The 144,179-nt window shown below is 41.9% G+C and overlaps 3 protein-coding genes across 3 annotated transcripts in view; all 3 read left to right on the top strand.

The window, feature by feature from the left end:
• Positions 1 to 2,367, top strand: part of SEC6 — a 105,879-nt gene extending 103,512 nt beyond the window's left edge. The window contains exons 18-25 of the mRNA XM_086780234.1: positions 619 to 663; positions 754 to 832; positions 913 to 982; positions 1,141 to 1,228; positions 1,310 to 1,402; positions 1,499 to 1,615; positions 1,746 to 1,808; positions 1,907 to 2,367. Of these exons, the coding sequence (XP_086636360.1) occupies positions 619 to 663; positions 754 to 832; positions 913 to 982; positions 1,141 to 1,228; positions 1,310 to 1,402; positions 1,499 to 1,615; positions 1,746 to 1,808; positions 1,907 to 2,026 (675 nt within the window). The 3' untranslated portion in view covers positions 2,027 to 2,367. The remainder of the gene's footprint in view (positions 1 to 618; positions 664 to 753; positions 833 to 912; positions 983 to 1,140; positions 1,229 to 1,309; positions 1,403 to 1,498; positions 1,616 to 1,745; positions 1,809 to 1,906) is intronic.
• Positions 2,368 to 38,775: 36,408 nt separating this feature from the next.
• On the top strand, positions 38,776 to 87,769 carry LOC147614910 (formin-like protein 14). Its single transcript, XM_086780233.1, has 17 exons — positions 38,776 to 39,235; positions 39,338 to 40,041; positions 40,463 to 40,684; positions 40,798 to 42,248; positions 42,343 to 42,487; positions 42,587 to 42,658; positions 42,754 to 42,852; positions 43,103 to 43,144; positions 43,357 to 43,437; positions 43,571 to 43,621; positions 43,745 to 43,826; positions 43,933 to 44,027; positions 81,500 to 81,571; positions 81,675 to 81,791; positions 86,124 to 86,192; positions 86,510 to 86,576; positions 86,766 to 87,769. Exons 1-17 carry the CDS (start codon positions 39,163 to 39,165, stop codon positions 86,981 to 86,983), a joined length of 3,660 nt encoding a protein of 1,219 aa, XP_086636359.1. The 5' UTR covers positions 38,776 to 39,162; the 3' UTR covers positions 86,984 to 87,769.
• A 22,303-nt stretch (positions 87,770 to 110,072) lies between these two features.
• Positions 110,073 to 114,542, top strand: LOC147614909 (uncharacterized). The gene is made up of 8 exons (XM_086780232.1): positions 110,073 to 110,110; positions 110,222 to 110,348; positions 112,620 to 112,682; positions 112,928 to 113,166; positions 113,286 to 113,543; positions 113,702 to 113,887; positions 114,010 to 114,069; positions 114,192 to 114,542. The coding sequence occupies exons 2-8, from the start codon at positions 110,255 to 110,257 to the stop codon at positions 114,360 to 114,362; spliced, it is 1,071 nt and encodes a 356-aa protein (XP_086636358.1). The 5' UTR covers positions 110,073 to 110,110; positions 110,222 to 110,254; the 3' UTR covers positions 114,363 to 114,542.
• Positions 114,543 to 144,179: the final 29,637 nt, after the last annotated feature.

Raw genomic sequence — 144,179 nt, 5'->3', positions numbered from 1 at the left:
GTCCTATAGACTTCCCTCTCTTCCTCTTTTTGTTTGTGGGTCACTTCCTCCCATTCTGTCCTGTACACTTCCCTCTCTTCCTCTTTTTGTTTGTGGGTTTCTCAACAATATTAATCTTAATCCAAGTTGTGGCCAGTTTGTTCATATTAATTCTTCCTATTTAAAGTGGTGCAATTGTGCAACCAGCTACTGTGCACACGTGTGCACGCGCATACTCGCCTTCATCATTGCTGAGTCTGCCCTTCTTCACCTCTGGAGAAGTGATTAAAACTCAGTTCGATGGTTTTACCTACTACAGTGACATGTTTATGCATGAACCTGCTCATACTGTTGGGTGCTGATGACATTATCGGAAATGCCATAGCATGTAGTCTATGCTATGCATGATGGAATTGATGATTTAAAGCTTTGTTAGACTCTGATTGAGTCAATATCGCACTTTGTTTTTTTTAAGTTTGGGAAATAACCTGAATTTTCCATTGGCATATATATATATATATATAAATATATGATCAACCCTTTTAAAGGTTATAGGACTCCTAGTTTTCTACTCATTGCATATGTTTTTGTCTCCTGTGGTCTTTGTAATGGCATAACAATCCGATGGGATGCTTGCAGGTCAATTTTGAGGATACATGTAAGGGTTTTTTAGAAGTTGCTAAGGTTTGTTTTAGAACCATCATCCACTTGGTATATGCAAACAGGATGCTACCCGGAATAAACTGTTGAGTTAAAACTATTGTTTTGAATCAGGAAAGTGTGCAACATATTGTGAAAATGATTTTTGAAGACCCAGGTGTAAAAGAGTTGATTGCCAAGCTTTATCAAAAAGGTAAAGTCTCATCTTGTTTACTTTCTAGATCTCACAACCTATGAGTCCTAGGTCATGCGACTCACTTTTCATTGCATCAGATTGGAATGACAGCCTTGTAACGGAGTATCTGGTGGCAACCTTTGGTGATTACTTTGGTGATGTAAAGATGTAGGTACATCAACCTTGTGGAAGTGGAAGTTTGAAAGTGCTAATCAAGTTTTTTGTGAAGACAGCATGAGGATTGTGGTTGCTTACGAGATGGAGCATCTTGAAAGTCAAGCTAATTGGCTCTGCTTAAGCTCACTAGCCTCTTTGTTTACTTGCAGTTTTCTTGAAGAGAGATCCTTCCGAAGGTTTGTAGAATCGTGCCTTGAAGAAACGATTATTGTTTATGTAGACCATTTGCTTACTCAGGTACGCAAGTAAATCCTATGTCTCTCAAGATTTCAAAACTGGGGTATTGCTGAAGCATGGCAAATAAATGTAATGAACCAGCGGAACTACATCAGAGAGGAAATGCTGAATAGAATGCAGATGGATGAAGAGGTTCTGACAGAATTCTTCAGAGAATACATCAACCCACCAGTGGTAAGGGTTTGTAAAGTCTGACACTACAAGCAAAATCATGAATCACAATGCTATCGCTGAATCCTTCACATAATGAATGCTCTTTTTAAAATACAGAAACTTGAAAAAAGAGTGCAATCATTGGCGGACCTGAGGGAGCTTGCATCGGCAGAGAGTGTAGATGAATTCACACTGGCTTATACGAATCTTTTGCAAAACCATCCTGACTGTCCTGTAGGCCCTCTCTCAAAACCCGGAAATTTTTCTGACTTCTACGCATGTACTTGATTGCATCTTATTTTCTGACCTGCAAAAAGTTGTTTTGGAGATTAGAATTAACAGTTGCAAGACAATGGCTTTGCAGCCTGAAGTTGTTGAGAAACTGCTGGCAATTCGTGAAGGTATTCCAAGGAAAGATGCTCGTGAGGTAATAGGCTTCTCTTGTTGTAACCAGCAGGACAGGCAGTTTGTGTGATACATATAAATATGTTGTTGCTTGAATACATTGTTTTCCTGCTTGTGCAGGTGGTGCAAGAATGCAAGGAAGTGTACAACAAAAGCATTGGCAATGGAAATCTTCCTAAACCAGGCCTGCTTTTCAGCAGGCTAACATGCTTGCCCAAAGCTACACTGCGGAGACGGTAGCAGATTCCTTCTTGAGATCTCAGCGGCCGTTACACTCGTGGCTTTGACAGAAGGGATGAATTTCAGCAATGTAGCATCTAGTCCATAGGCACTTGCAACAAAATTGATTGGCATGGCAAGCCTTCCCACATTTCCTTTGTCATACTTGAGAGGGGTGTGAAGCTGATTCAAGCTGAACCTGCATTGCAAACTGAGGATCCTTTACATGGTTACATCATTGTAAAAAAGAGAACTCTATTATATCTTATTTACTCTATGATGTTATCGTGCAAACATCAAGTGTGGAAACTTCAAGCAAGTTATTATGATAAATAAAAAACACTTTTCCTTTAACCACAAAAGCAAGTATTCATAGAGTTCAAAGTTGGTTTATGTAAATACTTTCAGCTTGGTAAGTGTGGTTATAAGAAGCTGTTTTATTGTGTTACGTTTTATGGAAGCACCGATAAGCTAATGAGAGAACTTTGAGTGAAGCTTGAAGTTTTCACCCCAACCCAACCTCCTCCCCCACCCTCCCTTTTCTCTTCTTCCCAAGCATTTAAAAATTTTATGAAAAGGGATCCAAACTCTAGTAGGGATTCAGCAAAGTCCCTTAAAGATCAGCATATTCGTACATCAGATCAGCTTATTACATGAATAATAGTGTTAGAGGCTATAATAACCCTTGGCTTTTCCACACTATGATCGCTTATGCAAGCACAACAAATGCCAACTCTAAGCTAAGGAATTGATTTAGTAGTAGTTGCAAGCAACTATACTAGCATGGCCCAAGTCTAACGATGAACCCCTCTTATATACACCAATGGGATCGTATATACATGCTTGCGCCACACCATAAACATCCTAAATTACCAGCGCTACACATCATCGGGTACCTAGCCTTTTGGCCCTGTCTCTCTATAGCCAAATAAGTATTAGCACTTACTGTGATGCATATAGTCTCAGGATATTTTCTTTCCTTTGGACCTCTCCTCCTCATGCACTTTGGCTTTATCTTTGGCCTAGATCCTCCAATCGTCGCTAGCTTATGAAGGTGGTAACATTCTCACTGCCTATATAAGAATCTCCAAGATAAAGCTCCAGGTTTAATGTTAAGCTTTACAATTTTCATCATTAAAAAAACTAGGAATTGGCAAGGAATACCATTGCTACTTAAAATCAATTTACATACTATCTCTAGTATGACAAAAGTCAGCATCTTGCCAATCCCTCTAATAAGACATGTTATCACACTTCTCAATGAAGTGTGTTTGAGAAACATTCCAATGCATTATCCCCTTGAATAGCAACCTTTACCTTACACCACTTGGCACAAACACCATTCTAAAATTCTTGTTCGTTTTCCCACTCTATGAATGAACTGTAATTATGAGTCAAATTAAGCTTTACTACGTTATCAACTTACAAAACTTGCACACACTCGTCCTTTAAAAAAGGGAAGCGTTATTTACCTTCTTATCCTAACAGCTTGCATACTATGTCGTGACAGTTCATCCCATAGTTCTTATGGGGTTGTTCAAACCTTATTGGATACAGTTTTTAAAGCTTAAGGTAAACATAGTTGCGGTTATTAGAATTAAACGACGTGCAGTTTGGCTTTGACTTTTTGACGTGCAGTTTCCCTAGAAATCAAGAACTTCAAAATCAATGCCATCATCAATGCAAGCTTCTCTCTCTCTCTATATATATATCAATGCCATACAGGTTTGGATACGGGCGTTTTTACTTTGGCATTGAGCCTATTGAGGCAACCATCAACCGACCGTGTCAAAAAAAGAACTCGCTATAAAAGCACATCAACAACCACCACTTATAGGCTGTTTAAAATATGGATTCCAGGCTTGTGTACTCTCTTATGATTTGGTTTGATATTTACCTCTCTCTCTCTCTCTCTCTCTCTCGCACAGAAGGATTTTTGCCACGAATTTGAAAAATTAGCTATGGTCGCAACATAATTGTATAATTTTTTGCAATAGTATTTATTGCCACACTGGTTTTTTTTAAAGCTTGTTAATTTTATTTTATTTTTTAAGGCAACATTAGCTTGTTTTTTAAAAATAGAGGCAACACAGAGGGATCACCTTTGCTTTGTTTGAATTATATAAGGATTGTAATGAGGGATAGTATGATGACGTCCTCTTTTTGGACATGAAGAAGATTGTTACTTTGGGAAGCAACATACACCATTGATCGCAGGTGCTATTGTGTGGTTGAAGTTGGTATGCTAAGAAAGCACTCTTTTTTTTCCGTACACACCCGGGGCCCACTCAAGTGGGTGGAGCCGATTTTCCCTTCCAACAATTAGCCAATTATCATGGTCGGGCAAGGGCCACGTACCATCGAGCAAGAACCACAAATTAGGCATCCCATGACCACCGCGATGAGTCGAGCGCTGGAACAGCGGAGGGGTCTCGTATGGATCCTCCTATCTCAGATGATCCACCACCCGAGGAAGAGGAGTCACTCTTCAAGGGGCAAGAGCCCGAGCAACCTGACACATCAAGCGAGCATAGGTGTCCCTTTATAACATGAGAGAGTCTAGTGGGACTTGAACTCATAACCTAGAGGTTACATCTGTATTAGATTTCTAATTAAGTTTGGGATTGAGATATCTTTTACGTTCTCTTTGCAACATTACCACATCATGTAAAAACATATATATATATATATATATCGCTTTTATAAATTGATGCTCGAATTTGTTGATCCATGTTACCTTTCGTCCATTCACATATAGGATGACGGTGGGTTACATGGTGAGCCTTCTTTGTGGCGAAAGGAAGGGAAAACGAGAGACACAGTCGTGTGTGCTGTGCCAACGAGGCCATGAGGAGCTGAGCCTACAATGTTCATGGGTCCGTACACGGACACGTGAGTCATGAGAATGGTGTGACCTGTGTGTGTGTCGGATGATTGGAAGAGGGAAAAAAGCAACAAAAACGGTGATTCGAACCCAAGTAACCTATAACACCCGACTTTGGGGTTCAAAAACGACGTGGATCTTTTGAGTGTGTGAGCATATGGGAATTGCGCAAGAACGAATTCAACAACAATCCGAAATGACATGGGATTTAGCCAAGAATGTGAAAGTTGTGAAGCTACAAAGAGGCAAAAAGGTTGGTGTTGAAAGGGTTACCATGATGCAAGTAGGACAAGAACCCATAATGGTTGGCAACTAGGATGCAAGAAAAAGGATAAGCCGACTACATCAAAGGGAACTTGGGACTAGCCTACCAAGGAGTACTAGTTAGAATGTGTCCAAGGCTATCATAGCCTTTTGATGATCACATTACAAATTTGAGCAACAAATGTTACACCAGGTCAAATATTTCATAAAGCTAACATGGCATCATGGAGGCTAAGGTAGGCCCGCGAGCACAATCAGGTTCATAAAGACATCAAGACCTATGAAACCTAAACAAGGTTACAAGAAATAGGTGTGACAATATCCTTTGCAAGCCCTAGCATCAGTAAGGTTGTCCAACGTGCAAAAGGGTCAAAGTAAGGCAATAGGTCCATTGAAGAACCCAATGATTCCAAGGATCAATTGTAAAAAGAACACAAAAATCTTATCTTGGCTAGGGCTTGGCTTGAGCCAAAAAAAAGCCTTGTCCACATCAACAATGATAACAAACATTGAAATGGTAAGCTAAGGGAAGGGCTTCTTAGGTACACTCCCATGCCAAGAGGATAAAGTTCATGAAGATCAATGGAGTCAATCTCCTTGACAACTAGAAAATCAATGGGAACCCTTGGTGATGTGATAAGACATCAAGACAGCTAGATGATACAAGAGTCTTGGAGCCAACAAGCACTACACTGTTGTAGTACACTACGACATCAATAATCTCAGCCTTTAAGGAAGGCATAAGTAGCCCACCATGGCCATGGGGGCGTGAGAGCTGTTCTTGCGAAATCATGGAACTAAGTTGGATCAAATGAGTCAAGCCCACCATGGCCATAGGGCCGAGCCAACGAGTCATGAGAATGGTGTACGGCAAGACACGCGATGGTGCATGCTTCATTCACAACTAGGGTGGGTGGTTGCAACTGGGTCATGTCCGAGTGCCTTATTTTGGTCCCGTGATAGTTTATGCGTGTGCAAATTTCTTTTTTTTTTTGGAAGTAGATATATATAATATTAGCACTAAAATATCATTACAAAACAGGGCCAGCAAATCAAATGATCCTAGTTTGCAAAGAACAAATAGCCTGAAAAATGTTAGCATTATTTAACTTATTAACATAATATATAGACCAGCATAGATGGATACATTTATACATCACCTCAGTCACATCTATCCTAGTGTTCCTCCCCTTCTGAAACACAATCCTATTCCTGGATACCCAAATTTCCCACAAATAACCAAATCTAATAATATTAAATAGCAAATTAATATCATCTTTAGAATTGGTCCCCTTCCAAGAACCCAATCCCCCCACAATCCCAGAGCTTCTAAAGATTTGGCTACCCATTTTCCAGTTTTAGCCCAAGTTTCCTTGATAGCAAGGCAATCCCAGAATGCATGCCTCCCATCCTCCAGAGTTGATTTACACCGAGGGCAGTAACCCTGAAGTGAGATTTCTTTGAAGAAGTTTGAATTCAAGGGAAAGAGCCAGCAGATAGACTCTCTGCAAGAAGACTTGGAACTTCAATGGAATGTTAGCCTCCCATATAAGTTTCCATTTCTTCCTCCAGGTTCCAGCTTTCCAATTGACTTTCCAGACTTTATTGCAATATTCAATTTTCACTTCACTTTTCCTTAGTTCGAGGTAAAGAGCCTTAGCTGTTCCTTTATCTAGCTTCACCCCATTGAACCATATCCAATCTTTCCCCCAGCAAGAGTCATGAAAAGCAATAGACACCAACCATTATCTTAACAATTGTTCCCCACTCTTTAACTTAAGCCCAACAACCCTTCCTTTTTCACTGGCATCTTCAAGGGCCACAATAAGAGGGTGGGAGGCAATAGCAAAGTGCAATGGAGCAAGAGGAATCTTTTAATTTCAAATCCCCCTACTAGCGTGCCATTTAAAAGAAGATTAGAGTATCCTCCAAGAGATAGGGTGAAGATGCAGGAGGCTATTTTAAAGCCAAACCCCAATTTTTCCATAACTCTAGCCACAAAGGACCGATGGACCCTATCATAAGCCTTTTCCAAGTCCAATTGGAGCATTATACATTTTTTATCAATTCTTTAGGCTACCTTTATCCCTATCATAGCTACCAGAACATTGTCATAAATGGATCTTCCCTTAATAAAGCCATATTGTTTCGTGGAAACTACTTCTTGAAGGATAGGAGAGATCCATAGAGCAATAACTTTGGCAAGAATTTTATATATGATAGTAAGTAGGGTAATGGGTCTCCAGTGGGTTGAATCTGCTACAAGCTGCTTGCTTAGGAATGAGCTTTACAACTCCCTCCTTGAGGTCTTTGTCCAAAAATCCAGAGCTGAAGGCCACTCTACATATATCCCAAACTATATCCTTTAAGGAAGGCTAGAAGGAGATGAAGAATTCCACTGATAACCCATCCTGTCCAGGGATTTTTCCTTACCCAATTTGAGAAGACCTAGCCAGCATTCCTCAAGCTCCGCTTCTCTCTCCATCCATCTAGCTTTGTCAGAATCAATACTTTTCTTGAAAGAGGGTCTGGAAGAAGATTTCAGGCTAAAAGCAAGCGTGCTAATTTCTAATGCAAGGTAGCATTTATTTAGCCACTTAGCTGATTGCATACCTCACATCTTTCATGTCATTCTTGCAATCACTTACTAGGTTTTTAATTGATGCTCTAAAGCTACCTGCCTAAGGTACTACTTGACTTTATAATTAACACTTTGCTCCTACTTCAAAGGTCAATGCCATGAGCTTGCTTTGCTATCGAGGTAAAGTTTGAGGGCTCTTAATTTTGTCAAATCATTGATTAGGAATTTTAAGATGTTAAATAGGAATAATTCCATAAAATTTGGTCTTTAACTTAGAGATTTGTTGTAAGCTATATGTCCGATGGCCTTGATATCTTGATAAGTATAGGTATGAATATAACAGTGCAAAGGTGTCACTTGGATAAGGAGTGGTGATAGTAGTAACGGAGACTCCGATCATGGTGTCACATGGGAATCTTACTTGTTTATGTACCAAGTTTTATATTTAATTGGTTATATACCTTATTTGGATATGTAATAATGATTTGCATCATCACATTTTACATGTGTAAAAATTAATGTGTTAAGTGTAAGCTCCAAGAGCTTATTTTGGCAATACATGATTACTTGAGATTTACATCTAACATTGATTAGGGTGTGTATAAATACATGATTACTTGAGATTTACATCTAAAGTTGATTAGGGTGTGTAGCATGCTAAAAAGTAAGAAAAAGATTAACACTAATGATAAAGTTTAATGACAAAAGTGAAGCATAATGACAAGGTAAGAGGTTTAGCTCAAAATCTCATATGTCTCAATCCATTAGATAGAGTGTCTTTTTAAAAGCTTCAGTATATCTCCATTAGCCATTAATCATCACCCATAATATTTCTTAAGCAATCCCTAATCTTTTCTAGATTTGAGCACCATCCTCCTTGAAGTGCAGAACACCCATGAAGCATCCATTCCCACTTATTCTAAGTGCCTACTTTTGGCCTCCACATGGGCTGTCCTTTACACCTTTTCATTAATCTTTAGGCTCCCTTTAACCCTTTGAACCACAGTGTATGAAGAAACCATTCCTACTTATTCTAAGTGTCTACTTTTGGCCTGCCCTTTACACCTTTTCATCAATCTTTGGGCTCCTTTTGAACCATAGTCTATGATGTAACCATTACAAATGTTACGACTTCCCGTTCTCCAAACATTTACCCCACATCACCGTTACAAATGTTTGAGGGTCAGATAACACTCCTCCTTGCTCAAACACTTAGCCCACATCACCATTAAAAATGTTTGAGGGTCACATACCATGCCCCCTTGACTCCCCCTCCCTCAAGTGATGAACTACTACCACCATACATACTCTAAACCTACACTCCTAGGCATTTGCTAGAGTGGTCTATCATAGGTGCCGCATAGGCTACAGTGTTGGCTTAAAGCTTGTAGTTTTACACAAGGGTAGAAATACAATGATTGGGTAAAACACAAGGTAAGAGGAATTCCCTCTTCCATTGACTAGAAGAGTCAATGGAAGGCAAGAGGAATGCCCTCTTCCATTGACTAGAAGAGTCAATGGACAAGGTAAGAGGGATGCCCTCTTCCATTGACTAGAAGCGTCTTCCATTGACTTGTAGTTTTACACAAGGGTAGGAATATAATGATTGGGTATAAGCACAAGGTGAGAGGGATGCCCTCTTCCATTGACTAGAAGAGTCTTCTTGATGATTGGCGTCCTTCCTTGGAAGCCTCTTCATTTAGCTCTTCTTCTGTCTCATGATGTTTGCTTGATTATTGTTAGGAGTCTTCTTCTTGCTCCAACAAACTTCTTATATGTGGACTGGCTTACCACAAAAGTTGCACTTCACTCTGGCTCTTGGTCCTTTGATGAAGAAATCTTTCTCTTCATATTGTGAGGATCCCCCCACTTTAACTTTAAATCTCTTTTCTTCCTCGATCCAATGCCGGGTGAAGGTCGGTGGGTCAGGTAGGTTCTTCAAGGTATCCACCAATGGGCCAAACGCTTCGAAGGTCATTCTCTTGAGAAGGATTGCTATAGCATCCTCTTCTTCCACTAGAGAGACAACACATGCAAGTTATTGCATAATACATTTCATTTTATTTAGATGTGCTTAGAATGACTCACTCTCTTTGATTTTCAATCAAAATAAATAAAATTTTAATCTTTTTTTGGAGACTTTTGTTTGCCACCAAATAGTTTTTCTAGTTCATCCCATGCTCCTAGAGTTAGCTTCTGATGATGCAATGTGATGGATGAAACTATCACCTATCCCTAATGCAATGATGGCTAGAGCTCTCTCATCTCTTCCTATGCAAAAAAAATTATCTTTCCCTTCTAATACTGGACACTTCTCTCTTCCACTTACTATCCCCAAGAACAAACTTGAGTTTAACTTGCCATGTATGGAAACCTTCACCATTAAATTTATCTACTAAAAGTGGATTTGACATGGTTTTCTTATAAAGCATGGGAAGGTCTTTGCAATGGGTTTACTGAAAGCCAATGTCTAGTCCCTCTCAAGAGTAGAGATATCTATTAGATGAGACTAACACTTCCCAAATTCAAAAATTGTAAAACCAAAAAATACCATGACTTGGGTGAGTGATTTAAGGTACTAAACCAAGTTTTGATGATGCATAAGTGTCTAGCAACACCCCAATGGTAGAGCAGAACCCTTAGTGGCTCTAGAAACTAATTATGATTAGTATTAATCATCCTATTAATAGAGGTTATTTTTGCTACCAGAGCAAAGAATGATTTGATAATTAAAGCTTCAATAGTTGTTGTTTGTGCTCAACAATACAATGTATCTTCCATAGCATAAGCATTGAACCCATGTACTAAAGGCTTACAAGAATGATGTACCAAATTCTAAAATTTTACCCCTCAAGCTAGAATTTGTATCACCAACAACTGCTACCCAATTTGTTTCTTTTGATTTGATCAATATGTATTGAGAATGCAAGCTCATTGAGATCTAGTGGATAGCGGTGGCATGTGAACACCAGTCTAGTAATGTGTGTGTGGACAATAATGGCCACGTCCAACTAGCCATGTTGTGTTTTGTGGTGTGCAATGAAGGAAAGCTATGGAGCTTCTCTATCATGTAGATGATGGTTTGAGATAGTGAGAGCTAATAAGGGTTTGCCTCTCTACCCTTGTGTCTATTTCATCTCTCTTTTCATGGTATGGGAGCTTGGTGCTCTCTATTAGGGTTTTGTGAGTGAGTGAAGAAGAGGAAATTTCTATTTTTGGAGCTATTCATTGGAGCTTGGAGAGCAAAGAGAAGCTTGGAGCACACACCTACTCAACAGATCTGAAAGCTAAGGACCATGGGTAAGCAAGCTAAACACCCTTGAGCGGATTGCACAAGTGATTTGACACAAGCAAAGCAATTTTTGAGTTACCCAAAGCAAGTGGAAATTCTATTTTGCAAGCTTTAATGGAAAGCTTGAGAGCTTGAATAAAAAGAAGAAAATGCATGTAATAGGTAAAGGACACATGTATGTGGCATTGGTGAATGCAATATCAACTCATATGCAAACCCTAGATTGATTTTGGAGCAAATTTTTTATTGTATAAATGGGAAAATCATTGTTTTGGAAGCCTCACAAAAACAGAGAACATATGCCACAAATTGATGCCATTGGAGGTGACTCTTGCAATATTTAAAGCATTGAAGTGTTTGGAGCATAGCTAGGATCAAAGTAAGCTATATATGCAATCATTGGTGATTAGTAAGCTTCCAAAAATCCCTAGGAGTAGGTGGCACAGAAAAACATTAGATTATCATAGGTTTTTCACCTTCGCTTGTCTTGGAGCTCATGTGAGCTATACCATCAAATGGAGTACACATTAAGCTTAGAAAATGTATGCATATGAGTGTGGAGAAGCTTTTTCAACATTTGGTTGAGCACATTGAGTAAGAAGGAGCTGATTTGGAGTAGATTAGTAGAGATATTAACTTATAATTAGTGAACAGAGCTTCACCAAATTACTAATTACTCTCTCCATTTTCAACATTTGGCTAATTCCTCGCATACGGAGTTAGAGGAAATTGATAAAAATCTAATGAATTCTTGGGCCTTGAATTTGGATCTCATTTGAAGTGATTAGAGTGGGATTAGTGATTGTTAATCACTGTTTATAGGTTTACATCAAAACAGAGAACAACTTTTGGCAAGTTTTTGGCATGTAATGAGTTCGGATGATGCCCATATGCAACATCCATGTAGGATGTACAAATGTAAATGTATATGGTTTATGCTTAGTTTGACCATTTCTTAGTGATTTGAAGCATTAAAAGGCTCAGCAAATGGTGGACTGATTGTTTGTACTGGATAGTTGATGTAGGTGAACAAGTGGATGTAAATCATCAAGATTGAGCTCGAGTGAATGCATTAGAGTGTTTTTTAAAAGTGGAGGACTATTTGGATGCGTTTCTCATATTTTGTGAGCGGCGCCAAGTTATTTTCAGCTTATGCAAACAGTGGTTTTGGGTCTTGGATTTTGTCGCCATAAAAATTCTGGGATGTGTGGACAACATTGGTGAAGAAGTACATGTATGTATGTGTGTTTGAGTTGATTGGTTGCAATACTCTGTGAACATTATGCATAGCAAAATGAGTGACAGTCCATACAAGATTGTTGGGGAAAATCTTGATAGACACAACTTCCAGATTTGGAAGTACCATATTACAAACTTTCTTAAAGACAAAGGACTATGGAACTTGGTGACAGGTGAGGAGATGGAGCCAAAGGTTCCCCCAATGATTGCAACACCCACACAACTTACAGCACATAAATTGGACAGAGATGGCTTTCAAAGTTCTGCATTATTTCTCGATTTGTGTGACAAATATCATGTTATACCATATTCAGGACACACATAATCCCAAGGATGTATGGGATACATTGGTGAAGTTGTATGATACGACTACACAACCAAAGAAGATGCAATTGAAGCAAAAGATACATGGTGTGGTTTGAAACAACAACATGAGTATAAATGATTATGTGTAGGAAATCAAAGAATGTACTGATGCACTTACTTCCATTGGTGCTCCCATGGAAGATGATGCACTTACTTCCATTGGTGCTCCCATGGAAGATGATGACTTGGTTGCCATCACGTTGAATGGTTTGGGAAAGGATGACAAAGCATTTGAAACCTCTATCAAAGTTAGAGGTGCAGACTTCCCAAATTTTGATGAGTTTATCTTGTTGCTTATTGTGGAGGAGATGAAACTTGGTTTTGGTGTCCCATCTAGTACCATTAGACATGTAAGGGACCAAGTGTTCTACACTCATAGAGGTGCTAGAGGCATGGGGAGAGCTAGTCTAAGAGGACTTACATGTGGACATGGTTGGCATGATAGGCCACCACAACAACAACAAGGATTCACAACCATCATTTGGTGCACATGGTGGTAGAGGTTTTTACCCTCATGCTAGAGGGAGGTTTGGATCTCGTGGTAGAAGTCGATGGCAGCCACAACAGCAAAGTATGCATGACATTGAGTGCCATTATTGTGGCAAACTTAGACAGAGATTGCTACAAAAAGCAAAATGATGCTCATGGTGGTAGAGCACAACATGGAAATTATGTATCATCTAGAAATGAAGGACACATAGATCATTTATTTGCCATGAAGCATGTGATGGGTACTATGACATCTTGCAAAGAGAGTTATGACACATGGTACATGACTTTTCATGGAGAGTGGTTTGATAATATGATGCCGACACAAAATCAAGGTTATGTTGCTACAGGTGATGATACTCAACATCCTATTACACACATGTTGATAGTGTGCCATTGAGGATGAATGATAACAGGGTAGAAACTATGTCTGAGGTGTTGTATGTGCCATCAATTATACAATGAGTTTGGCATCAGTGGGGGGACAAATGGTTAAACAAGGATTGCAAGTGAGATTTAATGAACATGGTTGCTTTGTTGAGGATTTCAAGCATGGCTGCAAATTGATTGCCAAAGGTCAAAAAGAAAGAAGATTGTTCAAGCTAGATGCAAGCATTCTAGAATTGAAGTCAGCCATGTTTTCTCATAGTCGTGGGGGATAGTGCCAAACATTGATATTTGGCATAAAAGGATTGGTCATGGCTGAAATCTATGCAAACAAAAGACATTGTTGGTGGTCTACCTAGATTCAAATATGATGGGAGTACACATGTGTATGATCTTGGGTAAGTTCAAGGAATTCAAAGCACTTATGGAAAAGCAATATGGCCATTGGATTAAGTGTTTGAGGACAGATGGTGGTGGTGAGTACATCTCACATGCATTTGATGCATTCTTGAGAGACCATGGCATTAGAAGAGGCAGCTTACATGCAGGTACACTCCTCAGCAAAATGGAGTTGCTCATCAGAGAAATAATCATGTGATAGGTGGAAGTGGTAAGAGCACTCATGAATGAGAAGAGTATGCCTTTGTATTTTTGGGCAGAAGCATGTGCCACATCGATGTACATTTTGAATAAGACACCTATAACTGCCATACATGAGAGTACTCCTGGGATGAGGATGATAAGTTTTAGGCCATATATTGGACATCTCAAAGTTTTTGGATGTATTGCTGTCTATGTACATGTGCCATATGAGAAGAGAAGAAAATTGGACCCAAAGGCTGAGAAGTGCATATTCATTGGTTATGCACAAGATAGAAAGGCTTACAAATGTTATAATCCAGATACTAAACAGGTGCTCATTTCTAGAGATGTGGTGTTTGATGAGTTGGCAAGTTGGTACAAAAACAAAGATGATGTTATGGTGGATGACATAAATACAGATGTGCATGTGAAGTTGCCAAAAGAGAGTACTAGTTCATTATCTGGGCTAGGTGAAACATCAAGTGGAAGTGATAATGTAAGTCTATGGTTAGGAAGGTTGAGACATGGTAGTGTGAGCACAAGTGAAAGTGTTGTTGAGACAAAGACAAAAATAAGTTTCAAGGAATTGGTATAATAGGTTGTTATGAGTCATCTAGCTCTTGGAAAGCTTAGATGAAGAACTTGGCATCCTAGTCTTACGTAATCCAGGTGTAAGGCAAGAGAGATATGTTCCTCCACATACTAGAGCACAAGGTGTACAAAGTGATCCATAGGTTTTGACAAAGGATTAGGTATCCAGTGGAGAGATTGACATATGATGGGTATGCAATGCATTATGCATACATGAAATCAATGATAAAGCATGTGGAACCATCATGTTTTGGAGAAGCTATTGGAAAGCATGTATGGGAGAAAGCAATGGATGAAGAGATGGATGCCTTGGTACACAATGACACATGGGGACTTGGTTTTCCCAAGTGGAAAGAATGTCATTGGTTGCAAATGGGTGTATAAAGTGAAATGTAAGGCAAATGGATCGATAGAAAGGCATAAAGCAAGGCTAGTCGTAATAAAGGGATATGCACAGACACATGGTCTAGATTATGATGTGATATTTGGCCCTGTGGGCTAAGATGGGAATAGTGAGATCTGAATGTGTATGGTTAAGAAGATTAATGATACCCCTACTCCAATTCACACTGATAGTCAAAGTGCAATGGCACTACCACTATATTAGAGAGAGACTACATGTAGGTGATATCGATATGATCTATTACAATACACATGACAATGGCACTACCACTATATCATAAAGAGACTACATGTAGGTGATATCAATCTGATCTATTGCAATACACATGACAATGTGGCATATCTTTTCACCAAAGCCTTATCACGTGAAAAGTTTGAGACCTTATACAAAACTTTGGGCCTCATTACTTTCAAAGACTAATCTATAATCTCTATAAATCTCATATTTGTACTACAAGGGGGTTTGTCAGATATTTATGGTAGTACTACATTGCATGTACTGATGCCATGGGCATTTTTATCCCATCGAGGTGTTTCCCATAGCCATCCGAGTATGAATGGACACCTTAGGGTTAGCTAGTAGATAAGCAACCACATCCATTGTTTAAGGTTGCTACTTATTTGTACTTTCTTCTTTATACTTATCGAGAGCTTTATCTCTCTCCTTTAAACTAGTCGTTCTCTTTCACACTCTACACCCTTGTGCTCTTCTCATTACACATTATGTGTGTGTGAGTTTAGCTCCATTGTGAGTCAACAATAACACTAGCTCAAAATGGAAGCATGGCATGTGGATTGTCTAGGCATCCTTGTCTGAACCCAAATAGAGTATTCCCCAGATAGATAGCTTGTAACATCCCTACCTAAATCCAAATAGAGTATTCCCTAGATAGATAGCTTGTAACATCCCTGTTTGAATCCAAATAGAGTATTCCCCAGATAGATAGCTTGTAACATCCCTCTTGCTTGGGTTGCAACTAACCTTTGTAACATCCCTCTTGTTTGGGTTGCCTAACCTTTGTAACATCCCTCTTGCTTTGAGTTATAACTAACCCGTGTAATATTCGTGCTTGGGTTAACTGACCTCAATTCTGTGTTTATTAATAAGAACTAATGAGGGTAGGATTAGCTTCAAGTAGCTTTCTCAGCCATACCACCTCACATGCAACCATAGATGCTCCTCTATACTCTGCCTCTATGCTAGATAAATCAATTGTGGGTTGCTTTTTGCTACTCCAACTCACCACTGCACTTCCCAATGTGAAAGCATAGCCACTAGTAGATCTTCTGTCATAAGAACTACTTGCCCAATCTTCATCTATATATCCATGAACATCCACAGCTTTGCCATACTCATAAAGGAGTCCATAATGTGATGTAGCTTTCACATATCTAAAGATTCTTCTCACTGCATCCAAATGTGGTTTCCTTGGGCTTTGCATAAACTGACTCACAAGCCCAACTGCATAGCATAAATTTGGTCTAGTGATAGTCATGTATATCAAACTACCAACCATATTTCTATACATTGTCACATCTTCAATCTCTTCACCACAATCGGCCCTTAGCTTCACATTTTGTTCCAATGGTGTGCTCATTGGCTTACAACCTGTCATGCCATACTTTGCTAGCATGTTCAATGCATATTGTCTTTGAACCAACCAAATGCCTTTCTTTGTTTTTACCACTTCAATGCTAAGAAAATATCTCAATTCTCCTAAGTCTTTCATATCAAATTCACCACATAATGAAGCTTTCACATCAACAATATCCTTTCTTAAATCACCTATCACACAATCAAGTCATCTACATAGAGGACAATCACCACAATACCATGTGCTATCTTCTTTGCATATAATGATGAATCTAATGCTCCCACATGAAAACTAATGCTAATTAGATACCTGTCCAAGCACGTGGTGCTTGCTTCAATCCATACAAGGCCTTCTTCAACTTACATACATGTGTAGGATATTTGGGATGCACATAGCCTTCTGGCTGCTCCATGAACACTTCTTCTTGCAATTCACCATTAGAAATGCATTCTTTACATCCATCTGATCCATTTTCCAACCATTTGATGCAGCCAATGCAATCACAAATTGTCATAGTGAATGATGTTCTATATTCAGCTTTATAGGGCAATGTTGCCACATCTAATTGCTTCTTTCTTATCCAAGAGATGCATGAGTGTCCAAGGAAGAACATTTCTAACATATGGACTGTTGTGTATCGTAGTCACCTACTGAGTTGGAATTACGAGAGAAGGCATGTAATTCTAAATCACCCCCCTTAGCATAGAACAATCCAATGTCTTGAGTACTTTGTAATTTTTTAAATATATGTTTAATTGCCTCTGCCAATGCTTAGTGTCCAGGCAATACATAAACTTTGAAAGTTAGGACACACCAAACTAAATGTCTAGCAGTGAGTGCTTGATCATAAGTGGTTATGTCGAATGTCCATATTGAACCTTTTTAGCAATGCCTTGATGTACTTGGATTGCTTAATGTCTATACCATCATCTTGATGTTTAAAATACATACCCAAGTAGTAGTACAAAAGACTAAGATCTGACATCTCAAAATTTGAGGTAAGGTTGGCCTTAAAGGTTGTGATCAAATCCTCATTGGTTCTTATCAATAGCATGACATCAATAGATAGAATGATAACAAGCAAATCTTGCTTATCCTTTTTGACATATAAAGTGCTTTCTATAGGACTATTTTGAAATCCTTGTCCAGTCAAATAGGCATAAATCTTCTCGTACCAAGTCCTAGGGGCTTGTTTCAAACCATATAAAGATTTCTCAAGCTTACATATCTTCTGTTTAATTAGGTTGGAAAAATCTAGTTGGTTGACTCACATAAACTTCTTGCAAGTCACCATTCAAGAATGTTGTTTTGATGTCAAATTAGTGCACTTTCCATCCATGGCGAGCTGCAAAAGAAGTAACAAATCTGATAGTGGTCATGTGAGAAGTGGAGGTAAAAGTTTCATTGTAATTAATCCCTTTTTTCTTGGCATAACCTTTTGCAACAATTATAGCTTTGAATCTATCATCAACAAATCCATCTTTCTTTCTTTCTACTTTGTAGACCAACCTAGTACCAATTGCTTACTTACCAAGTGGTAATCCGCTAAATCCCAACAAGTAGCATTTTTCTCACTGGCTTGAATTTCATTGTGCATGGCTTTAATCCAATTTTCATCTTCTTGAGCCTCTTCAAAAGACTCAGGTTCATCTACATCATGTAGAGAACTAAGAAATGAAAACTCAACAATATCTATTGAAGAGATGATTTTTAGTATTAAATAGGGTTCTACTTTGCAAAGAAGCATACAATTTGCTATCTTGCAAGGTGCTTCAACCCATTTAGGCATAATCTTAGACTCATTCATTGTGCTGATCTTTCAGAATTTTACTGCATCTTTCAGCTGATTAGAAGTTGGTGCGTCAATTTCTTGAGCGTTCCCCCTTGTAATAAACATGGATCAATACGTAAATTCTATCTAACAAGTAGCCCTAGTATCAAACCATCAAACATGTCTAAGGCATTGACATAGGTATGTTTATCAAATTCCATCATAGGAAAGACATAATCCTCATCAAAGAGAGCATCCCTACTTATAATGATTTTCTTGGTAAGAGGATTGTAGAGATGATAGCCTTTGGTTTTTGAACTATAGCCAATAAGAACACATTTCATTTTCTTATCATTTCATCAAGCTTAGTCCTGCTTTATAGTGCACATGAGCATATGTCAAATAACCAAGAACATGTATGTGTTCAACCTTAGGTTTTCTATTGAACCAAGCTTCATAAGGAGTGATAATTTTTAAGGCTTTAGTGGGGCACCTAACAAAGAATTGCTTTCATCCAAAACTTGTGTGAAAGTTTGCTGACCTTAAACCATGCATCTAAGTATCTCCATGAGAGTCGTGTTACCATTTTGCTATGGTGTGTAAAGATTTGTGCATTGATGCTTAATACCTTTTTGTGCCAAAAAGGACTTTAAAAGCATTAGATAAATATTCCCCCCCTCTATCTATATGGAGGGTTTGGGCTTTTAAACTAGTTTCATTCTTAACCAAAGAAATAAAGTGCTGAAAATGAGAAAATACCTCTGATTTTTCTTTCATGGGGTAAGACTAGCCAAATCTGCTATAATCATCAATGAAGGTCACAAAGTAAAGATTTTCTCCCAAAGATGGAGTCCTCATTGGACCATACACATCGTTATGTATGAGTTGCAATTTGTAGTCAACTCCATCTATTGCATTCTTTGACAAAGTTTTATGGAAGTGTTTACCGAGGATAAATCCTTCACAAACATATCTAGGTGGGGGATCAAGTTGAGGCAGGTCCTCTAACATCCAATGTTCCTACAAAAGCATTAATCTATATCTTAGTGCAACTCCTTGTGTCTTGACAATGGTGCTTCCAAGCACATTACTTCTCAAAGAACTTTATTCAATAATATGGAATTTGTGTAGGATGGTTAGACTATTATGTGTGCCAATAATGCTTCTTATCTTGTCAAAGGTATTGGTGAGATTTGCCTTACTACTGCTACTGGTGAGGATCTTTAATACACTTTTTGTTATAGGTTTAAAGAAGAATCTACTTTCAGTGCCCACTCTAGCAAGGTCTTAATGTTGAATTTACAATAGATTTGCCTTACTACTGCTAGTGGTGAGGATCTTTAATACACTTTTTGTTATAGGTTTAAAGAAGAATCTACTTTCAGTGCCCACTCTAGCAAGGTCTTAATGTTGAATTTACAATAGATGATAAATGCATTGTCCGTGAGAGAGAACATGATAGGTAAATTATGCTTACTATAACTCTCAGCCATGGTTTATACAAATTGGACATGTATGACAAGTGTGATGATACTTATTTGGCAGACACTTCAAATGCAATGAAAGATGCCCAATTTTAGCATGGTAGGTTTGGCCATACATAGAAGATTGGTGAATCCTGGTGAGGATTAAAGCTTCTCTCTCTCTCTCTCTCTCTCTCTCTCTCTCTCTCTCTCTCTCTCTCTCTCTCTCTCTCTCTCTCTCTCTCTCTCTCTCTCTCTCTCTCTCTTTGTTGCATTAGTTATCGCTCTTCTCCTCTCACTCATTAAAGCAATACAAGGCGTTAGGCTTGATATAGAGCTCTTTCCCCTCTTCATTTCTACCTACTCTTACAATACAAGGCATTAGGCTTGATAAAGAGCTCTTTCCCCTCTTCATTTCTACCTACTCTTACAATAACTCCATGGTGACAACAAAGAGTATGTAATGGAGCTATTTAGCTCTCTTACAAGAAGAGGTATCTCCCAAAGCATAGCTTCCCTTGATCCTTGCATTTTCAAACCTTCCCCTCATATAAAAAGAAAATAGATTTTTCCTTTGTGAACATCTTTGGCACCATTATCATTATCTTACTCTTGTCTAGTGGAGTCAAGCATGGCCTAGTTAGAGTCCAAATCCACCAATCTTTTCAGTATTTAATTAATTTGTTTTCATTGTTTTTGAGATTGAATTGGAACATTGGAGCACATCATTAGAGCTTCAATTTACAAGAAAATAAATAAATAATCCTTAAAATTCTTCCTTTGATTCAAGTTTTAAGTTCAATCTCTTGTTTTGTATTCTTTGGATTTTTTATTAATCTTAGCTTAATCATCAAAACATGTAATTTTTAGATATTTAGATGGATCATCAAAATTGATCAATCCTTAAGAGATAGGTGTCAAAGTATGCATGTACATTAAGGGCATATTCTAGCCATGTACATGTCTATTGGCTAATTATCATCAGATGCATTTACTAATTGTCATCAGACGTGCCAACTAACACACTTTTTTGTTAAGACATACTAGCTCAACACATGTACATCATGACTTCAAACCTCATGTCTCTCCAAAATAAATCTAAAGCCATGTCCATTTCTAGGCTCTTTGGGAGTGAGTGTCTAGTTTAGCCGTCCAGTTAAGCCACGTGCATTTCTAGAGTTAACATACATATGTTTCTTAAAGTCCATCCATACACATTCCTCAGTGCCTTGATCTCTAAGTCAAGACCACTAATAAGATCATCTATGCTATTCTAACCAAGATTATTAATGCTAGCCACAATGACTCAGAGAAAAAGTTGTTAACCATTTTATGGCATATATGACCACCTAAAAATTGGCCATAAATGCCACCCTATTCAACTTGACCTACGGGTTGATGCACTCATGCCCATGGAATCCTTAGTCCCAATCCTAAGATTAGTGGGCATGTCTTTTCTTTGGAGTGTGCAACTAGTCAATTGGTACTCTTTTTATGTTAGGATTTGGCTCCATGACATCAAGTTGCATAGCTATCTCTCCCAACCCTCCCAAGAGCCTTTTAAGATTGGCTTTAAGGGTAGCATTACCTCTTCTAAGGCTTGGGCTAGATCACGGGCTTGTGTAGCCCTGCCATATCTTCTCAAAGCTTTAATGGTGGTTGGAACTCTGTTGGATTTGGAGATCGTAATCTCTCATTACTTCTCCATTTTGCATTAGCTTATCATACAACTAAGCCTTTCTTCCTAATGAGCAAGCATTTGCATCATTCATAGTTATGGCATATCTTTGATTTCATCTTCTAACTCCACTCCCTCCACAATAGGTCTTTCAAACCACCCAGGCTGCTCTTCTAGGTTTTTCAAACCACCCAAGTTGCTCGTCTAGGTTTTTCAAACCGCTCATCAGATATTGAGTTTTTCATTGGGCATAAGAAACCACTCCTCTAGGTTTTTCACAAGCATGAAAAACTAAGATTCCATTAGAGAAGGTTTTTTAATTTTAGCAATGCAATCATGGCATAACTTTTGAGTTTTTCATGGTCTAAAAAGCAATTTTCATAGGCATGAAAACTGTCACGTGAAAAATTAGATTTGAATTTTTTATAATTTGATGATATCAATGAGTGTTTTTCATGTCCAAAGTCTCCAGCTTTAGTCCTTATAGTATGAATTTTACAATTTTGTTGTCAAATAGAATCGATTAAACACCTTTCTTTATTTTGATGATTATTTGAAAAATAATATTTAAAAACCTAAAACTTATGATTTCACAGCATGAAACAGAAGGAATCTTGATAAGAAAATATGCATATAAATGTTTGGTTTCCTTTCCTCTATAGTATTCAAGTACTCACAAATCTAAACAACACAAAAAAAACATAAAAAACAACCAAATTTTCCTTCTTTTTCTCACAAAGCTCAAAATTCTATCCTCGTTTTAACCAACACAACACTACTCAAAAGTAGTGGCTATGGGAAAAGATACTTGCACAAGGGAGTGTGGGCTCTAAAAAGTGAAGGAAGCAAGAATATTTACCCGAAAGTGGTGCCAAAAATGTTATGGCTTGTTTTCCCCCTCTCCAAAAGTCATCTATTAACATAGATATGCACAAACAAGCAACAATAATCTTAGGGTACTTGCCTTGCTTCTAAGGTTGGGTCTCTTAAAGCCATCTTCTCTAGAGGAAGTTGCTTTATCTTCTCTAGAGGAAGTTGCTTTATCTTGCCACAAGGACTCACACACCTCTCACTATCTACTCTCTCACACAAGGACTCACAGACCTCTCACTATCTACTCTCTCACACAAAGAATGGATAGGAATTATGTGCTGAGCAACAATCTAATCTCTCTCTCTCTCTCTCTCTCTCTCTCTCTCTCTCTCTCTCTCTCCCCACACAAATAACAAGCAACAAGATCAAGTAAAACACTAGAGAATACATTTAGAACAAAGGGGGATTGTGTCCATTCATTATGAGATAATGCCTTACATACAATTGGCCCTTATTCCCACTTGGGCATCCAAAAACTCTTAACTACATGAGTTTGGGTGTGGTCAGATTTCTCATAATTGTATAAATTTTATAGTGCCTTTGCATTCACTCTCATATATGGTGGAGAGAGTCTATTAGCTAACCTAAAATGGGCTAACACATATCTCGACCTAAGAAGAGAACTAATCTAGTGCTCCTCAATATGTATATAAAATCACACAAGCATTGAACCCCATATCTGTGACAATAGCTCAACTACTTTGACCAATGTAATCTTTGGCTTTGCCAGCACCGCCCTTGGATTATTCTATGATGAGGGGGGAAATTTAGAACTACAAGCCTTCTCTGATGTCGATTAGGCAAGTGACTATGATACACAATAGTTCACACCTAGAAATTGCTTCTTCCTTAAACACTCATGCATCTCTTGGCTAAGTAAGAAGCAACCAACTATGGAAACCTCGTCTTGTGAAGCTGAATACAGAACAACATTCACTATCACATTCATTGTGACAATTAAATATATATGGTTGAGAAGATTGATGGAGGATCTTTGTGTCTCAACAAACACCCCTACTCCAATTCTCACTGGCACAGCAGTCAAAGTGGCAGCAGCCAAGAATCCTATCTTTCATGTGAGGACCAAGCACATTGAAGTGTGCTACCATAGAGAGACTCCATGTAGGTGAGATTAATTTGATCTATTGTAGTACACATGACAAATGTGGCAAATCTTTTCACTAAAGCCTTATCATGTGAAACGTTTGAGGCCTTCGATAAATCTTAGGCCTCATCGCTTTCAAAGACTAATCTATAATCTATGTAAAACTCACATTTGTACTACAAGGGGGTTTGCTAGATATTATGCAAATTCAATGACTTTAAGCATAAAAACACAAAAGACAAGAAAAACAAAAATTTAAAAGGAAATATAGCTTCATTATTATTAAAGTTTATAAAAAATTTTGCACTTACCCTTCTTGATTTTATTATGAGTGAAATGTTATTTGAAGATAAGTAGGAGTAAAGAAAAATTCAAAACAAAAGAGGCATATCACTAAGAGGGATAGGATCATTACACACACAAGAAAATACACAGTATATGTATAAGCCATTAAAAGATTTTATTTTTTAGGGTATGACAATGACATAAGAATACTCTAATTTGAAACTTTCCATGCATAACTTGCACAAGCTTTGACTTGTGAGATAAATGTTTTCTCAAAATCGCCAATTAAAATCTCTCAAAATTTGGTAGATGTCTTGCTAGTGGACTGTAAGGTCTTTTGCTTTTAACAACACTAACAGCCTTGTGAATGGCCCAATTAGAATTGTTTTCCTTAATTTAAAGGAAAGGATATCTATGCTCCAATACCAATATAACTAAGAGATATGTTTTCACATATGAATAATAATATGATTAGGCGAAGGAGTATTTCCCTATTATAACTTTGGGGGGCCTCCTCATAGGCACATGCTATATGCCATGTTATCCAGTTTACATAGTCAATGTTCCATAAGATCTCCATATATCCATGGATTCCTATAGGCCTCAAGGAAGGGCCTATCTTTGATCTCCAAATCTCTCACAAGATTTTAGCAAGGTTCTTCAAGTGATGACCAAGAGAACAGGCAGTAGCCAAGGATGATCTCTTCAAAAAGCAAGGTACAACCGTTTAAAGAAGGTGGTACATCAGGTAGGTGCAACCACCATTATAGTATGTACAACATCCAATTGACACAATCATCGAATGCAAACGATACACATAAATAGCCCATCCATGAGAGAAAACTTGTCTGGCCCTAGCATGTACTCAAATTAATCTTTATACATACATATGTATGTATGTATGTATGTATATGTATGTACGTATGTATGTATGTGTATATATATATATATATATATATATATATATATATATATATATATATAATGTATTACACACACACACACACACACACACATATATATATATATATGTATATATGTATGTATGTACTATATATACATATACATGCATGCATGCATGTATGTATATATATATATATGTGTGTGTGTTGTTTCACTCTACTACTCATGGGTATTATATTTTTTCTAATAGTTATGTAATATGCATAGTATTCAAAGACTTTAAGGAACCTTATTAAGTTGCTAGTTTAACTTTTCATCCACGGTGGTCTACTTAAACAATTATAGGAGCGTACCTTTTTTATTGCTATGCTTGAAAACATACAATGATAAAAGCACATCCTTTTTAAACTATAATATTTTAGCTTAAATTGAGTATCATTCAAGAAGATTCTTAGTCTTTACTATGAACAAGAGCACCATTAAACCTAAGGGTAACATTGTAGACCAAGATGACAAATACATAACTTGACTATGGGAGAGTCATAATAAGAAAATAGAAGACAAAAAAGGAGAATGGCAAGGTTGTTTTGACGGTTAAGGGTTGTAAAACATGTCTTTTAGAGTATATTTGAGTTTAAATAGTCCTTGAAGTGGGAGATTCTCCCAAATTAGTTGTTACTCCTTTTTGTACACTCCTCATAATCTCCACCCTAGATTACATATTTCACATTGTATATGGCCAAAGGCCCATTGTTGTATGAAATCCGGCCATATAAGGCTTGTATATGAGAGAGAACATGTCTTGGGCACCCTGTAAGTGTGAGGCAGCCGGGCAAAGCCCACTTATATATAAGTAACTACTGGGAGTGTGTAAAGACACTTTTCATAATATAATCTACTATTGAGCTCAAGCTACCTCCTAACTTCTTGCATGTCATGTTCCTTTCCTAATTCTTACATGCTTCCATGTTTATGTTTGTCATTAGCTATGGAGTCTTGTTGGGTTGCTTGCTTACATGTGTGAATTCTTGAGTGTGTGTGCATGCTTGAGATAAGCTTGGCCGATTCTTGCTTGTGATTACCTAGATGTGGAGTTGAGAGAGAGAGAGAGAGAGAGAGAGAGAGAGAGAGAGATGGATTGAGAAGAGAGGAAACTTGCTAGCTTCTCTCTCTTGAGTGATTAGATTATGAAGATTCAAACATTGAATCGGTAGAGCTTGAGGGCTTGAGAACCCTTGAGGTTTCCATTCCTATGTTCAATGTGCTTTCATGCTCTAGAAGAGTTCTACTCATTAGTGTAGACAATGCTTTACAACTTCCCTAAATAAGAGGTGCTACTATATCGAGGAATAAAACTAGTCCTAGAGTGGAATGGGAGCATTCTATTGATCCATTGTTTAATTTAGTTTGCCCATAAGTTATGAAACTGGTGGTAGAGTGATTATGTGTGCAGTTAAAGGTGTTTTTGAGTGAGGAATGTGTGATTAGATTGAGCTTTTCCTAACCCATAACAACTTTTCTTATATTTTTTGTTATTTTTGCTTATGAAGAAGATGGATGGTCAAGTTGAGCTTCCCCTTACAAGATTAAGGTTAGCAATCTTTCTTGTGAGGCTTTTTCATTAACATCATAAGCATTAAATTAGGTTAAATAGGCTAATTACGCTAAATTATAAATTTTCTTACTATGTCCAAAGGGTAAAAATTAGACCATTGTTTCACAATAATTATTAAATTAGATGTTTTTATGGTAGAAAATTTGTCTTAGAACCATTGTTGAGCTAGGTACCAAGCAAAAAAACCTGAAAAAACTATGAAAAAGTCAGATCATTCTGACCAAGCTTGCACGATCGTTGACCTACATCTTGGATCATTTGTAGGTAAGCAGATTGGTGATCTAGTGGTATGGGATGGCAACACCTAGGAAGAGCTGAATCACGACAATGGGGGTGAGGGAGAGGGTTTGAGAGTGTGGGGGAGGGGTGGGGTGAGGCTACCTAAGGGGGAGAAAGGTGGGTGAAGGAGAGGGAGCAAGAGAGAGAGAGGCTACGAGGGAGTGAGAGAGGGTGAGGGAGAGGTTACGAGACAAGAGAGTGAGAGAGGGTGTGGGAGAGGCTATGATAGAGTGAGAGAGGGTGTTAGAGTGCAGGAGAGGGGCACAATGTGGCTGCCCATGAGGGGGAGAGAAAGGTGGAAGAGAGGAGGTGAGGGAGAGGGAGAGGGAGTGAGAGTGAGAGTGAGAGAGAGTGAGGGAGAGGGAGAGGCTATAACGGAGTGAGAGAGGGTGAGGGAGAGGCTGTGAGAGAGGGTGAGGGAATGGGAGAGCTAGAGAGAGGGTCGCAAGAGGGGGAGGGAGTTGTAGAGAGAAGGGGGTGGTTCATAGGAGAGCTGGAGAGGGGTTAGAAGAGGGGGAGGGAGCCATAGAGAGAAGGGGGATTTGTGTGTTAATGAGAGGAGAGGGGTGGTTTTATAGGAACAGGAGGGGGTTGTGTTGGTATGTATGTGTGCGTGTGAGTAAGAGGGTGAGAAGAAGTCAAGGGAAGGAAACAACGCGGCTGGTGGGTGGCTGATGGGAGAAGAAGACAAGAAAGAGAGGGAGAGAACTGCGTAGCATGGGTGGTGGAGAAAAAAATGACGAGAGAGAATTAACATGGGGGGGGTGTTAGGGTGTTTAGTGCCTCCTCCCTTTAAAATATACATAGATCAAGGAGTGTGTGAAATCGAAAGAATGTATAGTAGTGAACAGAGAGCTACAAGCCAACTAGCAACAATCGATAGTGGGATACCCAATGATGCAACGGTAAATGTACTTCCAGAACCATTACTTAAAACTTATGTTGGAGTACCAGCCTCCTAGGCAGGTACATGGGACCATCTTACACTCTAGTACATTTCAAAGTTGAACCTAAATACGTAGCCATTATGGCTCCAAACTAATAGTTGTGTCTATAGAACTAAGAGCATGAGCTTGTATCCCTGAGATAAAATGAGAAGAGTGCTAGATGTCATTCCCATGGTGGTCAAACCACCATGGTGGTCATTCCCATGGTGGTCAAACCACCTACTAAAGGAATTGAGGAATTGAGGAGAAAGCAATTCCTTGATGCTAGAAGGCACATAATTCTAGTGGAGTGTTACCTAGATGCAGTAGATTTTGACAATAACTTTATAGGCATCTCTCCCACAAAAAGTAGAAGACCAAAATCATTGGTCAAAACAGAACCCAGTGTCAAAAGTCAAGACACTAGAAAAATGAAAGAACCTAAGAGAATAGAAGACATTACTAAGGTAGTGATCAAAGGGCTAGAAGAAGTGTGGAAAGCCTCTCCTAGGGAGACAAACTATCGGCATTTAGCTTCGAGATGGGAAATGTCTAAGTATGCTATTTACAGAAGCAACCACATGAGTTCCTGGTCCTAAGAGCAAGGGAGAACCAATGGTGTGATGGATATAAAAATCATGAATCATCCTAACTGCTACCATGCACAACAAATGGCTATACAATGAGAGAAGTGCCTACATTATTGGTCGCTCCTTAGCCATTAGCTTTACCAACCCCCCCTACAGCTAGGCCGGGCACTACGCATGTAGCAATGAACCCTACATTAGCAAGAAACCCGTATCGAACATCGGATGTTCCACCCAGTGTTACCACACCGTAGCCAATGCCACATAGGAACCATGCCGATGAGGCTAGTAGATACGAAACACATATTAAACATTGGATGTTCCACCCGGTGTTACCACTGCAACCAATGCCACCCCAAGAACATCGGATGTTCCATTTTGGTGTTACCACACTACAGCCAACGTCACTTTAAGAACCACGCCGATGAGGGCTAGTAAATACGAAACACATTTTAGATGAACCCCTTAGCATGTCGAAATTTTATGTTCACTATCCGGATTCAATCCCTAGAAGCCCACCTTGAATTAAATGCCATTCAAGACAACTAAGACCAATTATGTGGGATACATAATTGACTACCTTAATGCAAAGAGAATCAGGAGCTTCTAGACCATGGGATATTAATGGCCCAAGGAGAGCCCCTCTTGCTTTATTTAGATGTCAAGGCCTCCATAGAGTGGCTAAATGTCCCATGAAGGTGAATCTAAAAGAAATAAACAACAAATCCACCATCATTAAATAGATGGTGTTTCTGGTGTAACATAGATCAGCCCACACAAGCCCACCACTCCAAATCCATCTACCATCACACTGCAGCAACACACCACAAGTAATTTTTGGGATAGTCAATGTCATAATCCGTCCTTAGCCATTAGCTTTACCAACCCGCCCTACAGCTAGGCTTGGCACTACTTGTGTAGCAATGAACCCTACATCAACAAAAGAAACCGTATTGAACATTGGATGTTCCACCCGGTGTTACCATCGTAGTAGCCAATGCCACTTAGGAACCATGTCGATGAGGATAGTAGATATGAAACACATATTGAACATTGGATGTTCCACCCAGTGTTACCATTGCCAATGCCACCCCAAGAACATCGGATGTTCCATCCGGTGTTACCACACTACAGACAACGTCACCCTAAAAACCACGTCGGACGAGGCTAGTAGATACGAAACACATTTTAGATGAACCCCTTAGCATGTCCAAATTTTATGTTCACTATTCAGATTCAATCCCTAGAAGCCCACCTTGAATTAAATGCCATTCAAGACAACTAAGGCTAATGATGTGGGATACATAATTGACTACCTTAATGTAAAGAGCATCAGGAGCTTCTGGACCGTGGGATATTCATGGCCCAAGGAGAGCCTCTCTTGCTTTCTTTAGATGTCAAGGCCTCCATACAGTGGCTAAATGTCCCATGAAGGTAAATATACAAATCCACCATCGTTAAATAGATGGTGTTTCTGTGTAGCATAGATCAGCCCGCACAACCCCACCACTCCAAATCCATCTACCATCACACCGCATCACACCATAAGTAAGTTTTGGGATAGTCAATGTCATAACCCAGCCTTCTTCAAAAGAAGAATAGAAAGTACTTATAAGGATCGTGACTACGGTGTAGGCCCAATAAAAGCATGATCAGGCTAACCCCCAGTTTACGACTCAAGCACTAGAAACTTCCCAAAATGTTAAAAACACGAAATAAGGTGTTAGCTTAGGAAATAATTTGCCTTAGTTTTATTGTTATTTTTACCTTAGCTTAGGAATAAGATCTCAATAGGCATGTCATATCGAGATAATGCTTTATTTCTCAATCCTACATGAGGATTATAATGTTCTATAATGTGTGTGATGTGATTATTTTAACGATCATTAATGTCATGATTATATATTAAATTTATAAATACTGTGTTGGTTTATCCATCCTCTGCGATGATTCCCTGCACATACTTTGGTTTATGATCTAAGAGTCATGCAAATTTTGCATAGATCTAGCATGGGTGGATTTTTTGCTCTTGACATTAAGTTGCGGATCATTCATTGTCTCGTAGGTCTACATTCAAGCTGGTTTTATCACTTCTTGTGGTTATCTGATAGTTTTCCCTGTCCATGCTCAATTGGATATGTAAGACTTGCTTCTTCTAGAACCAGAGCATGGTAATGATAATTATTAGGCCATTTTTCATTGTTAGATCATTCATTTACAAATCTAGACCAGCATTATGATGCTTGCCAAGAGTGTCGACACCACGCAAACACTAAGTCTATGGGAGGATGCACCCGTTGAAGAAGACGAGGTACCACTGAAGAGGAGGATGAGCCTGAAGACATTGAGATTGTGGAAAAATAGGTAAAGGTTGAACCAAACCCGTCTCGGTACATAACCTAAGAGACTCGTTTGATTGCTCCGGATCAACACTCACTCCTCTTCTCATCTCACATAAACGTTGGCTAATCGCTCCGAATCAACACTCCTTTCTGAGTGACGAGGAAGGTGATGATTGGCCGGAAAGTGCGGGTGCATATAGCAATAGAACGATCAAGTTAACTACTAGGCACTTCGTACCAACATCAAGATCAAGATTTGAGAGTAATCCTTCCAAAGTAACACCAATTTTTTTACAGTTTGCCTTTGATCTCTCTAAATCAACTCGTAGTCTTAAGTTTACTTTTGAACCACCTTGTTCAGCTCTAAACCCAATATCCATGTCAAGAAACCCCTCTAATCATCAACACCTCCTCTAGACACTAGATATAGTAGACTATGGCTGCAAAACCACCAAACAGTTAGTAAAGTCTATCAATAACGTAGATCACACGAATATAATCCACGTATTGACTATGCACCACGAAAACAAAAGCCAAGAAAGTGAGCTTTTACATGTTTTAGAAGAACCTATGGAGAACATACCATCAAATGATTACAAAAACTATTGCAACACAAAAAGTGAACCTTCTTTATTATGCTTCCACATCCCTAAAACCCAAGAGTGATGCAAAATATTATCATTTGTATAAAGCACAATTTATTTTAACCACATGTTCACCGTTTAGAAGATTCAAAATCTAATCTCAAAATTCTACAATACTCACTCCAAAGTATACATGTAGAAATAATCCGATAAATCAAGGGCTAAGTGTAACCCCAACCTCTTGAATGGCAAATTTTACGGAGTTACAAGACGAAAACGAGGAAATTCACAACTAATATTTCCCAAGGTGCACTCCTAATTATTGAACAAATGGAACACATCCTATTCCACACAAAATGGAGTAGCTACGTACTCAAACATAAACATGGGGATTATTAAACAATAAATGCCTTAATCCTTGGGTTTTACATACTTAAAATCTTTTGATTCTGAGCTTGGGATTACTACGAATCGCATAGTTTAATATTATTACGAATCTTTGAAGCCTGATATTTCTCAAATCAGAGATTGAGATCTCTAGGAACCTTATATCTTGAGATTATTGCACATCTTTGTCAAATTCTACAAATATAAAAAATGTAAACTGAAGAAAAAAAACATCCTTCTTGCTTACAATTAATTAATAGTTTGAGTTACACAAGGTATTAAGAAAGTCATCTACCTTTGTCCCTTCACTCAAACTCAGACACTATTTTGGTATGTTGAAACTCATGCACAAGGGAATGCATCTCTATGGACCATGCATGATGGGATTGCGTCTCTATAGACCAGACAAACAACACTTCAGGCATTATATAACATGACACTGAGATTGTTCAACACCTAACGACACTTTCTAATCAAGGACAATGGGCCTAGTTTTGGTCTTGGTCACAGTATGGTAAATTTTAAGCCAATGCAAAGTAGGCTTTTAGTTGGTGTAAACTGAGGCCAAAACGTGCAAGGGGTTGATATCCATCATCCTAACAACGAAAACTAATGTTCGTGTGTGCTTACATAAAAATCCGATGGGGTGTTTAACTCCCACAACTTATAAAAACACAATATAAAAACTGTAAAATTACCAACCTAACCGCTCCAAGTTTGCTTTTGAAATAAAATTGCCAATCCGTGAAGAGCAATGGCAACTCCTATGGATGAGATGCGTTGCCACCAAACTTTTCCTAGATTGCGCCAAACCATGCCCTCGCTCACTCGTATCATCTCGGATGCCCGTAGGCATGCACATGGGAGGTAAAATACACGCTGATGTCACACATCTTGGCATGAGAATCAAGGGAAGTTGCCTTAATTGTCATGCTATGTCGAAAATGCTCCAAAAATAGTGGGAATGCTGGTGATGGATCTAATGTGCTCACACCACATGTCGAGTGCCTGAACAACAAGGTGAGTGCTCGAGCCCCTATATAAAACAAATGCCGGCATTACTGCTATTAGAAAAATCTTCACCAATTCACAGACGAAGTCCGATAAGGAGCTGCAAATGTGGGATGCCGATGTCATAATGGCGTGTGAATGCCCTCACCCCTACATAAGAGCTCGATCCGTTCAAATTTGAAAATGCCGAAGCCTCACCGTATGTGGCTACGCACACCCAAACATGATGCACATAAGGACAATGAGTTGCACCATAAATATTAGAAACTTTTTCACTTGTACCACACCAAAGTGTGGTTGCAGATCTAAACCCATCTTATGCACTCTTCCCAACTAAATGGCCATGTCAAAACTCCTTTTATCTGTGATGCTACTATACTAAAAAAATTATCAATAGACTTGCACCTTGCAGCCCGTTGTTGTTTCATTGCTACCCCAAGCTACTGAGAGATGTTGTTGTGTGGCCATGAGCTACAAATGCGATGCTTGGTAGTGTTGCTGTTGTGCGTTGGGCTATGCGCTGCCATAGCTGCTTGGTAATAGCCCCTGCCCTTTGCTTGCGATCTTCTGCTTGATGGCTTGCAGCCCCTTGTTGTGTGTAGCAACTCACACACACACAAGTTATGCTTGCCCCACCACACACTTGCATGACTCTAATGCTCTAGGCTCTTGCTTTGTTGCTCTTCAAAAACTTATTGTGATTACACACCGCTATGATTTACACACAGCCACACACAAGGTAAGTGTATAAGCTCTAGCACACACATAATGCTATGTGCTCAAGATCTCACACAATAGATCTCCTCTTCTACACACATATGAGATTATCTGCCAAAGTACACACAAACAACGACATGTGTAGAGAATTGAGAGGGAGGAAAGAAAACCATCGCATTTCAAGATAAAAAAGCTTATCTTTCCGGAGCCGCTTCACACGCGAGAGAGGGCGATAAAGAAAACACTACACGCGAGAGAGGGCGATAAAGAAAACACTACACGCATACCGAAACAACATTGGCTGTGATACCAATGTGAGGGTGCTCCGTTGCCATAGCCATGTGAGGAAGAGAGGAGGTAGTCAGCTCATGTTCAATGCTCAACCATAGAAGATAAGAATGGTGTGGTTACACACACCTCCCACTAATATGTGGCCCTTGTCGTCCACATTAGCCCGGGTGATCGACCATCCGGTCTCACCCGGCTGCCTAGCTCTATGACTAGCCAACGCTTTGACAAAGCTATCCCTCACCCCTGAACCCCACTAGCTCACACCGATTATTCTCTAATACACTGACTCCGCTAGTGGTCAAGCCTACATATGTCACTATGGGCTACATGATAGTCCCTATATTGTTGAAGTTTTCATCAAAACAAAGTTTAACTAGAGTTGTGGGAATGAGACATTAGCTTTGTAAATAAGAACTACAAAGCACTTAACAAGGGAGTTGTTGAAAAGTGGTTGAAATGAAGAGGGTAATCTAAGGTCAATACGTTGTAGAAATGGGCACTAGATAGAGAAGTTAGCTTTGTGATAAGGGGGTTGCTGAAAAATTGAGGGTAATCTAAGGTTAACACGTTGTGGGAAATGTAAAGGAAGCTAGATAGGTTTTTGAGTAAGTGATTTTGCAGAGAGCCAAATGGAATTCATGTACATGGGCAGACATATCCAGACAATGAGAGAATCAAGAAAGTGTTATGCATTTGAGGAGCTTTTAAAAGGATATAAATTCTACCTTTGCAAAGTTGTATATAATGCAACAAGGTTGATGTTTTGATTTCATCTTCCCACTTTGTAACTTCCTTTTGTGCAATGCAACTAAAATGCTACAATTAAAAAAACCTTATTGCATAATATAAAGAATTCACTTTGGATAAGAATTCATATTTAGTTCTCAAGGATGCTTCCATATTGTGTTTTATAATTAGTGTTTTTACAAGCCACCTCACTAAGGAAAAACAAAGAAACAAAAAAAAAAACAAGCAAGAGTAGCACCATAGTCTCCAAGTCTTTTAGGAAGGAAGAGAGAAATAAACCATATGTGTGTGAGAAGTGTAAAACACTTACCATCTCTTCTAAGGCCTCAAATAAAACTTGTAATAAGAACCATCTCTTCTAAGGCCTCAAATAAAACTTGTAATAAGAACCATTTCTTCATAGTTGAATAAAGAAGTAAGTATAGTTTTTGGTAATAATAAAGTGCTTTAAAAAAATATTTAATCAATGTAAAATGTGCACAAGAGTGTGTTGGCTAGATAGTACCCAAATTGGACAAATCGAAAAGCAATGGTGAGACAAAGATAACCATGGAATTCGACTCTTAATTGGATAAGTGTTAAGTAAATTAGGTATGGTTAAGGTGGTTGACCCCTCATTTTTAATGTTTTGGGAACTAATTTGATGCCAAGTGTTGGAAGATTGGTAGGATCAAGTGACATGGTCAGGTGGAGTCGTCAAGGATTTAATAAAGTGAAACCATCATTTTTCTCTCAAGGTCTCGCTTATTTAAGGCAAGGGAGCCTCTCTTTTGCCCTATATAGGAGGGCCCTAAAACTCAAAAAAATGTATGTGGGATTATTTCCCTAGGGTTTCCTTTTCTCCCCCCCTGTGTTAATTTGTGAAGCACATTCTGGGTTTCAGGAGATGTTAGAAAGCTTTGGGGAAACTTTAAGCACACATATCTTGAGTTTTCTTCCACAATTCGGAACACTATCATTTAGGCTTGATTAAGGGATATTAAGAGGTGTTTTTAGGGGATGAAAGCACTTAAAATTCACTGAGAATATCTCTTAAATATCATAGAAGTAGAAGAGGAAAATTGGGATTAAATGATACAAAATACATAAGAAAGATCTCTTAAATATCATAGAATTAAAAGAGGAATATTGGGATTTATGGCCTTTGAGATTGGATGGGTATAAAGGGAAGCAATTTTGGATTAATTTGGAAGTCCTCAAAACTTGCAAACCAATCTTTGAATGTTAAAATTTCACAAGGGATACCTTAAAAATTACCTCTTTATGTGAATCAATTGTTAGAAATAGATTTCAATTACTAGATTGCTTGGGTTTGAAGATTTGGAAAACTTAAAGACATTTTATTTTTCTAACCAATTTAAGAGGGGATTCAAGGGTAAATCAAGGTGTGTGGGATTAGGTCTGATTCTCACCATGCTTGCAAGTGTGAATAATCCTTCATGAAAACCTAAAAGACAAGAGTCCCTTATATCCCATGCCTACATCTCCAAGACTGTGAAATAAATGAACTAACGAAATCTGAGTTTAAAATCTCTTTGCAGAATAACTCTCGTAAAGCTCCCTTGATGCCTACAACTTCGCACAAGGCTTTGAAACTTGGAATTAAAGAAGAAGAAGCCGACCAAGAAAGAATTCAAAGGAGGAGCATTGCAGCATGTAGGGAAAGGGAAAAATGTTATGGGTGGTTGGACCAATTCATTAAAGCTTTGGAGTTATTGATCTCTAGAAGTGGGATGCGAATCCCTCTAGGATCTTAAATATAAAGTGTTTGTCTTGTGCCTTGTGTTTAGAATGGAACGTGTTTCCTAGACTAAGACTGGTTATAATAATACTATGACGCATTGTACGTTTGGTAAAGACTCTGAGGAGTCATTTGTTGGCCTTGGGGGGTTGTCCGACACACTACTACGATAGGTGTCAAACTTACGTGGAAGTTCATTACACCGTGGAGTTGAGATGAGATCCCATTGTGGTGGCAATTCTTGGCACATCACAATAGTGTGTGTTGACTTCTAAGAAAGCCCTATTTGCACATTTGTGTACATATGGTATAGCTTGAGATATTGTGAAATCATGAGATAGGCTACTACTACAGTGTGGGTAGGTGTCTATGGGTCCTAATGGAGCTTAGGGGTGGTCAGGAGCTAATGCTCTCTTATAGGGGGAATGGTTATGTTTTTTGGAGCCCTTTCTTGCACAAGTGAATTGGTCTTCTAGAAAATATCTTTTATGTTTTATGTTCCTTTTAATTTATTGTGCAAACGATTTGAAGTGAAGATATGAGAGACTTCAAGAGGTGTTAAAGTAATTTTTTCCAGTTGATGTTAAGTGCAATATCAATTGTGTTAAGTGGAATGGAGTCTCACATACATTTTGTAGCACACCTTCAAATAAAATGTGTTTCGAGGATCATGGGCTCGTATTGAGGTATTAGCAAATATCATGATAGCAAGATGAATACACAAAAGAGATAAACTATATAGTGCATAAGGCACCAATTGTGAACCTCAGACTCTTACATTGGCTGATTTGAGCTAAGGCAAGCACATTGGATGAAGCCATTTCTAACAATTTACATGAGTAGATTAATAAGCCTTTGGAAGCTTTATGAAAATTGCAAAATAGTTTTGGGATTGCACTTTGGTTTTTAGACTTGAAATGAAAGTAAAGAAAAGGTACTCCTAGAATGTGTTTGGCTTTAACACTCAAAAAGTAACTTATAGATGCAAGCATGCATTACAATCCACAATTTGTTATGTTTGTTGTCAAGGGATGTTTTTTGACTTGTCTTTATAAAAAAAAAGTGTTATTCTTTTGTATTAACATAGTAAAGGAGGAAGGATACAAAAAGTATCACTACATGATTTCATGTGTTTTGTAGGCTTTAAGTCATAGGTCTAAATGCAAGTTTCTAAAAAATAAACTCTAAACGCAATTCATGCAAAAAAAGAGTGCATTGGATAATAACTTAAAATGTAAAATTGAAGTACCAAACTAAAGAGTTTAATGTTGGGATCTTGCTTATAAAGCATGTACAAGCACAAGACACATGCATCTTTGCTTATGTGGGCTTGAAACAATCTTTAGATAGACCAAGTTATAATGCAATATTCAGTAGCTTAGATCTACTTACTACATGCAAGGACATTTTATTAGGTAGGCAAATGTAAGCTCAGTTTATCATTAAAATGTGTGTGGTGGTTAAGCTTATGATTTTAAAATGTGGAAAGTTGATATATCTATCACACGCACATTATATTTTAGTATATCTAAAGCATAAAGTTAAGGCAAACTTTTTAAATTGTTGGATCCCAAAGCACGATGGTATCACATAAAAAAGCTTCTCTCTCTCTCTCTCTCTCTTCCATCAAACTATATGCCAAAAGCAAAATAAAGCATCGTCGGGTAAGAGCATTGCTTGGCAAAAATAACATGGATAGAGTGACAAAACTCAGCCATTCATACGAGGTTGCAAGGGTTTGCTTGTATGCATATCCCTTACAATTGTAGTACACTTTTTGTTTTGAGCTTTGGTAACCTTGAATGAACACATAACCTTCTTTACAACAAGGGGTTGAGGATTTAATTTATGCAGTAGGAGCTTTTTATGCACCTTCCTACCATCATGAATCGACGATGCATTAGAAGAAGTACATTCCATGAATATTTTGCAACAGTGAAGTTTTAAGCTAATTATACGGGTCTTTATAATGTTTTGCCTATATTTGTAGTTTTTACAATAATAATTGCTTTATCGGGTCGTACACACTCGTTGAGATTCACTCTCACGCACTAAAATAAAACCTTTATCTCCAAGCACACTCTCGTGTGTGCCGGGCATGTGCACATGCGCTCGCTCTCTCTCTCTCTCTCTCTCTCTCTCTCTCAAGAAGGGCTAGGTTTTGAAAAAAAAAAAACGTTCACTTCTTTAATTTACACCGTAAGCAGGGTGGATCAAGAATTTGTCCCAACAACCCCTCTAATCAGCATCCAAGGATTGCCAAAAGTGTTTGCATAAATCTTCACATGGCCAATGGACGGACAAAGGAATTGGTCTACGTGGATGATGCATCACTCTCACGGACTTTTCCAAAAGAGTGTCGAGCCTCTCAAGAAGGTAGCCCCTAAGGTTGTATGGGAAGAGGGGGGTAAGCCATTAAACCATGGGCCTCGTCCTCATTGTGAAGATTTTGCCACTCGACCCACAGTCCCAAACCTTTTGTGTGTAGACTCGTTTCGTGTGTGAAGCCTCCCCCCCTCCGCCCCCCCCTCCCCCCTCTCTAAGAATGAGGCCGTTTCCTGAATATGGGCATAGGTAAGGAGGCTCTTTAGGCATTGTTGTGTTGGCAATTGGAATGAATTCAAACGGCAAGGCGGCAAAGGTTAGTTACGGATGGTGTAAGACGGATAGAAAAGGAGCACGTTCTTCCCTCAATGCGCTCGCGGCACGTATACCTATGCAACACAATTTCAAAATGGGTCCCAGCTCCGACGCTTGTGGCGGTTAAGCCACTTAGGCTGGTTTTTCGAGGCTCTGTCAAAATGCACGAACTGTCGTAAACATTCACACGCGCTGCTTCGTCTCTCCCCTCCTCTGCTATTAGCTACTTCTAGTGGTCATCACTGCAACCCCGCCTCTGTCCTCTCCTTCATCTCTCTCCCGCACTTTATCTCTGCCTGCCCAGGGTTTTCGCCTCTACAGTTTTTTTTTTTTTGGCCCTTAATTCCTCTGCGTGATCGCCGTCGCCACAGCTCGACGTGTACCTTATCGTCTTCGCTGCTGTATCGTTCTGCTGCTGCTACAGCTTGTCCCCTTTTACTCCTCTTGTGAGCTTTCGCCTGTGCAGTTTTTGTCTTAATTTTACCCTAATTTCTCTGTGTCCTCCATCGCGATATCCCGAGGTTATGCTTCCAGCTCTCCATGTCCCTCTTTCGTAGATTCTTCTACAGGCGCCCGCCCGATGGCCTCCTTGAGTTCTGCGAACGAGTCTACGGTAAGTCATCTCCTTCTTAATCTCCATAGCTGTGCTTTTAACAGAGGGTTTTGCCATAGTTTTCCACCAACAGAGGGTTTCTTGCAATGGCTCGCTTTGCAGTGTTCGATTTCTGCTTCTCCACAGAGGTTCTCGGAGATGAAGTTTACAAGATTTTTATGCGGCAGATTGCCACACAGCTACACGAGGATTTTCCCGGTTCATCTTTTCTGGCCTGCAATTTCAGGGAAGGAGACAGAAAAAGCAGGTTTTCGGAGATCTTATCGCAGTATGATATTACCGTGATGGATTATCCGAGGCAGTATGAAGGCTGTCCTCTCCTTCCAATGGCAGTGATCCACCATTTCCTCAGAGCAAGCGATAGCTGGCTTTCTCGCCAGGGCCAGCACAACATTCTACTGATCAATTGTGAAAGAGGTGGATGGCCACTATTGGCCTTCATCCTGGCTTGCTTCTTTATCTACAGAAAGCTCCAAACAGGTGAACAAAGGACGCTGGAGATGATCCACAAGGAAGCTCCTCGGGGTTTATTGCAGCTCTTGTCCCCTCTCAACCCTGTCCCATCGCAGCTTCGATATATCCAATATGTTGCTAGACGAAACAATGCGCCTGAATGGCCACCCGTGGAGCGTGCCTTAACCCTAGACTGCCTTATTCTCAGAGTTGTCCCCACTTTTGATACTCAAGGAGGTTGCAGGCCTGTTGTGCGTATCTTTGGACGTGATCCACAAGGTGCTGGCGGTTACAGCACTCGTATGCTTTTCTCACAAGGAAAAAAGAATAAAGCAGTTCGGCATTACCGGCAGGTGGGCATTTAAGAACTGTGTTGGGGTGCACATTCCTGCTGGTAGGCATTAGCAGGGATCCCTGGGTGTTTTTGAACTTTATGCTAGGTCTCCATATGTATCTAACTTTTGGTCTCAGGCTCTTTGGTGCTAGCCATCGTTCTTGCTATTGTTCATGCACACACTTTTCAGTTCCAGCTGTCATCTTGGTTGAGAAACTACGTTACATGTAGATTGTCAGGAGCTTTGAGATGTTGTACATATACCTTTTACCTAACTCGTGGGGACTAATGACCAGATTAGTAATGCCATAGCATGTGCTGTACGGTATGCATGATATACGGGATAGTTGAGTAGACACAAATTCTATAATAGATATCGTATTTTTCTCCTGTTACTTTGGGTAATTAACCTTGCGTTCCATTGGAATGTATTATTTCAGGTTGACTGTGATGTTGTGAAAATTGACGTTCAATGTGCCGTGCAAGGTGATGTTGTCTTGGAGTGCATACATCTGGACGCCGACTCTGATAGGGAAACCATGATGTTTCGTGTCATGTTCAACACTGCCTTCATCCGTTCAAACATCCTAATGCTAGGCAGTGATGACCTTGACATACTCTGGGATGCAAAAGAACGTTTTCCAAAGGACTTCAGGGCTGAGGTAATATTATTTTCCCCTCTTTTTGCAAGAATGAGCTGTGCATTGTTGCGACTTCTTGTCACCTCTAACTAGGTGCCCACATTCATACCGTGTGTCTATACTGCTTCAAGCAGATTTTATTTGGGGACATTGAAAATTTCTCTCCGTCAAAGGCATTTGTTCCCTTGTTGGGAGGGGAGGAGAAAGGTGGTTTACCTATGGAGGCTTTTGCAAAAGTGCAAGAGCTTTTTAGCCATGTTGATTGGGTGGATGGCAACGGGGATGCAGCAGCTCTTTGGTTTCTTCAACAAATATCGTCAGCCAATGGTTTTCCTGAAAAGCTGGACAAACTGTTGCCCGGAGACATGATTGACAGGATAGTAGTCCGAAGCAAGCAGACATTCACACCAACTGCAGCAGGTTCAGAAGAGAAGGATCAGGACCGCAAAGGTGGGACAACACCTTATTCAACATCTCAGAATGTGTACCAGATGGGAATGGTTCATCGTGCCCCTCTACAATCGAACCCACCACCACCCCCTCCTCCGCCGCCACTTCCCAGGGCTGGTGGTGTGCGTTCACCTTCAGTGTCCTCCCACAATGAAGTTAGTGCTTCGCTTGGCTCACTTCCCTCAAGTAATAACCTGAATCCAGCATTATTTTTGCAGACAGCGCCCCCTCCACCACCTCCTCCACCATCGTGGAGTGGGAACATTCAAAAAATGCAGTCATCTACTGGGCTTACACCCCCTCCCTTACCAGCAGCCACAGCATTACGAACGATTTCAGCACCAAGTGCAGCAGGTTCAGTCTTACTTCAAGGCAATACTCCACCGCCCCCTCCACCGCCCCCTCCACTGCCTCAATTTGGGCGTGCGATTAAAACCATCTCAACATTAGCACCATCTTCTGGAGCTCCCCCCCCTCCGCCCCCTCCCCTTCCAGCGGCTGTAACTTCAAGGTCAGTGAATGCACCTCCACCTCCACCCCCACCTCCACCTCCACCCCTATCTTCAAGGTCAACAAGTCCTGCACCACCTCCTCCCCCTCCACCACCTACTCGTTCATTGGGTGCACCCCCCCCTCCATCCCCCCCACCAATGGGAAGAGGTGCTCCACCTCCTCCTCCACCTCCACCTCCTCCATCAGCAGTGCCTCGAGCTCCCCCCCCTCCCCCACCACCACCACCAGCATCTAGAGGTGCGACAACAGCTGCGAAGACTGGTGTGCCACCACCACCTCCACCACCTCGAGCAGGGCCACCTCCTCCGCCTCCACCACCAGCAGGAAGAGGTGCTGGTGCTCCTCCCCCCCCACCACCTCCTGCAGGCAAGGGAGGTGTAGTGCCTCCTCCTCCACCACCTCTTGGCAGAGGTAGGGGTAGTGGCCAACCTCCCCCTCCTGTACCTCCACCATCAGGTCGAGGACGAGGAAGTGTTGTGCCACCTGCAACAGGATCTATTCCAACCCCTCCAATGGCTTCAACCAAGAAGGCATCTTTGAAGCCCCTTCATTGGGTCAAAGTCACTCGCGCAGTACAAGGCAGCTTGTGGGCTGAAGCTCAGAAACAAGAAGAGCATTCCAAGTAATTATCTTTAATTAAGTTTTGCACTTGAAGTGTATTTCCATGTGGTATTTGTGCATGTTTTGAATGAGTTGCAATTTTGAAATGTCTGCAGGCAACCGGAATTTGACATGTTGGAGCTGGAGAGTTTATTTTCAGCTGCTGTCCCGATGGCAAATGGTACCCCAGGGGCTGCTGGAAATGATAAAGCTGGAGGGCGGCGTGCTTCACATGTTCCCAAGCAAGAAATAATACACCTGGTGAGTTGGATTTTTATTGGGATTTGCACGTCCCTAGATAAAGAAATGTTTGCAGATTCTTGTAGGGCATTGTTCGGTTGAGTAATGCCTTGGTTACAGGTTGACATGAGAAGAGCAAACAACTGTGAGATTATGCTCACAAAAGTGAAGATGCCACTCCCAAACATGATGGTTAGTGCAGTTTGGCTTTATGAGCTGAAAACCTAAGAGGTGGTTTTTTCCATGTGAGTTCCACGCATTGTAACTTCACTTTCCCATGTATGCAGAATGCAGTCTTGGCTCTTGATAGTAAAGTTTTGGACTCTGATCAGGTTGAAAACCTGATCAAATTTTGCCCAACAAAGGAGGAAATGGACACCTTGAGGGTAAACTCATGTCTCTTAGTCTTTTAAAGCTTTTAAATACACATGCTTGCAATTCATATTTTAAGTTTTCAAAAACAGAAGGCAATTTCTAGGCAGGACTTGCGTGAAGTATGGAGTGATAAGAGCTGAAGTCTGATCCTCAAGTGTTATGCATATCTGCATGTCTTGAACCTATGAGACTTGGCAGTCTGTTGACTCGATTGCCATTGAGAAGTGGGCCTGAAGTTTTTTTTTTTTTTTTTGGCTGTAGGCTTTTGATGGTGACAAAGAGAATCTAGGCAAGTGCGAACAGGTATGCCTTTGTCTAGCTTGTCATCTCTTATTAAGAATATGCTGAAAGGCTTTACACTTATTTTCTTTGCTAGGCAGATTGTAGGAATGGTGGTAACAGATCAAGGTAGTCCACCATTTATGAGTACAAAGCAGGAATTCTGTGCCCTCTGTCTGTCGGTCTTACTTTTCTATGTTTAAAGCCCTGAGGCAATGTCTTGACGATCTTACCAGTTTTTCCTGGAGTTGATGAGAGTGCCTCGGGCGGAGGCAAAATTGAGGGTGTTTTCTTTCAAGATTCAGTTTGCAACTCAGGCAAGTTTTTGCAGCTTGCTCAATTGGAGATTTGCATGCAGAGTTTGATTATTCTTTTAAGGACAGTATGAATGAATGGCGATAGCCCTCTCCTTAATAATAAGACAAACCAGACTTAATTCTACTGTTGCAGGTTCAGGAGCTGAGAGCAAGTTTGGAAGTCATAAATTGTGCATCATCAGAAGTATGCCATTCTCTGTTTTAGTGCAGATCTTGCTGCAAACACTGTATGTTGATGCCATTGGTGTACTGCAGCCTTGTATGGAAATCTGATTCCTAATAGCGATTTATTCATGTCATTTCTAAGGTGAAAGGCTCTATGAAGCTGCGAAGGATCATGCAAACTATCCTCTCTCTTGGCAATGCTTTAAATCAAGGGACTGCACGAGGTGTTTCATTGTTTTTTTCACTATGGGTTGGAGTGTAGGTATACCATGCCCTAGGAAATGCCTCGAGGGAAGTTTTGAAGATTATCAGTTGGCTTCACCAATGCAGGATCTGCGGTTGGCTTCAAGCTCGATAGTCTTTTGAAGCTCACTGACACTCGTGCTCGGAATAACAAAATGACTCTTATGCACTACCTCTGCAAGGTACATATTATTACAATATTTGTGCTTTTTTCTCCTTACTACAATTGTGCATAGGTGCTTGTTGCTTGGATGGTGCAGGATGAAAAGTGGAGTAAACCTTCTGTAAAATCTTTCTGATGCTATTGTGTCCTGCTATTAGCATCTTAGGAGCTCACCTACGATTTGCATGTTCAGGTAGCTTATGCACAGTGCACACAGGTTCTTTCACAGGTGAATGTGAAGGTGAGGAGTTCTATGCGTGCTACCAATGATTCAGAAGAGTGAAGTTTAAAAGCAATTCCTTGGGACGCAAACAGCTCCAAAACAGGTATTACAGTATATGGACAGCTCCAAACAGCGAAACTCAACCAAGTCCATATGAGTCTCGCCAGACTTACAGTTAAAGTTGGCTCATGACATTTGTGACGTGCAAGTTGTTGAGTAGTTGTGAGAAGTTGGTGGCCTGGTTTCGAATGCTGGTGGCCATTGAAGTGCTATCACATTCCTTGTCACGAACCACGCTCTATGGCAACAAGAAACACAAATCTTAGCTCTCAAAGAATTCTCTCAAGTGCTGTCCAACGAGCAAGGCTCCAAAACCAATCAGCCCCTTCTCAAACCTAAGAGAGGAGGAGGCTGGACAGCAGCAAAACAGTCCAAGAAACCGCCGGGAACCTCCTATCGGAAGGGTAGGGACTTGTGGAGGAAGAAGATGTATAGCCACTTGTCTGGCAACTCCACATGCAAGAAACTCACCAACAACTGATGCCGGAGCAGAAAACACAGCCAAAACTCCAATGCTTGCCTCTGTAGAAGAAAACGCAGCCAAGAACTTGGCTGGCTTGCTTCTGTAGGAGAAAATGCAGCCAAGAAATTGGCCGGCAGCAAGAAAGGGCTGGTTGGACCAAAAAACACAGCAGATTAGAAAACGCTGGCCACTGTTTGGGACTGATCGGCAGCCAGGAGGAGCTAGGGCAGAAAACACAAGGCACAAAAGAGATGGCGGGCAGATTTGCAGTGGATGGAGCAGCCTGAACCTAAGCGAATGATACCATGTTGGAGAATGCACAGGTGGAAGCATAAACAAAACTAGAGAGAGAGAGAGAGTAGAGAGAGCTTGTGGACAAGATCACCTTTTATAATAGCTTAAAGCCATACAATGGCAATAGCCAGCAAGAGAATGTTGAACTTGTGCAAGGAATGGATGAATGAAGTGAGAAATGGGAGTGCACGTATGACTTGGCCGACCAGCTCACGACCTACTAAATCAAGGAGAAATACATAAAATGCCCTAAAATAGGTACAACTCCAAATACATTGAGATGCATAAATTTTAACAAAGATTATGGTTAAAGGCTTAGTTGGGGCGTGGGGACTTGGAGGGTTCACATGGGGACTAAGGGCGCTAGCAAAAGGAGGTCTAGATTGGCTAAGAGCTTATAATTAATATCCTAGGGCTAATAATTGCTAAACGCTTATAAATAAACTAGGAAATGTAACTTCTAGAGGGTCAAGGGGGTTCACAAAACACTTGACCATTAATTCAATTAATCACTGAAATTGGCCATAGCCTTACACATATGCCACTTAATCCACAAAACTATAAAAGAGAGATGTGCACACTAGACATTGCATGAAGGTTGGAATGCCCCTTCCCCCTCTCCCCAACCACCAATTTCTCCCCTTGAAGTATTTTATTACCTAAGGAGAAAATATCATGTACAAGCTTTGAGGGCCTTACTCTCCCTAGGGGAGATGCTGTATTATCCATATATAAATGCCATAACACAGCCCAACACGAGGCAACAATAAAATTCAACAGGTACACAGGCTGTATAAATGTCGAGTCAACAATATAATCCATATACCTTCGTGTGGGCACTTATTCTTCCCCAAAAACCACGGGTCTTCATGCAATAGAGATGGTACAACAGGTACAACTCTCCATTCAGCAAGTACAACAATAAAATGGGTTGGTACAGTTCTCCAGAGGAAGAAATAAAGCAAATACAGGCTTGCAAGGGGGCCTTCAGTGGGTAACTTGGGACCCCATCTGGTGTCGTATCTACTACATCTATTTCAGATTCATGTATGTTGTTTTAAAGGATTGCTAAAGACTCACTAAACTTAGGCTTGAAGAAAGGCTTCATTGTTTCACACGGTCCTAGCTTGGCACATGCAACATTGGTGTCAGAGCTTGTGACGTGATTCACTAAACTTAGCTTTAAAGAAAGGCTTTGTTGTTTCACATGGTCCTAGCTTGGCGCATGCTACATTCGTATATCAGAGCTTGGGATGTGATTCAACCAGGCAACCTAGGGTGAGGGCATCTTTCGGATGGTAAAGTTGGGATCGGGAAAAATCACTCGCCCATCCACAATGGCATCAAGCTCGGAGACATCACTAAAGAAGAAGAACCATTTGAAGAAATGCTTCCGCAAAAAGAAGATGACAACCAAAAGCTAAAGGAGCATATAAGGTAACTCTAGATTCAATTCAAAAGAGTGCAGTCGGAAAAAAAACTGGTAGAATTACAAGCAACCTTGGCCCAACAGGAGGCACCTAAATAACAAAGTTCCTTAATGGAACAATGGTATCGATGGATGATTGAAAAGGAAGAGCGAGATTGTGAAGCAAGACTGGTTGAACAGTTGGCAGAGAAAGCCAAACGCAACGAGCGACAGGCTCGAGAAGACTCGAGGGACAAGTTCTAACAGACACTCCGGACTTTGGTAACTTCTTTCCACCCTTCTCAATCCTCCACAACCCCAATCATAGCCTCGACAACAATTATTTGTGCCTCACCGAACTTTACGAAATACGACGGCAAGTGCGACCATTCTGTTGTGACTCAGTTTATAACTAAGGGACAACAGTTTGTTTTCTTCTTCGACAAGGGTAGTTCAGAAGATGCCATCTCTCCGCAGTTGGCGACCAAGATGAAATGTGTCCTTGTGCGGTATCATTTGGACGTGGATGGGTTCACTCTCGACGTACGTACTCATATTTCTTAGAAAGCTTAATAGTTTGCCTTCACAGTCCAGAAGGCCCAGTTTCAAAGGGACTTCATTGTCTTGCCCCTTCTTGGGTGCGACATGATCCTTGGAATTCAGTGGTTTCGCCAGTGTGCGTCCATTCTTGATTGGGGGCAGGACACCTTCACAATCATCGAAGGTTTGCCTGAGCCTACTATCATTTGCGGGACTTAAGAGCAGTAAAGGTATTCCACTTATTTCCCACCTTCAAGCCAGTAGAGCTATACGAAAGGAAGCTTAGTGTGCAATGATATATGTCCGCCCAAGGCAGAGATCGACATCCATTGCGATTCCATTAGAATCCCAGATGATCGGCCTCCTCTAGCAGTTTTAGGACATCACGTTGAGGGATGATCTTCCGCCAAGGCCCCCACCCTCTCGTCCTGTAGAGCATCGTATCGAATTGGTACCTGGAGTTAAGCCACCTAGTAAGTTTTCGTATTGTCTTTCCAAGGCATTGGAAGCTAAGTTGAAGATGCAACTAGCACATTTGCTGAGGTCTGGTTTCATCAGGTCTTCATTCTCTCCATTTGTTGCACCGATTTTGTTTGTGCAAGAGAAAGATAAGACCGCACGTCTCTGTGTGGATTACCGAGCCTTGAACAAGCTGACAATCAAGAATAAGTTCCCCATGCCAAGGATAGAGTACATCCTTGAAAGGCTCAACGGTGCTCAGTACTTCACAAAGATTGACCTCAAAAGTGGCTATCATCAAGTCAAGATTTTCGATGCTGATATCCCTTTTGAACAGAACAAGGGCATTATGAGTTTGTGGTCATGCCTTTCGGTTTGACCAATGCACCGACGACATTCAACAAGACGATGTCATGAGTCTTCGCCGTACTTATTTGGAGTTCAAGAAGTCTAGTACTTGGGCTATGTGATCGGTTCCAATGGCATTCGCCTTGATCTTGAAAAGATAAAGGCAATCCTCGATTGGGACGTTTCAAAGACAGCCCAAGAGATACGTTCCTTCGTGGGCTTGTGCCAAGAATATAGCTCGCATATGGATCGGTTTTCTAACCTTGCAGCACCATTGACAGATTTGCTCAAGGGAGTGAAGACTAGAAGACAGAAGTTTTAGTCACAGGAAAGGCTTTAGAGGCTTTCTTTGCTTTGGAAAAGGCAACTTTCGGAGGACCAGTTCTTAAACTCGCATCACGGGATGACCCTCTTGAGGTAATCAGAGATGCCAGTAATCTCGCCATAGGAGCAATTTGCAACAAGAAGGCAGACCAGTGGATTATTACAACAGAAAGTTGAATGATGCAGAAAAAAAATATTCTATATATGATAAAGAGTTGCTAGGGGTTATCACAAACTTTAAGCACTGGAAACCTTTTCTTTATGGAAGGGAATTTATTGTGAAGATAGACCACCAAGCCTTGAAGTGGTTACAAACTATGCCAAGTGCCCAGTGGAGCTATAGACAACATAGGTGGAGTTAGTTGTTCCAACAATTTGGAGGAATGATTAGTATGTATTGGGTAAGAACAACCTCGTTTGCAGACGCTCTTAGTCGCAAAGGTAGTATTTAGATAGTACAGGAGTCCACTGTGTTGGAGATACAAGGAAAGGATTTAGACAGTATGAAAACATAGTATATAGATTGTCTAGAATTTGGAACTCCTTACAGTATGGCTCTTCATTCAGAACCGGGTCATTACACCATTCAGGATGGTTGGCTCTTTTACAAGGGTTGACTATGTATTCTCAGGTAGAAACGACCGGCACTCCTCCATGATGCCCATGATTCACTTGTTGGTGGTCATCGCGGGATCAACAATATCTTGGAGAAGTTAGAAAGATCGTTCTATTGGCCGAAGATACACAGGGATGTGTAAAACTATGTTTCGCAGTGTTTCATATGTCAAAAAGTGAAAGTACCTCATTCCAACCAGGTAGGGTTGCTTTAGCCATTACCAATTCTTGAGGGTTCTTTTCACGGCATTTCGATGGATTTTGTTGGACCCCTTCTTGCATCTACTGGATCGTGGAATGCTTGGTGTATGATGATTGTCGTAGTATCTAGTCCATACTATGCATAATGGAGTTGATAGTTATACAGTCTTGTGGGTTGACTACCATGAGTATATAACATGCACGTTTCTAAAAGGTGAATTTGGGCATGTTCCTGGATTCATCTAGGTATATAATTCAGCCGTATTAGCGAACATGCAGATTTCACATTGTGAAGTTTTCGTCCGAGTTGCGGCCAGTTGATATTGTGCTTATTCTTTCTATCTTTAGCGGTGCATTTGCCCTATCAACTACTTATTTGTTGTACTAATTCTTTCTATTTGCTACTTCCCTTAGTGCTAGGCTTCATTATGGTTGAGTCTGCCCTGCATCTTCGGAGGTTTGACAGCAACTTAGTACGAAGGACTTTGTGTGAATATATGCTCTTATGTGTGTGTGTGTGTGTGTGTGTGTGTGTGTGTGTGGAGTGCATGTGTGAGAGCATATCTTGATACAGAGTTCTACACCCACTATTGGGCACTGATGACGTTAGTGGGGATGTCGTAGTATCTAGTCCATACTATGCATAATGGAGTTGATAGTTATACAATCTTGTGGGTTGACTACCATGAGTATGTAATATGCACGTTCCTAAAAGGTGAATTTGGGCATGTTCCTAGATTTATCTAGGCATATATGACGATAGTTGACAGATTCAGTAAATTTTGTATGTTTATACCATGCAAGCAGACGGCCACAACAGAATATATAGCCTAGGTGTATATATAGCCCGCATGCCTCCCTCATATTTCATTGCTTGCCTAGCTTGTCTAGCTGCAGTCCCTCACATACGAGGTTCTCCCCTCTTGCTCGGGACATGTATTCCTTTTGGTGATGATATTGAGAGCAAGTTCTCTTCTGTGTTTTCTCTCCATCTCTCTCTCACTCTCTCTCCTGTGTTTCCACTTTCCCTTCTTATGCTGCACATTCTATCATGGTATTAGAGCGTCGGTGATTTTTAGCGTTGGATGCTCCCTCCTCTACCTCTTCATATCTGAGTTTTTCCATCCATGCACAGATCTACATTTTTGTGTTCATGCGTTGAAGCTTGCGTTTCTACAAGGGTTGATTGATACGCATTCAGTGGGCTGCAGTTTCCTCTCTTCAAGGCGTAGTTTGCAGCTTCTTGGCAGCCTGACAAGGGTGTTTTTTTTGGACAACATACTTGTCCTTCCTGGTGGCACCTTCCAGGGGTTCTCAGGCGTTTTTTTTCAGGACTAGACATCAACATAGTTGTCCCAAACAGGCTACGTTTTTTTGGCCTGTTTGGGCTTGCTTTCCCAGCCCTGATCTTGGAGCTCTTTGGGCTCCCTTTTGCCTATCCTTTCTGGTTATCTTGTGCCATCTCTCCCACCCCCTGATTGTTCTCTGCAGCAGTTCTTGATATGAGGCTTCAGCGTTTCCATATTCAGCCTATTCTACAACCCCTTATACCTCTGCGTTTTCAGATTTGCAGCCATGGTTGCTGTGTTTTTCTGAACCAATCTTGCTGGTAGCTCTACCTTCACTTGGGCTTCATCTGTTGGACCCGAAGGTGCCTTCTCTTCAGCGTTTTTCCTCATAGGAAGTGTGGACACTGGTTGGCCTGAATTTTCAGGCTTGTAGCCCTTGTTTGGCTGCGTTTTCGTCTCCAATGGACACAGATCACTTGGAGAGGGGGTTTCTTGATTGGATTGTGGCTTTGGAGGCAGTTTAGTACCTGAGGAGGATTCTGAATTTCAGATTTCAGTCATCGTTTTGCTGATTTTGGCTCATCTATACTTGTGTTTTGTTCCTGGCCTACACGGTTTCCTAGTTTCTACATGTTCCTTGCCTTCTGTTGTGGCGGTGGAGTGCTATTTTTGCTGGATAGCAGAGTTTTGGCTGTGTTTTGCTTCCCACAGGAGTTTTCTACACTTAGAGGGGACCTTTCTCTAGCTACTTCACTTGAGGATTAGTTTTGGGAGCTGTTTTGTATCTGTGGAGACTTTCTTCTGTGTGACAGGAGTTTCTAGTTTTCTGGAGGAGAGAAGTGATCTTTTCAGAGATCTTGAGCAGAGTTTATTTCGTTCGAGCTTGTGTTCTTTGTAGTATTTGCCGATCTTTTCAGAGGATGCTTTTGTACAGCTTTTGGCTACTCTTTGTACAGAGTTGGAGTAGATTGACTCTATTTCTTTTGAGGGTTCTAGTGAGGAGCAGTTTGCGTCTCCCAGGATTGATTATATACAGGATTTGATCTTGGTTGGTTATGAGGTTTTTCATACCTTCTCCAGGCTGGATACACGACATTCGACTTCGGGGAGTGTTCTTACACTTGGGTTTGGAACCATTATTTGGAGCAGCACGTCGCAGCCTGTATGGTTGTTTTCTTCTAGAGGAGCGGTGTACCTGGCACCTTGTTGTGTTGCTTTTGTAGTTGAGTTGTTGAGGAGATTGCTTGTGGAGCTTTCTTGGTACATGATTCTGTAGTCTTTCATCTTTGATCGAGGATGACGTCTCTGGCTTCTTGGAGTTCACTCAGCATCCGGTGCTAAGAGAGGGTGTTTGACATTATTCCCTACTTGTTGGCTTTCTATTTGGTGTCCTATTTTAGCCTCTAGGGTTGACCATGTTAGTTTGAGGGGCTGGTCATCCCTCACATATATTTTACCCATATTTATTTCCCATTTATGGTCTTGGGTATTTTTTCCCAGTCGTGGAGGTACTTTTAGCTCCAGTCGGTTGCCTTCATGTAGGTGTATATATAGCCGACGTGCCTCCCTCATATTTTATTGCTTGCCTAGCTTGTCTAGCTGTAGTCCCTCACATACGAGGTTCTCCCCTCTTGCTCGGGACATGTATTTCTTTTGGTGATGATATTGAGAGCAGGTTCTCACCTGTGTTTCCTCTCCATCTCTCTCTCTCACTCTCTCTCTCTCTCTCCTGTGTTTCCACTTTCCCTTCTTCCGTTGCACGTTCTATCAATTTGCACATGCCTTGATGCATGATTGCTCCCATAAGTGGATAGGCTGGGTGTATTTAACTACACTAATAGCCTCTGTTTATACCCCAACACTAATAGCCAATGTTTATACCCCAACAAGATCGTCTTCACACAAGAGAGTGAAAAAGCCAATGCTCTGATACCAATGTAACTGCTCGGGGGCTTGGGGGTTTCGCAAAACACTTGACCATTAATGCAATTAAACATTTAAATTGGCCATAGCCTTAATTTTTAAACATATGCCACTTAATCCACAAAATTGTAAAAGAGAGATGTGACTGCATAGAGACCAGAATGGGTAGAAACCCCCCCAACCCCCCCCCCCCCTCTTCCTTTGGAGTATTTTATTACCCAAGGAGAAAATATAATGTACAAGCTTGGAGGGCCTTACACTCCCCAAGGGAGATGTGGGATTATCCATGTACAAATGCCATAAGACGGCCGAATATGAGGCCAACATAAAATTCAGCAAGAGGTACACATACTGTATAAATGCCGAGCCAACAATAATCCATATACGTCCGTGTGAGTATTGACTCTTTCCCAAAAACCACGGGTCTTCATGCAATAGAGATGGTACAACAAGTACAACTCTCCATTCAGCCAGTATAGCTCTCCATTTAGCTTGTGCAGCAATAACATGGGCTGGTACAATAGGTATAGAATCTAAAATATAGGTATAGCCCTCCATTTAGCCGGTACAAGTACTTGGGCTGGTACAAAGATACAACTCTCCATTTAGCTGGTACAAACCTCCATTCAGCCAATACAGCAAGTGCATGGACTGGTACAACATAAACAACCCTCAAATTAGCCGGGACAGCCCTTCATTCAGTTGGTACAACAAGTACATGGGCTGGTACAATAGATACAACCCTCAATTCAGCTGGCACAGCCCTTAATGCAATTGGTATAGTACATAAATCAACTTGTACAGCCATTAAGAGGCTATAGAAATAGAGAAACCTTCTGTTGAGGCGAGTGAAGGAGTGTAGGAACTCTCCATAAAGTGTTGTAGACAAGAATGCGAGCAACCATCATAGTAGAGGCTAGTTTGCAGCAAGAGAGCCTCTCTGAATGAAGAGAGAGGGCTCCAATTTATAGATTTGGGGTTTCCACGAGTTTAAAAAAAAAAAGGAAAGTGAAGGCTATAATGACGAGTGGAGAGCTCAGGTGACAAGTGTGAGGCCACTTGTCTCACTTTGATCCACTATCTTGCCACATGTCGCGATTAAGAGATGGTTGCTCCCATAAACGTAATGTCTCAAGTCGTAGAAATTATGTCAAAGGTGCTTCAACAAGTCTTTAGCAAGTCTCCCCATTTGCACGTAATGACGTGAACCGAATTTCCATTTGGGATTGTCCAAAAATAGAAACCTTCCTAGATTTTAGGAGTGTAATCCTTTGTATTCGAGGATAATCTCCCATTCTCAATGCTTGTACTTTCAAAAGATTTAGATGTCGTGGAGTCCACCAGATCTCTTTCATACTAGGAAATGTCCAAGCTAGTGACACGAAAGCTAATAAATAAAGCTAATAATAGCTGGGTTATTACTATATAAGTGATCTTGGGATAACCTTTTAGACACAAGAGGTCAAGTAGTCCCGCGGTGGCCTGGTTCGAGCCCAATTGATGAAATTTCTTAGAAGTATTCCACTAGCTCTTCAATTTATAAATCTCGATTTCATACTTTCAACCTTAATAGTCGAAACATCTTTGTGTCCAAATTTCACTTCTTAGTCAATTTCATCTATGTTCACATCCAATTAATCAAATTTCGTACTAGTGTTCCACTAGCTCTTCAAATTTTCACTTTCTTCTAATTTATAAATCCCAATTTCATACTTCCACCTCAATTGCACCTAATTTTATACCCAATTGTTGGAATTTCTTACAATTTCTTCAATTCCTCACTTTTTTGCAGTTTATAAATCCCAATTTATAAATTAAAATTTCATACTTTCAACCTTAGTCGCATCTAATTTCACACCCAATCGTTGAAATTTGGGATGCTCTTTTATTTTCGCTCTTTCCCAATTTGATTTGACAAGTGTCACTTCGAAATCTCTCTGTTCCGTCCATAGAGACAAAACGAAACGTGTCGAGAAACGACGAAACATACGAAACATTTCTTGTGGGCATGGATGCGTACAACATTAGGACTATGAAACCTTGTTAGGGTTTCAGTTCTAGGTCAGATAATCCTTGTGCATAGTTTGTGGAGCCTTACAAGACTGCTTGCCACTTGCCACCCAGTGGCTATGCGGATAACACTAAGGGTTCATGGTAAAGCGTGGTATCCTCCCCTTTCGACATCCATAAGAAGAAACAAGTGCATGCAACAAAATAGATTTCATCACAATACAGCAAAGACCTCTAAAATTTAACATTATTACATAGGGGTTTTAAAAACGTACTCAAAACACAAGCATCACGACTTACGGTCTGTGAAGATAAGAGTATTGGTCCATTCCCGATCCACCAATGTGTGTGCAAATTCAAACTTGAATTCTACTTAGCCAAAGCCTTCTGAGACCACTTGACAATCCCATGGTCATCGGTTCTTTTATTTTCGCTCTTTCCCAATTAGATTTGACGAGTGTCACTTTAAAATCTTTGTGTTCCGTCCATAGAGACGAAACGAGTTTAAAATTGTGACACTCTTTTATTTTCGCTCTTTCCCAATTTGATTCGACAAGTGTCACTTCGAAATCTCTCTGGTCTGTCCATAGAGACGAAACAAAACGTGTCGAGAAACAACGAAACATTTCTTGTGGAAATGGATGCATAAGACATTAGGACTATGAAACCTTGTTAGGGTTTCAGTTCTAGGTTAGATAATCCTTGGGCATAGTTTGTGGAGCCTTACAAGACTGCTTGCCACTTGCCACCCAGTGGCTATGCGGATAACACTAAGGGTTCATGGTAAAGTGTGGTATGCTCCCCTTTCGACATCCATAAGAAGAAACAAGTGCATGCAACAAAATAGATTTCATCACAATGCAACAAAGACCTCTAAAATTTAACATTATTACCTAGGGGTTTTAAAAAAGTACTCAAAATACAAGCATCACGACCTACAGTTTGTGAAGTTAAGAGTGTTGGTCCATTCTCGATCCACCACTATGTGGGCAAATTCAAACTTGAATCCTACTTAGCCAAAGCCTTCAGACACCACTTGACAATCCCACGGTCATTGGTTGGCGAAGGCATGGAGCACCCATCAAGCTTGGGTCCGACATTATCCTCCCTTAAGGAATTGTGGATAATGTGCTCCTATTTATCTTCTAGCTTTATTGTTGGGGGCGGGTAAAATCCTAGCCATCCCAATGACCGACTCCACGTCGTTATTGCTGGATGACTTCATGGAATTACGGCCCATTGACTCCATATAGTTTTGGTGTACACGAAATCATGTGTGCTAGCTTGGAGGAAAGTAATGGTAAAAAGGCAACAGGTTACGGAATGGAAAGATAGGAGAAAAGATTGTAGGGTGGATGAAAGGTTTTTAGCGGGTGTAGACTAAGAACGTGTAGATGGTGCAGATAGAGCTTGCACAAACGTGTAGATAGGAGCCAACAAGAAGGGAGAGGGTGCATGCGTGGAAGCGTTTCTATACTAATCCACAGTCGTAAGCTTGATTAAGAATAAGATGTTGATTTAACATGATTAAGATAGAGGAGAGAGAAGAAGAGAGAGAGAGAGAGAGAGTTGGTGTTAGGTTTTCTTGTATTTAATATGGTACAAAAAGGTGACTGAATGCTTGTACATGGTTGAGCCCTCGGTCAGCCCCAAAGGGGTGACCTCTGGCTCCTACATATGCTTCTACTGACTTCTATGATGAATGGCTTGAATGAATTATGCCAATGATCACTTTATGCTTATATATGTATGGAAGTTGCTGTTCGTCCTGTTGCTTTAGCTGTCGGCCTGGTGCTGGACAAGTGTTATGCCATAAACGCTCATTAAATGCTACGCTTAACTGCTATGCTTTGCCCATGTACCAGCCTTCAACCTGATGCTGGTCGACTGGCTGCTAGAGTCCCTAGCTGGCTGCCGATTGGTTATGGAGGTTGCCGACTGGTGTTGATGATGATGATGCTGATGCTGATGCTGATGGTCACTGATGATACTGATGCTGATGATGTTCTACATGCTGTCCTAATCAGGGATTATGCAGTTCATGCTGGAGATTAGCCATGGCACGCGTGTGTATGTGACAGAATTTATAAGAGAAGTGAGATTAAAAAAAGCTTGCTTGCTTTAGTTTTGTGTTTTCTGAAAAGCTGGGGCTGAAAATAAACCTCCTCTTGTTGTATTACAAAAAAAGCATCCCTAACTTTTTTTTTTTGTTTACTCCATGCTTTTCTTTCTAAAATTTCACGCCTCTGTTTAGCATACTTCCTCATGGCCTCCCCATCTTTGACATGGGCTGCCCTTACCTGTATGGCCAGCTGCCCGTGCTGCTTGGATCTCTGCCTGTGCTGTTGTGCACCCTGACCACACCGCCCAGCCAGCCCTCAGCCCACTGCCCGGCCTGCTGTGTACCTTGCACAAGCTGCCCACACAGTATACAGGCTGACCATGGTTAACTTTGAGCTTTTCTTGGGAAGAAAGCACATAGTAGCATAGCCACTATGAGCTTTTCCTGTTGGGAAAAATGCACATAGTAGCGTAGCCACCACCCTCAAGCTTACTTTTGCCCCCCCCTCTTCTCATGGTTAACTCGCATATTATAGAAGCGCTTTTCAGCCTTGAGCCCTGATGGTGTTTCTCTTAGCGATGCTTTTTCCCCATCATCTGCTGATTGCTTTCACGCGTACAAGCTCCATCGCCCAATTGTCATCACATAGCCCTCCTGTAAAGAGGTCTTTCAGCCCTGAAACACACCCTCTCTTGCTATAGACAAGCTTCCAAGTGGTTGTATGGGGACATCTTGGGCAAAAAAACATGGCTTTTTCATGCGCTCTGCTCTCCAGCCTGCACACCCATTGTTTTTTCACCTTTCCTTGCTTTTTGCACATCCATGCAAAGCTTTCATGGCTTCCACACACCATGGGTAACTTGGTAAAGCACTAGCTTGTGGCTTTCCCGCGGCAACCTCTCAATCTCCACATACATGGGTTCTATCCTTGTTAGATTCAGCTTTGATACCAATGTAAGGTCTCCACAAACCATGCCCAAGGATAATTTGACCTAGAATTGAAACCCTAACGAGGTTCCATAGACCTAACGTTGTATGCATTGCATGACCGCGATAGATTGTGGCTAGCGACTCACCACCCAATTGTAGGTTCAGTGCCTCAAACCACCCACGAGCTTGAGGTTGAATTGTTGCGAGCTTGCTTGGTATCGTTGGTCCCAACCTAGCGTCCCATACCACTAGGGAGAACCACCCACCTTGCACCTCCATGGCCACGGGATCTTGCACGCTTCCTTGGTAGCCCTAGGCAACGGCGTGACTACTTGACCTCGCGTCTAATAAGTGACTCCCATAGTAATAACTCGGCTTTGATTGGCCCTTGCTTTATTTATAAGCTTTTAGCCATTATGAGCCCTAGGCTATTGATTATTATAAGCTTTTAGTCGTTATTAGCCCTAGGCTATTAATTATAAGCTTTTTAGCCAATCTAGATCTCTTTTTGCCAAGGTCCCCATGTCCCAGCTAAGCCTTTAATCCTAATATTGGATTAATCCTAGCCCCAATATTGGGTTAGTACACGTCCCTAGACGTAATCTTAGGTCTTTCAAGACGTAATAGAGGGGGTGATGGGGCGGTGTGGTGCAGGCCTTGGGAAGTAGTGGCCACTTGAATGGTTGGGAGCGTCGGTGCGGTTTGTCAATTGCCTTGCACCTAACTGATAACAAGAACATGTGGATAAAGTGTGTCTCACTTGATGTCAAACAAAGCATTGGTTTGGCAATTCAGATTCTTAATTTGTGATAGAAAGTGAGAGCCATCGAGTAGAGTGTGAGGGATACATGCAATAGAATCTTGGGTTCGCATGATGGAATCCTTCAAAGATTACGTAAATAGAGGACAAGCACACGATTAATTCAAAATTAGGGTTCCGCAAGCTAGCTGACCACCCCAATCATAGGTCATGTACATTATAGGATCTGCCCCGAGCATAGGGGCTAAGGCTCTATCCATACAGACCACAACAGCCAGTCGTGGCCTCCCATACCGCTAGGACCTGTCCTAATGGTTCCATTGGTGGAATGTCTGCATCAAGGAAGGACAATCAAGAGTGGATTGCATCCATGGTCTAGGCACAAACCATAATAGCACACCGGTACAACAATACAACAACCCGCTCACCACATAATCCTCACTTATGTAGCTTTTCTAATAAAAGCTGCCGTTGTTGGATTATTAACTTATAAGTCACTTTATGAACTTATAAGACTTAGTAGCTCTATAATCAACTTGCTTTTACTAATCTTTTGGGTTCCCTAACTCACAAATGAACCAACCTAACCTTCATGTTAACAATCTAACCCCCAGGTTAGCTTGAGATACATCACGTACTTCCCCTCTTGAAATATTTACACTCTCGTAAATGAATCTAGGAAAATCCGCTAGCAATTTGACTCCCACCTTGAGTCAACCCTTGCTTGATCATTCCACAGTCAAAGAACCATACACAAGCTTAAATGAAAGCTTGTATTTCTTGGAAATCCCATGTGAAATCTAGCTCAAAGATATAATTCTCAACCACAGGAAGTCATAGGTAAAGCTCTCAATTGCAAATCTTTCATGGAGTCAATACCCTTGGAAAATTGGCCGAACTTGAATCCTTAGAGGTAGTCCTAGCTAAATTACCTATCCACATAAGGATTTAGTTCACAAAACCTTAGAACTATGAGGTAATCCAGTACATAAGTATATATAAGCATCCTCATCGCGGGTAGTACTTCCAAAGTAGTACTCCAAGAATTCTCCAATGAGACCAAAAGTGTATCCTTTCCAGAGCACCTCAGAGAATGTCTAGTGCGAGGGCTCCTTTTATGGATGAATCTCACTTTGTTACAAATTACAATAATAGAAATCTTGAATCATCTATGACATAAGGTCATATGTCACAATCAATTGTCCCCTTAGGCTAAGTCTTCCATTGATTATTTAGTTGAAGACTTCTTCACTTTGAGAGTGAAACGAGACAATAGCCAAGTCTGAGTTGCATTTAGGTGGAGACCCTACTTACACATGGCAAAATTCTCTTCCTCCATGTAGGCATTCTAAAAGAATCTTTTCCAATTATGCATCTATACAAACTCCTCCACATGTCTTTACACGTGGGCTTCTGGTCAATGACATTTTAATAATACATAAGTGAGTCATGTAAGCATCAAGGTCCACTTTTATTTCCACATCACTAGACCAAACAACTCTACCCAAGTATTTATTGAGCATAGTTGGGGTACGTACTTACAATGTGTACCTTTGCAAATGGAATACAACTTTAGGAAATACAAAATATTTAAAGAAAAGAGTCATTGTTGAGGAAGTCGTCGAGTTGCCTCGCCACCATGCCGTCGCGTTGTCATTACATTGTGGGTACCACAAGCTTCTTGAACAAGATTCCATTATATCTCTATTGCAAAGTCACCAAAATCTATACAAAAGTTAGAAATTAAAGATATTAATTTTTCGTGTCACACTATCTCATGGAAGCACTGACTGGGTGACGTCATTGATGGCGTGCATCATCATGAGGGCCACCAAGGGAAGCATTGAGGTGTAGTATGCCTGAGTTTGAGAAGACCGGGGTGATAGAAGCGGTAGAAAAGAGCTTACTTTGATAGTGAGATGACAAAACTTCGATAGGCCATGCTTAAGGTAGCATTAAGTTCTTTTTGTAGTGGGTAGTTTTTAACCCATCTTCTTCCGTGATACCTAGTTCGGTGGCCCTTCTTTCATGCCAGAGCTTTGTGCAAGTGCCAAGAGGGACCACACCAAGGAGTTTTGAGGGGTCTTGGTTGAACCAAGGAAATAATTCCACCCTTTCCCGGATAATGGAAAGATATTGATAGTACGAGGGTTCCTTAAGAAGCATATTTGTTTTCGTACGGCGTACGACACCATATCATATAAATATCGTACCGTACGATACCGTACGGACTCGTATGGATTTTAAAGGATTTTTCTAGGGTTTTTTTGTTTTTTTTGGGCTTGTGTATGGCTGTTTGAGCTTCCTTTGTACTACGATGCTACCCTCCTTTTTAAAATACTCTATATCTCTAATTGGAAATACCTAAGTTTGTAAGTATTTTTTTTAAAAACACCGTATTTTATCGTACGACAAGGTAAAAACTTATATCATACCGTATTTTGTCGTACGGTATCATATCGTACAAACCGTACGGTATTGTACCCGACAACTACGTCAAGGAGAAGGTTGTGATCGGGTGGGGATAAGCCGATTACATGGGCTGAATTTGAGGCTCAGTTGCGGGCTGAATTCCTTTAGGTGGAAGATGAGCTCGAGGCTTGCCGGTTTGAGCATGAGATGCGGGGTTTGATGTATCTTTTGATATTTATTCCGTGCCGTGTGTGTTTGGGGGGGGGGTGCATTATTTCTTGTGGATCCTTTTGATTGTAAGCTACCTAGTGGATAGCAGGGAATGATGTGGGGAAATAATAGCATGACATTAGATAATGATGTGCACTTTGTCGATGCAATTGTCATGGTTGTTAGGATTGAAATAATGATTCCTTTTACACCTTTAAATTGAGGAATAACGTACGTTACTCTTGGATAGATTGTTTGTGATCGTGTTGGATACTGATCCAAAAGCCATCGTTTAAGGAATTTCGTCAAGGTTTTTGCTTCAATCGCAATTAAGATTTGTCAAAGGTTTTTTTACTTCAATCACAATCAAGAGTCAATGTGAGTGTTGGTGGCTATTCAAAGTTCCAATTATTTTCCAAGACAATCAAGATTTGTTAAAGTTGAGTGTTGGTGACTAGTGAAAAGTGATTATTCAAAGTTCCAATTATTTTTTTGTACGATCATTGATCTTTTGTGTATTGAAATTGTCAATCATATTCCACAATCTATCTCCCACGATCTCCTCTATTGTACAGTGGGGTCAGGAAGGTAAATGGGTACATTTTTGTTGTAGTGCGTGGTACTTTTGTAGGTGTATGCTTTGAGCATCTTCTGATAGAGTTTACAACTTTATGCTAGGGTTTTAGTGGGGCTCCATGTTGCGTGATTGGTTCTGTGACTCGGATGAGTCCAAGCTGCGACCATCAAGACCGATTCGAGAGTGTGATTCAATACATTGATGTAACATAGGATAGCTTTATAGTTATGGGCATGTGGAGGATAGGCCTTCCGGCTAGTTGGTACTTTACTAGTAATTCCGAAGTGTGGAAGTTAAGGTTCTACCGAATACATATTCCTTTCGGTGATCGGCAGACTGTGGATGAACCATGTATATACAAGGTATTGTACAATTGACTGTTGAGCTAAGGAGGATGATGTCTCTATGATAGTGTGGAAAACACCGAGTAACCACTATCATATTTCAAGGATACCTTTGGCTCACATATGCTTTACAACAATTGTTGGATAATCTTTCGCATGACTGATCTCAATGCGTTTGTTGTATGTCTTCTCACAGGACATTATTTGCTAGCGGGTTTCTTAAGGTACATTCTTGATGCACCTTGGCCTTGTTTGAGTGTTCTTGATGAGAGATGCTATATAAGTTTGGTATGTGAGGAGAGGTTCTTTGACAAAACTTGTTCATGAGAGGATTTTGGATCTCCTGGATAGGGTGTGTAGTACATTGGGGTGGACATACACAAAGGGTGGAAAGGTGGTGTGATTCCTCAATAGGATTGGAAACTTCATTGTGTTGAGATTTACTGCCTCTTATGAGAAGTAATATGATCCTATTCTGGTGTGTGCGTGTGTGTGTGTGTGTGTGTGAGAGAGCATATCTTGATATAGAGTTCTACACCCACTATTGGGCACTGATGACGTTAGTGGGGATGTCGTAGGATCTAGTCCATACTATGCATAACGGAGTTGATAGTTATATAGCCTTGTGGGTTGACTACCATGAGTATATAACATGCACGTTCCTAAAAGGTGAATTTGGGCATGTTCTTGGATTCATCTAGGTATATACTATTTTGGGTGATATTTGGCTTTTCCTAGGATTCTTCTCATGTTATTTGGACATTTGGTCCTTTGATTGGAAAAACGAGCTGTTGATGCTCTTCACGAGATTCCTGTGTAGGACTTAGCTGTGGTAGCAATACTTAGTAGCTACAGATAGCATTTATGGTGGCTGTGATTCATGCCAATGATGAGTAGCTACATACATGGTGTCAGTTGGGGTGTTGTGTCATTTTTGCCACCGTCCTTCCTCTGGAAAGAAAGGGTCCAAGGATCCAAGCATGGAGAAATGCCTCTTGCTGGTGCCACACGTGGTCTAAATCACCAATCAAACGCTCATAGCAGCTTGTGAGGGTGGATGAGATCGACCCAAATGGCTTTGATGGTCTAGGGTGAGATGGCCTTGTTGCACATGGCCTGCCAGACGTGCCACGCTACTAAGCTGATGGTCATCTCCCATCTCGAATTGGTGTGCGACTTTGGTGTCCAAGCTCGAATGGAGGCTGTTGCTATTGTAGTCACTGAGATGTGCAAGTGGGATAGGTACAATGCTAGGTTGCTCCTGTCGTTCTTCTCCCCCACCTCTGCAATCCAGGCGACTGCCCCCCTTGTGATTGTGCGGGTGGTCCTTGGCTCGTAGGTGGATAGGCGGAGGACGCACTGCCAAATCTATTGGGCCTTGGGGCAGTCCCGAAGGCAATGTCTTTGGCTGTCTTTAGGGTTGCCACAACAACGACATCTCACTGGTCTACGTGCAATCGCCAACCATGTGCCCACAACAAGACTCTGATGGGCGAGTAGCCACATGAAAAGGATGTTGGAAGCTTCTCCATGGTCTCCACCAAGAATGGGGTTGGAACTCCCCGAGCTTGCACAGTGCTACTGTGCTTTAGGGATGCCATCTACAGCCTGTAAGAGAATTTGTTTGCCTAGTAGGGCGGAGTAATCAAAGAAGTTGATGGGCTCTTTTGGATTTGGTATCAATGGCTCTCGCCATTACCACTCTTGGGTCCCATTGAACATGAAGTAGGGGGCTCTTCTTCACAAGAATCCTACACCTAGTTGGCAGCCTTATAGTAGCTTGGACAGCCAGTTGGCTAGGTTCAGTGCAACCGGCAACATCTGGTACAGTCAGCCGGCATGCAAGACAGCCAATATAGCACACTTGTGTGAAGCGATGACGAGAAAATACGACGAGGAAATGGCATTTAATGCTAAATATCAGTAGTAAATATCAGTAGTGTTTAATTGGCCGAAAATAGTGTAGATGACCAAACCAGCAGCAAATATGCTTATATAAGAAGCCCCTGAGCACCTTGTCGAAATCATCTCATTCCCACATAATTCAGTAGTCATACAAGTACATAAGTATGTGTGCTTAAGTCTTTGGACCAAGGTCACCGTGAAACTTTTCACTGTTGAAACAAAACGTTGTTGAATCGATTTATTTTGGAATGAAACGTTTCAACGTTGGCAGATGGACAATGAAATGACAGGCCGAAACGGTCATATACATAAAATCCGAAGGCCCCCCTAATTAGGAAAAGTGTAATTTTTCCCTCCAATTTAGGGGCTTAAATGTGAAATTTTAGATTTGGGCCTTCAACTGGAGAGGAAAGTGCAATTTTCCCCTCCAATTTGGGGGCGCAAATATGAAGTTTCAAAGCCTTCAATCGGAGAGCGAAAGTGCAATTTCCCCCTCCAATTTGGGGACCCGAATCTGAAATTTCAAATTTGGGCTTTCAAACTTATTTAGAGATTTACTTTAATACTTACAATCAAGAAAACAAAAGTACCAAAATCCAGTAGCAGATAACCAAACAAAGTTTAAAACTATGATGCAATGTTGATTGCATCCATGGACAATTCTGAGTGATTTCCTCATTCTGAGTCATATTGTATACATGTTACATAAACAAAAAAATAACATGCCTCATAATTGATGGAGCCGCAAGCACAAATTGTAATAATGTTCAATATTGAATGTTTTTCCCTCTTCACTTTTCAGTTGCCCTGAAACGTTGGACGAAACGTCCATGATCGAAACATGTGAATAGCGAAACGTGTTTCACGTTTCAACAGCAACGAAACGCGTTTCGTGGTGACCATGCTTTGGACTTAGTATGTTTGTTAAGTATTTGGACTTGTGCATACATCCATTCAGCCCAGCACTCCATTGAGCTCCAGTCCAAGGCCATCCGAATCTATCTTCAGCATTGAGTCTTCATTCTTGCATCTCCCTGAGCAGATCTGGGTATGCATAAGGCTCTCCAAAGTGGCTTCACAGTTGTCTTCAACCCATTTGATGGTTCAATAGAGGTTTGGTCTACACCGTCCTTGTGTTGGCAATCTTGAGTCAACCATCTTCAGTAAATTTTTTGCATTGTAAAGAAGTTCTCCAAAGCAATAAAGCAAATACTCCTGCATGCGGGAGGGGACCCTTAAGTGGGTAGATTGGGACCCAATTTGGTGTTGTCTCTACATTCTCTCTCTCCAGCTGTAGCTCTTGTGAATAAAGATTAAACTGTATTGCTTCATGCTCACTAACATAAAGGTATAAAGAAGGTATTGCTGTGCGTTATACGATCATACTGGTTGCATGTTACATTCGTATCAAAGCTTTTGGTTGTGACCCAGCTTGACTACCTATACTGAATGGTAAATTTGAGATCGGAAAAAACCACCCAACCATTCACCATGTCAGGAGAAGAAGAAAGAAGCTTAGTTATCGCCGCAGATGAAAGTGTCCACGAAGACACCACTGTAGAAGAAAGTGTCCACGAAGACGCAACAAAAGAAGAAAGGCTTCCGCAAAGCACTAACATTTTCCTTACACTAACATTTTCCTTAAAGTGCTAATGGAACAAAACAGGCTACTCAAGTTACAACTAGAGTATGCAAAAGAATAAAGAGCAGTCGAAAGAGCAAGGTCCCCAAAATTTTGAACACATGCTTCTTCTCATTGAGTAGCTAAGACGATGGGAACTTGTTGCTAGGGAAATGCTTATCCCAACTCTGATACCATGTTGGTTTACATGGTAGAGAGAGAGAGAGAGAGAGAGAGAGAGAGAAAGAGAGAGAGAAATGAAATGAAATGAAATGATATATTAACGTCTCTAAGAGGCCATAGTGGCCTATGAGACCAAAACTGAGAGTACATCTGAAGTTGGGAGAGAGAGAGAGAGATAGATTGAACGAGTCAATGATGATTTGATTGATGTGTTGAACCTTCACCAAGTATATGCTTTGTAGGCATGAAGCCTTATCTTTTGACCCATAGAAATCACACACACACACACACACACACACACACACACACACACACACACTTTTTAGTGAAACCGTTGATTTTAATTAACTTAATGTAGAACCGCTACCACCTAGAGTGGATGGAAGCTAAAAACAGTGGTAAAACACTTCTAAGATATGCAGAGAAATGTCTCTTATATGATAGGCATCATATAGAGAGGTATGCAAAGAATGCCTGAAAAATGCATACGTATCTAAGGGGGCATGCATGAAGTGTGATGATTCCTATCATGCCAAATAATCTAGAAGGCAGTAAATTTGACCCATGCAAAGAAAGGGGCATATGCGTCCAGCGATGAGGAAACTTCCCAAAGAGCCAAAATTGCTTCAAGAAACGTTTCACACCTATTATGGCAGTGTTCGATTACCAGGCAGTTCATTGCTGCATTAGCGCACATAGTGCGGCGATGTAATACGTTGTTTTGTCAATGTTAGCCCCATGGGTAACACCCTTAGCAGACATCTCCACATGAAAACTTTTTGCTTTGCATACCAGCTCAAATTTCAGAGGGCAGAGTGCTTTTTTATCAGTGTGTGTTTTCCATAGACATTCCATAGCTTGTGACATAAAAGTAACACTGTATGTATGCCATAATGATCGATTGAACAATTCTCAGGCGGACATGCAAAGGCCATGTTGAGAGCTTCCAATAATCTAGCTTCTGTTGTATGCGATGCATCACCGGTCGGGTTTCATCTTTGTTGAGCGAAACAGACCAGCCTATGGGATAGCCCAAGTGTCGTATGATTTGTTTGGGTGGCAAAATATTCCTTGGCCACAAAATGTCATGCCAATCCTCATCATCCAAAGGCAATAGCTTTGACTTGTGAAAGCTAATTTGTAGCCCAGCAGCTAATCCATACAAATCCGAAGCATCCATAATGGATGGCAAGTCCGACTTAGTATTTCGGGGAAAGAAAAAAGAGTCTTCCGCGTACGCTTGAGCGACAAAATGCTTTCCATCCGGTAGCTGTAGCCCATGCAAACGTCCTACAACAATGAGTTTATCCATATACAATAGCAATGGATGTGTGGTAATGGCATAAAGCAATGCAGTGAGGGGCAACCTTGCCGTACTGATCTACCAAGTATCCAGGAGCGAGAGAGATCACCACCAAGAATGCATCTAGCAGTGCTATCCTTATACAACCAATATATAACATACTCATCTTAGGACCAAACCCCATTTTTTCCATTACTTGAGCAATGTATTTCCAATGCACTGTATCAAAAGCCTTGGCAATATCTACTACCTACATGATTAGCACATCCTGTTTGGTGTACTTGGCATATTCAATGCCGGTCTGGGCATTTGCAATATTATCATTAATCTGCCTACGCGGTACAAAACCATACTGAGCCGGATGAAGACCCGCATAAAGGACACCTTTCAATCGATTGACCAACATTTTAGTTATGAGCTTATATATAACAGGCATCAATGTTATTGGACGCCAATCAGCAAGAGACTCACACAGTTGCTTTCTCAGGGCCAACTTAACCAAGCCTTCCTTTCATGAGAGGACGGGAGTCGTTGAATCTCCCAACAGTGATTTACCATGTGAAGGATCGTATCCTTGAGTTGATCCCAATAGGTACGAAAGAATTCCACTGGGAGTCCATCCCATCTTGGGGATTTCCATGTGCCAACAGATTTTAATGCATCATCAAGTTCCCCCTGCAAGAAAGACATGTCCATGCTGAGAGCATCTTTAGGCAACACTATAGTATTCAATTCATCCAACAACACATTTCTGGCTGCAACCTCATGTTGAGAAGGTGACAATGGGGCTCCAAACAATTGTTGAAAGTGGTTCAAACACTCACTTTCTAATTCAAAGCTATCCATGTTCCAACTCCCATCCAATTTCTTAACCCAAGCAATAGATTGCTTCTGTCTGGTTGCATGCAAACCTTTGGATGAGCAGTTTTTTGACGCGCATTTCTGTAGTTTTCTCTGGTCATTTTGAGTGATGCAATTCCGGGCTGCCAAAAGATCAAGCATCTTAGATTCTTACAGTGGTCTTCGTTGACATAATTGCAAGTACCCACGAATTTTTTCTTTTGCATTTGCTACCTGCTGTCTTTGCGCACCTTGATAGTGTTGGCCATACATGCAATAACCTGTTGCATTTGCATTACAAAAGAATGCCACGCTACATCCATATCTTCACATGCTTGAGGGAGCAAAGGGCGGATTGCATGCTTCACCATGTCAGCGAATTGTTGGTGCTCAAGGTAGCTTTTATTAACAATAAGAAGTTTTTGCATAGGCAATCTACATGCATACGTACTCATACCAAAATAGAGTCCCAACCAAAGGGGTGCGTTATCCAAAAGGGTCATCGAGTGGTCCACCCACCTGTCACATGTGAAGTTATCATGCGTGTCAACATTTAGTAGGTACCACCGGTCTAATCTCCCCCAATAATGAGAATGCGCATTATGGTGGAAAGTATAGCCTTTGTCATGAGGTTTGGACAATACCCAGATATCAGAAGCATTGATGCAAGATAGCATATCAGCCCATGAGTTGCATTACATATTCAGCATGCCCGATCTATGCGTTGTGTTATCATCATGATTTGGAGCATTGTTAAAATCTCCACAAAGGAAAGCATTGCGTAGCCATGGATAAGCTGCAATCTCTGACCACAATTGTGCTCTGTGAGCTGGATTCTGAGGTGCATAGACCTATGCAAATTCATATGTTTCCCCATGCAAGAGACATTGAACCACCATCCATCTTCCACCAGAATGTGTGAAAGCAAGACATGGATTCAATTCATGTTTGACCATCATCAGAGTACCAGAATATCTTGCACATCCAGCATAAAATATGTCATCTGCAAAATGCCCATGTTTGTTGTGCTCTTGTAAACACACAATATGCGGCTGTTTTTTATATACATAATGCCAGAAGATTCTCCATTTTTGAGGATCGTAGAGACCTTGGACATTGTATGACATGCATTTAAGAGGTATATACACGAAGGAAATAAATTGTAGTAGGTGTAGGTCAAAAGAGCAAATTATCAAGCATCGTGTGCTAGATAATCCATGCTATCCACCATCATATAAGAGCGAGGGTGACTAGAAACATCCACATTTGACTTCCTTTTTACAATATCCGTCCATACGGCACCAACAACATTTACATCATGGAGTGTTGCAGATTGACCTGATGCAACCTCACACTCATCCCATGCTCTCGATAATTGAGCAAATTATCAAGCATCGTGTGCTAGATAATCCATGCTATCCACCATCATATAAGAGCGAGGGTGACTAGAAACATCCACATTTGACTTCCTTTTTACAATATCCGTCCATACGGCACCAACAACATTTACATCATGGAGTGTTGACCTGATGCAACTTCACACTCATCCCATGCTCTCGATAATTGAGGCCTCATGGAAGCATGTGGCGATTTGTTTGGGGTTTGCCACCCATCTTGTTGTACCTTGTCTTTTCCTTTCTCTTTAGCAGTCTCTTTCATATTTTTCATTGATGGGGACTATTGCACAGGAGTAGATGCATTCATTGTTTTGCTTGTGCCCTTTGCATTTGGAGACACATCATTAGACACTCTGTTAGATGCAGGCAATCAGACTGCAGTATTGCTGCGGAGGGAGGTTGATGCAACAACAGTGAGCATTTCATAGACACATGACCAAACTTGTGACATTTGTAGCAGGCACCCGCAAATACACGGCTCTGTTGAAAATCTTCATGAAGCATGTTGTAGACATATTGCGCATCAGGGCTGACATGAGGTGGAAGATTTTCACTGGCAGCATCCATAGGTGCAGGGTTGTCACTGGGAGCAGCAATGTGTTTGCGTTTCGGTTCCACAGTAGGGTCACGTCGAGCATACGCTTTGTCTGTAGCAGCACCATTCGAAGAAGAGGTCATGTCTTCACTGATGCGCGTGTACACACAGGCGCGCACAGAGAGGACAGGGGAAAAAGGGAGTCAAACAGGTCGAGTTGACAACATGAGATAAGCATAGAGGGTGCAAGTCAAGAACCCACGAGAAGGGGCCAAGAGAGGAACGAGATTGATCGTGGTTGAACAGATGGGGTCCGGAAACCCTAAAAATGCCTTAGCGAGCATGGATGAAGAGGTTCCAGGCACAGGGTCCAATGACAAGCTATCCGGCCACCACTCCACACCACCGTACGCACGCACGCACACACTAAATTGATGACATATGGCACACTTATCCTATCCACACATAGGGAGTGTTCACAACTAAGAGAGTAGAGGTTCACACCCATTGAGCCACGAATCCCAACAAGATTTGTGTATTTGTAAAACGAGGTGGTTGACCTTTCTCGCATACCACATGATGGGTTTTCCATTGTGACGTAAGTTTGAAGAGTCAAAACTCATCATCGAGTCTCTGAACGTAACGTGGTGGTAGAAACTGCTATTTCAAGTCAACTATGAACTCATTCCACTCATATGTGGCCACACCACCTGTATTAGTCTACCTAAAATGTTGTTATTTGGGCTGAATATGTTGCTCTTCAAGACTAGTCTTCTGGGAACTCTAAAACACTCATAAAAGACGTGCAAAAAGGTGTTTGAAACCTAGTCACAAGAAATGTTTCGTCATTTCGACACGTTTTGTTTCGTCTGTAGGCCCCTACATCCAATACCATATTACTACAGGTAAGGTGGAGTACTTCCGAATTGAAGAGCTGGAGCAAGTGGGCGACCTCATGATGCTGAAATTCTATTTATGCCATGATCCCGTCTACAAAATGCCACCGCTTGGTGCTTGAAGATGCAGAGGCTAGAATTTATGACGTGAAATTAGTAGGATTCCAAGAATGCTCGTGTTCTGACGAATTATGACGAGCTTAGGCAAACCATCAACAATGGTGAAGGTGTCCTACTGCCAATCAAGAATGGGAACCACTGGATGCCAAGAATCATGTCACTCTTAAAGTGGTGAAACAATGAAATCTCGTTGAAATTGAAGGCAATGAAGGTGTTAGGGTTAGGGTTTGGAGATGCTGCAAACAAGCGTGGAGAGCAACAGAGAGGGAGAACACGACTTCAGTATTATGCTTGATGAAAAGTAAAGTACAATAGCCACATAATAGTGACCCTAAAGATATGTGTTCACATGTCCGGCCATAAAATGTGCCGGGTGGACCAAAACACCTATAAACTGAATATAAGTGAAACTAGGCTAAACTGGGGGAAAAAACCTCCACTAACTGAAGTAAAAAGTGCCCCAGTAATCTACTGATGATCACTAGCACTCCTCTGGGTGCATACACAGCGTAAAACCCAACAAACCCCCCTGGAGTGATATGTGATCACTGTACATCATCCACCAAAAGGAAACAAATTCAAAGCACTGCGGAATGCTTCAAATTTCGGACGTGGTAATGCCTTGGTGAAGATGTCTGCCACATTCTGATCTGTAGGACAGTAGATCAATCTGATATCTCCTGCCTGGAGTCTTTCCCGAACAAAATGATAGTGAATCTCAATGTGTTTCGTGCGAGCATGAAACACAGGATTCCTGGCCACAGCAATGGCACTCGGACTATCAGTATAGATAGGTGTAGGCTCCTCCACTGAAATATCCATATCAGTCATGAGACGACGCAGCCAAACACACTCAACAGTAGTAGTGTAGGCTGCTGTGTACTCTGCCTCACAAGACGAAGTGGCCACTGTGGTGTGTTTCTTGCTTAGCCAAGAAATGCATGAAGAGCCAAGAAAGAAACAATTTCCACTAGTGGAATGTCTGGTATCAAAATCACCAGCCCAATCTGAATCACTGTTAGTGTATAATTGCATGTCACCCCCCTCAGGATAAAGCAATCCAAGAGACAAGGTACCCTGCAAATAACGGAATACACGCTTCACATCTTGCCAATGTGACAACCGCGGGCTGTGCATAAATCTGCTCAACTGAGAGACTGCATACTGAATATCTGGCCTTGTATTACACAAGTAAATAAGGCACCCAACAGCCTGAGCATATGTAGTGGCATCAAAGGAAACACTGTCATCTTGTAGTGACAGTTTCATCCCAGGCTCCATAGGAGTACTAATAGGCTTGCAATCCTGAAATTTAAACTTCTCCAGAAGTTTAGCAACATAATGTGATTGCAACAACCCAATGCCTCTGTTATCCTGCACAAACTGTATGCCCAAATAGTAATGTACAAGCCCCAAGTCAGACATGTCAAATGTCTGTTGCAGTATCTCCTTAAAAGCTGCAATTTTGTCATCATTTGATCCCATGAGCAAGAGATCATCCACATAAAGACTGATGACCAGCAGATCTGTCTCTTCTTTCTTTACATACAGAGTGGCTTCTGATGGACTGTTCACAAATCTTTGAGTGAGTAGAAAAGCATCTATTTTTGCATACCAAGCTCGTGGAGCTTGTTTCAAACCATACAAGGCCTTTTTCAGCCTGCATACTTTCCCCTCACGACCATGTTCTGCAAAACCCATGGGCTGAAATACATAAACTTCCTCCTCGAGGTCCCCATGTAGGAATGCAGTCTTTATGTCCAACTGGTGAACAACCCAACCACGATGTGCAGCCAATGCAATAACACACCTAAGTGTCGACATACGGGATGTAGGAGCAAATGTCTCCTCATAATCAATGCCCTTCTTCTGTGCATAGCCCTTTGCAACTAGACGGGCTTTGCACCTGTCAATGGATCCATCTGCATGTCTTTTCAACTTATAGACCCATTTAGTACCAATTGCTTTCTTGCCTTTGGGCAGATCAACCAAATCCCCTGTTTGATTCCTTTTAATAGAATCAAGCTCATCCTGCATGGCTTTGTTCCAATGCACATTATCTCGTGCATCCACAAATGAATCAGGCTCATCATCATCCTGTAAACTGGCTGCCATAACCACATTCAAATCCATGATGTGTGCATGCTCATTGGTCCTTGTTTCCCTACGAGTACGACCAGCAAGAGGACCCTCTAAATGGCTGTCCTGTAATGTCCTCAAATACCATCTAGGTATGTGTCTGACCTGTGGTGCCTGCTGCCTCATATTTGGTTCAGCTTCTGGCTCATTTTGCTGCTGAATTTCTGCACCACCTACATCATTTGCTGGCTGTCCTGTACCCTCATTAGTTGGATCACCAACTGTGGAATGAAATTCCATAGGTAGTAGACCTTCAAACACATCATTTTCAGCCTGATTTGCCTCATAACCAGCCATGGATATTTCTGATTTTTCATCAAAAATCACATCCCGACTAGTGAATATCTTCCCGGATAGTGGGTCATATAACCTGTAGCCCTTGCTCTCACGGCTATACCCAACAAAAATGCATTTTGTGGCTTTATCATCCAGCTTCCTCCTCAACTCTTTGGGTATGTGTGCATATGCAAGACACCCAAAGATACGAAAATGCGATACAGACGGCTTGCGGCCATGCCAAGCCTCAAAAGGAGTAGTGGAAACCAATGCCTTTGTAGGACATCGATTCAAAATATGACAAGCACACATGACAGCTTCCACCCAAAAGATATGTGGTAGCCTCTTTGCCTTTAGCATACATCTGGCCATCTCCATGAGTGACCGATTCTTCCTTTCTGCAACCCCATTCTGCTGTGGAGTGTAAGGAGTAGTATACTGATGTTTTATACCTCTACTCCCAAGAAAGGAATTCAACATATGTGACATATATTCCCCCCCTCGGTCAGAACGGAGAGTCTTGACCTTGCATCCTGACTCTGTCTCAGCAAGTGCTACAAAGGCCAAAAATGCATCATATACCTGTGATTTCTGTGTCAAAGGATAGACCCAGTATATACGAGAGAAGTCATCAATAAATGTTGCAAAATAGAAGCAACCACCTAATGACTTCGTCTGCATGGGACCACAAAGATCACTGTGTATAAGCTGCAACTTTGCAGTTGCTCTTAGAGCCTGATCACGTGGGAAGGAAAACCTATGCATTTTTCCCAATATACATCCTTCACAAATGTGATCTGGAGGCTTCTCCATGAGAGGTAGATCTGTAAACATGTTATGTTGCTGCATAAGCATAAGACTACCAAAATTTACATGCCCCATGCGAGCATGCCATAACTCCGCATCAACCATAGCTGGAGTAAGAGTGAATGCATTATAAGCAGACTGATCCACTGGCTGAAATGCATCCAACTGATAAAGTCCATGACATAATGTACCAGTAAGCATCAAGGTCAAGGCATTAGCTTTGTCTCTGACCATGCATTTATCATCATCAAAGTGGACTTGCATACCACAATGTGCTAAAGAAGAAATGGACAACAAATTCTTCTTTATCCCTGGTACATATAAGGCATCTGTAAGGCGGAGAATGGAGCCATCAATGGCTGTGAGCTGAATCTCCGCAATGCCACGAACTGGATATGAAGCATTGTTGGCACACTGAACAGTTTTGCCAACAGGGGCAGGGCCAACATGACTAAACAAATCCCTGCGAGATGTGATATGCTTTGAGGCACCACTATCAAAATACCAAGTACATGCATGCTCTGTCATACTGAGTGCCTGTGAAGACCAAGAGGCATCATAGCTGCATGTATAAAAACAGTAATCCCTGTCCTCAACAAAAGAAGCAGTCTCTGGAGGAGCTTTAGAAGCATCATTAACAGACATCCCAGCTTCCTTTGCCTTCTCTTTGGCAATCCTCTTCCTACATTCAGTGATGTAGTGACCTGGCTTCTTACAGTAATGACATTTGCCCTTCTTCTTGGGCTGTCCATCACCTTTCTTGGTATCCTGTGAAGAACCACCATCACCTGAATTTTGATTTGAACTCTTTGGCTGAGTTTTTCCTTTCCCCTTTTGACCTGTAGTAAATGCTTGTTCAGCATTTGTGTTCATATTCATATTCTTCCTCATTTGCTCCTCTTGTAGTAAGAGAGCAACAAGTTCCTGATACTTGAGGGGTTCAACAGCATTCCTCATGCTGAGGTTCAAAGAGGTATGAAAAGCCAAGTAAGATCTTGGCAAAGAGTGCAAGATGGTGGACACAAGCTGTGTCTTAGGAATAATCTCATCCACATTGATGAGTTGCTCTCTCAAATCCTGCAGCTTGTTTAAGTGGCTAGACATATCATCTCCTTCATTCATTTTCTGATTTTCCAGCTCTCTTTTCAAAAATGAGATCCTAGCCTCATTACGAGCAGCATACATCTGCTCCAAAGTCACCCATGCATTCTGTGAAGAGCCAGCTGAATGAATATGAGGTATAATGGACATCTGTACTGACAATGCAATGAGTGACAAAGCTTGTGCATCCCTGGCATCCCATGTCTTTTGAGCATTTGTTCTTTGAACAGGCAATGGCTGCCCTGGAGCCTGTACTTGTTGTCCTCGTCCACGAGCACCCCCTTGGGGAGGAGACTCTGGAGCCAATGGACCTGGACGTGGTTCATCACCACTAACAAAATCCCAAAGACCTTTTGCCACAAGCACATTTTTCAGCATAAAACTCCACAAGGAGTAGTTCGTGCCATCCAATTTGTCTTCCTTAGACAAATATGTGAATACATCACTTTGCTGTTGATTTGCCATTATGCCTACGCACAATGTTGTACCTGTGTATCAAAAAACCCAATAGCAAGAACCCTGAAAACAACTGTACTCCACTGAATACAGTTCACCCAAGTATGCCTGCACTCTCAATCCTCTGAATGTGCAGCTCAATGCACCAATGACTGAGTAGAGCAGCAAATGGCGTACACAATGCCAAAATGCCCCAAAAATGCCCAAATTTACTGCACCCAAACTGTGCAAAAAACCTGCATAGTTCTTTGCTAGAAAGTCTGCCTGTATTTGCCTGTAGATTTTCACAGAGAAAATAAAAATGCCCAATATTCAAAACTTGTAATGCTTACCACAGTGTGATGTTAGCAGGTACAAGTTGACTGCAATGCGAATGACTTGACTGTTGTACTGTGCAGGTATAGTTTACTGTACGGAGCAGACTGCAGGTACAGGTGAAGTACAGTGGATGTACTCTGATGGAGCATTGTACTGAACAGTGCGAACAGGTACTCTGCAGGTTTGGAAGTTGCAGTCGTATGCACAGCAGGTACAGTCGAAGCAGTACAGTATTGAAGCTTCAGTTGAATGTACAGAAGGTACAGTCGATTGGTACAGAAGCAGGTACGCAGCATTGAATGCTGCACGGCTTTCTGTGCAGGTTTGTAGGCGACCAGATGCTGAAGGCGGCACTGACAGTTGTACGGGGCAGGTACAGTACCTGAAGGCGGCACAGTCTGGGCAGGTACAGTACCTGAAGGCGGCGCTGACTATACGGAGCAGGTACGGGTGCTGACAGCGACGAACAGGTACGGCAGCTGTTGCAGGCGAGCAGCTGTACGATTACTGCAGGCGGCGCACAGGTGTACGGGCAGCAACAATGATGTACGGAGTTGTACGGGCAGCAGCAATAATAACCTGGCAGTGTACGGGTAGGGCAAGGCAAGCCTTCAAAGCTCTGATACCAAATGAAGGCAATGAAGGTGTTAGGGTTAGGGTTTGGAGATGCTGCAAACAAGCGTGGAGAGCAACAGAGAGGGAGAACACGACTTCAGTATTATGCTTGATGAAAAGTAAAGTACAATAGCCACATAATAGTGACCCTAAAGATATGTGTTCACATGTCCGGCCATAAAATGTGCCGGGTGGACCAAAACACCTATAAACTGAATATAAGTGAAACTAGGCTAAACTGGGGAAAAAACCTCCACTAACTGAAGTAAAAAGTGCCCCAGTAATCTACTGATGATCACTAGCACTCCTCATACACAGCGTAAAACCCAACAGAAATGTGGCCCTTTGAACATGAAACTCAAATTGTTGAGCTTTGTGAGTTATGTGTGTGCGGAGACCATTAGGCTAGCTCTCCTAAGAGCATAGTTATGCGGAACGAGGAAATGGAAATGGAAATGGAAGCGGAAACGTAATTTTTCAAGGGGGTTGAAACGGAAACGGAAACGCCACGTCAACAATTGAACTCAAACACATGTAGAGAGAGTCAAGAATGAGATTTAGATAGGAATCTGAAATTTGAAGCTTTTTAAAAATCAGAAATATGAAGTACAAACTTGAGAGATACAAAAAAGCCCATAGGAAATCAAACTTCCTCTGGATATTGCTAAAGGAGCTCCATAGTCTCTCTACTACCGAAGAAGAACAAGCTTGGCCTAAAATCCGAATAGCCAAGTTTTGGAGTTTGGAGCTTCTGCACCGTAGTCTTCCCACCAGGTCACATCGCCTACTTTGAACCTCCATAGGGCAAGCACAACATAATAAATCATAAGTACTGGAAATGACAGACACACATTGTTCAAAGGTTGGAGGCATGCTGCATAAGAGTACAAAAACAACTTCTTCTTTTGAAATGGGAACACTTGCTCCAGAGAGCTGGTTGATCATTCATATGAGTTGCAATTATTGTCTTGTCAGCGTTATCTAACCTATAAAGATGCTTTCAGTCTTAGCCAAGCTTCATGTGCACTAGAAGCCGAGCTAATCTGATGTATTTGATTGTCACTAAGATTATTGATGATGAATGACAAAGCTTTCGCATCATTGTCTTCCCATTTATGAACTATCCTCGGGTTCCTTGTTGTGGAGTTTCCTTTCGGTCCCATTGGCAATATCTCGTAGATCTTTGTCTATAAGGACCATTTGCATTTTGATTGCCCAAGTATGGTATTTTGAGCTATGCAAACAGTCATTTCTATCAAAGAAACATCCATTGTGACTTGACTTTATTTCAAGATGTTACCACAAAGTCTCTCTCTTGTGTATGCAAAACCGTTTATAGCTAGACGGCTTACAAAAATGTGGCTCACTCAGCTTCACCAAGTTCCCTCACCATACAAATGCATATTTCTACTCAAGAATTGTGAAAATCCCAGGCTCATAGCTAAGTGATAGTAGTGGGATTTGGATGATGTTTTTTTCTTGAGTTTTATTTGCACTTTAGGATTGCTTGACTCACAAGAATTTGATGGTGCCATGCATATTCACCTTTCACACATAGGTTGAGGTTATGTCCTTTATACACATAAGACTTTTACAAAGGTTTTCATACCACTAGGATATATAGAGTGATTTATTTGCAAGGCTTATCAAAACATAGAAATGCTGAGTGTATTTGCTAAGAGATCAAAAGATGTGGGCCATCCATGCTTCTGCTGCACCCCAAAAATAGAAGATTTAAATTTCTTAACACGTTTTCGGCAAGTGCTTCTAGTAAAAATGGCACATGATAGTCGGTTGACTCTCAGTTTTGTGAGCTAATTCACAGCTGCAAGAGTTGGTGCAGCACATGGTTGTTTCTCATAGCTTTATGTGCACCTTCATTCACCACCGAAAACACTGCCTGCTGCCCAAGTGTGCTGGTTGCGATTGTCTAGTGCGCTTTGTTGTTATTGAGGATCACAGTGTCAGAGAAAATGACATTGCACCACGCAGCTCATCGATCATATGCAAAGAATGGTTTAGCCTATTGTTGATCTCACTCAGATGAAGTGATCATAGTCACATGAGACCCGAAATGGGGACGAGGAACGGGGACAGAAAAGATTGAGAATGGCCATTCCCTGTGACTATAGAGTGACATGGGACGGGAATGGGAACGGGAAGATGCTGCCATCCCCAACATTCCCAAGTCTAAACTATGGAAGTGATGTTGTCACATAAGACTCTTTTCTCTCTCAAAACTCGCACAGATTGAAGACTCTCTCACTCTTGCTCTAGAAGAGGAATACACACAAAGAAGCCCTATGATACACTAGGTACACACACAAAAGAAGGTTCTCATAAAGCTCCCTTCTCTTTCTCAACTCTCTCTTCCGATAAAAAGGTTTTGGCTAAAAGTCTCGCAAGAAGTTTTCACAAAAAATTGCCAAGATGAGTTTAGACAATCTCAGTCCCTTACCTTTAACTTCCAATGTGTCACTCAAGTGAAATGGAAATGAGGGGTAATTAGTGGTTTTAACACTTCGATACCAAATGTTAAAACCACAAGGTTTCACAAAGCAACACAAAGCTTGGATTAAGCACAAAGTACTTACAAAGATGCTAGAGCTCTCACACATATGAGAAGGTGTTGAGACCTTGCTTTTATAGGCTTAAGGAAGGGAGGTGTGTAGCTCTCATCCACTTGTCGACACACCCCTCTCTAGCCCCCACAAGCTAACCCATGGTTTACACCTTTGCCTATACTCTTATGGGTTATATAGTTAAATAGTCTTGTGGGTTGACTACCATGAGTATATAACATGCACGTTCCTAAAAGGTGAATTTGGGCATGTTTTTGGATTCATCTAGGTGTGTGTGTGTGTGTGTGTGTGTGTGTATACCCATCAGGTGAGAAGAGTGTGTTCAACTCCTTGTACGTGGCTAAAGTATTCAAATTACTGGTTGAGGGGAAGGCTAAAATCAAGGCTTCCGATATGTAGAAGATTTGATTAAAGAGTTCGGCCTGCTGGAGAGCAAGGCCAAGTAGTTTAAGATCACGGGCACTGTCCAGAGTAGCCTCAGAACTCCTTCCCAGAACTGGGGCAACCAAAGAGAAAGAGTTCCGCCTCAGACTGCAGCAGCCAGAGCAATCACAATTGCAGAAGTAGTGGAAGAGAAAAGAGGACAGATTTATGCAGCAATTGAAAACCAAGGGCCAAATATATGATTTTATAGCTCTCAAAGAGATAACATGCATGTCGCCCCATGTACCTATTGTTGAAATAGCAATGTATGAGGGTACAACATGAGAACAAGGGAGAGAGCATGCACATTAGAAAGGAAGAAGAAAGACTAAGGGTCCTAACTTAAAGGTTGACTCACATGGTTACTTATAAAAGGTGAAGTCAATGGTCAAAAAGGTAGCGCATGGAAACACAAGGAGGCACATAGAGTGTAAGCGTTTATTGACACATGGATGACACAAGAATGCATGTGTCTTGTGGATGAGGGAATGCAAAGTTTGACACTTGGAATTTTGTATGTAGTTGTAATGCTCTCCTAGAGAACAAGCCAGTTAAAGTAGCCCAAGATTTGAATCCTGAGTTGGACATTGGTGTAATAAACATGAGTAGGACAGTTTAGAAGCCAATGAGATGAGACAGCATCAACAGTAGGGTGGAGAATATACAGACCCGGTAGCATGTGTGTGCTGCAAGGGTCCACTGCGGGGGGTTGGTGTTTTGTGCCTTAGGTTGCATCTCATATTGGTTAGTAGCAGATTAGTTGCCTTTTGAGCAACCATGTGAGATCATCAATCTGGTGCCACCCATAGTAACATGAAACGTTTCGTCCGTTTCCTCGTTTCGAAGGTTTTGTTTCATTTCGTTTGTTTTGGACGAAACACAAAGGTTTTGAAATGACACTTCTCATATACACATACCAAATTTATAACATAGCCAACAGAAAGATGAAGATGCATTTTTTTTGAGGGGATTAGTGGGATGAAGTTCATGATTTTGGGAGTAGGTTTTTTGGTATTTTCAAAATTTGGGCAAGAAAAGGAGTGAGAGAGAGGAGGAAAGAAACAAGTTGGAAGGGAAGAGGAGACAAGGGAAGGAGGTGAGAAAAGGAGAGAAAGTTGGAAGGCAAGAAACGTAGAGAAAGAGGAGGAGGAAAGAGGAGGGGTGGACCGTGGAGGAGAAGAGAGACAAAAACGGAAGTGGAAGAAGAGGACGCATGCAGGAGAAGAAGTGAAGGAGCAAAGAGGAGTGGACGAGGAGAAGAGATGGAAGCGCGAAGTGGCAAATGGGCAGCAAACAAGGGCGAAAAAGACGGCAGAAATTGCATTTGCAAAAAAAAAAAAACCCTTTCGCCCGTTTATTTGACCTAACTTTACATTTGGGCGAAAAGTCGTTTCGATGGGCAGGTTTCGTTTTGTTTCGAAACATTTCTTGCTAGAAATGTTTGGTGCTGTTTCGAGAGGGTGAAGCATGTTTTTATGTTACTATGGTGCCACCCCATCATGTAAGGGGCTATAGAAGGCCCCAAAAACCCCAAATTTTTTAATCCTCCAACCGCATGGTCCCTTATGCGTGTAAAGAGTCCTCTTCCTACTGCAGATTCTATCCCCCTTCCTCTTGGGCACCTCACAGGATTCAGCTACCTTCTCAGGTTCCAACTCAGATTGGTCAACAACAGATCAGCTGCGTTTTGAGCAACTATGTGAGATCATCAGCCTGGCTAGCTGCATGCTGCAGATTCCATCGCTCTTCCTCTTGGGCACCTCACAGGATTCAGCCGTTTTCTTCAGGTTTTAGCTGGCAATTAAATTCATGGCGCACATGCAGCCATCAGTTTTTAGCCATGAAATATTTCATTCTCCATTATGAGAGTAGATTGGCTCGAGTGCCACACTAGAGTCACGTTTACTTACTTGCTTCAGTTACTGGCGTTGCAAACATGTAAAGGAAACTTCCTCCTTCAACTAAAGCTGCATGAAATGGCTTTTTCAGCGTCTTGAAACGTGGAAACGGCGTTTCCAGACCCCTCCAAGTTTGAAAGAACAAGGAAATGGTGGAAATGACTGATGTCAGCTGCTCACGCTGTCAACGGCAAATCAATTGGAAGGAAACTGCTGGAAATGTCGCACAATGGTGGTTTCCTGTTGTGGGCTCTATGGAAACGACCCAAATGGCTTTAAAAAGTCACACCCACGACCAGCCCACACCCACAGGGAATGCACAAGCAATGTTACGGGTGCATTTTTTTTGTTAGTATTCTTAAATTGAGTGTCGGGACTTGTTAGTCATAGCATGATTTGGGTCATTGGATTCTCAGCGGCATCAAATTTCTCCCCAATTTTATCTCCCTCGAAATCCCCCCCCCCCCCCCCCCCCCCCCAAAAAAAAAACATTTTACATTTCCCCCAAAATCACCACTATCTAGTTCAAGCCGTTTCGGCTTCCATTGCATGCAACTATGCCTTCAACATAAGTGTGGTTGTTGTCATTGACTATCGGGTAACACATTGGGTTTTGCTGTACAGGTTATTTCAGAAAAGCTACCAGATCTACTAGATTTTGATAAAGATCTTGTCCACCTGGAAGGTGCGACAAAGGTGAGATGGAGCCTTTTTTCTGGTGGACCATTTGATTGCTCAACTGGAGGCTTGTGATAATTCCTTCGAGTCTGTCCTTTAAAGTCTTTATATATGATGGCAGATTCAATTGAAGTCCCTGGCTGAGGAGATGCAGGCAGTCAGTAAAGGGCTTGAAAAAGTTGAGCAGGAACTTACTGCATCAGAAAATGATGGTCCAGTTTCTGAAGGGTTTCGTCAGGTAAATGCACAATTCAGTTTGTACTTCCTTTCGTTAAGGTAATACCCAAGCTTAGGGCATCTTGTCAACTGGCATCAAAATCTTTTAATTATTAGGTTGTAGTCCTTGCAGACAGGCCTCCAAGCCAGGTAAATGCAGACTTCAGTTTTCATTAGGTTAGTACCCAAGTGTAGGGCTATCTTATCAAGTGGCATCAAAATCTTTTAATTACTAGGTTGTAGTTCTTGCAGACAGGCCTCCATGCATAATTTCCTGGGAGCCAAGCCTTCCGTATTGATTTGTTATTTTTTAAATTCCTACCAACTTTTATACCCATGCAAGCATGGAATTTGGAGTAGACAGTCATGGATGACCTTCTAATTGCATACAGACTGTAGCAAGGGTAGCATGGCACAGCTCACATTCATGCTTGCACTGACTACGACTTGAGCATAGATTTACTGACCGAATACAGATGCTTATGGGTTACCACAGCATGGAACATTTTTGTAAATAAATGCCGCAACTATTTTGGGCAATGCTGACCTGAGTGGGCACTAGGGCATGCATGCGGTGTAAATTTTGTCCTCATACTTCAGCTTTGGCTAGAACAAGCACTTTTCTAGAAGAATTTGAGTACATAGAATGAAGGTAGATGACGGGTTGCTCCAATTAGGATTGCTACGCGCAAGCTTGGTTCCTAGTTCTTTGTTTTGGTGTCAACTATCATGGGCCCTTATCACTCTTAAATTAGAGACACAAGGTTATATAAAATGCAAATGCTGTTCTTTAATATAGGATTTGCAACCAAATGTTTTCTTGAAAGGGCGTATGAGAGGATGAGAAGAAGTCAAGACTGGCTGCAAGAAAATGCCTGAGATAAAGCCTACAAGTGCATATTTTTATGTATCAATAAATATTTTAAAGCTCATTTTATGCACTTTGATCTCCTGAGAAGGTCTCCGTGAACAAAGAAGCGATGAAATTGACTCACAGCAGTCATTGTAGTTCAATATACCATTAATCCCATACTGATGACAAACTCTCTTGTAACACCCTGGTGGCAATCAAGTTTCGGTCTCGCTTGAGCCATATGTATCACTTGAAGTTAATTCTTCATCTCTCTTTCTATACCAAGCTACCTCAAGATCCTTGGAGATCAGAAGTTGGGCTCAACTTATAACCTGGAATGCACCCCACCAAGTATCGATTTGGCTGATTTGTAACTAAGCAAAGATTCTCTTAAGAAAGAATACATGTTCTTGATCAGCTTCAGTAGAATTTATACCTCTTAGTGTTCTTGAACGCGAGATATTCTTGGCTGATGCGAGAGCCTGAGGCTCCTTGTTTTTTTTTGTTTTTTTTTCACGGATATTTTCTTTTGGTTTTCCTTTCGGTACCATGATGATGTATTCCATGGACATGATGTAACATTTTGGTCTCATAGGTCATTTTGGCCTTGTGAAGATGTTAATAGTAAATACAACTCTCTCTCTCTCTCTCTCTCTCTCTCTTTCTCTCTCTCTCTCTCTTCTCGAAATCTTATTAATTATCTTTTGCCTTTCACTCTTCTTAGTAAGCATTGGGGTAAACCAAGAGTCTGGACTTTTTCGAGACTTGGTGAGAAACTCGCTCTCTCTCTCTCTCTCTCTCTCTCTCTCTCTCTCTCTCCCCATTTTTTATAGAGTAGTTTTCTTGATTTAAATCCATTACTTGTCAAGTTTCTGGTTTTAGTTGTTACTGTATCTGTTGATTTTTAAGTTTTTAGAATTTATGTCCTTCTATACACTCTTTGCAAATTTTCCCATCCAAGAATATCTCCATCTAATATTAGAAACAAAACTATGCTCGTGAGTGGGCTTGCTACTCTGTAACAAGGTAGAATATACAAAGTAGGAGAAGATGGGGCTCTCTTTATGTCTGGCTGCTACATCCCTGGGTTTTGGGGGAAGGGGACATTGGCAGCCTGTAATGCCATGTGATGCCGGCCGGTGTTCCCTTAGGCAAGGAAGGGGCTTGGAATTCAAGCGTGAAAGAAGGTGGCCTGGCATTTCAGCATGCGATCTGAGTTGCCTGTCAAGTGCTTCAAACGTTCCTGGACGGTGTTGACGAGGTCTAGAGCAGATGGTTTGTGCCGGTTGGTGACTATGTCTTCAATGACCTGTCACCTCGGTACATAAGTCTGCCAGATATGCAAGGGTGCAATGTTGATAATGAGCTCCCATTGCTATTAGACAGAGTGGGTATGGGGGTCCAAGGTGCTAATGGGGCAGGGGCTACATGATCCAGAAGTGAGTGAGCCGAAGTGACGTAATGGTCCCCAGGGTGATTGAAGGTCACTGGGTCTGAAGTGAAGAGGTGCAGAATCCTTCATTAAACTTGTTGTGTCTTTGAGCGATCTCAAAGGCAATGTCGCTAGGTCTTTGGGAGCATTGCCCTGGCTGCAGCAGGCAGGCTGATCTGTGATAGCAAGCAAGGTGCCCACCATAGACTCCTGTGGGTGATTAGCCAAATGAAGAGTGTAATCTTACTCGGGCGAAAGCTTTCCCAGAGCCTCCGCTAAAAGTAAAAAAGGAAACCCGAGTCTAGTTGAATAGTTCAAGAAAGGAAGGCCGGGTTATCCAGCAAGGCTGTGTTGAGTCCCTTGAATGCCCCTTGCTTGGGTCCAGTGAAGCCAGACCGAGGGGCATTTCTCCTACAGCCACAGGCACCATGAGGGGTTGTCTATGATGTTGAGAGGGGATGGGTCGATGCGTCATCTGTGGTTGTGGTGGAAGCCGACTATCTACCTATTCGGGGGTGTGGTGGTATTCCGTTAGAGCGGTTCCTCTGTACTGCACAGTGTCATGGCGGTTAACCACGAAGGCAAGCAGGATGTGGCCCTCTCTAATACCAAAATTTGCCAGAGGGATATCGATCCTCAAGAAGATTGCTACCTAGACCCGCAGGGTTTTTTTGGGGTTGGGGGTGTCCTGGAGGTGGAGCGAGAGGGGTCGGTTACACCTGGGGTGGATAGATGTCTATTGCTGTGTTGATATCACGGGGAGAGGCAGCTGCTTGGAGTGAATCCAAAAGTCGATGGACTGTGCCTCTGGTGACCCCAAGGAATATGGGTGTGGGACCCTATGGGATGGTTGGTAGGGAAGCAGATGAGGGCGTTCGATACCAGGGGCTGTTCCTTGTCGATGCAAGGGAGTGATTGGACAAGGAATGGCTAAAGAATGTCCTGGGCTTATCTTTGCAAAACTTCTTCTAGTGTTTTCCTTGTTTGTGTTCGTTTGTTGTTAAATAAGTGCAACTATTCTTTCAATTTGTAAGGTTGGATATATTCATCTTATGAAGGTATATATAGGTTCTCATGCAACTTCTGTTGTCAAGGAGATTTGTTCTTCACTAGAGATTATGTTCTCTTTAGTTCTCAGCCTTTAATCACCTGACAAGTTTGTACATGCAACGTTTGCTCAAGATATAATAGAAAGATAGTAGTAGATGATTTTATTGGTGTGTGCTCGTATTTTAAATCTTCTGTTGTGTTAATCATCTCTATTAACACCGGTAGCCTTATAGGAGGCTTCTGGCAATCACTAGCACAAAAAATTCTATAACTATGTCTGAAGTGAGAGGTGTCCTGGAGGCGATGCAAGAGGAGTCAGTTACTCCTGGGGTGGATAGATGTCGATTGCTGTGTCGAATGTCATGGATATCCCCCTGAGCTGGCGGGAGGCAGCTGTCTGAAGTGAATTGAAAAGCCCACAGACTACGCAGCTCACAAGGAATATCGGTGCAGGTCCCTTGGGGATGGCAGGAAGGGAGGCAGATGAGGGCGTTTCATATCAGGGACAACGGTTGGAAGGGCTCCTTATTGATGGAGGGGAGTGAATGGAAAAGGGCCAGCTGAACAATGTCCGAGGCTTAACTTCTTCTAGTGTTTTTCTGTGTGTGTGTTTGTTTGTTGTTAAATAAGTGCAGTTATGCTCTCAATTTGTAAGGTTGGATATATTCCAACCTTAGAAAGGTATATATAGGCTCTTATGCAACTTCCGTTGTCAAGGAGATTTGTTCTTCAGCAGAGATTATGTTCTCTTTAGTTCTCAGCCTTGAATCAGTTCAACTAATTCTGCTGTCAAATGTGGCATAACGAAGTTATTATATGTATATTTTTCATAGTAAAAGGGTGGTGACTTCATATCATATTAAGTCCCTTCCTTCACCTTTTATATGTTGGTTTGGTGTTTGTCAACATATAGCCTAGGTGTAGAACTGCTCAGGAATAGTGGGAAGAAGAAAGATGATTAAGAAGGACATTTTTATTGTATTTTTTCACTAATACTTGTGCATTGTTGCCCTCTGAAGGTTTTGAAGGTCTTCCTCAACACAGCAGAGGCAGATGTGAAGTCTTTGGCTAGTTTGTATGCAGAAGTGGTAAGTCATAAGAAAACTCTTGCTTCACCTATTTTAAGGCGGCCTTAGGTGGAGAACAAACACGTTCATGTGCATGCACTAACACACTTTCCTCATAGCATCTCTTCTTTCGTTCCATGGGTGGCCAAACAGGCATGCACACCTTCCTTTTTGTGAGGGGGTTTGAGAGAAAGCATCTTAGGCTATCTCTTTCCTGTGATTGCTGCAAGGAAAAGACTAGTGCTGTCCTTGCTTTCTTTCAAGCAATGCACAAATCTTTCTTAATCTGATGAACTGCTCTGTGTACTGATAATAACTTGGACATGCTCGTGGCACAGGGTCGAAATGCAGATTCTCTTGCACAGTACTTCGGAGAGGATCCTGCACGTTGTCCCTTTGAACAAGGTAAAGATTATTCTGTGAGCTACACATTGGAATCTCAAGGATGTTGCATTCACATCATCATACTAAAATACACTTATGGAGTTCTAAGTTTGGTGGCTTTGAATGTATTATTTGTACGCTTTCTTTGTATTCAATGGTTTCTCCAGTGTACAATAAACAAAATTCTTGATGACTTGTCCTGTAATGCAGTAACTTCTATACTTCTGAATTTTGTAAGTACTTTCAAGAAAGCCCTGGAAGAAAACACAAAGCTGCTTGAGATGGAGAAGAAGAAGGCAGAGAAAGAGGCCGAGAAGGAGAGAATGAAGAATTCTCCTCATCGGTTAGACCAAGATAAGTTCAGAAATAGTCCCACCAGGAGAGAGAATGAATCACCTTTTTCTCCTCGAAGAGGTAAAGCAGGCTGATCCAAGAGCAAAAAATCTAGAAGAGGTTTCTCAAGGGTGCCGTGTACAGTGGTATATCATCGTGGCTGTGTTAGATGGAACTTGAAGCAATGCACTCAGGGCTGGGCATGTTTTCAATGGGAGCTTTTGCGTGATCAAACATGGCAGTTTGTGAGCTCTTAGTGTGGGTTCTGATCCTCCAGCAAGTGATTATGCAGGTTGGGGTTCCTTTTTAATTTCGTTTGCACCAGAAACCTACTGGGTTGCGCCCAGTTGCCAAAAGAAAAGTTGGTTTTGGTGTTCATTACTAAAATTTTACCAATTGATTTTTTACACGCAAAAAGGTGCACATTTGGATGACAACCTGGTCGGTGCACCGATATCTGGGATGCAATCCAGAAAGGTGGCGAACAGAAAATCTAGTTCTTATGGAGGGATGCCAGGACCTTTGTGGCAGAGGATCTTGTTAGCCTCGCCTCCTCTTTGTTTTGGGTGGTGTGACCATTTTCACAGCGAGCATGAAAATCTCCAAATACTGGGAGATTTTTTGTATTTTAAGCTTTCCATTAGGACACATTCTACAAGGATGGGATGTTTGGGGTTCAACCCAAAAAAGGCTCTTAGCTAGGACATATTTTACATTTGTTTTTGACGTAAAAGCTTGGAAAGGCTGTGTAAAAACACCACCTTGAAAATTATTGTTTCTGGTGGTTGAGGGTGTAGCAATATATTCAGAGGTGATCTTAATTGTAGTATTTTCTTCTACTATATCTAAGAGTACTTTTGGCTTGTACTGTTTCATTAAAATTAGCGATTAGAGCGCATTTAGTCGATGTTTCTCCTTAAAATGTTTTTTTTAGTTCCCGTAAAAGTTATTATGTTTCTAATTCCACCAAGGGTTCAACTTTTTTGAGCAATCTCTCGTTACATTGCTTGACCGTCAGGTTGCAAGATGCGTCCTTGCTGCTTGCTATCAATTGCGCCCAGCTACATTCCACCCCGCTTTCTCCCATCATCATATACGGTAAACCATGCCCTCTATGTACAAAATGAACAAATCATGCACAAGTTTATGAATCGATCTCGTAGTCATTGGGTGTCACCTCTTAAAATTCGTCAATGGCGGCATGGTCATGTCGGCACACAGGAAAAGGCCGAACACGTCTGAAGTAAATTTGGGCACGGATCGTGAGACACAACTCGAAATCTTGCGTTTATTGAGAACAGTAGTGAACACACTCCTCCTGTAGGAGTTGAGGCCCGGAGATGGCAGGCAAAGTACCACATAGTCAAAGGCTTCAAGGCAAAGGTGCTACTGCCATGATGCTCTCAATTGATATCGTGGATTGCTAGTTGAGCACGACCATTTTCCGTTCTACATGTGCTCGACCAAGTATAAAGATGGGAGAGTCCTTTCAGCTTGATACTCAATGTTGGCAGGAATAAGGACCCAACCTGGCTTGATGCTGCTTTTCAACAAGTTGAGGTAGTAGTAAAGACGCTTCTCGGCAACTGCATCCAGAGCTGATTCTAAAGCAACAGTGTTTGCACGAGGCAAACTATGTACGACTTGATTAGTAATAAATACAGACGTAGCCGAAAGATACAAAAGAAAGGAGTGTTTAAACACAAGTTTACGTCAATCATGATGAATCAATCCAACAGATCCTTGATCAAAATATTGCTAAAAGAACTTATATTGTACAGTTTTGTGCTATACTATTGTTTTTGAATAATATGAGAGAGAGAGTGTGTGTCTGATCATCTTCAATAGACCCAATGGGTCTATAAGACCAAAAGTAGCACAAGCATTCCAAATGAGCCATGGAAAAAAGACGAAAAGAAATCAAGACTCGTACAAAAGGATAGACTAGTTGTATGTCTATCATATGATCACCATTAACAACATCATCATAGTGATATGGATACATGTGCAAATACATCTCCATATCATAACAATGTGTGTGTTGTGTCATCCTCATCCATAAAGAATACCTTGCATAGGGGAGAGTCTATGAGTGTCAAGAGGCTTGCCATGTCAACCACGGGTGGAGGAGTAGAATAATTTTCTCAAGCTTCCAATCAAAAAGCTTCTTCTAATGTGACGCATGCAAAAGAGGTGCTATGCAAGGTGGTAAACACCCTAAGGAACTAGACAATTTGGGAGAGTCTTTTGTGAGAGAGTAGAAAGATATGATGGAATGAAGGGTAGAAACTTGATTGCCAAGATACCTATATGCCATTTCGGTAATTAGCAATTTGATGTTTGATTGAAAAAGGAAAAAAAAAAGGGAAAAATCCAACAAAACATTGTGCTTGAAAAGCTGCATTCATCCATGGATATACATAGCAGTTTGGCATCATCCTTCATCTGAATAATCTTCATAGGCTACATGCTTCCTAGGGAGAGCGGCTCCCTTGGGATGATTTGACATTTTTCCTTTACCCTCAATGATCAATAATGGAAAACTTCAAGGGTGAAAAGGTAATTGCTTACGTGCATAACATATTGAACCTTAAATTCTAGTATGCCATCAAGAAGGGGGGTTAGGTGATGTCCCACATGGACTTTGTGATCTCAAATAGGAGACCATAGAAATGCCATGTAATAAAGGAGGGAAAGAACAAACCCTCTCATTACTCAAGTGCCAATTTTGAGTTGTCCTTGAAATAGCTTGAAGACAATTCGAATGAGTTTGACTAGCAAAGAGAAGCATCTCAAGCTTGAACTCGACACCAAGAGGCTTTGTATCTTTGGAGGCCTTCTTTTTATGCATGCCTCGTGCATGCTTTGTAGACACTCTACACTTTTTTCTTCAGAATTATTATTTAATTTGAAATGTGTATGGAAACTTGTGTAGGTGTGAGTTGTGGAGAAAGAGTTGAACATTGAGGAGTGGAGGTGTGGGTATGGCTAAAAAAATGCCCATGCCTTTGAGGATGTAAGTTGTGGAGCAAGAGTTGAATTGTGGAGGTGTGTGGGTATTGCTAAAAAATTGCCCATGCCTTTGAGGATGCTTGCGTCTTAAGGCATCCAGCACAACTCCAAAGTTAATGATGTAAATTTAGTAAGCATAATGTAGGCCTAAACATATGGATACATGATTTTGGTAGGCCTCATGCATTTCATTTAGGATGAAGAGGGAGACAACAAAGAATATGAGAATATAGGTTGGATTTTGAGCATAGCCATAAAGACAAGAAAACATAAGATTATGATGGTTGCAATAATTTCTTGTTCTTCACATTCTAGGGTAGGAAATTACGATTAAGATATAATAATTTCTTATATATCCCCACCTTGTCAACCCCCTATATGTATATCTTTTTCTAAGTTATTTGTTTTTGTTATGCATTTGTGTTTGATTTTTTTGTTATTTATATCTTAATTTTATTCTTTATCGAAGTTGTTTGTATAGATGTATATAAACTTCCTGGTCAAGGACGGTATGCTAGCTCAACCACAAGTTGCTATGCAAATAATGAGCATATCAGCTTATACATGTTTTAAATGTGGAGTGGATCTCACCGAATCAAAGATTCTCACAACAAGCAGGATTAGAGGCGCTTCTACCAGCCCCTTGTCGAAGTCTTTTGCATAGTTAGTGTAGAACCTAAAGGTATAGTGACACCATTAAACATTTCAACTTGTGCCTAAACCGGATAATAGAGAAAATATAAGGAAGATGTTCAGTTTACAAATATCACCCTCTAAACTAGGTAGATGAAGGCGGGTTAAAAAAATATGCAAGGGTGAAACTATGGTCCGATTTCACGATGGTTTAGACAAAGGAACCATAGATTCAGGGTCAATGTACTCCAATGAAGAGGGTATATTAGTACAAGAAATGAAAGAGAAGGATCAACGGGCTGACAATAGACTTGTAACTCCTTGAGGAGTTGGTGAGTATCCAAACACCAAAGAGGAATTTCAGAATCTAGAAATAGTTAAAGCCCTAGTTGAAAAATATCAAGTGAAATTTGAGGAAAAACTAAGAGATAGCAAGGCACCGAATACATTGTATCCACAGCAAGGAATTTGGAAGGGAAGAGGATTAAATGTACTTGAGCTAATCCTTGAGCAAAGTGAGGAAGAGCTTAGCTCTAAACATGATGTAGGGGATGATGTAATGGCACGGATTTTTGCAAATGAATATAAATCTTTGACAAAACCAACTAAAACTAATTAGAATAACCAAGTTATTGACATGATTATTTTATAGAAACTAAAACAAACAATGTTTGATTTGATGGAAAGTGGTGAGTTGGGTAAATGAGAGAGAGAGAACCAAGCTATTGACATGATTATTTTATAGAAACTAAAACAAACTATGTTTGATTTGATGGAAAGGGATGAGTTGGGTAATGAGAGAGAGAGAGAGAGAGAGAGAGAGAGAGAGAGAGACTAAGTAAAATTTCCTAGAGTAACCAAAACAACATCATGCCAACATGATTGCAAATATGACATCCTATAGAAACTAAAACATCTTAGGCAACCAATGTTAGATTTGAAGGGAAGTGATGAGTGGAGAGGCAGAGAGAGAGAGAGAGAGAGAGAGAGAGAGAGAGAGAGAGAGAGAGAGAGAGAGAGAGAGAGATTGATTATCATTATATCTTATAAAATGTACCTCATTAAGGTTAAAATATTCTCTTTTAAAATAATAATTTGTCGAGGCCAAGTAAAATTCAATTAGAATAATAAATGAACATCATCACCAACATGATTTGCAAACATGATATCATGTAGAAGCTAAAGCATGAAATTTAAACAATGTTTATACATGATGGAAATTGATGAGTTGTTTTCACTTGATGGAAATTGATGAATTGGGGAGATGAGCAGGGTAATGAGAGAGAGAGAGAGAGAGAGAGAGAGAGAGAGAGAGAGAGAGATTCTTCAAATAATTCAAAGCATACATCTATATAATTTAAAGTCCCATGACTCCAAGCACATTTGTTCTCTTATGATGATAACTAGTACATCATGCTACATTTTCATTTGATATATCTCCATCCATAATCTTTTATGTTCGAGTGGTGGAGGTTAAGCGCGCAGTGGCATGAACATTACTAGGATGGGTGAACTCCTGGGATGTGGCCCCCAATTTTCAACATGGTATCAAAGCATGGGAGGGCATGTTGGGATGTTATTAGCGGATCTAGTTGACTTGCTAATTCCTCTCGGTGGAACTAAATGAAGGCCAAATGCGTGTACGAGTAAGAAGGCTATGTCGTGTTGGTATGCCCGGAGTAATCCCTAGCAGGTGGGCATATGCTCAAATAGCTAGGTGACATCTCTGTGAGAGGAGGAAGACCTCTGAGCCTAGTTTCGTCAGAGCCTTTGGGTACCCTACATCCTCGCCCATTGACGTAGGGTGTTGGAAGGTCATGGCTTGGCTATCTACATACCACATAAATAATGCTAGGGATAATGAGATCATACATAAATAATAGAAGACTAGGGCCATTATCATCCCTCCTCCACCAATTTTTGTGGCTTGGAAGGGATTAAAGTGGTGGAGGTTAAGCGCACAGTGGCGTGAACACTACTGGGATGGGTGACCTCTCGAGAAGTGGCCCCTAATTTCCAACATATGTGAGCATATTTCTCAATGAATCTCCCCTAATTTCCAACATATATGAGCATATTTATCAATGAATCTCCCCTAATTTCCAATATATGTGAGCATATTTCTTAATGAATCTCCAAGCATATTTCTTAATGAATCTCCAATAAAAAGATGAAAGACCCAAGAATCCCCTCAATTGAGTGATACTGGTGGGAGTTGGCCAATCCCTTGCACATTCCACCTTCTTGGGATCCACCCTTTATGCCATCTTTGCCTACAATGTGACCAAGGTACTCCACATCATTTGCCATGAATGTACACTTGCTCTCTTTGGCATAAATATGGTTGGCTCTCAATGCATCCAAGACTTGATGCACATGAACCAAGTGCTTCAAATTTGGTGGTAGCTGGATCTCAAGTCAATCTTGGTAAAAATTTTACCCCCTTTCAACTCATCCAAAGATCATCTATCCTTGGGATTGGATATCTATTCTTGATAGTGATCTTGTTCACATCACAATAGTCAATGCACATGTAAAATGTACCATCCTTCTTCTTTACTAGAAGCATGGGTGATGCAAACGGTGATTGACTTGGCTCCACCCAAACCATTTCCATCAATGCTTTTACTTGCTTTGCCACCTCATCTCTCTCAACTCTTGACAATCTATATGAAGGCTTCTTAACTAGCCTAGCATTAGACTCAAGCTCTATCCCATGATTCACATCATGTTCGGGTGGCAAGTACTTAGGCATTTGAAAAACATCTTCATATTCCTTTAATATCTTTGTCATTTTCTTATGTGTATTCTTTCTCTCCTCCACATGGTCATATTTGCAATGCTGTACTTTATACATTTGTCCCATTTTTTGAGCTCTCTCTTAAGTTGAGTGCCATTAATCAAAGTCAACTTTGAGCTGCAAAATCCATGCAAAGTGACACTCATTTCTCCATGCATAAAGCTCAAGAAACCTTGCTGCAAATTCATGGAGGAGAAGGTCCCAAGAGTGGACAACCAATCGTAACCCAAAACCATGCCAATTGGCCCCATGTCCAATACTAGTAAATTTGCTTTGGAAGTGTAATATTTTGAGAGCAAAACATCCACATCTTTACAAACCATTGTACAATCCATAACATCCCCATTTCCACTTGAACTTTGTGTATTATTATTATTATCAAGGCATCCGGGTATAATTTAAGATTGCATAATGATTACTAAGGCATCCAGGTATAATTTAAGATTATTACTAAGGCATCCGGGTATAATTTAAGATTGCACAATGATTGTCGATTCACAAAACTATGTGGGCTACCACTATCCAACAACATGAATGCCACTCTTCCATTGACCATATAGCCTTTAGCCTCAAAGTATTTTCTCCCTTGCAACCGGAATAAGCATCATAGGAGATTGAGCATAGAGTAGCATCATGTGTCCGTAGCACATAAAGTAGTGGGTAAACCATCATCTTCATCACAATGTTTCCATAGAGCACCATCGGGGTCAAATGAAAACTCACCATATGGCTCTATGTCATTGTTGGCATCCTCATATTCAAATCAATCGTCAAATGGTTCCATATCCTTGTAATTTTCCTCATCCATCACTTCCAAGAACACCATGTTGATAGTGACATTACGTGCCTTGTATGATTTAACATTGTGCTTGTGCCACTTCTCAACACATTTGTAACATAGGCCTTTGTTCCTCAATTCATTGATGTGGTCCTCCTTCACAAGTTTGCTCTTGTTATCCCCATTGTTGTAAGAATTTCCATCAACTTGTGAAGGTTCATGAGAAGTGTTGCCAAACCTAAAATTTTGTTTGCCGCTATTACCATACAACACGGGCTGAAACTTGGGCACACTCGGAGTGATTTATCCCTTGTCTTATGGTGTAAGAATTTGAGCCAAAGTCTGACTGTCTATTTGACGATGCATCAGCATATTTTTCTTCATAAATCTCGGGTGAGATCATGGCCTCCTTGAGAGTGGTCGGCCGTTGAGACTTGACATCTGCTCTAATAGTGTTTTTCAAGTCCTTGATATACTTCATGATTTTGAAATCTTCACTAAACCCTTTCACGTGAAGCATAAGCTTTAGGAACTTGTGAGTGTACTTATTCACACTTGAATATCTTTGTTGGAGATTATCCCACTCACAAAAAAGCTTGCAAGTCCTTATGCAATTTAGAAGTGAATGCATCTCTCATGTGCTCTTTGAAAGCATCCCATGTTGTGATTTCATACTCTTGTGAATGAAGATGCCTCCATTAGGCATGAGTATACCTTTCCAAGTGCAAGGTAGCATAATAGATCTTGGCACTTTCACTTCGAGGATTGAAGTAGAGGTCCATCTTGTTGATCCACTCTTCAAAATCTTAGAGGTACTTCGCCACATTAAACTTGGTAAGCATGATTTTGTCTTTCATTCCTCTAAACTCTTCTCGATTAACATGTTGATTCCTATGAGCATCAACATTGTCGTCAAATCTTTTGTAATGATCTTCATTCCTATGAAACCTTGATGATTCTTTGTTAGGTACACAAGTATCATTCCAAGAAGATTGGTATGCATGCCCTTTTCCCTTTTCATTTCTTGGTGTGGTCGCATACACCGAATTGCACATGGCTCCAAGGGAAGAATGCAAGTTATAATTATTCTCCTTCATACCAAATGTGGCTTGACCCATGCCACTATACATAATGCCTTTGGCTTGCCTTGAGCCTTCGACATTGTTTAATCGATATGATGTTCACCCAAGTCATGAGAGGTTCTTTCCACAAAGGAATCATGTATTAGAGTAGATCCATGAATGGGTTGCCCCGCATGATCTTGAGTGTTGCGTTGTGACCAACACAACAACTCACTCTTGATATCATTGCAAAGCCCTTTGATTTCTTCTACCATTGGCTTCATGATTGTTTCCAACATTCCATGAATTAGCATTATCATTTGTGCCATGTCAGTATTCATAGCGGGTGCTGCATTTGCATTAGGTTCCCCACCATGATTTGGTGCATTGGCAACCTTAGCATAGGTTGTACCACTTTATACATGATATTCCCTTTGATCCTCATTTGTATGCGAGCTCCCAACTTTGGGATTAGTGTCCCCATCCTCAATCATGTCCACATGTTCCAGATTCTCAGTGTCCTTTAGCTCTTAAAGAACCAAAGCTTGTTTGGGTGGTCGCCCTTTTGGCATGACAAGATGGAATGGAAAATGGACTGTGGAAAGCATAAATCTTGTTGGATTTTGAAGATTTTTTATTCTATGGGAAGCTATTGATGCGTACTATCCAAATATGTAAAAACAGTAAGAATCCAATGTGCCTTGGAAATCTTAAATCTTGTCAGATCTTGAATATTTTTGGTTCTATGGGAAGCTCTTGATGTGTACTATCCAAATATGTGAAATAGTAAGAATCTGATGTGCCCTACTATTCTTTATTTTAGAATTTGCATGTCACTGCCCTGCTGAAATTTGATATTTTACCTTAAAATCTTGAATAGAGGTCCGAATCTTGATGTCTTTACTTTGTTGGAAAGCTATTGAATAGTAGTTTCACCCCCCTTTTTTCACTTCCGTCCAAGCCTAGTTGCTGATCTAAAAAGTAATCTAAAAGTATTTTGGCATATAATTTGATGTAATGTGTTGACTAAATGTGACCTCATTTTTAATTACAGTTACCAAAAGTTATGAGCTATGGGGAAGACCAATGAGTGAAGACGCAACATCTCGTACTTCTTATCATCCAACACAAACACACACAATGGCCACCACTGTCACACTCAAGAGAATGATCTTGGAGTAGGGGTGAAAGAACAAGTAGAGGTACAAGGACAAGGAGAGCATCAAGGGCATGGTGAAATAGAGGAAGAACAAGGAGAGGAACATGGAGAGAAGTAGGGCGAGACCCCTAACATTACCATGCAAGGCAAGGAGAAAACCAAGGAAAAGGAAGCAACCTACCATATACAAGAGGAGTCCTTGGAAAAGAGATATCCATTGGCCTCCTACAAGAGGTTCTTGATGGTTTCCACATGCAGAGAAGGAGTGAGCCCGGCCTCCCATCCCACTTTGTAGGCTAGTCCCAAATGAGTCCATTCGCATGGCCTCTTCTAAAGTTGATCAGTTGATCCAAAGCTTTGATACTAAGGGATATGTTTCTAATGGTCCTCCTTTCCTAGTCTCAATGTGGAGGCTAGGCAATGACCACTTCTTATATACCCAAACCTTTGGTTCAAGCTCAAAACTACTATCAAAGAAATTTGGGTCCCCAAATCACCAAGGTACGAACTTCCTACTCTTGTCACCTTGCCGTCCAATGGAAGCCCAAAGTGGCCTCTGCCACTACTACTACACAGGAAAAAGGGAAACAAAAACTACACGAAGCACCCTTACCCTCCAATCGAGGCCCATGGTCCCTAACTATGATATACCCTCGACTTCGGCTACTCCCCCACCCCTCATTATCTGGCTACCTCGGAGTACTCCCACTGACAGCCCTTGGTCTCTCCACCCTCAGCTCCTCCCTCCTTGAAAGCCTCTGAACTCCCAAGGGATATACCAACCTTGCCATCACCCAATTGGAACTGTCTTCTCACTTTGGCAAACTGGGCACGAGGTCAATACAAAACCCACAATGGGGTGTTGGCTACATAGCCTGAGGGTACAAAACTTGTTTGCAGGAGGGTGCCAAAAAAATTGCCATGGTCGTACCAATCCGAAGCCACGGTCGTACCAATCAAAAGCCATGGTTGTACCATTCTACATCCAATGTGCCACGGTTGTACCATTCTATAACTCAAAATCCCTGGCTGTACCATTTAATATCCCATTTGCCACGGCCGTACCAACCAGAAGCCATGGCCATACCATCCTCACCATCGAAGTGTACGCTTGTTCCAACCATTGTGCCATGGTTGTACCAACCCGAAGCCATGGCCATACCATGTGAAGCATATGCCGGTACCCTAGAGATGCCATATGCCCATACCAAACTTTGCCACGGTCGTGTCCTTCTTGCACACCTATAAAAAGGGGCCACCACTTCATTTTCCTCACTCTTTGCTCTCTCCCTAGCCAAACTCCTGGGAAAAAAAAATCTTGAGCTTGCACCTTCCTGCCTGTTATCGTCCACCCAATGGCAAACGCTCTAACTCCTCCCCTAGGGGGTCCTCACCCACACTCCACAGAAAAGAAGCGCCCAACTGGGGGATGCTTTGAGGAGTATGGTCGTCTCGGGACCCAACACAGTTGTCCCACCTTGGGGAGCAGTTGATAAAGTAGGTCAGTGGACACACTATCCCACAACCTTATGAAAGACAATCATAAGGTGGAGCACAAGCTCCTTTATTACATAGGGCCTTGCTACAGGGCTATAGCAGATCCAGTTATTGTAGCCCGCCTGCTCGGCGGGCTGCCCACCTTGGAACCTTGTGGCCCCAATCTCTTCAATTGCCTCTATTTCACACCGCCACTCGATAGGTGCTAGATGCTACAAGCCAGACCTAGACCGTCCACCTGAGTCTCGACATGGTCCAATGAACTTCCCACAGATGGACCAGTCGTATGTCCATTTGACCAACGCCACATGTTTGACTCGCAGCACCTACCAAGGCACCACCACCAAGGATGGGATGGAGTGGGCAAACATTACACAAGAGGAGCTTGTCATGCCAGCCAGGGCTCTGTACTTTTTGCTCACCATCAAATGGACAAATAGATTCAGCAAATGAAACCTCTCCACACTGGCCAGGGTCCAACATGGCACACCCATTAACTAGGCATAACACCTACATAAAGAGCTACATTCCATATGTGCCAACCCACAGGGAAAGCCCGCGGTTGCGTCCCTGCTTACCAAAGTGTTTTACCATGCTGCAGGATGGGATGAACTTCCAAGGGCTATTCAGATGTGGAGGAGCCGGAGGTAGTGTCAATCTATCTCCATCCCCCTTAATCCTCTCCCACCTCTCCACCCCCAAAGCGCCATCACCTAGACCCTAAGCCGCAGGAGCAAGTTCCACCCCAATCCAAACACTAAGAACTTGCCACTGAAGCCCACCGTAAGGCTATTGAGGAGGAAGTGCAACAAAAGGCCCTTTTTGACCAGAACTTATACGAAACCCCACCACCCGTGGGCTCCTCTCCTTTCCCTCCTCATTCCTCAGAAGCTAGCCCATCTTCTCTTGCCTCCTCTCACAGAAATACCTTGGAAACCCTCCGTTGGGCATGCACAGGGAGCTTCCGCTCACATGAGGCCTATTCTGAAGGCATCCACTTATCGGATGACCAAGCTTATGGCTTGTGTAATGCCAATCGTAGGAATGAGCTAGATGTACATAGAGCTGGGAAGCCAATTTTGGGCCGCCAATTGTAAATGGGCGGTCGACTAGTAAAAAGTGAGCTCATGTATATAAATGATTTTATGGAATATGAAAAGGGACAATCCCATTTGTCCCTTTTTACTAGTCGACTAGTAAATGGGCGGTCGACTAGTAAAAAGTGAGCTCATGTATATAAATGATTTTATGGAATATGAAAAGGGACAATCCCATTTGTCACAATTGAGTCTTGCTCTCTCTGTCTCTCTCTCTCTCTCATAGCGTGAAGCTGCGTAGCCCCCCTCCTTTGTTCCTGCTGCACGTCGGTGGCCTTGTTTTGCTGCTTTTTGTTGTGCTATGCCCTTGCTTTCTTGCTGTACACGCACGCGCACAGCTACTCTAAGTGATTCCCCCTTTGCTGCGTTGTGCCCCTGCTTTGAGTGATTCCCCCTTTGCCGCGCTGTGCCCTTGCTATGCACGCATGCGCTGTGCGTGCCCCTGCTTCCAGCGCACCCTTGCTCAGAGTCATTCTCTAGCTCTGAATGATTGCCCTAGCTGCTCTGAATGATTGCCCTAGCTCTAAGTGATTCCGCCTTCCTGTTCCCATCCACCCTTGCTCAGGCCCACAAGGCAACAAAAACTAGGGGGAAATAGCCACAATGAATCTGGAGGCATGCATCAAGACAATGGAGGACATCACCAAGAAGTTGTTGGGAAAACAGAAGAAGGTGCTGGACAGGGTCCTAAACCAACAATGAATCTACAAAATCTGGAGGCATGCATCAAGACAGTGGAGGACATCACCAAGAAGTTGTTGGGAAAATAGAAGAAGGTGCTGGACAGGGTCCTGAACCAACATGAAAAATAGTTGGAAGGCCTCCCCAAGGAGATACAGGGGGAAAGAACAATAGGATTGAAGAATTGGCAGCACAGGTGAACCACTAAGGAGGAGGTGATTCAGATGTTGAAAGAGACTTGGCTGCAATAACAAGGAATATACTAGAGGCTGCCCCAGTGATAGGGGAACTCCAGGCAGAAATGGAAGCCCTAAAGGCTACAGTCAAGGACCATACAGTGGAGGAAGGGGACTTGAATATTCAAGACGGCTGACTTGGAGCAGTTGAAAGCTGTGAGTAATAAGCTATGGGAAGAACTACAAACCACTAAGAAAGATTGGGTGGAGGTGGTGAAGAAGCACAAACCCCCACAAAGCATCATATGTGAGACTCTCAAGGAGGAGAAACGCAGGAAGGATAGGGCCCTCCATGTGTGAGTGTGGGGGCTACAGGCGGGGGATTCCCCCCCAAGGAGGATGCCATGATGCTTTGCCAAACGCTAGGAGTGGATGGGATCGCCCCCCCCTTTGCAGATACATGGAGAGCAGACAAGGATATGACATGAGAGTGGCCCCCCATCATTAGATTCCTTGATGCCACCAGTAGACAGGCCTTCTTAGACAGGCGGGCTGCCCTCAAGGGCACACAGGTATACATGGGAGATGATCTCACCCCAGCACAGGTGAGACACCGGCGTGAGGTGATGGTGACAGTTCATGATGAGGCCCGTAGAGAGCAGTCAAGTGGGCTATCTACAAAGATGGTAGGGTCATATTATCACTAAGCACCATCCCAAATAGGGGCGTTGGGTCTATGAAACCAAACACTTGAGGTTGGCAGTATGGAACTGCAATGGCATGTTGTGGTCGAATCCAGGAGGCCTGAGCAAGATTCTCACAAGCAGGGATGTCGTTTTTTATACGAAGACTCATCAGAGCCCTAAGAGAGGCTTATCATACATAGCTGGGTATGAGTGGGAGTCAACTTTCCAAGGTGAGACCCGCACATCAAGAGGAGTACGTGGCTCTGGAGAGGTAGCTGTCCTTTTTAGATCCCATCTTTGATAGATTCTCAGCATCATCCTCAGAAGGACAAAGATGCACGGTATCTTTAGGTGTGGCTACAGCTTAGCAGTGACACAGAGTCATCCACATTGCTATATGTTATTTTGCACCAGCCACTCCCCTTACGCCATAGCATGGCCAGTCACCGTACTTACCATTATATGGGGATATTATGGAGTTCTCACAGTTGGGGGAAGTTCTCCTGCTCGAGGATTTCAACGCCAGGACGAAAAGTCAGCAGGTCCCGCTACTCAATCTGGATTACCCTATCAGACTATAGGAGGTAGACATCACTAACACAAGGCTACAGAGATCATCACAGGACCGTGAGGAGGTCACAGTGTATGGGAGATATTTCTTAGAGCTGGGAGCTACACATGGTCTTGTTCTCTATAACGGGATGTCTTGATGGCCCTCCTCCAACGCCCTCACCTCCTTCCCTCACTCAGGAGGTACTAGCACACTGGACTACCTTATGGGATCTCTGGCTTTCGCACACCTTGTCCCTGACTTCTCCATCCCGCCACCCCCCTTTGAGGTTGACCATGCCTACCTCTCTTTCACTCTTACCTGCACACTACCCGCCCCTTCGCCACCACCTCCCATCTCACATTACACTCAGGTCCTTTTTTATCCTGAGCTTGACCTTGTTTACTCCAACCACATCTACTGCCAACTCCAGGATGTGGAACCTATTGTCCCCCTATCCACCCTCACATCACAAATCACCACCATACTCCACACATCCGCCACCACTTCTTTCATCTGCACACAATGGTCTACCACCAATCCACCTTGCGGTTCCATGCCCCATAAGTGTTGGTATGATGACAAATATCGGGCCGCATGCTCTCATCTTAAGCATGAGGTACGAATTGGGCAAATCACGAAGCACCAAGCGCAACAGATTTCTCAATGGCTCACCCAATGCAAGAAATGGGAGTTCTACGCTCGGAAAGAGGATGAGTTATACCAACTTTTCTTAGGGCCGAACTGCAAAGAGGCCTAGAGGAAACTTTGAGAACACCGCCCTCCCACACCTATCACCTGCCTAGACACATGGCACTCCTATGCACGCTCCCTCTATCATATCCCCCATTAGCCACCCCTACCACCACCATCAGATCCCCGTCCCCCCACCACCTCCACCTCCTTCACAAAGGGCATGGTCCTCAAGGCCATTTATAGACTATGCAATGGGCAAGCCCAGGATCGTGACGGACTCACTACGGAGTACATCTCGCATGCCGATGATACCCTAGTGCCCCTATTAGCCTACATGTTCAATAGAGCCCTTTTGAGAAGTATTTCCACGTCCCCCCACCACCTCCTTCACAAAGTGCATGGTCCTCAAGGCCATGCATAGACTATGCAATGGGTGACCCCAGGATGATGAGGGACTCACTACCGCGAGTACGTCTCGCATGCCGATGATACCCTAGTGCCCCTATTAGCCTACATGTTCAATAGAGCCCTTTGTGAAGTATTTCCACCCTCTTGGGCCACCAACACCATCACGCCCATCCTCAAAGCCCGAGATCCACTTGATCCTAATAACTATAGGACGATCGTGATTGGCCACACATTGGCCAAACTCTATGGATCAGTGCTAGAGGCAAAGCTTAGTTAATTTGCAGAGAGCCAAGGATGCAGAGCCTCAGGATGACTGACTTTCGGAGGAGCTACTCTACCCTTGACCACATCTTCACCCTCCGTGCCATCATCGAGGAGGGTAGAGCACGACATCAGAGGATTTACTGCAACTTTGTGGATTTCTGCAAAGCTTTTGATATTGTACCCTAAGTCCGCCTCCTACACCATCTACAGGAGATATGAGTCCCATCTGACATGGTTTGGAGCATCATCGCCCTCTATGAATCCATCACCGGACAAGTGACAGCCCCAAGAGGTACATCATAGGAGATTTCTAGCACTAGTATTGGGGTGAAACAAGGCTGCCCTCTATCACCCACTCTTTTCGGCCTCTACATTGATGAGATCTCGAGCTTCATTGAACGGATTAGACAGGGCTAGCCCCACACTAGCAGGCATATTGATCCCTATACTACTTTATGTAGATAACATCGTCCTCCTCTTAGACTCAACCGAGGGGCTTCAGATATAGTTGGATGCCTTACAGGACTTTTGCACTCAGTGGGACCTCTCTGTTAACCTTGGTAAAACCAAGGTAATGGTCTTCATCCTATGTCTACCTTGGTGGTGTCACTTTCAGTGGCCCACGCTTCACCATGCTTCCTGAGCACATGCCAAAGTGACACGGGGATATGCAGACTTGAGCTTGCTTGAGCGGCATTGCTTCTAGGCACATTTCCAGGAGCCCAAGATGAAGGGCTGGCTCTTTGACACCCTTGTTACACCAACCTTGATGTATGGAGCAGCCTTCTAGGGGCCAGATTTATCCAATGAGGATTGGCAGCGAGTTGAGAGGCCCCAGGTCATGATATTCTCCCAGATGATCCGCACAGCAAACCATCAGTCCCACACTAGATTATCTAGGCGGCAGAGTTTGCTACAAGCCCGATGGTAGTTGATGCACTCTTCCAGACAGTCACATACCTCCATCGCATCAGTTACATGGATCCCCACAGGTACCCGAGGTTTGCCCTGGAGTCCTCAAGACAGCTAGTGCTTGAGGGCCACTCTCGAGTATGGTATGCACTAGTTTCCACTTGGTTCTCAATATATGGGCTCTGCATGGACCGCCTACCCCCCCTTCAATACAGTTTGGACTCCCCTTTTCTCCAGCTCTCTCACAAGGATACCAACCACGTTATCCGTTTAGATCTTCTCAACCTCTACACCCATTACACATGGATCACACCTTTCGAGCTCCCCACAAAGATGCACTTCTACAGAGATCACTTCCTCACACTCACTAAGGATAGATTCATCCAGCAGGCCGGGCTACTTAAGTGTTCACACGTCCCATGCCATATGGATTTGCGATTGGCTAGATATATAGGTTTCATCCCACTGCCTTAGAGTGGATACAGGTAGAGCCGAGCGCATCTTCAGAGCTAGGAAGCTCGTAAGGAGACCCAGAGAGGAGAGGATTTGTTGATTATGCCACACAGGTTGAAATGGAGGAGCATTACATATGCCATTGCCCAGTATACTATGAGATTTGGGGGAGGTTTCACTATCTATTTCGTGAGGGATTCGGTCCACTCTCCAGGATCATTGACTTCTAGCACTAGCGTTGCCTAGGCCTCTTCCTGCTTGAGCTCCACAGACGCAGGGACACCTTCTTGAGAGAGCTTTGGCCCCAGCCACCTCGCCCCCTCCCTTGCCAGCCAACCATCACCAGTTTCTTCCAGACCCAGGAGGTGGAGGACACTGGTATAGTGGATCTTGTAGTGGACCCTCCACAAGCTGCTTTGGACCTACCTCGCCCGAGAGGAGTTACCTCGGACTGATCCTCTATACTCCAATGTGCCCGACGCCACCGCCCCTCTCGTCGGCCACAATCACCTCATCAGCTCTCTCCAGATCTAGGACATGCTCCACTGCCATCAAGCTACCTTTCCATGTGACATAGCTGAGGGAGACCTCTTGGCCATACTCATTAGCCCCATGCTTGATATTTTAGAGAGTGGTATACCATCTACTCGAAGCTAATATACCTCTTGGCCATACTCATTAGCCCCATGGTTGATATTTTAGAGAGTGGTATACCATCTACTCGGAGCTGATGCTGCTCTCATGTTGAATTTCCATGGACAGTTTTGTATCACCCAAGTGAGATAGCTGTGGTTATGTTTTCTTTTGTTTTGATTTCCATTCCATGATGAGATATGCCATGGACATTATTGTATCACTTTGGTCTCATAGGCCATGGGGTCCTTAGTAGATGCTTAATATCTCTCTCTCTCTCTCTCTCTCTCTCTCTCTCTCTCTCTCTCTCGTGTTTATGGTTGCATATTTGTGTTTGTGAATGCTTGCTTGCTTGATTGTTGTGTATGCATGGAGGGGATGGTGTTACTCGAGCTTCTCCTCTCTTCTCCCTTCTCTTGTCTTCCTTTTAAGATCCCTCTTGCATGCACATTGGCATTGAGTGGAGTTAGCACTTTCCATAGCTCCCTTCTTCCTTGCTCATTACCTAGCTTGTGGATCTCTACTTGAGTAACAAGTGGTGGTGGAGTGAGCCCCTAGCAGCCTCACATAGTGGAGTTAACCCTCATTAGGGTTGGCTAAATGCAAGTCTCTAAATCCACCCTGGCATGGCATCATTCTCTTCTTCTCTCCCTCTCTTGTGCAAGGTAGTATGTTTTGGTTAACAGTAACCATGCCCCGTGTAACAATGCAAGAGGGGCTTGGTCGATAGTAAAAATGTGTTGAATCTGTTGCTACCACCAATCTTAATGAGCCTTTGACTCTTGTGGGGGATGGCCACACCGTAGAAATAATGTTAGCCTACCCCCAATGGCCAACCACGTGCCAACTTCCAAGCTCCTATGTGCCAGTTGTGCCACATGAAGAGAGTGATGCTATGACTCCTAGGGATGGCCACACCTCGGATATAATATTGGCCTACTCCCAATGGCCAACTGAGTGCCAACTGCCAAGCTCCTATGTGCCAGTTGTGCCACACATAAAGCGAGTGAGATTCCCATGGTCAAAAACTATCCCATAGCCTCTTCCAAAAATGTGTGAGAAAGTGTAGGCAAGAGACCCTACTGCCAGTGTCTTGCATTAAACCACATTAGCTAACATTACTCCGTGCATGACTTCTTCAAGACATATTTTTGTACCGTGCAATGCACTTCATGTAAAATAATTATGGAAAATCTTCGAGCTTACGACTTGTGTAATGTTGGAAGATAGGCAAACATCGAACTTACTTGTGTAATGTTGGAAGATAGGCAAACATCGAGCTTATGACTTGTGTAATGCCGGTGATGTACAATTAAAATTAGGCTAGGAAAAATTAGTTGGGTAGCTGAGCATTATACAAATGAGTATTATATATAAAACATTTTGACTAATGAGAAAAGACATAAAAATCCCATTCTCACAATTGAGTTTGTCTTCTTGTGATTGAGTTGCTTATATGATTTTCTCTTCTTCCTTGTTGTATGCATGCTTAAGGATTGTGTGGTTGAGTGATGGTTTTGATGTATGCTCTCTCCTCCCTCTCTCCTCCTCTTTTGACTTCAACTCCTTGAAGGTTGCTTTTATAATTGGGTACTCTTGCTAAGGAACCCACTCATGATGCTCAAACAGTGACAAGTTCTTTGACAAATGGTTAATCGGGAGATTCTTGGAAGGAATCCTTGATTCGACCTTGTACAATGCCTTGTACTCAAAAAAGCATAAGAGCTTATCAGTCCACTCAGGGTCCCCCGTGCCAAAATCAGGGCAACCCGAGAAGAGTGCCAGCTCAGCCTGCAGCCTCCATGCAAAGTAGTCTCCAACTCCCTCCCAAAATTGGAAAAACCAAAGAGAGATAGTTCCACCTTAGACTGCAGCTAGAGTCATCACTGCTAAGGAAGTGGAGGAAGAAAAAGGACAAATCAATGCCGCAATTAAGCATCAGAGGCAGAATCGTCAATTTTCAGTCCTCCAGACTCCAGCAGAGTACCAAGGTAAGAAATTCAAGCTTTTGATTGATTCATGCAGTACTCATTCTTTTATTTCCCCACCAGGAGGTCTACGTAAGTTAGTCCTAAATCAAAAATCAGGAAAACCTATGCAAGTGGAATTGGCTAGTGGAAACACCTTGAGACAGACCTTATTCAGTTTAGTCTAGATGGGAATGTAGCAGATTGCCAGTTTAGAGTCCTACCCTTGGGAATCTATGATGGAATTCTTGGAAGTCTAGATGGGAATGTAACAGATTGCGAGTTTAGAGTCCTACCCTTGGGAATCTATGATGGAATTCTTGGAATGGATTGGCTCCATAAGAATCAAATTGACATTCATTGTTGTCACAATGGAACCATCTCTTTCCTTGACCTTCACGGGAATAAAGTTCAATCCATGTTATGATTACCAACTAAACTACTTGTCCTAGATTTTTTTGATCCAAACAATACATTCTTTTTTCTTTTTAGAAAGTACCCGTCGCAGCTCAGGTCCAATTGGCCACCCACTTTCTAGCCTTTAATCCTTTTTCTACTTTGACCAAATTCATAGGCTCACCCTGGCCCCTTCCAATCCCATGGGTTTAGCCTTCTGCCCTCTAATAGACCTATGAAGCTAGTGTGAACATAACTAAAAATTGCCACTTTACTCACACACACCACTTAAGATAATTTTACACATGCACTCCTCTAAAAAGCCATCCGTACATAAGAAAAACATACAATTATTTTCATTTATGCATATATCATATGTCCATAGCATATATTGCTTATCACACAAGTAACACATCAGTGTTATATCATCACCATACATCTCCTTGCACCACAACCATGATCCTTAGAAAAGGATGGTACACACTAATGAGCCCGAACACTCCTAGACCCCCATGATGATTGGAGGAGCCTTGCGTGTCCACATCCGCCTCAACACAAGTGCCAAATAATCCATCGTCACCTATCTTAGAAGCATGAACACTCTAGGTACCGATGTCAGGAGCCACATATGTCTAGTACCAAAATGTATACTTAGCCACCAAGCACTACCCTGCTCATCATTTCACTCCGGATTTGCTTCCTATATCCATCACACTAATTGTGCCACCCATGTTTGGCTAAGAGGGGTCAAGATCTCGGACAATCGCCTTTGTGTGGTGCACTTGGTAGATGACACCTATATGCCAATCCATAAACCTATGTGGTACCTTCACATGCTTCCACAAACAAACATATACGTATCACATAAATATAGTATCCAAGAAAATAGCAAGATTTCAAACAATTCACACCATATTTATATCTGAAGCCGTGTAGACTATCGCAAGCTTGATGAGACATCACATCTCTCCATTCGAAACTTCGAGCCAATCAAATTCCTCCAGCCACAACATATCCTAGCAAGGTCTTCTCAAGATTTCCCTTCCTTAGGGTCACTTCTAAGTCTTGATTCCATGACCCAATCCATTTAATTTGGGTCTTTTGCATACAAAGAAGGTCATTATATGGTCATCCATCTATCTCTTATTCCAGTTTATCTTAGGGTCTCCCCCTTCCTTGAAGGTTTCCCTAAAAATATCTTAGGATCTCCCCCTTCCTCAAAGGTCTTTTTGGTCATTCTTAGGGTCTCCCCCTTCCTCAAAGGTCTTTTTGGGCATTCTTAGGTCTCCCCCTTCCTCCAAGGTTCCCTAAAAGTATCCCGACCTTGATTTCTTGGATTTATTTCCTTTGATATCATTAGGATGTCAAATCCTCCACAACTTGACGACTTAGCCTCTTGAATTTAACTTATCTAATCTTTGCTTTTCATGTTCTTAACTTTGATCTTGGTCCTTATTCATCCAATAATCCTTTCCTTTGGTCTCTTTAGTGCACTTAAAATTTTTCCTTCCAAGATATAACTTTGTGCTTAATTAAGGTACTCACAATTTCCATGATTTAAGGAATAATCAAGATTTATTCTCTCTAAAAATATGTTTCTTGGGAGAGATTGATCCAATTTATCTAAATTTAATACAATTTAGTTTTCTATAGTCAATTCTAGGATTTTGGACTATTCTAGACCTTTTCCTTACCCATGCATATCGACTAACTTCTCTCTCTATTTCTAGAAGTCTTTTTCATTCTTGCATCAAAATTTTAAAAAAATTCTAAATAACAATCCTTGACTTTGTTATTAAACTAAGGATTTTAATTAATCTACCAATTTCTATTGCAAAAGAATGAGAAAAGCGTAATTTATGAGCAATAGATGGTTGTACCTTATAAAATTTGGTTTATAGGTGACCTGATGTACCCAGAGTAAATAACTTCCTTCTTTAAAACTCCATGAATTAGTTTGTAGGTGAACTACTGTTCCCATAGTGGATAAATAATTAGATTCCTTCCTTTTCCCAAACTTCAAAAAGTTTTTTACAGATCCCTAGGCTTCTATAATCTAAAATAATTCACCTCTTACACCTCAATTTATTGCTTTGAACCTTGATAAACTAACCCAAGATCAATTTAGACATGTGATGCACTAAAAACCAAGCAAAAGTATTCTCCTAGCCTTGATGAAAAAGCTCGTGGGTTTCTCATGGACGGAGGGAGGGGGTCTTTTTATACTAGAAAATGATGGTTTTTCACTCCACATGCACCATTAGTCTACTCAAGTTGGTAGCCGACCATATCTCATGCAACTTAACCTTAGGCTTTCATGCATCTATCCATTTTCTCATGCACTCAATGATTATTTGAGAGGGTTAGACAAGCTATAAGATGTGAGTATGGAGCAATGCAACATTCTCATAGCTTTAATTACATCATGAGCCATGATTTATTCTGACAATAGATGTGAGTATGGAGCAATGCTAGCTAAACATTCTCATAGCTTTAATTGCATCAAAAGCCATGATTTATACTAGTACATGAGCCCATTTCCAGTAAACATAAAAACTTAAAAATTCCTCTCGGTTTGTGTTTGATCCACTCTAGATGCTTACTATGGATGCTTGATGTGGGCTAATGTAGACGATCTCCTTGATCTTGTGAGCTTATGGGTTGCCTAAATCTTCAGTAGAACCTAGGTTTACAAGAAGAGAAGCAACTAGCTCTACCTCATAAGTTCAACACCGAACATCACCAAATCCATTCTAAAAGTAATGAGTTCTTGGCATTTCAGTCCACAGTTATGGAGAGTTCCCATAGAGAAAATAATTCGTGATTTTGTTTTCTATTCTTTTTCCTTTATTGATGAGAGCAAGCTTTGTACTAAAGCCCAACAACAAGGGTGTTAATATACTCATGAGCATCGTTATCTCCTTAATTTTAAAGCTTTTTCCATTATTTGATTCAATGATTTTTTTTTTCGATTACATATTTCCTTTTACCAAATAAAGGTGCATATTTTGATGTCCTCTCTCTCTACCCCATGTTGGGCTCCATCTAGTCCTTAAGAGCACGTTCAGGTGCATGATGGAGGCACAAGTTGGAGCTCGTATTCAAGGTAGCTTAAGAAGGCCGCTAAAACACTCCAGGTTTTTGAATTTTTTGAAATGAATCAAGCTATCTTCTTTGGTTTGTTATGAACATAACGTAAAACTGCTCTTGCTTGCCAACCCGCCCGGCCCTATCGGCGTAGTGTGAAACGCCTTCTCATCAAGGGTTGAGATTCAGCCATGTGGCCTACGCTAATGCTGCTTTAATTAATTGCAAGTTTCTTGTGCGTTGTTCAAGTTGTTGACCCTGCCCCTTTCTCAACAGGTTCCCTCTCTCTCCGTTTTTCTGTGTCTGCGTGCTGCCATTGATTTTTCTCGAAGAAAAGACTATATGTTGTATGGTCGATTTGTTTTGAAGTAAAATTTCTATCTCCAGGCCATCTCCATACCGGAAGGATCGTCTTTCAGAATGCATCGATGGAGTGTTTTTCTCGCGTTTACGTTACTTCTGGCCTTTGGAAGCTCTGTTCAAGCTCGCAAACTGGTGGTCTTCGGCCACGGCGGTAAGCCTTTCTGATTCTTTGTAATTGCAGGATTCTCAGGGTTTGGACATAGCTATCATAAGGGTCTAGGCTCCTTTTTTCAGCATCAAAATTGACCATGGTTCTTATGGGCCTGATAAGGATTTGGGGCGGGGGGGCATTCCCTCCCCTCATAAAAGACAAAAATATTCTTGATAATTGACCACAACTTTCCAGGTGAATTCTATTGGGCTCAAATTGGTGATGTACGGGTAGGATCTGCGCAGATCCAGAATTCGATAGTCCAGGGGCATGCGAGATATGAGATACCATCTGGTGACCTGATGGATGTCCAGACTTGTTTTTTTTTTTTTTTTGGGGGGGGTGGGGGGGGGTGGGTTCACATGAATATGAGAGATTGTACGTTGGATTATCGTAAGGGGTTTGATAGGGGATGCAATCGATGATGTAGATAAGATGACATGGATATCGTGAAGAATGTAACTGATGATCAGAGATATGAGATACTGTAAAGGGGTCTTAATGGGGGTGTTTCACAGCATAGCTATACTGTAGGTTTTACCCTGCAAAGTAACTTGACAGGACTTGATGGTGATGGACGTGGGTTATATGGAAATGGTTGTTTACATGGCCTAGAAATGCAGAACTGAAGAAGCGTTGTGTTATTTAGGTGTCCATTTTCATTCCATAGGACCCCCCCCCCCACGTGTAATGTTTAGTTGATGTGGCTATGTATGTAAGCATTTGTATGTCTGTATTTTGCAGCAGGGTTTCTAAGGATTAATGGGGGTACCTGCTACATGAAATGGTCATTTGTCGACCTAGAATGTTTAAACTCTGCTAGAATGTTTAAACTCTGTCTCTTTGAAGGAGTGATTTTGCCTCTGTAGGTTTTGTAGCCAAACAACATGCATGGCTGCCAATGCCTACTTTGCATCTCTGTAATCGCCACCAAATGTCTGTTCCTTCCTGTTTCCACTTGACTGTACATATATCCTTATTTTTATTCACTACTTTTAATGTCAGATGCCCTCTCTTATCTGTTTGCTATTCTTAGAGCATCCATTGGTTCTTAGATGGGGGATTTTTTTGTTGCCATTTTGAGTATGTGTTGACAAGATGAAGTGACGTACGGGCTTCTTTTCCTGGTTATTGCAATTAAAATTTGTGCAAGTTCCTTTTTTATCAGTGACTCGTGATCCTTCTAGACCAGCACCCCAGCATGGTGAAAGTTTTTTTAAATGTGATGCCAGCTTCTGTCAATGAGTTGCCTGAGCCCAGCATTTCTGTACAATAGAACATCAAGCTGCTCTTGAAAATTGGTCCGGGTAGTTGGGATGAAGCTCTCACTTGTGTGTGTAATCCAAGATTTGCATGGTGGGCTGGTTTGACCATTGGCCTCACCAGTGAGTAACTATGGTCAAGTTTTTTTTTTCTTGGGAAAGAAATCCCTCTATTGGTTTAAAAAAAGCCGTAGGCTACACGTACATGCTTAGGACCCTCAAAAGAGGTCAAGTAAGAACTGGGGAGGGTGGTTACCTCTATGGCCGGCCTCTCTCGGAGAGAAGCTACCTCTTTCAAAACTTTTTTTGTGTTGGGGGGGGGGGGTTGGAGTACAATGGTTAAGGTTTAACCAATTGCGACTTTGCACACTTTTCAACGAAAAAAGACCTTTCAAAAGGAGACAATTCAAGTAAACATTCTTTTAAGCCTTTCAAAAGAAGACAATGCATGTAAATTACCAAGGGTTAGAGGATCACAATAAAAACATGATTTGTGGACACAATCAAGACATGGAGTTTTCTGTATAGTTGGATTCTCTGTTTGTTATGAGAGTGGTTTACTTAGCTTCCTGTTTAGGTTTGTAATAACCTCAGGAGGACCGACACAGTTGCTTGGCCAACAGGTATGTAGCCTAGCAGAGAGGGCTTGTGACTCGGGGAGGGGAGGTCCCTGATTTCAAACCCTTCAGGGGCTTTCAAGGGCCGCCCTCCAACAGAGGTGCCAAACCCAAAAAACCTTGTTTTCAGGGACCAAAATGGCTGTGCAGTACTGCAAGGCACTTTTTTTTGGAGGATTTAGCATGTGCATACACCTCTGGCTCCAAGAACATTGTTTGAAGTTGGATGTTCTGAGCTACTGTTTCGCATATCTTGTGTAATTGCTCATCACTTTCTAATCATATGTTGAGGGAAAGTCACCACTCTTCGATTTTTGGCTCCTTATTTAAACAAATCGATTTATGACATGTGAATATAGCTCCTTTTTTAAACATCCTTATGTTTGCTGCAGGCGGTCCACTTCAAGGCTGGTTTGCTTTGAAGATTATAGATTTCCATAAGGAGCATGGGCAAGGTGAGGCATCGGGTTTTCTAGATTTTTGCAAATAAGCACTTAAATAAGTCCAAGTTCAATGGAGGGGGCTAGGTGAAAATGATCAAGAGTCCAGTATAGATCAAAAGATGTTAATATATCCACATGCAGTGGATATATTAACATCTTTTGATCTATACTGGACTCTTGATCATTTTCACCTAGCCCCCTCCATTGAACCTAGCAACTTGCATGTATGTTGGATCACCTTTTCATTTGGCCCGTAGGTGCAGTTTTCACTCTCTCCAATGGAAGAAAATCAGTTCCCTTTTTCCAAAGGCAGCCTTCAGGACTCCAAGACTTGGATATTCCTTCATTGAATGGTGTTCCTCAGAGCTTTATGTGTGATACATGTTTGGATATTTCCACATTTGTGGAGCAAGTTTTGACAGACCCTGACACAATGAGCAATGTCCTCGACTATGTCAATGGGTCCTGCAAAGCTCTTTCTGGTTTACAAGAAGAGGTATGATTTGTACTGTCCCGCAACCAACTGCATCATAGACATTGTAATGTACTTTTTAAAGAAATTCCAGCCTAGCCTGTTATATGACACTGACTTTAATGACTGTTAATATGTTGCAGTGCATTAGCCTGGCAGAACTGTATTTGCCGGAGTTACTTGAAACACTACAGGTTTATGCAGCACCTGACAAACTTTGTGGTGAAACCAAGCTTTGCCCCAGTTCGGCAATGCTGCTGCTAGATGATACCCGGACATGCAAAATGTGCACAGATTTCACAGCTGAAGCACTCACTTATATACAAGACAACAAGACAGAGACGGAGATTCTGGAGGCCTTGCATTCTCAGTGCTCAAAGCTGGGGGAGTTCAGTTCAAGGGTAAGCTAGTCCTTGCTTCCTTGTGCTAGTTTGCATCTTCACAGTGCGCACACGTGCACTCGCATGCACTGTTTGCAGGCATATGTATTTATGTTGGAGTGCTAACACAGAGGTTCCTGTATAACTGTGGGTCTAAGTTTTATGGCATTGTGATGCAGTGCAACATGTTCGTAGACACCTATGCTCCTCTTTATATTGAAAAGGTTGACTCAATAACACCAGAGCAATTGTGCCAGAAGGTTGGGATCTGCAGTAGTCGCTCTATCAAGGACCCCAGCCATTGTGCTACTTGTGAGTTTGCTGTGTACCAGTTGAAAGCCAAACTGCGAAATCCTCTGGTGCAGGTAATTACTTTTCTTCTAACTACTAATTAACTAAGGTTTACATTCGTGCTTTTCATTCAAAGCCTGTTGTAATGTTCTGGTGTTTTCCGTGGCTAATAGCTCCATTTTGGCTTGATTATCAGGAAAAAATGCTGGAAATGCTTCTTGATGGGTGCTCCAAAGTGCCAGCTCATGTTGATCAGGTATATATTGCCTTAGTTTTGATGTGTATATATGTGTGTGTGTGTGTGTGAGAGAGAGAGAGAGAGAGAGAGAGAGAGAGAGAGAGAGAGAGAATTTGGAATCTAATGTTGTTTTTTGGCAGTGTAAGGAGATTATCACCCAGTATGGGCCATTTATCTTGGCAAATATTGATACATATGTGGATGCAGAAACCATCTGCACAGAAATCCATGCATGTGACAGCAATAAAAAGTTGAGTGATGATATTCTGATACAGGTTCCTGTTGTCCGTGACAGCATTGCTCACCAGTGATCACTAGTGAACACATTTTATAAGAACCTAGCCTTTCTAGATCGTGGTCTTGCATCTGTTTGCTTGTAAATATATATGCTATAAGACTCTTTGTATTTGTGGCTTTAAGAGCTAGCAAGGTGCATGTATACAATTTATGATGATGGGGATAATGTTAATACTTGGTGATTTTTATGTTTAGCATGATTGATTGGTTAGGGCTTGTCTGTTTTGCTGTACAATTCACGTGCTTGTTTAATATATAATATCCATATATGAAATATACTCCTTCATGGACGGATACAACATAATCATTGTGCCATTGCCAAAGAAGATAGGAGAATTGACACCAGAAAGCAAAGGGAAGGAGGGGGAGATAGAGAGAACAAATAAAATTTATTTTTGGAAAGCTAGGTCTAAGGTAGAACCTTAGGAAGAGCCATTAATAATTCATCACATAGTTTGATTAATTAATTAATTGCTTTAGAGTGAAATATATAGAGTGAATACTATTTGCCATCAGTTTTTTCACAATATAGCTATTTGTTACATCTTGACTAGTTGCACTAGTCACAAAAGGCTGCCCTTTTCATTATCAAAAGTCTTGAGGTCTATAGTTGTGTGAGGCAGGTGTATAAATGTAAATTTTAGTTTGTAGGGGATAAAATATGCGATATTTCTGACATTTGTGTGCAAGAATTGAATTGTGTTGTTGATTCACCGTTAATGGACTGGGTACTCAAGGGTTAGCATACATTGGCATGCAATTGCTAAGTACTTGTGCTACTCTCTTGATAGTCAATGTGGGGTGACTAGTCTAACCTCTTTAAGCCCAAGGGTTAGCATACATTGGCATGCAATTGCTAAGTACTTGTGCTACTCTCTTGATAGTCAATGTGGGGTGACTAGTCTAACCTCTTTAAGCCAATTGGTAAGTATTGTGCTACTCTCGTGATAGTCGATATGGGATGAGCAGTCTAACCTCTTAAGTCAAAGGCTCAATCACTACTTGTATGTGCATCCCCACGCTGTTGTGACCATATGTTGCAGTACTTGATCCATCAGGTAGGGAGAAATGCATGAGGGAGATGCTACATGGGGTTACTACGTATATACTTTGCACAGTCACATTAGAGGGAAGAAGAAGACAGTCACACATTAGAGGGAAGAAGAAGATGCACTCTTATCGCATAAGCATGCATACAATCCCAATCTGAATTTGCTCTTTACCACACTGGCACAAAGGTGAGAACATCACATGAGAATACAAGAGAGGAGAGTATACTTGTGCAATCACACACTAGAGGGAAGAAGAAGATGCACTATCAAATAAGCATGCATACAATCCGACTCTTATCACATAAGCATTTCTTGCGACTTTCGTTTCTTGGGGATTTTGAAACTATGGAGAATAAACACCACACAAGGGTATTCCTCCCTAAGCTCTACCTATTATTCCTTCCAACTCCAACAATGTAAATTGGGGTTAGTGCTCACATACCTGGCTAGGTGCACTCCAAGTACGTTACATTCCCATATTCTCTTTTGTTATATAAGTATTGTTGGAATTATGGTACCGCCGTCTCGGCTCTTTTGGATGGTTGTGCCTCCATCTCAAGAAGAATTATGTGATATCCATCATTACTTGAACCACCTTGGTTAATTGCTTCATCTTCATTCAATTAGAAGTTGTTAACCACATGTTTTGATTTGTCTCCACTCGATCTCAAAACTCCCAAGTGCCTCTTTGGTTCAATAGATCATACCATTCTAAGTCTATGACATGTGGAGGGTTAATCGCTTCATCTTCATTTAGTTGGAAGTTGTTAAACCACTCCCTTGGTTAACATGGTTTCGCTCGCCCAACCTACCACAAGGCTCTTTACCAGCCCATCCCTTGTCTAATTAGCTTCAACATCGAGTAAAACTACTCTCCTATCAAAAGAATGCTCCGTTGTTAGGTTATGTGTGTGAATTATCTCCTTTTGTAGTTGCTCCTTTGCTTGCTCTAGCCTTGCATTCAAGTCATTCTCATTGATTTTTTGTACAATGGTTTGACTCAAAACTAAGTTATTCTCTCCAATGCGTTGTATCTTATTTCCTACCCATCAAACACCCAAAGTACTCCATACTCTAGCAATGCCACCTAAAAAGAGGCATATCCCTATACTTAACCATAGGTATAAATAACCAAGCTCCCTCACCTAAGTAGGATCAACCTTCATTGTTGAGTACCCCCACCCCAACATGTAGCCTCTCCAAATAGTAATCCCACTAACATCACTATTGCTAACATATTTAACCTTGCAGAATCCAAACCACCCATCAATCCCTAAAAGAACCCTAATGCTTCCATGACAAGGGTGACAAGTGGTGAGTACCAAAAGCAATCTCCAAGCACAAGGTTACTATGAAGCATAGAGGAACATCTAGGTACCCAAGAGAAAGGTCTAACATATGTCAACCTAAACCACGCCACCAACTAAACCACGTAGCAAAACACCAAACCTCTATCCTAAATAAAAAACATGGTTCGTCAACAAGGAGTTCTTAAAGGCCTAGAGGTACTACGCCAGACAAAAACAACTGTCGCTACCCAAAGCAGCACAGTCCCGTCGAGCAAGATGACCTCCACGAACATGCACTACCCAAAGATGGTGGGTGCATGACAAGCTTCTAGTAGCACAAGGGTATTATGAAGATAACATAAGTATTTGGGTCCTTAAGGACACACCATCGGTACTCCCCTAACCTCTTTAGTCACAATAAAAAGCACCAAAGAGCAGTGGCAATGGCAACCAAAGGTTCCTAGCAACATAAAAACCCTCGACGTAAACCTCATAAAGGGTCAATAAAAAATTGACCAATTCATGGAGTCCCATGACCTTCTCTAAATATACCCAGGACAAGAATAAGATACTCCTTCCACTTTAAACTCAGTAGCCTATGATGCAATTACGAGCCTTGCATCAGCCATTTCCTTACCACAATTGACCTCCATCTCAAGCCTTGCTAAATGGGCTAAAAACAAGTACCTCACCCGTGCCAGATGAAGGAAGATACCAATCAAAACAACAATAAAAAATGTCAAAAAAAGAAAAAAAGAGTCGAGAAAAGTAGTGAGAAGGAGAAATAAAGAAAGGAAAAACATGAGATAGCAAAGAGATGGAGACTTGTGATGAAGGAGAGTCCATGAGGATACCTCACCCATGCTAGATGAAGGAAGATACCAATCAAAAATACAATAAAAATACAATAAAAATGTCAAAAAAAGCAAAAAAGAGTCAAGAAAAGTAGTGAGAAGGAGAAACAAAGAAAGCAAAAACATGAGATAGCAAAGAGATGGAGACTTGTGATGAAGGAGAGTCCACGAGTATACCAACACTAGGTTCTTGAATCACTGGCCTTCTAGGTACATCTCCAAATGGGGGGACCATGGCGAGTGAAAACCTGGCCCATGGTAAAGCCCATCACCTGGATATACTAGTGATCAAATATCACTAAGGCACTATTATTTATATACTTTTTTAAAACTGTGTAAGATGTGCATGCACGTTCACTTCTGTGCACACATCTTCCCATCTGCGCAAGCATGTTCCCACCTCAAAATACACGTTCGAGGTTTTGAATGCATTTTATGTATGCACGCCTGTGAACGTTTGTACTCACTACATACATACGTTCCTAAGTAAAATACTATAAAAAGAGAGGTCCCCTTGGTATTTTCCACCATTTTGTGTATGCACGTTCTTGAGGACGGATTGTGTGAGTGTATGTGCCCACTTCTAACATATGTTCCCAAGTAAAATACTATAAAACGAGAGGAGCCTCATGTCACTTTTCACTAATCCCTCTCTAAACTCCTCCATAATCATCATGTGGCTACTCTAAGACTTCTTTCGACACTGTCCTTACTCCCAACAAGAAGAGGAAGGCCAACAAAGTAGCCAAGTTCTTGAAATACCAAGTAACTAACACCACCAACTTTCCCCCCCTTAGAGTGGAGCTACTCCATGAAGTTAGCGGCACATGATTCATAGATACATCTAGTCGGACAAGAAGGTGGAGCACAAGCTCACTTACCACACCTACGAGTACTACTAGATTGCAAGAAAACTCAATCATGGAGCACCTCCACAAAATAAGACTCGGTGGGCTAGGTACTCTTCACACTTAGGGCCCTGACCTCACCATCTATTTCTACTTCATCTCCTCTTACAATACCCACCTTAGCACAAGCACAATCCCTGATGCCACAAGTGTGGAACTAACCTTGGCCCTCGCATCAACGTGGTCCGTGAGGCCTTGCACCTACCTCAAGCTATAGAACCTTACCAAAAAAGATGAGTGGTGTTGCATAGGGCATGGTCTATAACCTTATCAGGGACCAAGTTAACAAGGATGGGGTCAAATGGGAGTATATCACCCATGAAGACCAACAATACCTTGTGTCCTCACCATGCTCACACCAATAAAGATGAGGTCAAATGGGAGGATATCACCAAGCAAGACTTGCATACCCTGTGTCCTCACCATGCTCACACCAATCTCCATTGGGTAGACAATACAACCAATGCAACCTATTCCTCCTCACCTGCCTCAAACAAGGTCAAGCAATGAGTTAGGTAGACTACTTCCACCATGAACTCCAAAGCATATAGATAAAACCAACAGTTCAAGGCCACCATGATCCTCACCAAAATCTTCTACTATGCCATGGGATTGGGAAGAGCTCCTTGAACCATATAGCTAACAAAGCACCACCACCTCAAGTAGACATTCTTCACACTTAATCCTATACAGCTCCCTCACTAGCCAACCCTCCCAACCCTCTTGCCTTCTTTACACCCAACCCTTGTCGCTTCCTCACTAACTACTCTCCCAAGCCAAGAAGCAAACGTTGGACCGAGAGACTACTACTAGTGAGATGTTTATAGAGTTTTTGGAAACCAACCTCATGGATACTCCCAAGCCCAAGTGCTAGCCACGATCGTGCAGAGTCAAGCCCATCCCCCCACACAATTCCTTTTGTTGAGAATGTACCCGAAAGTGCTAGGCAAGTGGTCCACTTTGAAAAACGACCCCCTTTCTTACATCTTACGAGGCGCTAAACATCCTTGAGGCTCACTACTACTGCATAGAAGAAAAAAACCTCTCCTCTACAGAGCTTTTCTCACAAGCCTTTTTCCACTCATAGGGCGACCTCCGTATTTCCCAGCTATGTTTCCTCACTAATCTACCATTTGGTAGGTAACATGATAGCCTACATGGCTCGGCAAACGTACTCAATGCACAGGTTCGCAACTACGAAACGCATGGGTTCTTAGCTTCTATCACCAGTTCATCATTACTGCAATAATTCGTGGGTTCCTTTTGGAGGACTCAACTCAAGCTTAGTGATTTGCATTGCATTTTCTCAGCCATACTCCTTAGCCTACTTAGTACAAGGATTGACATGGTACCCTATGTGCTCTTAGGAGAATGCCCTGAACATTCCCAATCCACAAAACTAGCTACTACCTAAAGTAAGTTCTCTACAAGTGTGACGGGAGAGAGGGAGGACGAGGTCTAGCCTGAGCAACCGCTTGCTTACATAGTTGATGCACAGTCTCGTCATTCATAATCACACCATCCGATCTCGCAATATCATCATGCCCATCTGATGAGAATGGAATGAGGGCAATATCAATATAGATGCTCAGATCAGGAAACTTGTCCTGTATGGATCTCGTAACTATACTGTTGGGATTAAAAGCCTAGTTGTTGACATCAATTCATCAGGCACTTTTTGGAAACATCACAACATTATAGACACCCACATCCTTAGCCTTGTATACTTCGTCGAGAAAAGGCCATGCCGCCATCCTAGGCGATAGAATCCAGGCATCACTCCGATATGTGCAAGCCAGCTCGCTCATGGCGGTTTTGCTGGGTGGTGGTCTCATAAAGAGCAGCCAGTATCTACCAAGGAAGCACTACTTTGTGACAAAATAAAATTGCACAGCACAAGGCTAGACTAGACAAAAAGGCATGCAGGAGCCTTGCTGCGGTGGCCGATCATGGCTAACAGCACACACAACATTTTTTTCAGACCTACTACAACGTTTTCTTGTTTTTTTTTTTCCATCTGCTATACAGCATAGCAAGCTTGTAGTGTTTCTTGCTCCATTGCAGCGCCAACGTTGAGATTTGCACAGCGCAGCATGCGACCTACAGCGTTTTACTGCAGTGTTTCTTGCGAACGCTCCGATAAGCGCATCTTGATCAGTGCAGCTGGTCATCTCCGTTTGGGCTTCATCGCATCGTCCTAGCTCTCAGTAGAAAGCAAAGCAACAACCACAGCTCCGACGCTTAGACTTGGTTCATCGCTTCATCGCAGGATCAGAGCATGGCAGGCTAAAAAGCTTAGCCATGAGCGCGAGGCAGCAGATCATTTGTTTTAAAAAAAAATCATAGAGAGCTCCTAGCGATTTCACTGCCAGTGTGTGAAGAAAGGAGAAGAGGAAGAAAAACCAAAAAAATCCGCCCGAGAAGGTGTAGATCTTATCTCCTTTTTAGCAAAAAGACTCCATCCTTAGGGTTTGTCAAACCCTAAGTTTCTGGCCACTCCACACTTCCCATGATTTGGCCCGCCCATTTACATTTGGTCCATTGATACTCTCTCACACCTACACATTTTAACTCATCTCTTGATTGTTAGGGGTGTTATTCATAGCATTCATGGCAGCGTTTGTGTGGATAGAGTTCATGTGTTTGAGTAATTAGGGATAGTGCATGAGCTAGCCCAGCTCAAGAAGAAGCTTGAAGATTTCAAAAGGTCACAACAAGAGGACACGGCCATGGTGGCAACGCTCAGGAAGGAGATCGAACAGCTCAAGGTCAAAGATCCCAAGATGAGTCCATGGTGCCCGGTATGTAGCTCCAAGGCTATCTTCCAAACGATTGTCCAACCAAGAAATATTGTTCATTTTGCTCAAAGGTGGGTCATGAGGACAAGGAGTGTTACTACCTCAAGGGACTTCGGCTTATGCAACAACAACTTAAGCAAGGTGGGCCATGAGGACAAGGACTGTTACTACCTCAAGGGACTTCGGCTTATGCAACAACTTTAGCAAGGTGCCACCCCGCTTAATCCCTTCGCTGTGCTGTCGTCGCCGCCGAAGACTGACGGCCAACCAGTAGTGCTTCAACTTCTGCCCAGGCCCCTAACTACCAGCACACGGGTTTCGTTCACAGAGGTTGATATTGAGGCACCATCTTCCCCTCTCATTGCAGCCATTGTCAGAGCATGGAGAAGCATGAGACCTTTTTCAACAAAGGCTTCCTAGGTCTTTGGATGAGGTCGACCGACAACCTATTATGTGGAACGAGCTCATTAGGGATGAGGTCGGTCGGCAACCCAACACCCTTCTTGACCCTCAATTAGATGGAGTAGCTACCTCCAAATCCCAAGCTTATATTAACCTTGTCACCACACTGGCCCCTCATCCTTATCTGCACAATATACCCTTCCCTCCCCCATGGCTACTTTTGTACAAACCCCTCCATCGCCCCAGGTCACATCATCTTAGGGAGCTCAAGTAGCCACGGTAGCATACACCAATACCCCTCATCCTGGAGAAACCCTAACATATAACCCCCTGCTATGCAAATCCCATATCAAGCAGGCACTCTCCTAACCTATCAGTTGTACCTCCCACCCATGCTGGTCCCACAAACACCCAAAGTTTATCAAAACCCACCCCCGGTGGTCTCTGCGACAGCTCCTCTAGTACCTCTGTCCACTAACAGCATGTATGGGGCTCGGCCTAACCAAAGGTTCACCAATCGTCGTCCTCCCAACAACCCCACTTGACCTCTGATATGCTACCATTATGGGGGGAGCGGCCACGTGCAAGCTCAATGCACTGTACCAGAGGGCTCGCCCCCATGCCTCCATTGCCCGGAGAGCCGAGACCACTACACCCAGGATTGTCCTAGAACCCCACTGGTTAACATGGTGGAAGCAATGGTGCTATCTCCCAAGGTTGACACTCCAATAGTGGCAGTGGTGCCACCTCTCACTACTGGCACTCCAATAGTGGCGGCCGTCACCCGATCCTCCCAAGGTGCCCCAAAGACACCAACTCCTCTCCCTAGTGGTGCAGTCTACCCATCCATTGTGGACCAAGGTTATAAGGAGGCCATGGAGGAATTCATTCAAACACCACCCATGGAGAAGGAAGCGGCGCCTACCTTGGTCATCCCCCAACCACCACACCTTCAAAGGCGGATAAGGGGTCTACCCAACCCAAGGTTAGTAATTTAAGCTGGGAGGAAAAGTTGGCAAGAGCAGAGGTGGAAATCACCCTTCCTTAATTATGTGGTTTGAGCCAAGAAATAGGAGAGCAACTGATAGGCTTGGTCCAGCATTGGATGGATCAGAAGGCAACTAGGGTTGAAGCCACATCTAGTAGTAGTGGGCAACGGCCTAGGAGGTTGTAAGCAAGGGTACGCCTCACTGTCCCAGGAGTGGCCAATCACTGAAGCCCAAGGGTGACAGTCTCCGTAGGAGGAACTCAAATTACAGAGGCCATTGTGGATGGTGGTTCTCATGTTAACATCATGCGTGAAGCTACTAGGAAAGTCTTGGGTCTCCAAATTCCCGAGCCAGCTCCCTTCGTCATCCGAGTGGTAGACTAGGGAAAACTGATTCCCATGTGGGACTAGTTAGGCAAGTTTCGATCAGTTTTGAGGGATTAGTATGCGAAATGACTTTTGTGGTGTTAGACCTCCCACCAGCTCGAGGGGCCTACAGCTTGCTCATTGGAAGGCCTTAGTTGAGGGCAGCTCAGGTGATTCATGATTGGGGTCGGGACAACTTGCATATCCCTAACCCAGAGGGGATAGTGATTTTGCCCTTGGAAAAGGCCCCGATGAGAGTGCAAGGGGCATTGCCCTACATGATATGATTCCCATTCAGGAAGGAAGGACCCAGTGACAAGGAAGAGCAGGAGGAATCGCAAGGATTACCAGTGGATGAGGCTTGGGATCCGTTCGGCTCTCAGGAAGGAGAGGTGACAGAACCTCTATGGAATTGGTTAAATTCCTATGAGGGATTCCAGTGCAATATGGTGGACATAGTGGAGTTGGACCCAGACCCCATTCAAGAGGTGGCCCACGAAGAGGAGCTCTCAGAAGAAGAAGCAGTAAGGGATTGGACAGAATCTTTGCTCACTCTAGCCTCCTCTTCTGCACCAGTGCCTCATAGGTCTAAGGGAACCTGAGTTTTCTCGACACCACCAAGATTTTCCAAGAGTATTTGAATGCTTTTTTACGCATCTTTTTGGATGACTTCTCTAACTTTAGTGGGAAAAAAGGCATGCTTAGGGTGGTGGCTCTAGAGGAACACCTGCCTCAAGTCACCTTGGTGTTCGTGAAGTGCAAGGTATCCGATCTCTGCCTCCTTAACCCCTTCAAGTGCCACTTCCTTGTGGGTCATGGTGACTTGCTGGGTCACATCATCTCAGCCGATGGTCTTTCTCTAGATTATGACAATATCATTGTTATTCTCAGATTAGGCTCTTCGTCCAATCCTAAAGGTGTGTAGGAATTGCTTGGGCATATAGGCTACCAATGCCGGTTCATCCGCATGTATGCAGATATTTGTTTTCCACTCAACCGCTTGCTCCACTTGGATGTTCCCCTCCATTGGGGCCCCTGATCAAGAGCGAGCCTTCACTTTTCTCAAGCACATGCTGGTGCACACTTCGGTAATCATCACCCCGAACATGAATGCCAGTGCAATAGCATTAGGAGCAGTGCTAGTGTAGCTAGATTTAGAACTGAAGATGGATATGCCTATTCACTATGCAAGCAAGCAACTCAATCGGGCCGAGAGAAACTACTCCACCATAGAGCGGAAGGGTTTGGCCATAGTCTACTCATTTCAGAAATTCATACATTATTTATTAGGGCATCACTTTGTGGTGATCACGGGCCATCAAGAACTGAAGTATTTGTTGAATAAAGGCCAAGTGGCCGGCAAGATCTGGAGATCTTTCAAGAATTTGACTTTGAGATTATGGTCCGAGGACCATGTCATGGCTGATCATTTGTCCAGATTTCCAAGTGGGGAGCCAGCCTCGAAATATGGGATTTGTGATGATCTCCCGGACAGCATGTTGTTTGCGGGTGGATGCCACCTGCAAACAACATGCTGTTGAGCACAACTAGGTTTCCCTAGAATGTCGATGCAGGCTTTTACTTAAGAGTAAGCCTTATTAGCTCATTGCCGGCCAATTGTACAAGAGGGACAAGGATGAAGTGTTGAGGAGATGTGTTAATCCTCATGAGGTTCCCCTCATCATGGAGGATGCACATTCCGGACCTGGTGGAGGTAACTTGGTTGGCCTTGTCACCGTCTGAAAGATCATGCAATCTGGTCTATGGTGGCCCTCCTTGTTCTCTGACTGCAGAAAGTGGGTGCAACAACACAACATATGTTAAAGGTCTGGACCCAAACCAGATAGTAGGCACTACTTGCCTCTCCATGCTTCACCACCCTGGGAGCCCTTCAAGAAGTGGGGCATTGATTTTGTGGGACCCATCACCTCAAACTCCCACCGACGGGTTGCGAGTATATTTTGGTGGTCATTGACTATGCGGCTAAATGGGATGAGGCCAGAGCCACTCGGGACAACACCGCTCTCATAGTGGCCAAGTTTCTGCATGAGAGCACCTTCATTAGGTTTGGGTGTCCCATAGAAATCATCAGTGAGGATGATAGAAGGAAATTTTTTGTGAATGAAGTCATAGATACTCTGCTAGCATGTTATCAAATCTTCCACCGACCGGAGGTCTTGTGCATACTACCCCAAGGCTAATGGGCAAGTGGAGAGCACCAACAAGATCTTGTGCAAGTCCCTCTTATTAACGGGTAGCCAAGGAGCACTCTCACCAAGCCCTGTTGGGTGTATTGTGGGCCTACCGCACAACTTACAAGGCAACCACCTCGCACACTCCATTCCAACTTGCTTTTGGGCTTGAGGCCATATTACCTTTTGAATTTAATGTAGGATCATCCAGAGTGGGGGGTAGCCTAGGGCCTCCACCTATCACCCCGTATACTCTGCTCGGCAGGAGCAACTTCAAGTCTTGAAAGAGACTCGTCAACTCGCTCGGATGGCTGTAGAGGTGGAGCAACTTTGATGTAAAGCATAGCATGATCGGCACTTTAGACTTCCTCAATTCTCTGAAGGTGACTTGGCTTTGGTCTACAATTTTAAATTTTTAAAAAAGGCTCGGAAGTTGGTGTATTCTTGGGCAGGGTCTGTAAGACCCTCGCCTCCTCTGATGCCCCCTCCGAGGGCACTGGCGGCGGAAGCAGCGTCAACCTCTCGCACGGGGTAGGGATCCACACTCAGGGCCTCGCCCACGGATATCCGGACAAGAGACTAGCCCGGCGGTTCCTCTGAAACCGAGAACCCAGAAAAACTTCCCTCGCCCGGAAGGCACGGGCGATTCCACTAGGAAAATCACCTAACAGGAGAATTGATCTAACGAGTCAAAGTCTTAACTAAGCAAACTGATCCAACCAAACCCGAAAGTCACATGGTTAGATCAAGGAAGAGACTTGCTCTTGGTCCATAGAATCACCGCTTTTTTTTCCCTTTAGTGAGGCATAGCCACCCGCTGATTCCCTCCCATAGAACAAGGGTCTTCCTAGGACTTAATCAAACTAACATAACTTAATCGTAACTATTTGTATCGCAGGAATCCCTCGATCCAACCTAACCCCAACCCATGGTCAGAACCCTCTAGGATCCTACTTAGGTGTCCTAGCACTTCACTCAGGGACCACTTCGTCAGTCCTCGCCCATCGTACCGGAAACGCACCATTTTAACCATACCGAGGCTGGTCAAGACCTCGGCAGGCTTTGTCAAGCGACGTCCCTCGACAACTCCTCGCCAGCTGTATTTCAACAAGCCTCTCCTTAGTTAATCGCATACCAAATGCTTCCACCAACATTCTAGTGTAAAACAGTCCTTTAAAAGAAAACAAAGGTTCTATGCAAGTAGAATTCCCGGTTTGAGATTGGTTCCACAAAACCCTTTTCCTGTAATCTAGATTTTCTTAATGAGAATCATTGATCTCTCATCACTCAGGATAATCTACCCATCATTTGACTGAATTTCCAACTAGATCCTTGGTGATTTCCTTTAAGGAAAAACTACGTTAATTCAATGGTAGTCTATTCTCTGTGTCAAGAATTGGAATTGGTCTCGAGGTTCTTTCTTGATTCAGATTCGAGAGATGGGCAAGTAGTTTACTGGCCGCCCTTCTCACAGTCGTGGTCTAACCGAAATTATTCGGTTTACTTCTTACTTTGATTCCTACGGATTTTCTCTTCAGATAAAAATCTACTGAACTTCTAACCGTAAAAGGAAAATTCTAATTTTATGAATTTCATTCCTTCCTAACCACAATAGATTAAGAAATAGTTCTATACAAGAATATCGGGATTTTATAAAAATACTCTCCTTCCATTAATCAAAATTTGGGTATATATCAATTTGATAATTTATCCACATAAAAATATCTAAGAATATTCTTTCCACTAATTTAATTATCAACATTAAAATACCATAATTTTCTAGGTGGAATTATGGTGAAAATTCCTCTTTTGTCATCAAAGTTAATTTAAACCTTTTTCTACTTAAAATACTATAAAAATTCCTCTTTTTAATTAAATACAAATATCCATTTTTTTGAATATGCCAAAAATTTCTCTTTTGCATATAAATGATTGGATTTCAAATGTCATGGGAATTCCTCTTTTATCATTTAAAAATTCTTATGCATAAAATAAATTTATCAAAAATTTATCTTTTAAATTAAATAAAAATATCAATATGCCAAAAATTTCCCTTTTTGCATTTAAATGATTAAATTCCAAATGTCATGGGAATTCCTCTTTTATCATTTAAAAATTCTTATGCATAAATTTATCACAAATTTCTCTTTTTCTTAATTAAATAATTATGCATAAATACAAAAAAGTATTCTTTCCTAAATATGGCCAAAATCATTCTTTTTGCTTTACATTTCTAAACCTACAATATGGTAGGAGTTCCTCTTTTAGTATCATACATAAAAATAAGATATGTATTTTTTTCAGAAAAATTTGTCATAGCTTCGCTGTTCTTACTGATAATTTTTAAATTTCTTAGAAGAATAAAAGCTTGTAATGAAAATATGATAAAAGTTCTACTTTTAAGCTTAAATTTAAACTATAATTTAAATTATAATTTTAACCATAATTATAAACATAATTATGATTATTCCACTAGATTAAGCTAAATTCAACATTCCTCTTTTCCCAATTTATTAGCATAATCCTTTTCTCGTTTAGAATGAATTAAAGTAGTTTTTTAACTACTCATAAATAATATAAAGAATTAACCATTAGCACAAAATCACGAAAATATCATTTTCTTAATCTCTAGCTCATCAAGCCTAGAGTTTGGTTTTGGAATAAGAAATTATCTTTGAGAAACATTCTTTTGTTAAAGAATTAGCCATAGAGATGACTATTCTTTTTGAGAGAGAGATTTGCTTAAAGAAAGCATTACAAATAAGCATAAAGATTAACTTTTTCTTGGTTAAACATTAAAACTCTTAGGGAAAGCTTGATTTGAATTAAAACAATCATTTTGAAAGCTTCTCAAGGTTGAGAGGGGTTGAAAAGAAGAAAGTCATTTAGGAAATTGAAAAAAAACCATAAAATCCATTCTTACCTCTAGGATTGGCTTGATTCTTTCTTCAGTAGTGAAGTCCTCAACCAATCAATTGGTTAGCAAGAGGAGATGAGAAAATATGATTATTTTAATGTAATACTGGCATGGTATAGCTCAAAGATGAGAATACAAAGGAATGAGGGTCTATTTATAGTAGGTGAGGGAGATCTCTAACCAAGTCCAAGTAGGTTCTAGAGCTTTCTAGCTTCAGTTTGACTCAATTTGGACCAGTTTGGCTCCTTTCTTGATCTAGTTTGATCTAGGAGAGAGGAAAGAGAAAATATCTCCTTTTTTGGATTTAAAAAAACTCAAGTAATCATGAGAAAAAAGGCGCCTCCTTGAGGTGGAATTCTCTCCTTTCTGAGGTGTCAAAAATGCATCATTTCTCTTAAATATCTCTTTTATTTTTACTAACATCTCTTAATTTTTAACTAATAAACCTTGTACTCAGTCAACTCTTCATCTTATGTGAGTATTTACTCATTTTTGGGTATTTTCTTTTATTCTTTGGATTTATCTCATCCCAACACTTGGATTAATCCTATTGGCCGTATGGGAACCTTAATTGGACCATAATCCAAAGAAATTTATAAATCTAGACCCTTAGGCTAAGGTCCCTTATATCATTTTTAATTGATTCCTAATGAACATTGGAGAATTTATTTTGAACTTTTGTTTCAGAGAAATATATTTTAGATATTAGGAGAATTTTTATATCTAAAAATATCTCAATATTGAATTATCTCTCTCTAGAATTTTTCTTCTCTCTAGGCAAAAACAAGGAAAAACAATATTTTCTTGCATTCTGAAATAGGGAATGATTACAGGGGATTGAGGTAAAAGCTTATTCATTATTCATGCTGAGGAGGAATCTTACAGGGTCCCTTCCGCGTGGTGGAGATCTTGCCCATGGCTGCAGTGCAACTAGAAACTCTTCAAGGTGACTCCTCTCCGTTTTGGTGAATGGCTCTAGGGTGAAGAAATATTGGCCTCCTCAGGTGTGACATGTTGGCAAGCACTCGTGGGGATGACACGGGTTGTACGTATTATATATATATATATATATATATATATATATATATATATATATATATCTTCTTTTACTACTTTATTAGTTTTCTTTGTATTTTTCTTTTTCTCTAGTGGGTTAGAGGGTGACCTCAATTTCCGCCGATCAACCTACCCCCTCCCCTCTCACTTCTCCCCTCGACCTTCCTCATCAATCAACCCAACCACCTTTCTCCCCAATCAAACCAAAAATAAATAAAAATCTCCTTAGTATTTTTATTTATTTATTTATTTCCCAAAAAATCACCCCTTCATATTTTCTCTCTTTTCTTTTTCCCCACCAAAAAAATCCCTTCCTTAATATTTTTATTTATTTTTTACCCACAAAAACCTTTGTATTTTTTTCCCAAAAAACCTCCCCCTCTTAGTTTCTTTTTTCTATTAAAAAAACAACAAAAAACCAACCCAAAAAAAAACACCCGCAACACCTCTCAGCACACCCCCTCTCTTCACTCCCCTCACCCCCCACCTCTCTCTCCCTCTCCCTCTACCAACCCGTAACCCCCCCCTCTCCCCCCACCCCTCCGAGCAACCTCTCTCTCTGTCTTTTCCCCCCCCACTGACCAACCCCTCTCTCCTCACCCCGCCAACCAACCCGACCCCCTCTCACTCCTCTCGCGACCGACCGCACCCTCCCTCGTCACCTCACCTCACGTCACCACCGCTCACTCACCTGAACCCACCCTCTCACCTTGCGCAAACCTTTGACATTCACCCCTCTCTCTCACTTGACCCAGCCCAAGCCCCCCCAATCCACCCCCCCCGCAGGTCACTCACTGCCCACGACCCCCTTCCCCTCTCACCCGCGCTCCCTCTCTCCCTCAACCCACCAACCAACCAATCTCTCTCTCTCTCTCTCTCTCTCTCTCACCGACCCCACACTCACCTCACCGGCCAGCCCCCCACTTTCCTCACCGTAAACTCACCCGCCCCCTTCTCTCTTCCGAACCTACCACCCCCCTGTTCCTCACCGTCAACACCCCCCTAGCACCGCCACCCTGTAACCTCCTCCCCATAGTTCGCTTCCTGCCCAGGCACCATCCCAAGGCCATCGCGTTGCTGTATTCTTTCTCCCCATCTTCATACGCACCCTTCAAAACACTTGCTTCGCGAGGCACGTCGCGCCTTCATTCTTCCCCTATCCCTCTCCCCTCTCCCCTCACCACCCTAAGCCCCCCACGCCCCCTCCCTTATGCAACCCTCCAGCCAACCCCCCCCTCATCGCTCGTCACCATCCCCCTCTCCAACAACGCGCCATCCCCCTCTCTCTCTCTTTCCCCGCTCTCTTACACTCGCCAGCCCCCTCTCTCTCACTCAACCTGACCCCACCCTCACCCCTCTATGCCACCCCCAATAAATTTATTTTTAAAAAAACATCTCTCTCCCTCACCGACCACTCACCCCCCACCTTATCTCTCTCGTTCAGTGACCACTCATCCCCCTCTCTCTCCCTCGCTCTCCTCCTCCCCAGTGCACCCCCATCACTCTCTCTCTCTCTCTCTCTCTCTCACCTCACCAACCAACCCACACCATCACTCCCTCATCCCGTTGTCACCCTCTCACCCCCTCACCCTCACCCTCACCCTCTCACTTCTTGCCCCCTCTCGGCAACCTCTCTCTCTCTCTCTCTCTCTCTCTCTCTCTCAAATGGATCTAGAGCAAAATATGGAATCAAACACATCAAAGCAAGAATCTAGCATCCATTAATCATGAGATTAGTGATCAAATGGCTCAAGAGAGAGAGAATCTATAAGTGCATGTAGCAAGAGAAGATGCACAAATAGCCTAAGTGTGTTTAACGTCTCACAAAGAGGATGACCATGGAAGGCCATATCTCCATAGATGGAGCTCAAAGGTACAAGATGACCAAAATTAGTAAAAGTGTCAAAAGATGTCAAAAAGATCCTACCAAAGTACCCCAAGCCCTATTTATAGTCACTTTCTCCTTTTGCCCATGGGCCCCTATGTACATGTGGAAATCAAGCTCTATGGTTCATGACAAACAATCTCTTCCCAAAGATTTTGTCCTCAAAATCAGACAAGATATTTACAATTGAATCGCAATCTCAATGTAAATCCATGGGAAGTAGTGAGGTCTTCAAAAATGCGCCTCGAATACATTTGGAATAGGGAAACCAAATGTAGTGAAGTCGGTGTTAGGCATTTTTCTGAAAGGCGTTTTAGGCTTGTGTACATATGGGATGCATAGCATGTGTGAGAGTTTTGCTCAGGAATGCCCTGGCAGATGTATAGAGCGGGTGGTTTTGGGTTTGGGAAGGATGAAGTGTGAAGATTGAACTGTGTTGTGTTGGGGATTGTGGTGCCCCATTGTCTATGGTTTCGGCTGCAGGAGAGGATACATTGAGCCGTCGACGAGCTCCGGCCTCGATGACCTGGCCATTCCCATAGGTTGAGAGTGATTTCTGTTTCCAGCATCGTGCTGGTGGTGCCCCTTGTGTTTGTTGTGTCTTCCAAGGCTGCTGGGTAGGTAGCTATAGAGGCATTTCTTCTTTTCCCAGCCTCCCGACAGCTTTCTGGTGCCCCCACTGAGGACCTTTCTTCAGGTTCCTTTAGTTTACAGGTTGCAACCATGGCCTTTGCTTATCTTGAGTTTCATGGTGATAAGAATGAGGATGTAGAGGATTTCCTGGAGCAAATGGAGGTAGCATGTATTACCAACCATGTGGATAATCTGGATCAAATTTTAAGGCTCTTCCAGATCTTTTTGAAGGGCACAGCGAGTACATGGCTTCGAGGGTATGAAGCAAAAAGAATGATTGGTAGCCCATCTCGAATGACGATGGTGGAAAACCTGAGAGAAGCCCTTACAAAGGAGTTTCAGGGAAGAGAAACCCAATGACGTTTGGCAGGAGCTCCAACAGCTGAAGCAAGGTGAAAGCCAGAGTGTGGCAAGTTATGTTACAATTTTCAGTGAGCTATGGACAAGATGGTGTTTAGCTCTTGAAACAGAAGTTCCCCCCATGTTTGTGAAGAAAATGCAATTCATAGCAGGTTTGAAGCAAAGTTTGTTGGTAAAAGTGGACTTGAAGCAACCTTCTACTTATGAAGAGGCAGTGAGGATTGCGAAGAGAAAGAATGAAAGCTGAAGAAAATGGCAGATTATGGGATGATCAAGGAAGACGAAGTGGTCGAGAATGGTTGTCTTGATGTGAATATGGTCCAGGTTGATTTGGTGCAACAAATACCTACTATGTACCAACAAATTGGCAGGGGAATGTACCAGGTAAATCCTAAGGTAGTCGCCAAGGATTTTAGGCAGTTTAATGAGAGCACTGTGAAGTCTATAGCGCCAGCTTATGATTATGAGAATTACTAGATTTTTGATAGTGTTTCCACTAGTCAGGGTGTGTTAAATGATGTTGTTTATGCTTCTAAAGTTCAAGCAGAGAAAATTCTTGCAGAGAATAAGGTTTTGCCAACCATGGGCAGGGATTTAGATGTCAATAGATGTTTCTCTTGGCTTAAAGAGCCAGTTCAAGAACCTAAGGGGAGGAGGGGAGAGACAGAAGATGATCTACAAGAAGAGGATGGTGTGGAAGAGCAAATAGACGAAGAGATTGAAGGACGTGGATTGCAAATGGAGGATCTAGCAGGATTTGACACGAGGAGTGAGACAAGGGAAAATCTTGAGCCTAAAGAAGAACCAAAGGTGGTTGGCAATGAGGAAGTAGAGGACAAGATGATGCTTGAAGCACCTTCGGAAATGAGTCTCTCTTCCGAAGAGGACAGTGGAAAGCTGGTCACGGATGATCCGGTGAGTGAGAGCAATGCTTATTTGTTGGATTCTGGGAATTTTCTTATTGAACCGGTTGAAGAAGAACTAATGCTGGAGCAACCCGGCATGTGGGAGCCAGAGTCAGGTGAATTTGGGGTTATGAGGTCTGGGAATGCTATGCTGGAAAAAGACGGAATTTTTTCCACAACAGTGAATGCTTATGAGCCAGGTAATCAGAGATCCAAGGATTTTGGTTGCAAAATGTTAATGCATATGCTTTTAACTGTGGCTGTGCAGTGGGCAAGAGAAGGAGATGTGGATGATGAGCTGGACTGTGTTCTTGATAATGCACTAGATGATCTGTTGGAATTGGTTTCCTTGGAAAAGGTAACAAATGCTTGCATACCAATTGTGCAGGAAGGGAGTGGTGGTATGACTGATGATGCTATTCTGGATGATGACGTGATGGATTTTGCATGTGCGGATGCTGATCATAAGGTGTGTGTTTCTTGTCATGCCCAAGGGAATGAGTCGGTTGTTAGTAGAGAGAATGCATGTGAGGATATTGTTGTTGGTCAGGGGGACCAGGATGCTTTGCCTGGTAGTTTGGGGAGCTTGGACTTGATAGAGATGCCTGTGCAAGATGTGGAGAATCTTGAAGGATCACCAACGGTCTTGAAGCTGGAGAAACTACAGGAAAGTGACAACGATGAGTCTGCAGTGCATGAAGTTGCTGTGTTTGATGTTGATGGGCTGAAGGGAAATGGGCTTATGGTGGACACACCACATGTTGATGCTCAGCATATGGATGAGTGGTTTGGCTATAGTCTTGGTCTGGCAGTCTGTCCAGAGGGAGATTTGGAAGTCAATGATGCAGGTTGCAAATTGGATGATTATGAGGTGGGAGTTGAAGTTTCCATCACAAAACTGTGTGAGCTGGTATGGAGGAGGAAGTGCAGCAATATATATTGATGAAGCCATATATGAAGAACTCAGGGGGTTGCTGAAAGTGAAAGACCATGACAGGATGCATCAATGGTTATTTGATAGAGGAAAATGCTTGAAGAATTGGAAGGTAGTGGTTGGCAAAGTATGTTAGGCATTTTTCTAAAAGGCGTTTTAGGCTTGTGTACATATGGGATGCATGGCATGTTTGAGAGTTTTGCTCAGGAACGCCCTGGCAGATGTATAGAGCGGGTGGTTTTGCAGTGAGCTGGTATATGCACGTGTTTTTTTTGGAGCAGATGCTTGAGATTTGGGAGTTTTTATAGCAACAGTGTGGTGTGTAGATGGTTGCTAAAAGCAGGGCACCGACTGGGAAATGGTCATGTTCGGTAAGTTGATGCTGATGATTCGAGGCTGTGGGCAGATGTTGCATAATTTTGCAAAATCGTGGACGCTGCACGTGAACTTGAGGCACAAGGTGATGAAAGAGCATTGTATGGCTATCTTTGAGGCTTTAATCAAATAAAAAATATATAATATAACATGGCCAATAAAAAATAGCTACGTGGAGGCTTAGTATGGCTGCTAGCACGCTATCTAGAAGCTGGGGGCGAAGAAGCGCGAAGGCGTGAAGAAAAAGGAGACCGGGTCGCCGAGAAAAGAAGAATAAAAACGCCTGGCGAGGTGCTGCAGAGATCAGAGAGGCGCAGGCCTTGTAATGTCGCCTTGTGGGAGAGTAGCGAGTGTTTGGCGGCCGTGTGGAGAGCTGGGGGTCTCTTGGGCACAGAGCAGCTGACAGCGTAAGGAGGGAAAATGTGGCAGCTCTCCTAGTGTGTGCAAAGGGAAGCCGCCTAGACGTCGACGTGGAGGCCTTAGAGGTGACTGGGGCAGCGGGACAGGCCGGTGAAAAAGGTCAGAGCAGCCACGAGAAAAGGAAGCGAGGTAGCTGGTGAGGGTGATCGAGGGGTCAGCAACGGTGAAAGCGAGAGGCGCAAGGCAAGTGTGGAGCGCAGCTGGATGTACAGGCGCCTTGGTGAGCGCAGCTGGTAGTCAGGATGACGGGCTGCAGAGCTGGCTGGAGCGCAGCCGGAGGTGAAGGTGCTTTTCGTTTTTGCGTGGCTAGGCGCAGCTATATACTGCCTGGCAACAAGTAAATTTTGCAGAGGCTGGTGCCACAGGCGCCTTGGTGAGCGCAGCTTTTCGTTTTTGCGTGGCTAGGCGCAGCTATACACTGCCTGGCAACAAGTAAATTTTGCAGAGGCTGGTGCCACTAGGAGGAGAACCGGCAACCAGGTTGGAGTACTATTTTTTTGTTTTGAGAGCTGGCTGTAAACAGAGAGGAGAGGAAGGCGGCTCCGGTGCTATGCGTAGCTTGTGATTCTGCGACCAGAGGAGAGCCAGTGTGGAGGAAGGCAGCCGCTTCGTCGACTTGCAGTTGCTCTGGAGTGTAGCAAGGACATGGAGGGTGTTGGTGACGCTATTGGCGACAGATTGCTGTTGGCGGCTTTCTGGGTGGTGGTCGTCTGCAAAACGGAAGGAAGCAGTGGCTAGCAACAGAGGGATTGGAGAGCTAGCAAAGGGTTGCCGGTGGATGCATGCAGAGAGAGAGCTTTATATGCGAGTGTGTTGCCTTGAAAACGGGCTGTGGGTATGTAAAGCTTGTGAGCATGGGACCAAGAGAGAGGGCAAATAAAGACTTGTCCGTATGTTTGATGTGATGAAAGAGTGTTTTTGTATGGGTAGTTTGTGAAGGGTGAAGTGTGAAGATTGAACTGTGTTGTGTTGGGGATTGTGGTGCCCCATTGTCTATGGTTTTGGTTGCAGGAGAGGATATGTTGAGCCGTTGGGCTCCAGCCTCGATGACCTGGCCATTCCCATAAGTTGAGAGTGATTTTTGTTTCCAGCATCATGCTGGTGGTGCCCCTTGTGTTTGTTGTGTCTTCAAGGTTGCTGGGTAGGTACCTATAGAGGCATTTCTTCTTTTCCCAGCCTCCCGACATCGGCAACCTCCTTCTCCAAAAATAACATGTAGGACTGTTATGGCAGCCATGTTGTGGATGAAGCTTCCCTTGAAATTCTTCATGAAACCTCCATAAAAATGAGCTGCAAATGATGTGTAGCCGCACCCAAAAGGGTCCCACATATTTGTCATCGAACCAAATGATCTTCCAAGTGTGTTGGAGTAGATTGGTAATCCCAACAATAGATCCAACCAAAGCTGTCTAGAAATTACAGCACATATAAAACCTCATGATATGCCCATTCTTTACATAATTATCATGCCACTTGATCAAGGAATACTTCCATTAAGTAAACCATGTTGTTGAACATACTTCATTGATTGCCAAGTAGCCTCATCTATGGGCAAGCGCTTCCATTTCACAAGGAATTCATCAATGTTCCGATTCCTCAAAACCCTTGTCCTCTTGTCCACAATCCTCTTCGGCTCATAGATAATCTCTCCCTCTTCATCCATTGGTGGTAACTCTTCAATCTCTTGAGGAAGAGAGCCCACAAACCTCTTAAGGTTGGATACATGAAACACATTATGAATCCTTGTAGAAGGAGGTAGGTCAAGCTTATAAGCCAAGTCACCTACTTTCTTGACTACCAAATATGGTCTATAGTATTTATGTGCCAACTTGGAATTGGAAGACCCTTTGAGAATATTGTGACTGCTCTGAGGAAGCTTGAGCAACACATAATCACCTTTCTTAAACTCCATTTTGCGTCTATGCTCATCCGCATTTGCCTTCATGACTTCTTGTGTCTTCTTCATATTATCCTTGCATAATTGAAGAAGCTATCTCATCCTTTCCAACTCTTCCTTGGCTAAAAGATTAACCATTTTATCCTCATGGAAGGCAATAGATGGCACATGCACTTGATACCCATAAAGAGCCTCGAAAGGTGATATCCCAATACTCAAATGCTTGCTTGAATTATGACAAAATTCAGCAAGGTAAAGCCATTCATCCCATGATGCTTGCATGTCATGTGACAATCGTGCCTGCATGTCATGACAATAGTGCCTCAAGTACACTTCGAGCCATTTGTTTGTGCACCCCGTTTGCCCATCTGTTTGAGGGTGATAGGCTGTAGAAGGAGTGATTTGAGTCCCCAAGTTCTCATACAATGTCCTCCAAAAAGTGCACATGAACTTGGTATCTCTATCACAAACTATGTTGAGTGGCAAACCATGTATCTTGAATACATGCTCCATAAATTACTTGGCAATGTGAGAGGCCCCATAAGTAGTCTTGGAAGCAATAAAATGAGCTGATTTGGTAAGTCTATCCACCACCACAAATACTTGATCCCATCCATGCTTCGTCTTTGGCAAGCCCGTGATGAAGTCCATGGAAATGTGAGTCCATTTTCCATCCGGAATAGGCAAAGGATGAAGTAAACCACTTGGCAATTGGTGACTATCCTTATTCCTTTGGCATGACACACATTCCAAAACGAACTTCCCTCCACATGCCTTTCCAATAGAAGCTTTTGCTCACTTTGTCAAATGTCTTGAGAACACCAAGATGACCCGAAAGCGGTAAAGAGTGCATCTCATGAAGCACCTTGGGAATGTAGGATGAGGTTGGAACCAAATACACCTTATCCTTGTGCCATAGTAGACCATCCCAAAGCTTATAATGAGGAAATTCTTCACCATCTCTCCTTGCTATAATTTTCTGTAAATATGGGCAGCACTCTATTTTGGCATATTGTCCCTCAAAATGCATGCATGATCCCTTCCACCACTGGGGTCGAAAGGAAACTCATCCTCTTCTTTGACAAAAGAATGACCCTCCAAGTCTTCTTTATGTGTCTCCTCGCTGCAATCTTCAAACTCTTCCACATCATGAGATGACTTGGAATCGTAATCCGCATCCATAATGATCATAGTAGCCACCACTTTCTTTGATTTGCAAATGTGCCCGGGTGACCACTTCTCTTTGCATTTAAAACATAGGCCTTTGCTCCTCAATTCCTCAATCTTAGGATCATCCATCCGTTGAGTCTTCTTGAATGGTTGAGGAGGCTTCTTGACAAACCCATTGCTCTTCTTAGCATCATTATGAACTCCACTTGTGGACTGTCCACTTCCAAAAGATGTATGGAATTTGGAAGTGTAAGTGGATGTAGAAGAAGGTAGACTTTTTCCCACATTTGAAGAAGTGTGAAATGGCTTATGAAAAAGTACATTGGACTGAACCCTCTTATACTTTGGCTCATATAACTCCGCCAACCTCATAGCCTCTTTGATAGTGCTTGGTCTTTGTGCCGAGACATCCGCTTTGATGTATGAATCTAGACTATGTACAAACTTCTTCAATCGCATGCCTTCATTGAGTCCATCCACAAACATAGAGAGCTTTATGAACTTCTTGATGTACTCCCTAACTGACATGCCCTTTTGTGTGAGTTCATACCATTCCTCATGGTATCGGTCAAGAAAAAAAGGCGACACAAATGTCATATTCATTTCATGCTTGAGTTCTTCCCAAGTATGTGGCATAACTCCTTCCTTGAGCATATGTCTCCACCATTGATGTGCATAGTCTTCCAAACGCAAGGATGCAAAATGCATTTTATCCCTTTCACTTCTTCGGATAGAGCTGAAAGTATGTATCCAACTTATTCATCCATTCTTCCAACTCATGTGGGGCTGAACCATCACCCTTGAACTTAGAGAGTGAAATCTTGTTCTTTACATCCTTTGACACGGTTGACAATGCATTCTCATGATGGTGAGAGGGCTTGTGCTTTTGCATTTGCACAAAAGATCCAAGGAATTGTGAAAAATCCTTGTACTCCCTCTTGAGGAAATTTGGCATTTCCATCCACCTATCATGAGCTTCTCTTTGTCTCTCAATGAATGACATATGTTCCCAATCAAGCTCAACCACATCATCCATATTATACACCTCCTCTTCAAGCATGGAGAACTGATTTGCTTTGGGTTTCAAAGGTACTCTCCTCAGATCCCCAAAATTTGACTCCTCATGTCTGTGCATGTTGCTTTCCATCCAATTGAGAAGAACCTGCTTGGAAGCGATACATACACCTCCTCATGTAAATCACCATTTAAGAATGCACTCTTAATGTCCAACTGATGTACATTCCACCCATGATGTGCTGCCAAAGCAATGAGACACCTAATGGTAGTCATACGAGAGGTGGGTGCAAAGGTCTCATCATAACCAATGCCCTTTTGCGCATACCCCTTTGCAATAAGTCTAGCCTTGTAGCAATCAATGCTACCATCTACTTTGGGTTTTAACTTGTAAACCCACTAAGTACCAATGGCCTTCTTGCCATGAGGTAGATCTATCAAATACCAGGTGTCAACAGATCCATCCTTTGGGAATGATGCCCGATGCATTTGACCAAGAATACACCCCTCACATACATGTCTAGCAGGGGTCTCAAGAGTTGGCAACTCAGATACCATATCATGCCTTTGAAGGCATAACAAACTGCCATAATATTCAGATGGCCAAATCATGCATGCCATAATTCTACATCACTCATAGCACGAGTCATAGAGACTGAGCAAGCATCATGCTGTAACTTATCATACATCCATCTTGTATAGGCCATGAAATAAGGTACTTGAGGTAATTATAGAATAACCATCATTTCTATCATCCTAAACTATACATCTGTCATCCACAAATTTCACCATCAAGCCTAATAAGGCTAAGCCTAAAATTGATAGCAAGTTCTTCTTAATGCCTGGCACATATAAAACTTTAGAAAGAGTAAATGCACTGCCATTTGCAACAGTGAGCACAACTCTACCAACTCCTTTAACAGGATATGAGGAACCATTTGCACATGTGAAAGTTCCTGTATTTGGGATAGATTCCAGAGATGAGAACAAATTTTTTTGTGAAGTAATGTGCTTACTAGCACCACTGTCAAAGCACCAAGCATCCGATTCTGCCACTGACATGCATACATCATGAACAGAAAGGTCATAACTGCAATGTACAGTCCATGCCCAATCATCTTGAGAAAAACTTATAGATTCCTTCTTCTCTGCACTTGGTGTAGATGCATCAGCCAAACAGCCATGCCCAATTCTTTCTTTTTCTCCATCTCTAGCCTTTTCTTGCACTCATTTATGTGGTGCCCTGGTTTCTTAAAAAATAGTGACACTTTTCCTTCTTTTTAGGCTTATCACCTTCTTTTTAGGCTTATCACCTTCTTTCTCTACATCCTTACCTGAGGATTCTAATTTTGGCTTATAGCCACTATGTGAATAAGCTTTACCTTTGCCTTTATGACTAGCAACAAAATCTTGGTCACCAACTCACATAATAGATCTGTTTTTCCTAGACCGCTCTTCTTGTAAGAGTATTGAAACCAACTTATCAAATGTAAGGGCATTTGGATTTCCCTTCATCACCATGAGTCTAAGGGTAGAGACAAAACTCTAATAAGAATCCGTCAATGCATTGAGAACTCTGGGCACCAATGTACTATCAGGATATATCTCATCCACACTAGCGAGCTGCTCCTTAAAATCTTTGATCTTGTTCAAGAAGTTGTCCATTAAGTCTCCCTCATTCATGTGCTCAGACTCCAACTGTTTACACAGCTATGCAACACGTGCTTCATTGCGCACCTAGTATAATGCAACAAGTGCATCCCATGCTTATTTTGAAGTCTTGCATGACCAAATATGAGGAAGAATGCTTCACTTCATAGAAAGTGCAAGCAATGCATATGCATGTGCATCTCTTCCATCCCATCTCATTTGAGTAGCAGTGAGAGGTACTGGTGGTTCATGTGGAGGAGCCATATATGTATCAGATTCTACTTCAGATGTACCTGTAACACTTGCTTGCATTGGTAGTTATGAAATAAGACGAGTTTCACTACCACTGACCACATTCCAAAGGCCTTTTGGCACAACTAATACATGCCTCATCATATAGGACCACAATGGGTAGTTAGTCCCATCAAGTTTGTCCTCACCAGACAACATGTTGAATACATCACTACTGTTAGCCATGACTGTCTACCAAATGCAAAATCTTTCAACACATTGATTGCAGCTAAATTTTCACATTTGGATTTTGTGCTTCAAATCTCTAGAAGAACTCAACCTGCCCACCAGACAATAAATTCTAATTAGAAAAAATGCATTGCTACTAACAAATATGCTAGTCACTCAAAGCCGTAGGTGCTAGGTAGGACTCAAAGATGCAGGTGCTAGTTCACACTTAGAGCTACAGGTGTGGTAGTGAAAGATACGAGTGCTAGTTTAGCACTTAAAGCTACTGGTTCTAGTTAGCATTGAATGCTACATGTGCTAGTTAGCACTCACAGCTACATATTCTAGTTAGCATTCAGAGTTGTAGCACTTAGAGTTGTAGGTGACTCAAATCTGTAGATGTTCTAGTTAGCATTCAAATCTGAAAGATACATGTTCTAGTTAGCATTCAAAGCTACAAGTGCTAGTTAGCATTCAAAGCTCTAGGTGCTAGTTTTTAGCACTAAGAGCTACTAGTTAGCTCTAGGTGCTAGTTAGCACTAAGAGCTGCTAGTTAGCAGTAACAGTAGTTAGTAGCAGTAAGAGTAGCTAGTTAGCACTAATAGCTGCTAGTTAGTAATAAGAGTAGCTAGTTAGGACTAAGAGCGCTAGTTAGCAATAAGAGTAGGTAGTTAGCACTAAGAGCTACTAATTAGCACTCAAAGCTATAGGTGCTAGTTAGCACTCAAAGTTGTAAGTGCTAGGTATCTCTCAAAGTTGTAGGTGCTAGTTAGCATTCAAAGCTCTGGGTGCACGTTAGCACTCAAAGCTATCGATGCTAGGTATTGGTACTCAAAGCTATAAGTACTAGGTATCACTCAAAGTTATAGGTGCTAGTAGCATTCAAAGCTCTAGGTGCTAGTTAGCACTCAAAGCTGCAAGTGCTAGTTACCTCTTGATGCTAGTTTGCTTTAAGAGTTGCAGGTGGTAGTTAGCACACTAAGTGATGCATGTGCTGGTTAGCACTCAGAGCTGTACTATTTAGCACTTAAAGATGTATGTGCTAGTTTAGCACTCAAAGGTGCAGGTGATAGTTAGCACTCAAAGCTGCAAATGCTAGTTAGGAATCAAAGCTACAAGTGCTAGTTAGCACTCAAAGCTATAGGGGCTAGTTAGCACTCAAAGCTATAGGGGCTAGTTAGCACTCATAGCTGTAAGTGCTAGTTAGGATTCAAAGCTACAGGTGCTAGTTAGCATTCAAAGCTACAGGTGCTAGTTAGTACTCACAGCTATAGGTCTTATGCTAGTTAGCACTAATAATATAGGTCTTATGTTGGTAATTAGCACTGGTAATATAGGTCTTATGTTAATTAGCATTGATTTTTGAGGTCATTCCTGAGGCTCATCAAGAAGATGCACTGGGTGCTTGATGTAGCTCTTTATTCCAACTCTCATTTAACAAACACCCTTCTTGTTGGGAGACAAGCATGTCTTTGATTTCCAAAAAGTGTACATCTTTTTCTTTATTTTTCTAGTGATTTGGCTAGAATGATGTTGCTTCTCCAAATGAGAACAATCCATTTTCATCATTAAGTTGAGCATGTGCTTGTGACCTTGCTAAGTATAGGGTGCACTTATTAACTTGAAGGATTCTTGAGACTTTTGAAACACGCATGTCTTGAGTTGAGTTCATCAACATTGACAATGTGCTTTACCTAAAAAATAACTCTTCCTTGTTTTAGTGGACTGCTTGACCCTACTCAATGTGTTATGAACATTGTCTATGAGGGCTGCTTGAACTTTAGTCTCCTCTTGTGTTTTCTCTTTAAATCCTTGCACCAATGGATGTTGAATGATCAAGTTGAAAATGTCACGCTTGACCTTCTTCACCATGCATGTTGTCTTGGCACAAAAAACTTCACGGTTTTAGTACAAATACTCTGCTTCGTGTCTTTATCAATGCCAAAAGCATTCATGCTTTCAACCTCCCTGTTGTGCTTGTCTCGTTCCCATTGTTCTTTCTTCTTTGCAACTTCATACTGCCTGATGATGGCACGATTATGTAGGTCCATAGGTCCTAGACCACTCCTACTACCTTGGGAGGACTGCAAACCTGCAAATAAGAGGGGTACTACAAATTCAAACTCAATGAAAAAGCGCATTACATATACCATTGCGTAAAGATTAATAAGTGCAAAAGTACTTCCTCCAAGACTACGCCCTTACTCAGAGAAAATAGTCAAAGCAAGAGAGTTTGAATCCCTTGCCCCCAGTAGAATTCTTATGCTGTGTATTCCCATTTGCATACCTTCTAATAAAAAGTGAACATGTAATGTGTGCATTCCCAGTTGCATACCTTCTAATAAGGAGGTCTATATTAAAATATTAGTATTGAAAACAATTCAAAAGTTACACCTGCTTTTTTGTATCACATTAATGTGCGTCCACTAATTATGTAAGGAGTTATTTTTATGCAATCATTTGCAATAGCCCAATAACCCATGCTCACCATCACCAACAAAGTTGACTACTGATGGTAGAGTCTGAAATGGTAGACTTGTGTTGTGCAATGGATCATGTGGATATAAACTGCCATCTATCCACAAATCAAAGTTCTTCTTCTCTTGTGCATGAACGATACTGTGTAGCCAATGAAACTTTGATAGCTTGTTAGTGTTTAAATCTTTACATGCTGCATACTCCTTGTCATCAACATGGATGTGAATATTAGCTTTACACTTACGATTTATGATATTTGCAAGTAGTTCCATGTTACTGATTTATGCAATTAAAAAAATGGGGAATAATTTGGAGTTAAAAACAACAAAGGACATGAATGAGGCATTGATAAATGAAAAATAGAGGGAAGCTAGAAAAACATGAGTTTCTCAATTGAAGATGTAGAAAGAGTTGTTAATAAAAAACATAACGAGTGGTAGTGGATGGTTAGAAATCTTGTAATAGTGTGATCTAGATGGTTCAAATGAGGATTACGAGATAAAAAATGGAATGTTGGGGGGTTTTCTATAGGTTTTTTAATTGTTTTGGATCTTGTAGATTGAAAAGGGGGAAAATTTTTAAGATGTAAAAGATTTGAGCATCTAGTGTGGATTGAGGTGAAAAATGTGATTTTGGTTTATACATAGGTATTTGGGAGGTTTTTAGATGACATGTGCTACTTTTTGGTGGGATTTTTTTTTCAAAAGAATGGGTTACTTAGGGTTCTACTTTTTCTAGCCATGGGCCCATCCATTGAAAAAGCGGGGAGTAGGGGCACAAGATTACCTTGAGTTAAAGAGTCAAAGGTCTCTTCATGGGTCCATCTCTA

The sequence above is a fragment of the Cibotium barometz genome, chromosome 41 (genome assembly GCF_041138505.1).
Source record: "Cibotium barometz isolate CiBa-2024 chromosome 41, ASM4113850v1, whole genome shotgun sequence".
NCBI lineage: Eukaryota > Viridiplantae > Streptophyta > Polypodiopsida > Cyatheales > Cibotiaceae > Cibotium > Cibotium barometz.
The sequence above is the reverse complement of the archived record's forward strand: the minus strand, read 5'-3'. Positions and strand labels throughout refer to the sequence as shown.

Coding starts and splice junctions, on each gene's coding strand:
- LOC147614910 (XM_086780233.1), top strand. CDS start 39,163: ATGTCCCTCTTTCGTAGATTCTTCTACAGGCGCCCGCCCGATGGCCTC. Junction 81,792..86,123: donor TTTCTGAAGGGTTTCGTCAG/GTAAATGCACAA, acceptor TGCCCTCTGAAG/GTTTTGAAGGTCTTCCTCAA. Junction 86,577..86,765: donor ACGTTGTCCCTTTGAACAAG/GTAAAGATTATT, acceptor CCTGTAATGCAG/TAACTTCTATACTTCTGAAT.
- LOC147614909 (XM_086780232.1), top strand. CDS start 110,255: ATGCATCGATGGAGTGTTTTTCTCGCGTTTACGTTACTTCTGGCCTTT. Junction 110,349..112,619: donor GGTGGTCTTCGGCCACGGCG/GTAAGCCTTTCT, acceptor TGTTTGCTGCAG/GCGGTCCACTTCAAGGCTGG. Junction 114,070..114,191: donor TGCCAGCTCATGTTGATCAG/GTATATATTGCC, acceptor GTTTTTTGGCAG/TGTAAGGAGATTATCACCCA.